This window comes from Papio anubis, chromosome 1, assembly GCF_008728515.1.
Source record: "Papio anubis isolate 15944 chromosome 1, Panubis1.0, whole genome shotgun sequence".
Lineage (NCBI taxonomy): Eukaryota > Metazoa > Chordata > Mammalia > Primates > Cercopithecidae > Papio > Papio anubis.
The window spans coordinates 129,745,832-129,890,010 of record NC_044976.1 but is presented as its reverse complement, the minus strand read 5'-3'; the positions used below and the strand labels follow the sequence as shown (position 1 = coordinate 129,890,010).

The following is a 144,179-nucleotide window of genomic DNA, read 5'->3' as shown; positions in this document are numbered from 1 at the left end:
TGACAAAGGGCTTATATCCAGAATCTACAAAGAACTTAAACAAATTTACAAGAAAAAAAAACAAACAACCCCATCAAAAAGTGGGCAAAGGATATGAACAGACACTTCTCAAAAGAAGACATTTATGCAGCCAACAGACATGTGAAAAAATGCTCATCATCACTGGTCATCAGAGAAATGCAAATCAAAACCACAAGGAGGGCCGGGCATGGTGGCTCACACCTGTAATTCCAGCACTTTTGGGAGGCTGAGGTGGGCAGATCATGAAGTCAGGAGATCAAGACCATCCTGGCTAACACAGTGAAACCCCATCTCTACTAAAAATACAAAAAATTAGCCGGGCATGGTGGCCTGTGCCTGTAGTCCCAGCTACTCAGGAGGGTGAGGCAGGAGAATCGCGTGAACCCGGGAGGCAGAGCTTGCAGTGAGCCGAGATAGCGCCACTGCACTCCAGCCTGGGCGACAGAGTGAGACTCTGTCTCAAAAAAAAAGAGAGAAAACCCACAATGAGATACCATCTCAATGCCAGTTAGAATAACGATCATTAAAAAATCAGGAAACAACAGATGCTGGAGAGGATGTGGAAAAATAGGAACGCTTTTACACTGTTGGTGGGAATGTAAATTAGTTCAACCATTGTGGAAGACAGTGTGGAGATTCCTCGAGGATCTAGAACTAGAAATACCATTTTACCCAGCAATCCCCTTACTGGGTATATACCCAAAGGATTATAAATCATGCTACTATAAAGACACATGCACACGTATGTTTATTGCAGCACTATTCACGATGGCAAAGACTTGGAACCAACCCAAATGTCCATCAATAATAGACTGGATAAAGAAAATGTGGCACATATACACCATGAAATACCATGCAGCCATAAAAAAGGATGAGTTCATGTCCTTTGTAGGACATGGATGAAGCTGTAAACCATCATTCTCAGCAAAATATCACAAGGACAGAAAGTCAAACACCGCATGTTCTCACTCATAAGTGGGAGTTGAACAATGAGAACACATGGACACAGGGAGGAGAACATCACACACCAGGGCCTGTTGGGGGATGAGGGGCTTGGGGGAGGGATAGTGTTAGGAGAAATACCTAATGTAAATGATGAATTGATGGGTGCAGCAAACCAACATGGCACATGTATACCTATGTAACAAATCTGCACGTTGTGCACATGTACCCTAGAACTTAAAGTATAATAATAATAATAAAGGACACACACACACACACAAAATTATCTTTTTCATCCTCTTTGTTTTTATTGGTAATTAAATTTTTATTTAGTAAGGGATATGAAGTTACAGGCATTTCCTTTCACCTGTTGAAATGTGCATTGTTTCCATAAATAATTATTTATGTAATAAAACATTTGTAATGTAATAATCACACATTTTATGTGGTTCTTGCATTTCAGAAGTATGGTTACTTTCATTGTTTGTAATTCTAAATTGCTCATCCTTTTTTTTCTTTTTCCTTCACAGCTTTTTTTCTTTCATGAGCCCAAATTTCTTACTGTTTCTATCACAGTCTTGACTTGTACTCATTCTCATTTAAGGGATATTAAAAATAGCTGTAAAAGTATACAAAATTCGAGTATATTCTCATTAAAATTCAAATTAAAATAAATATGAAAGATTTTATGAACAAAATAACTTTTATGTTTTTAAGGAAGTTTTCTTTTAAAGTACTTAAATGTGTTCAAATAAAAAGACAAATATGAATTGTATTTAATAAATATCAAAAATTGAATTCAAGATTATTTTAAGCTAAAGTTTTATTTTTTTAATTTTACTTAAATATTTTTACAAAATTAATTTATTCACAGTTCTAGAGTTCAGTGTCTTTGTACTTGCCAATGTAAAGAATCAGTGCCATACTTTTTGAATATTATGCATATTATGTTGGCCACAAATGTCTAAAGTTAAGAGTTATATAAATTGTTTAACATTGCAAAACATTTCTCGCCTGCCATGTGTAACCTGCACTAGTTGATGATTCTCTGTGAAACCACAAATTGGAATGCAAAGAGAAGCAAGAAAATGGACAATTGGCACTACTGGGGAATGATAAGCTTTTATACAAGAATGTGCTATATTCATGTTATCCTAGAGGACAAATTTGACAAGTTAATTAATTTGTTTTTTTCTGTCCTAATAGCTTCTGCCATTCAAACCCCTCCTAGTGCCAGGGAGTACCCATCTCCTAGTGCCACAACTCACCAACTTAACGGTATTTCGATACAACTGCTTCTTAAATTAACTTTATTATTAATTGACACATAATAATTATACATATTTATGGGGTACTGAATGATACTTTGATACATGTATACCATGTGTAATGATCAAATCATGGTAATTAGCATATATATCACCTCAAAACATTTATCATTTTTTTGTGTTGGGAACATTTAAAATCCTCTCTTCTCATAATTGCCTTTCATTTTGAGGACAAAGGATAAGAGATGTGGAGAAGCATTTCTCTGAGGGAATGAAAGGTGTTAGGGCAGATGTAAGGGTTGTGTCCTTAGGCCAGCACTGGACACTGGATCCTCAGGGCAGAAACCCCTTTGGGTTTTTATTTTAATTTTTTATATATTATTTATTTATTTATTTATTTATTTATTCGTTTTGAAACAGAGTCTCACTCTGTTGCTCAGGCTGGAGTGCAGCGGCATGATCTTGGCTCACTGCAACCTCCGCCTCTTGGGTTCAAGCGATTCTCCTGCCTCAGTATCCCGAGTAGCTGGGATTATAGGCATGTGTCACCACACCCGGCTAATTTTTGTATTTTTAGTAGAGACGGGGTTTCACCATATTGAAAGGGCTGGTCTCGAGCTCCTGAACTCAGGTGACCCACCCGCCTCAGCTTCCCAAAGTGTTGGGATTATAGGCATGTGCCACAATGCCTGGCCCCACTTTGGGTTTTTTAATAAATTTAGTTTTAGCTCTGTATATGATACAGTGATCCCTCTCCAATGTGAGGCCTAAGGCAGGATTTCCTTGCCCAAATCAAAGAGCGTTACTGACACCAGCAATTGTTTTAAATATTTTCATGGTAATAAAATGCCATAAGTTTAGCTTATTAATATGCATAATGGTGATGAGAAGCCTTATTCCATTTTTGCCTGTGTCTCAACTGTTACCAATAACATTTATCAGTAGTCTAATTATATATCTTGAATTTCAATCTCCTTTCCAGCTGTGGACATTGATGGCTTTTTTTTTTTTCTACATCCTTTTTTCCTTCTCTGGAAAAATAAACAAATAAAAAACCAAAAAGTCTGCTATTCTAGTAACTGTACTTCCCTAGCTCTGGGCGGTGTGCCAGGGATTGGAATTTTCTGATTGGCCAACATGGATCATCTGCTCATGACAGTCTTGGGAGAGATGAGGTCCCACCCACTGTGCTGGGCACGTAGCACACGATGGTCCATCAAAGTTGCTTTCCCCAACCTACACATAATGATTAGGTCAGAGATGGCCATATGGCCCCAGCAAGGACTGGGTTTTGGGGGGATTGATATGATCTCTAAGACTTTTCTACTTCAAAATTGTAAACACTAAAGACCATGTGGGCTGGACGTGGTGGCTCAAGCCTGTAACCAGCACTTTGGGAGACCAAGGCGGGCAAATCACAAGGTCAGGAGATCAAGACCATCCTGGCTAACACAGTGAAACCCCGTCTCTACTAAAAATACAGAAAATTGGCCAGCCATGGTGGCAGGCGCCTGTAGTCCCAGCTACTGGTGAGGCTGAGGCAGGAGAATGACGTGAACCCAGGAGGCAGAGCTTGCAGTGAGCTGAGATAGAGCCACTGCACTCCAGACTGGGCAACAGAGCAAGACTCCGTCTCAAAAAAAAAGAAAAAAAACATGTAAGCCTAGAGAAGCCACAGTCTATTTTTGCTATGAACTAGAGACTGCATAGCTGAGGAAAAAAAAAAAAAAAAAAAAAAGCCAACACAGAAGAGCAAGAGCCACAAGACTGAGAGAAAGGCATCTGATGATTTCACTAGAGCCCCTGGATCCAACCTCAGTTATTGTGGATTTTTGAGTTATATGAGCAGTCACATCCTTGTATTCTTGTCTTTTCTTTTTTATCTACTTCATGTTAAATTTTGTCATTTATAATGAACGTTTTCCAAATAATACACAACCCTCCTCCCACCTGCCTTCTGGTATTGTTCTTTCATGTACTTCAACTTCAGCATTTGACATGACTTTCCCATTCAAGTCTCTGTGACATTGAATAAAAGAGTGAATGAAGCTAACAATGACTTACTGCTTTTTCCTATGTTCAGAAGTGATTATCACATCTGTCATTTACTTCTTTGTTATGTGTATTATTATTTTCATGTTTACAAATGAGGAAATATCTGCTCATAAAGTTTATGTTTCTTGCCAAAATCAATAGCTAGCAAGCAACTGGGGCAGAATTCAGAGCCTGGACTGACTGACTTAAAAACCTAAACCTTTTCTCCCTCCTCAATGAATCACCAGTAACGAAAATAGTGTTGTTTGATTACTTATTTGCTTAAGATACTCTAAATCAACTTATCTCCCAGTTGCCTGTCTCTTAGTGGTTCCATGATTCTCTTTGCTTAGCATATCTCTTCACGTACTTCTCTCAAAGAGATCATTGATCTCTCCCTCATGTCTGCAAATCAATTAGTTTAATAAGTAGTGATTCTCATGTTTGACTTTTGGACTTCTTAGCATTTTTATGATTCTTCTTAGTATCTTCAGCACCAAGCACACACCCTGGCACATAGTAGGTGCTCTAGGCTACAGAAGAATTCTTTGAATCATTGATTACTTGCTCCTTGACTATATGAAAAAATAACTGTGTTCCTGAGTCTTCTCTTTTCTAGACTAGACTTCCTTAGTCCTTTCAGTTCTTCCTTATAAGCATGTTTCAATTGAGGAAGGTTTCGGTTATTGCAGCCTTGTGAACATGAAGGACCATTTTCTTAGGAAGATTAATTTGATATTTATGTACAGGTTGGTGAGAGGAAAAAGAGAAAGGAAAATGACCACTGATGTTCCATCACAGGAATAAGCCATGAGCTTTTCATGGTCCTTACCATAACATGACAATTATTTATTTTTCACTACTATTAGACTGTAAATTCCATAAGTGCAGACACACTATTTGTCTTGTTTATTAATTTTTTTGAATGTCAAGTATAAAACATGTGACCCTGCACCTGGTGCTAAGCCTGTAGGTTTAAAGTTAGACTCCATGAGTTCAAGTCCTGGATCACGCTATAGTATGCAAACTATCACAGAGCGAGCCACATAATTTCCATAGCCTTGATAGTCTTGTCTTTAAGTGGATAACAGTCATTCATATCGCAAATATTCATTGTGCACATTAAATTAGGTAGTTCATAGAAAGTGTTTAGCATAATGATGGGCACATAGTAGCATTCAAAAATGCCTGTTGCTGTCATTATTATAAGGTCTTCAATAAATATTTTTAAATGATCTAGTTATAGTTTCCCCACCTTCATTATTCTTGTTCCTAACTTCTCCATACATGCTGGTTTGATAATGTTCCTTGCATTCAAACAACATTTCAGGGGGGATGTGACCAATGAAAAATGACAAAGACTGCCCACCTTCTTTTGCATAGTTAGCTTTCTCATCTAATCAAGAGTTGACTCCTTTGTGCTTGCCAGACCCCTAAAACTTTCTCAAACATGTGCCATTTATCAGCTTGTTCATCGAAATCTTGGGGTAGTAACTAAGCACTCATCAGATTGGAATCCAGTAGTCAGGGTGATAGCTTTGGCTTTAAAATGAAGTGTGGACCTGAGGGCAAATAGAAAGGATATTTTCTCCTCAGTAACCTGAGGAAGCAAAGAAAATAACTCTGGAATTGGAGTTGGATGGGAGGAGAACAAAAGTTAAAACTGGGAAGCAGGATGGGGATGACAATAAAGACTTGCTTTCTGTGTCAGCAAATGCCAAGCTGAAGTAATAAAACTGTACTTATAGTTGTTAATCCAGATATAGTTTGCATCCTGAGAGCTTTGCATATTGCAATAAAGTGTCTTTGTCCTCTGAAACAGCTGTGGGGGAGGGGTGGAGCTGAGAAGTGAAGGGGAAAGCAAGTGGGTCCTGGGGCACGGCCTTCGGAGGCGTAACTGCTCTCACCTTATGCAGTGGAGTGGAAATGTAATCAGCAGTGAAGGCGGCCCCAGAGCCTGCTGTTTGGGAGCTGCTCTGGGCGCCAGCTTCATCACATGTTAAGAGAAGATCATGTGCTTTCACCAGCCCAGATGGACACCACCTGTTTCTGTGCCAACATCCTGAATTTGTGGGCACTGAGCGGCAGCCAAAGGGCAATGTCCTGACTAAATTGTAGCTGTGGGCCTTAGCCCTGTCATTGAACTAAACACATTTCTCTACGCCTTTGATTCTCTTTGTGTGTGGAAATGGGCCCGCAGCCCAGGCACTCATGGGCAAAAACCAATACCTCCCTGATCTCAGGCATATCCAGGACTGAGCCAGGATAGCCTCTCATCCAGAGAAGGGATTGGCCTTCTTTTGAACATATCCTTCTCGATGACTGGTATCTTGAAAATGTATAATGAAGATCTGGTTACAGAGTCAAATCATTGACTAGTTAATGAAGTAAAAGTTTGCTTCTAAACTTAATGTTTGGCTCCTGTAAGAAAGATTTAGGCCTATGTTTAGCCTAGTTCACCTAAAAATAAGGTTTCCTTTTCTCCCAAATTCAAAATGCCTTGAGAAAATATAATACCACGTATACATCCTGAAGCCCTATGTGACCCAGTCTTGTCTCCAGCTTGCATTTATAGGTACTCCGAAAACAGAAAATAATTAAAATAAGTTTGATCTTTGATGCCCTCAAAGAACATTTAGGGCAATCCCATTCAGAAAGCACAACATTCCTGGCACAGAGCAAGCATTTCATAGATACCAGTTTTGCTTGTGATGTTGTTATTATTTTCAATTTATTATTGCTTCATTTTATAAGCCTCTCCCCAAGTTCCTATCTCTACAGGGGCTCTATCCCAAAACCCTAAAATCTATTTCTGAAAGCCCCTGTCAAAGCACACATCTTATCTGAATCGCACAGAAAGCCACTAACAGCTAGGAACACAGCTTAAATTAGTTTATCAGATTGGCTTCACTCATTTAACAGAGACCAAAGTGACAGAACCCTGGAGCCCAGTACATTAATAGAGGTTTCCTGGCCTCTGAAATGCAGAGTATTCAAGAGTGCTTATAAGAGGCTCAAATTTCCTGGTCTAAAAAAGACAAATATTTTGAACAACTGTAACAGAAAAACAACAGTCTACTCATAGTGGATACGTTTTCTTCTTATACATTGGGAGGAAGTAGCTACCTTTAAATGTGAATGTAAAAAAAAAAGATACATTCTTAGACTTTGTATGGCATAATGCAACTGATAGAATACAAATAGAGCAATAAAGTTTTACTTGATGATATCTTCTACAGGAAGCATTACAAATCAAGAGTGTATGTCTCTAGCATTAACTTAGAGAAGCAATTCAATTGTGGAGAAATATACTTTGACAGGAGAAGGTCAACTTATCAATCAACAGAAACTTTATAGCATACCTTTTTTTTCCTATCATCAGTATTTACTGAGCAATTACAGTGTAGTAGGCACAATAGAATATACAGAAAACTTTGTCCCTGCTCTTGAGGAGCTTACATTCTAAAAGAAAAAATACACCTCTTTTATTTTTTATTTTTTATTTTTTTTTTTTTTTTGAGACGGAGTCTCGCTCTGTCACCCAGGCTGGAGTACAGTGGCCGGATCTCAGCTCACTGCAAGCTCCGCCTCCCGGGTTCACGGCATTCTCCGGCCTCAGCCTCCCGAGTAGCTGGGACTACAGGCGCCCGCCACCTCGCCCGGCTAGTTTTTTGTATTTCTTAATAGAGACGGGGTTTCACCCTGTTAGCCAGGATGGTCTCGATCTCCTGACCTCGTGATCCGCCCGTCTCGGCCTCCCAAAGTGCTGGGATTACAGGCTTGAGCCACCGCGCCCGGCCAAAATACACCTCTTTTAAAATGGCATTTTTGTTTGGTGTTTTCTGCAAAGTACTGAGGAAATATTTTGAAAAATGAGCTTTGGGTATAACTTAGCCCCATCACTATTTAGAGAATAGAGGAAGAGAAAGAGGAAGGATTTTAAAGGCAGACAATGACAAACCATTCAGGATAGGTAGGGCTTTTAAGGTTGACAAACACAATCTCATCAACTAAGGAGCGATTTGCTGCAGTAAATAGGATGAGGGAAGTAGTGGTGGGATGCAAGCAAAGGAAGCAGGGTGTCTAAGACATTGAGTGGGGCAAGAAAGATCATGCGGCCTTTTTCCAAGTACATGAGGCCACCAAGTAGGAATGGTTGGTGACGAGACAGAAGGCTAAAAGAGGAAGGTAATTTTGTGCACCTGACTAACATCCCACTCCTTTAATTCTAAATTCTAAAATTACTAAATAGTTTTTGGTTCTCCACTTTGCCAAATGTGTGACCTTAGTCACGTCACTTAAACTTCTGGGGCGTATCTTTAACAGCACAATGAAAAGGCTAGGCTACATAATCACTATGTTTCCTTCAAGTGCTAAAATTTTCTGTAAATTATATCATTTGTAATTTAATCTCCTGGGCAGACAACATATCCAGAAGCTACTATAAGAGAACTGGTTCCAATTTTTAAGCTTTATATAATATAATGTGCATCTTTTCCTATTAAACTATGCTGCTGTCTCTATTTACCTTTAGTCTGGACCAACCGGTGTACTTCATTAGAGCAATATTATTGTTCCTATTAGATATCATATACAGTTTACAAAGTGTCATGCTAGAAGACAGGCAATAGGGCATAATGATGAGAGAGTGGGCTCAAGAGCCTGGCGAACGGGGTTTGATACCTTCTTCACTGCTTCCTACCTGCATGACCTTGGGATAGTTACTGGCACTCCAGTGTTATTTACTATGAAAAAGGGATACAAGAGTATCTGCTTAATAGGTTTATTGTGAGGAGTAAATGAATTAATACATTGAAGTGTTTCAGACAGTTGCACAGCCCATAGCAAGCACTCAGTGACCATCAGCTACAACGTTAATTACAACTATCATATCCATTGATCTTCACAAAGCTAAACAGGCATTTCCAGTGACCCTTCAGATGAAGCAACTGGAGGATAAGACCAGTTGCACTGATTGTCAAAGGGCATGCAATTCAGAAAATTGGGTCATGAGAATGGACCCTAGGCATTCTAATTTCAAGTCTAGTGATCTCTCCACACACTGTGCTTTCCCTGTGAAGCCAAGGGCTGGAATTTCACCATTGACTGGTCTGATGAGCTTCATTCCAGCCCAACTCTGCCTCCTAGTGAGAGTACACCCCAGTGCTCAGCCATTCATTTCTAAGTCTTCATCTTAATGACCAGTAGACAGTGCTAATAGCTACATAATTTTCAGTGTAGGGCACAAGCCATTATAATATCTCCCAGAGACATCTGCCTTCAGTCTTTTCGCTGGAAATAATTACTGTCTTCTTTTAACAGCCACCTCACTTTATAGTATCCATAAGAGTCCATATAAGAGCCCATACCATCGTTCACTTCCCAGCACACATTATGGCTTCCTACATAAATATCTTATTTACTCTGCTACACTCTTCACTCCTTGAGTGAACTGTTGTCTTATTCAGTTTGCACCTGGGTATGCACTCTATAAGTATCTGCTGATTGAAGAGAAGAATAAATGACTGTATACTTGAAGTATTTAGGATCAAGCCCCTGCAGAGAGACATAATTGAATTCAACTCAAGTAAATTTTGAATGATGAAATGTACCTGGCACTATACCATATATACCATTATAGGAGATCCAAAACATACGTCATAGTCTCTTAAGCTTTTTTGGACAAGCAAGACTTACACTCATGAAGAAATTATACCTGCAGGGGGAAAATGGAAATGAGGTAAGAGAGTACTGGCAGTCCTCAAATTAGAATGTTCTTCCAAAAATTCATTTTAAGTTGGTTGTTTGAAGTCTGGAGTACATCTACCTATGAAAACATTGTCATCAGCTTTATAATATGTTTCCAATATTGGTCCACAATATTTTGCCAGAAAAGTAAAAAATGGGAAGGACTTTAGAAATTATGTAGTCAAAGCCTCTCATTTTATAGAAGAGACAGTATGACTTTCCCAAGATCACACAGTGAGTAAGCTGAAACTAGAATTCTCATTTTAGCAACACTCAGTAGTAATAACAGAAAAGCAATCATCACGACAGGGAACTGTACTTGTATAAATATTTATCAAATGCCCATTATGTGGCAGACTGTGCAAACACCTTTTTACCCAAAGCACCATCCTTGACGATCCTCTCCTTCCTCTGCCCTCCTTGATTTACGTTCTGCTAATTTTTCTACTTCTATATTCCTCTGATCCATCCTCTTCTCCCCAACTCTACCATCACTTTTCTAGTTCAGGCCATTTCATATCTTATCTGGCCAATTATAGCAGTTTCCCAGTTTGCTCTCCCAAGTCCTTTGTCTCTAAAACCTCCAAAGTGATCTAGGTATGATATTTAAGAAACAAACTATATCATTACATTTCTCTGCTTAAAACTTTCCTACGAGTCCACTTTGCCTACCAGATGAAATGCATGCTCCCTAACTTGTTCTACAAAGTTCTCCATTGCCTACTGCCTGCGAGCCTCCCCTGTCACTCCCCACCTCCCACTTCAAGCTATGACAATACAGACCTGCTTGCCATTCTCTGCTCCACTGTGATATTTTTCCTGCCTCTTCTGGCTCACATTCTCACCTCTCTCTGAAGTCCCCACCTGTATTCTCAGCTCACCTGCCTAGGTCCTATTTGTCCTTTGGTAACAGAGGTATCCCCTTCCCTCTGTCTTTACGTTGCTTCAGTCTGGCTCCTGAGAAGAGGTTTATTTTTAGCTCTTTATTCACTAGATGGTGATAGAAAATAATTCAAAACAATTTTTCCATTACCCTATTAGGTGACCAGGGATTTTCTGAAGTCTTAGTATGTCCAGGAGCATTATTTGAGTGAGTCAAATCACAGAATCCATGATATAACGGGATCCATTGCATTGACTGAAGAATTGATACATAACTGAGGCAGAGATCGGATTGCATGCAATAACTGTATCCCTAGAGAACAGGAATGGTCGGAGCTCGAGATGTTGACTGGCCAGCTGCCCGTCTGGGCAGGTTGTCCCTAGAAGCCACTGCTGGAATGATCCTCTAGTGTAGGCACTGCTTCCAAGCAGCCTGCTCTCTTGTCCACCAACCTTTACCTCTTCTGGTCCAGTGTAGTGCCTAGCTCTTTAAATGGCTTCTTCAGGGACTCAGGACCCTAACAGCTTTTTTTCTCCTGTGTTTCCCTGAGATCCTCTCAGACCTCTCCCAACAAGAGCTGATTCCAGCTTCCTTACATAATAGGGGTGTTGGTCTACTGGGAACCAGATATTTGCCCCAAAGCCTATTTACATGTGATTGCATAGGCCAACCACAGCTACCAACAATTTCCCCTGTCCAGCCTTTAAACCCAAAGGCTGATCATTTTCCCAGTGAGCGGAAATAAGGGTTCATTTTACACCAAAATGATATTTATCCAATAAAAACGAAACTGGATGGCATTCATTTACAAGGGTGTTCTTATGAAGCTTTAAGACTTAGTTTGGCATCACTTGCTGACATGAAGCCACCTGACAAGCAGGTCTTCCCCCACTCCTCTCTGGCTGGGCTGCGTGCCTTCACTCTGTGACTTGTAATAAGCAGACCAATATCTCCATCACTGTACTAACCACACTGTGTTGCAATAATCTATTTATATGCCTGTTTCCACCGTATCTGTGAGCTTTTTGACAGAAGGGGAGATCTTATTCATCTTTGTATTTTTTATCCTAACAACAGTGTCTGACACAAAGTAGATGCTCAATAAGTAATTGTTTTACTGTATTTCACTGACTTCCTTTGATAGCTGGAGTAAATCAGAGTGCTGACCTCTTCCCTCAGGAAAGTTATATACAATTTAACCTTGATTATTAGTATGGCAAAGAGCCACCCTTTTCTGAGGGTTCTTTTCTGATCCCTCCTAGGAGGGTGCCTCCTAGATGAAGCACCAAGAATTACTATGCAGATGAAAGATACATAGAAATGGCCGGGCGCGGTGGCTCAAGCCTGTAATCCCAGCACTTTGGGAGGCCGAGACGGGCGGATCACGAGGTCAGGAGATCGAGACCATCCTGGCTAACACGGTGAAACCCCGTCTCTACTTAAAAAAAATACAAAAAACTAGCCGGGCGAGGTGGCAGGGCACCTGTAGTCCCAGCTACTCTGGAGGCTGAGGCAGGAGAATGGCGAAAATCTGGGAGGCGGATCTTGCAGTGAGCTGAGATCCGGCCACTGTACTCCAGCCTGGGCGACAGAGCGAGACTCCGTCTCAAAAAAAAAAAAAAAAAATACATAGAAATGTGTTTAGCAGGCTGGGCGCGGTGGCTCACGCCTGTAATCCCAGCACTTTGAGAGACCGAGGCCGGCGGATCACCTGAGGTCAAGAGTTTGAGACCATCCTGGTCAACACGGTGAAACCCCATCTCTACTAAAAATACAAAAAATTAACGGGGTGTGGTGGTGGGCGCCTGTAGTCCCAGCTACTTGTGAGGCTGAGGCAGGAGAATTGCTTGAACCTGGGAGGCGAGGGTTGCAGTGAGCTGAGATCATGCCATTGCACTGCAGCATGGGCAATAGAGCGAGCCTCTTTCTCAAAAAAGAAAAAGAAAAAGAAATATTATCTAGCAAACCAACAACCAACAGTTCAGACTGGCTGAATGGCCAGCCAGAGGTGTGATGATTTAAGTCAGTTAAATGTCTTTGATAGGAAGTCTACAAGGAGTAAGGGTATTTTACATTTTCCCTCAGGTTTCTGGAGGAGGGGCACACTTTGTGGAAGGGTGGCAGGTACTCAGACCGACCGACAGTACACAGAATCAAATCCCAAAAGGTCTTTAACAGTTATTTCTTTCAAGAGAGCTTCATGTTAAGCAATTATCTTACAGTCTAGATAACAATTTATTTTAAAAATAATAATAATCTAACAGAGCCCTAGGCATGTATGAAAGGCGTTTACTATAGAGAGTTTTCCAGGAACTCTTATTCTTACAGAGGAGATAAAGCACGCGCATGTGCAATTGGTAGACAGATATCTTTCTCGTTGCTTTTCTCTGAATTGCAAAAATTGGCAAAGAGGCAAGATCTAGTGGTGACGAGGGACTTCAACTAGCAGGACATCTGCTGGAAGTCTCATGCAGAACATCTGATGAATATTTGCCTGGCCTTGCTGACAACTTCATCTCTCAGTAGGCAAAAAAGTAATGAGAGGAAACTGCTAGTCAAGGCTTAATTATGAGCAGTAAGGAAGACCTGTAGAATGATGTGTGTATTACAAGAAACTGGGAGGAAAGTGACTGTGACATTTCCGAAAACTGATAATAAATGATAGGGTAGCCCCTTATTATAATAAAATGTGGCAACCATCTCAACTCCTTTTGGGAAACAAGCAATGCATGAATAAATTAACTAAAATATTTAGATCAGTATATCCCAGACACCAGAACAAATGTCTAATAGCTCAGAGCAAAAGATTATGATCTTGTGACCCATGATGCAAAATTAATAATGGAGCTCCACCCTCTAACAGGATGGGCCCTTCTAAGAAATGAAATTCAAATAAAATAATCATGAGTCATCCTGATAAAAAAAGGAGAAGGCAGCTAACAAAACCCACGGGGCTTCATAAAGAGCTCTTTGATGAGCTCAGATTGAATAAAGGCTTACACAAAAGATATAAGGAGGAGAACATGGAAGAGCAGATCCAAAAGTTCACATGGTTCTGTAAGGACAATAATAAGATTAATGCTCATGATACACTGAGGATTCACTATGTGCCAGGAACTATGCTCAGCACTTTTGCATAGATTAACAAACCGATTCCTCAGAAGAGCATGGCGAAGTAGATGTCATATTTATCTTCTTGTTACAGATGAAAGATCTAAGAAACTAAGTGGTTAAGTCACTGACCCAAGGCCAAAAACCCAATAAGTAGCAGAGTTGGGATTTTAATCTAAATAAGTGTGTCCAAGAGCTGACACTCTTAACCTCTATGATCTCCTTCTAACTATTTCACGATACTCCTCAGGACATTGTATGGCAAGTTAGAGAAGAATGCATAGGCCTTTGGCAAAATATAGTTTCAAATAGCTTTCAAAGGGAATATTCCATGTAAAAAGAAGAAGAAACGATAGAATACAATGGAGGTGGTAAAATGGAAACATGGCAAAGAAAAGGCAGCCCTAATAAACTCTTACATTGTTGCAATGTTCTCCAGAGAGGTTTTAAGTTGGAAAATGTAGATTAAGAATTGTAGTCTTTAAGCCAAATTAAGAAGGCAAAGCTTCCAGTTGCTCTAAAATATTAGCTGTCTTAGGATTTTGAAGATATTAACCAGCGAAAAGGGAAACAAGACACATACGTGCTGTGATTGTAGCATAAAAGTAGAGAGCTCAGGTCAGAAGGCATAAAGAAGAAATATCACAAAAGCCAAGACCCTAAAGACCATGCAGGCCAGTGCTTTGTCCCATTTTACTCCATGTTACCAACTAGATCTGAAGTTCATGCTCAGTTCTGGGTATCATGTTTTGTGGAGAGTATTGATTAATCATTACTCCACCCATGTCCAGAGAAGTAAAAACTGATGGTAAACAATAGGTACTGTGCTGTGTGGAGATCTCTTGGTGGAAATGGGGCTGTCTTATCACTATAAGTGTAGGTCGGGTGCGGTGGCTCATGCCTGTAATCCCAGCACTTTGGGAGACTGAGGTGGGTGGATCACCTGAGGTCAGGAGTTTGAGACCAGTCTGACTAACATGGTGAAACCCCATCTCTGCTAAAAATAACAAAAAAAAAAAAAAAAAAAAAAGAGCCAGGTGTGGCAGCAGACGCCTGTAATCCCAACTACTCTGGAGGCTGAGGCAGAAGAATCACTCCAACCCAGGAGGCGGAGGCTGCAGTGAGCCAAAGTCGTGCCATTGCACTCTAGACTGGGCAACAAGAACGAAACTCCATCTCAAACAACAACAATAACAACAAAACCACAGGTATAACATTTGCATGGCAATTCACTGTTTACAAAGTGCTTTCACATGCAGTATTTTCCTTGATCCCAACAACATTCTTCACCAGTAGATGCTCCTAGCCCATTTAACAAAAGTTCAGAGGAGGAAATAAAGATGGTAGCAGAACTGGAACTGAGTATAAGCCAAAGACTCTGCCCACTATAGCAAGCTCCCTTACAGTTGGTGTCTTCAAAGATCTGAAAGACAATCATGTAGAAGAGGGGTTAGGCTTGTCCTCCTAGCTCTATCTGAACTCTAAAGTATAAATAACTTTTCAGCACCCTGACCCTGTTCAAATGGAGCCAAGAGGATGACACATAAAGTGACTCCACTGATGAGAAAGTTAGTCTATTAAAGCAGTGGTTCTCAGACTTCTACATTTCATGAGCAAAACAACAACAACAATAAATGGAGAACTTACATGGGATTAACAATTTTACCACCTGCCTTTTGTCAGCTCACTGAAAGAAACGAAACTGAACAGCAAGGAAAGAATAGCTTACCGCCACATTGCCTTTCTGTATTCCATTTTGCTACAGACTGGTTAAAAAAAAAAGGAAAGTCACAAATTGGCAACAATCCACAGACCATTATTTGGAAAACACTGGATTAGAGAGTTTTTAAGGTTCTTTCTAATTTTAAAAATCGTACAACTTTAAATCATGTATTTTGGTACTTAATTATGCCTTTCTTAAATTTTAGCTAACATCTTGAAGGCTTACTCAGTGCCAGGCAATGTGTTAAGTTCTGTAGTCAGTCAATTTAATGCTCCAAATAACCCAATGTAAAAGATGCTGTTGGTCTACTTTCAGTGGAAACTAAAATTCAGAGAAATTCTATGACTTGTCTCAGGTTGCACAGCTGAATTGAACTTTGGTGTCTAACTTCAGTGCCTTTGTTTTTAATGACTGCTCTAAGAGTGAATGTTCGTGTCCCATCAAAATTCATATGTTGAAATCCTAACCCCCAATATAATGGTTAAGAGGTGGGGCCTTTGGAGCAAGATTAGGTCATGAAGGCTTAAGTGCCATTATAAAAGAGACCCCAGAGACTCCCTTTGTCCCTTCTGCCACGTGAGGACATGAAAGAAGACAACTGTCTAAGAACCAGGAAACTGGCCCTCACCAGATGCCAAATCTGCCAGCACTTTGATCTAGGACTTTCCAGCAGGGGAAATGGATGTTTGTTGTTCATAAGCCACCCGGTCTATGGCATTTTGTTACAGCAGTGTGAACAGACTAAGACAACTGTGTTATATTCCTTCTATTATATTATTATTAATAAAATATTTCAAGTATTAAAAATTTTATAGACTCTGAGTTCCTAGAAGCCAAGTTCTATATGTTTTTAACTTCTGAATTCCACAGTAACAGTACAATATCTACACTGCAGTGAATTAAATTAACACGTGTTTACTGAATGCCTACTAGAGTTCAGCTACTTAGCTTGGCTGAGGCACGCAGAAGGTATTTGTTGATTAGTTGATCAGCAAATTCATACAGGAGAAGTTTGAATCTATGATTGGTAAAACAGTTCTCTTATTTGACTCATATGCTATCTGAGTATTCAAACTCACAGGAATCATCAGTCAGGGGAGTCTTTTCTCTGACTTAATAACTCAAAGAAGGAACACCCTGACATCCTGTTGCTTCTGAGACTCTCCTCTCAGTGCCAGGCAGAACAGCAACGATCAGGCTTGTTCTTTATTTTCTGTGTTCTCCATGCACAGAGCTGTGCCTGCCCACTGTCTGGCAGCCTGCAAGAACAAACAGGCTCCCCTCTGGGCCTTTTGAGCCCCTGAACCATTGAAAGGCTGTTGGGAAGAACCTATTGTGAGCCAAATAGTAGGAAAGCAGGTTTTATAACAAAAGGTGGATTGGGGGGTAATACACTCTAGAGGAAAAGATTCTCAAGGGACTGGGAGCTTGATATTTGACTTCACAGCTTATATTCATATAATGCTCATCATCTGCCCACTGTCCTGTGTGCCAAAGAGATTTTTGTCTTGCACTGCCACCTCACCAGTGAAAAAGCGTGTAACTTGCTGAGAATGTCCATTCCAATCAGCATAGTTGTTAGCAGGAACACAGCAGATGTCACCTAGCAGCCGGCATGGCGTGCTTTGAGGATTCAGGCTAAGGCAAGGCTGCTGTGCTGCCCTTGTGCCTGGCCCTGGGTGCCACCTCTCCCTGGTGCTGGTGCTCCTGCGCCTTCACGTATCCCCTTCCCCAACACGCACACACTGGCTCATCCTGTATCAGGGCCCAGAGACCGTGGGTGGGTGAGAACGAAAGTGAGAATAGCAAAATCTATCCATGACAACCTGAAGGTGGCAATAATCGCATTTACTTGAAAATTGCCTGAGAATGAGCTGCATGTTCTGTGTGAATATGCAAACACATGCAAATGTATGCAAATGTGCGACCCTCGTAACCATTTTCTCCATCTGGATGTGGCCCCTTGTGGTGAGGCCAGAAGGAAGTGGGCTCCAAGTGATGGATTCCATCCAGTTCTCCCTCTGACCTGAGAGGGTAGCTGGAGAAACATCTGCCTTTGTTCTCCTAGTCACTTTTCTCCTACTGCTGGGGTTTGGGAGGGGGCTCGGGCACCCAGATAAGCTCACGATCAATAAATATACATTGCTTTGATTCATTCTGGGCTGATGTGGAAAAACCAGCCCGTCTCATCCTTGTCTCCTGCCTCATGCCCAGTCCCTGCCATCCCATTTTGGCCCCACCATGATGTAATAACGTGATAACATTATCATATTGCTGTGAGTATTACAGTAATGTGGGAACGTTCCACACCCCTGAGCCTCAGCCACCATCTATAAAACAAGCGAGCAGGCCAGGAGCGGTGGCTTACGCCTATAATCCCAGCACTTTGGGAGGCCAAGGCCAGAAGATCACCTGAAGTCAGGAGTTCTAGACCAGACTGGTCAACATGGTGAAACCCGATCTCTACTGAAAATACAAAAATTAGCCAGGCATAGTGGCACATGCCTGTAGTCCCAGTTACTCAGAAGCCTGGGGCAGGAGAATCGCTTAAATCCTGGAGGTGGAGGTTGCAGTGGGCTGAGATCGCAACACTGCACTCCAGCCTGGGCAACAGAGTGAGACCCCATCTCAAAAAAAAAAAAAAAAAACAAAAAACTAAAGAAAGGAAGAAAGAAAGAATAAAATAGAAACACAAAGGCAAAACCTGATTCACTTTAAGGTCTCTCCTGGAAGGTTGGATCTGAATGTTTTGAATTTATGATGGGAAATGCAACAACAGGGCAGCGCTGTTATGACTTACCACCCGCTGAGCACATGAGAGATAAGGGAACAAGGACCTTAAATTCATCTGGAACACAGACCTGGGTTCAAATCTCAGAATTTTCTGGTTTCTAACAGTTGATACTCGGACAAGCTGCATAACTTCTGATTGAAGAGCCCCATTTTTCTCTTTAGTGAGAAGAGTCCATTAGCTCACAAAGAGTTTTGTACTTAAACTCTATCCTCAATACATACATTAATACACACAACAGACATTTAGAATGCATACTATCTGTCCTGCACTGGGCTATGTTCCGGAAAGTAAAAGGAAGCCGCAACCTTCGTCCTTAAGAAACCCGGTTGGCGGGACCAACACATAAAGACAGAGGTTAAATAATACACGATACTCGTTATTATGCCCAGTGTGCTTCCGGAGCACAGAGCAGTCACACCTAACTCACCAACTCAGCTTGCAGGGACAGAGAGGATGGGCCCAGGTCAGGGAACAGCAGAGCTAAGTCTCGAACATGTAGGCATTAGCTAGATGAAGGGGAGGTGTGGCGAGCTTTTCGGCCGATGGAGCAGCCCCACACTAAGGCACAGAGGCCGGAGGGAAGGTGGCTTGCTTTGGGGGAGCTACTGGTCATTCATCATGTCTAAAAGTTAGCATGATTGGTGAGGCTGGAGAGACAGGTTTGGGGAAGGTTCAGGAGGACCTTGGGAGCTATGCTAAGCTTGACTTTACACTAGGATGATGGAGAAGCCACGGATACTCACAGGAGTGACAGGGATAGATTGGCATGTTTTAGGACTGCAGGTGGAATTGTTTTGAGGTGAGTCTGGCTGGAGCCCAGGAGGCCCATCAGAAGCCTGGAAATACTAGTTCCCCCATACGTCCCTGGGAAGTCAGATCACTGTAATCCAGGCCCCCATCCTGCACTACGGACCAGCACCGCTCCTTGGCGTAATTGCGATGCAGGCAAAATCTGTCTTCAGGCTGCCCCGCCCCTGCTCCTTCTTTCATTCAGCTCCTTGTCCCTCCTCAGTTGTCTGTTTTTCTCCTGTTGCCCTCGACCCTCCCTTTGGCAACATTTCTGGATTCACTAACTTACAAGTAGTGTCTGTTATTTAATCCATTGCCCCTCTTGGAGAAATGTCTGTGTTAAAAGAGGAGCACAGAGAAGGGACAATGTTTGCCAAGGAGAGAGATCTCTTGTCGCAGTCATTTCGGGCATCAGCACAGTATGTACAGCGTGTGGGGATTAGGCTATGAGGTGTCTGTGCCACTGAGCACGGATAAGGTCTGGCCACTGGGAATGGGTTGGCATGGTGTCCGCCTGCCTTCTGCGATGTGTACCTGGACACAGAGTCCAGAAGCAGTAGACCGTATGTGACCGTGTACACATGTGCGTGTGAGTGTGCCCACTTGCCCCGGTGTCTGGGGGTGCACAGCCTGAGACCCCACATCCCTCGTGACTGTGTGTGGTCTCTCTGCTACCTTCCAGGAGCACGTTCTTCCATCCTATGCCCAGCTCCTTGGCACCCCTCAGCACTCACTTCTGGTCTTACTTTTGCATCACACCTGACATAGTGATGGTTCCCCACAGTCATGCTTCTTTCCAGAGGCCCCTCCCACCCAAAGCAGGAGAAAGAAAGACAGGTAGAAAGATTGTGTCCCCCATTGCCACAGAGACCTGTGCCATTTAGGGGAAGTTTTTTGTTTTTTGTTTTTTGTTTTTGAGATGGAGTCTCTGTCTGTCACCCAGGCTGGAGTGTAGTGGCGCAATCTCAGCTCACTGCAACCTCTGCCTCCCAGGTTCAAGCGATTCTCCTCCCTCAGCCTCCCGAGTAGCTGGGACTACAGGCACCACCACCACGCCAGGCTAATTTTCATATTTTTGTAGAGATGGGTTTTCACCATGTTGGCCAAGCTGGTTTTGAACTCCTGACCTCAGGTGATTCTCCCCGCTTGGCCTCCCAAAGTGCTGGGATTACAGGTGTGATCCACCATGCCCAGCCTTGGGGGAAGATTTGAGGAGGGTCTATTTTTCTGGGGCAAAGGGAACCTGGGACAGAAAGGGGGTGTGGGTTTTTGTCACTTTTCCTAAAGCATGGGAACTAGATGTTTATGCAGGGCTGTCCCCAGTGCATGGTGATTCCTGAATTTTAAGGTGGAATCTGGAAGACAAGGAGACTGCTGGAGGTAGTGGTAGGTTGGGAGAGAGGAGACCCTAAAGACAGGTTCTCATTTTGTTGAATATCCAACAAAATGTGGGTGCTTCTTAAACTTCAATGTGCAAACCAATCACTTAGGATCTTGTGAAAACGTGGCTTCTGATTCAGCAGCAGATCTGGGATGGAATCTGAAAGTCCGCATATCCTACAAGTTCCCCGGTAATGCCGATATTGATCCATAGCCCACACCTTGAGTGGCATTAGTAGATGACGTGGCATTAATGTATTTCCAATGAGTTGGGGGGAGCTCCGTGGCTGATAAGCAGATGAGTTCTCCCAAGCACTCCACCCTCCCACAACAAGGAGCTTCCAAAGGACACCAAGGAACAGAAATCACAGGAGAGGGTTGTGAGAAAAGTTGCAATGTGGTCATCTGAGGGTCCCTGTATAAGGTTAAGTATGGTAAAAGATTTTGTGGCAGTTCAAGAACATTTTAAGTCCTTCTCTAAACAATACTATGATGCAGCAAAAGCCAGCCCAAATGTCATTAAAATACCCACCAACAGCTCCCATTACCATCACTACTATCACTCGCTCCCTTCCCTCGCCCCCGTTGACCTCTGTTGTGAGGGAATTCTTCCTTAAAGGTCCTTTTGAAACACCGTTTTAGGCAGATTCTGTGAGTCCTTTGGTCACAGGGCTGAGTATACACTCAAGGACAGAGCTGGAAGGGTAACTCCTAGCAGTCCAGCTCCCACGTGCTGCTGCCTTTGTAAGAACTTGTGATTAGGTGAAATGGCCCCAAAAGGCAATGGACATTTTTCGAATTGCCTGCAGGGCAAACTCTTCTTTAATACTAATTGCAGTGTCTTTCTTCCCAGCTGTAACTGATTTCAGAGCTTCCACATCTGTTGGTCCATTTAATCTTTACATCAGACCTGTGAGCCAGGCAAGGAAGGTGTCATTACCTGCTTTTTCTCTTAGAAACTTAGAAAGCTGAGAAGTGTTACAGCTCAGAATGCACAAGTCATGTCTCCCTACTCAACCCAGTGCTCTACCTGACCACCCAACTCTGATATGTTTTGCATTTTCCCAGGGAATGAAAATGAATCCCTAACTGATGGCCTGGTATCCTGTCTACTCTGTCTACTTTAGAATCCAGAGCTGTCTACTCTGGATTCTATAAGTTGTATATCCCTCAACTCCCTTTCTTTCTCTAAATTTAAATTAGCCGAGACAAAGTAAAAAGGGTCAAGAAAAATTTGGAAAGAAATTCCTGAGTTATGTCACTTCTACTTTTAATATTAATTCTAGAGAAGAACCTTCTGAAATATATATGTATTTAGGTTTCTCTGCTTGCTTTTTGCGAGACTCCTTCATCCTTCTTAGAGCCCGTATCAGCAAATTCTCTGGCCGAACCTGGGCCAAAGATAAGTATATTGAAGTGACAGCTTCTGACCACTAGAGGGACCCCAGGCACCAGCTACAATTTCTCTGCAGCAGCTAGTGCTTGGAATGGTACCCACCTCTTGGAAAAATTCAGGTCAGGTGCATATCTGGCTAGGAATCCCTTCGTTGTTTGGTCTCCTGAAGAGACAAAGGTATCCTAGCTCTGAACCAGAGGAACTTAGTTCCATAACCCAAGCAAAGAGATTAAAGTCATCACAAGTGAAACTCAGACATCAGAATCAAAGATTATGTGTTTTAGTCTAGTTTTTTCAATTAACATACTATCATAGAGTTTCAGAGTCTTCCAGTTCCAAACATTATGATTAAGGGTGTCTTGGATTAGGTCAAGAACTATTGAAAATCTTCATCTAGGTGATTCCAATGTATTGTCAATTTGAAAGAAAGCAGTTGGACTGGTCCCAGCTTTAACCCAATTCAAGGGATGCTCTCTGCCACATTTTGATAATTTATTACTGTCAAGTCACAGCTCGAATCCTTTCTGTAACTATGAACTCATAACTTGAATTACTTTTACCTTCTTATTTTCTTTCTCTTATTTGCACTAGTTCTTTTATCTCATAACAGCATTTGTAATTTATTTGTGTGTTTATGTGTATAATTACTGCCTTTTGCTTTAGTCTCCAAACACCACAAAGGCAAGGCCCACATCTGATATGCTCACCACTGTAAAACAAGAACACAGAGCACTGCATAACATATGGTCTGCTCATTAACATTTCCTTCCTCCCTCCACTTCTTCCTTCCCTCCCTCTCTCCCTCCCTCTCTCCCTCCCTCCCTCACTCCCTCTTTCCTTCCTTCCTTCCTTCCTTCCTTCCTTCCTTCCTTCCTTCCTTCCCTCCAGAATGTGATAGCCATCTCTGTGGCTCAGATTGAATTGTCAAAGGCTCTTCCTAACATTCAGCCAAAATCAGCCTCCCTGTTACTTCTTCTCACTCAGTGTTTCTAGTTCTGAAGCTACATACATGCCTGATGCTTTTTGAACAGCACAACTATTGAGTTAAAAACAACTGTCCTTTCTACACATTTCCAGTGTAAATCTCCCCCACCCCTGAACCCCTTGCACCTTTAGTCTCTCCGTGTAGAAGTAGCATGGTCTCTAGATTGTCAACATTTTGACCACTAGCTCCCTCTCCCTTCTCTTCCCCATTTTTTTGTTTTGTTTTGTTTTTTGTTTTTTGGGTTTTTTTTTCAGACAAGGTGTCATTCTGTCACCCAGGCTGGAGTTCAGTGACACGATCACCACTCACTGCAGCCTCGACTACCCAGACTCAAGGGATCCTCCCACCTCAGCCCCCTGAGGGACTGCAGACACATACCACCATGCCCAGCTAATTTTTGGTGTGTGTGTGGGGGGGGGGGGTGTGTGCACGTGCGTAGAGATGGGGTTTAATCATGTTGCCCAGACTGGTCTGGGGCTCCTGGGCTTAAGCAATTCGCCCACCTCAGCCTCCCAAAATGTTAAGATTACAGGCGTGAGCGGTTGCACCCAGCCTGGCCACCCCATTTTTAAGAACTCTCATTTGTTAGTGGCCTTTAAACATGCAGTACGCAGAGGCAAGCCCTCTATTCTAAATATGGCCTGTCCAGGGCAGGGGTGGTGCTGTGTGCTCCCTCATCCTGTACACTGCATCTCTGAATGCAGTTTGAGTCTGCATTAGCGTTTTGGCTACCACATACACTATTGAATCATCTTTAGCTTGTGGCCAAGTGAGACCTCTAAGTCTTTAATTTTTTTTTTTTTTTTTACAAGAACTTCTGTTGAGCCAGGTATCTTCCATCCTGTTTTTGTGCAATTAATTTTTTAAACGCAGGTTTTGCATAATCCTTATTACATCTTATTTAATTTCTGCGGATGTTTGCTAGCCCAATGACCTTCCCTTCCCTTGCTCTTGTCACACTCCCCAAAGCATTCCATGGAAGTCCTCCCTGTCAATCAACCCAGTATGTGAAGGGAACAACCCTGTTCTGGGGCTTGAGGGAGATGATGGGAGGAGAAAAAGCATGGCCGTGTTTTTGGAAGCATCCAGGCAGGCAGCACAGACAGTCCACTTCTTCCTCCCCTCTTCATCTGGTCACAGACAGGAAAGGGCCAACTAATTTGTAAGGAACTTTCTTCTCCAAGGCTCCACATCCATTCCCTCTACTCTGAGTAATTTGTCTTTCAGTGCGTTGGCTTCCAGAATCCACCACAACCACCCTGGAGGAGTGTGAAAGGGCAAGAGCTTCTTGCTCTTGTATCTTCTCTGCGTCTGCATGTAAGGAACACTTCTGAACATGACACTGAGACAGGAACACCCACTGACTAGAGGCTTTGCGATTTGCTACAGGCCTTTGACTGTGAAATAGAAGTTTGCTCTGAGAAGTCTAGATGCCTGAGGGATTTGTGGGATCTTCTATGTGTCCTGGGATCCCAATTTGTTCAAGGTTGTTTGGGAGAGGACTAGGAAATGTTGAGAAATGAGGAAGGGAGGAAGGGACGAAGGGACGAAGGGACGAAGGGACGAAGGGAGGAAGGAAGGAAAGGGATGGGGGACCAGGTGGGTCCAGGGAGAATCTGATGCCAATAATTGTGTATGATTCATTTCCAAGTATTCCATACTTTCACTAGCATCTTGAATGTAGTAGGTACTCAACAAATTCTTCAAATGAAATTAATTATACAACCCTAAGTGCCTTAAAGGGTGATCCTGTTCCCAAAACTGCAGAGACATCAATTGCCACAGGGGGGCGACAGAGGCCAGAAGGTGAGAGTAGGCACCGGCGTTCACAGGTGGGGAAGGGGTAGAGTTGGCAGGGGAGTCAAGTTGAAACTAAAAGGAAGGAGAGAAAACTGAAGGAAAAAAAAAAATCAACATGGTGACTTTTTGGTCCAAGGGGGGTAGTGGGCTCTCCCTGAGAGTGATGCAATCTGAGGAGGTGGCTGGACTATGAATTTGATTCTGAGCCAGTGAAGGACTTTGTCTCCCAGAACTCTGGGGGAGTCTCAGTGACTCACTTTTCCTCAAGCAAAAATGAAAAAAGACAACCTTTCCCAGTCAGCCATGAATTGACACAGAAAAACAGGTTCACAGGCCAGAAATCTACGGAAGATTCTCCAGCCTCTTCAGTCCCCAGACACTGGAATGACATGGGAGAGGCTCTGGAGGACTTAGAGAGAAGAGGCCAGTTTTCTGCATCAATTATTTGCTTACTTGTTTCTCTTCCCTCTCTGGACTGTGAATGCTCCAGTGTGGACAATGAATCTTTATTCGTGAAATTAACTTGGGAATTTAGTAGATGTTTCCTGAGCTCCAATCATGTGCCAGTCAGAGAAAGGACTCTTGCATGGTTGAAGTTTCTTTTCTAGTGTTGGAGGGAGGAGGTAGACAGGCAGTGAACTGGTAAGCAAATAAACGAATAAATAAAATTTTAACATGTGATAAATGCTACAATGGAAACATTCAAGGTGAATTGGTAGATAATAATTGGGTGCGGCATGGCCAGACTACATTCCACTGGATGTCAGGGAAGGTCACTCTTGGGGGAGGTGATATTTGCACAGACACCCCAAGGATGAGAAGGTGCCAGTCACATAAAGAGCACAGGAAAGAGCATTTTGGGCAGAAGAGATATCAAGTGCAAAGACTCTTAGAATGGAAAACAGATTTGCCCCTTCAAAGAAGAAAATTCACCCCTGGGCATAAAGCTTCTTGAGCAGTGGGGGGACAAGGCCACCGGCTAATCGTGGAGGTCCTGTCAGATAGTAGAGGAGCACTCAGGATTAACTCAAATGCAGTAGCAAAGAACTAGATGCCAAATTTAGGGTACAACATTAGATTTTTCTAAAGAGTAATTTTATTACTTTCATTGGATTTTCTAAGAGGTCTATAACCCTCCTCCTATCCCCTAAACATTAGTAATACCTGATTTAGAGGTAGAAGACTAGGTCCATGCTCTTAGAAAGATAAAAGGTGCAATTTGGAGGAACATACAATGTATTTTTGCATGATACAGAGAACTACCCAGCAAAAAAATACAGTTATCTTTGAGGAGGGCAAGGGTGAAACTTGAGATGTTATCTGGGAAACCACAGGCAGTAGGCAACTTCAAATGACCACAGATGTGGTAGGAACGTACAAAGAAAGCTGAGGACAAATGGCGTTGATGGGGAAGTTGAGGCTCTCATGCTAGAAACCAAGTTTGCAAACAACCAGGCAATGATTTCGAGATACTAGAAAGCTGTAAGAACTTAATCTTCTCATTTATAAAAATGTGTCCAAAAGATTTCCTAAATCTAACTGCAACATAAAGATGTCTGATACATCCTCTTAAAATGATGTTCCCGCCGGGCGCGGTGGCTCACGCCTGTAATCCCAGTACTTTGGGAGGCTGAGGCAGGTGGATCACCTGAAGTCAGAGTTCAAGACCAAGTTGGCCAAACCGGTGAGACCCCGTCTCTACTAAAAATACAAAAACTTAGCCTGGCATGGTGGTGCACGCCTGTAATCCCAGCTACTCGGGAGGCTGAGGCAGGAGAATCGCTTGTGCCCAGGAGTTGGAGGTTGCAGTGAGCTGAGATTGTGCCACTGCACTCCAGCCTGGGCAACAGAGTGAGACTCTGTCTCAAAAAAAAAAAAAAAAAAAGATGTTCCCAAAATTCCCCAACCAATTTTCCCGAGCCAGTCTCTCAGAGATTTTCTCTTCCCTTCACCAAATAGTTACAGGAAAGAAGAAAGCCAACATGCATTTTTGCTGAACTGATGTTTTAACATTCCCCACCCCTCCCTGGGTTCCCCACACCCCTCCTGCCTAAATCACCTAGAAGATGTCTAGAGATGATTTGGAAGGACTTGGACTTGTTAATTAACCTAAACAGTCACATTCATCGGCAAGGTGCATTATTGTTAATTAAAACTGCGATTCTCCTTGTGCCCAGACGGCGGGCTGCTGTTGTCAGAATAATTAGATAGCATACGATGGTTTTCATGCAAATCCCTGGCAATTAGAGTTGGCGATGAATAGGGTTTGAAATCCCAGTGAAGTTCTCAATCAGAATTCCTCTGAGGGAGGAAGGTGGTGATGGGGTTGGGGGATAGGGAAATAGGAATGGAAAAAGGGTGCGAGGACCAAGCATTTGTTTTCCAAATCCTAAGAGAGGGGCCTCAGCTCGGAATAAATGAACTATGAGCATCAATGTGATGTTCAAACTTCCCTTGAATAATAGATCTCTCTCCTTTAGAAAGCAAAGCAAACTGACCTTCCTCAGGGTCCTGTGTTTTCCCAAGAGCTTGCTTCCCTGGCTCTCATCTTTCTGAGAGGATTTTTTTCTTTAGCCAGGAGGCCCAATATCTCATACACGGCTAAAGTCCCTGCCAACCCTAAGATTAAATTCTTAATGGCTCTAAGGAGACAGGATCTGTATTCCTGAAGGGTTGCAGAAAAGATGCCAGATTCAGACCAATTTTAGAGTGGTTGATGGCATGCAGTGGGTTAAATGCATGGGGTGGCAGGTCCCCAAGAAAGCTTTAAAGAAATGGCTGAGGTCCGGCTAAGACTTAAGGAGGAGCTTTCCACGTGCTGCATAGGTAATAGCAGGGAAAGGGCAGCCCAAAAGGCCTGGGGCAATCCCGGTGGGGGAGGGGATGAGGAGGATGTAGCATGGAGCGGGGTGGGACACTGTCTCCAACCCACCCTAACCTCTTAGCAGCTTCAGGCTTCTGCAGCCGCCTTTCCCTTGTGAAAGCCATGAGAGCTGCCAAGCTATTACCCAGGAGTCTGGGGTTCTCTCTAACTGGACTGACCGACCAGGGATTTCTATCCGGAGGCATAGGGTTGGGGGCAGATAAGACAAGCCCAGTGGTCTTAAATTAAGCCTCCCTTGCATCAGGTTGACACTGGAATATTCAGGGAGTCAAAAACGCCCTCTCCTCCCCCTCAACTAGGTCAGCTTCCAAATCAGTACCTTGTAAGGGAGGAGAGCAACATCTGGTAGAATTGGAAGAGTGGTCAAGGACGGGAGGGGGATATTGAGAGGAACCTGGAAAAAAAATTAGGGGGAAGAAATACTAGAACACATTCACGAACTGTGGTTCACGAACTCTGGTGAGCATAATTTAGGTTTGTAAATTATTTCCTTTCTCTTCATTTGCTTTCCCTTCCTTTCTGTTTCAGAATGTCTCCCGCGTCTCAATCGGTCCCTCAATCCCGCCTTTCAATTTATGATGAACCAATCAGGAGCTAACCTGGTGGTTGCTAAGAGACAGGAGGTGGGAGATTTAGAGGCTTTGTCGTGGCACCCACCCAGGAAAATTCCCTAAGCCTTTTGCACCCTCCTGCCTAAGCTATTCTAACTCATCTCTGCACCTCTCCCGCACTCGCCTACTATTCCCAAGCCCAGAGAGTCAAGCAGAAACATTTTAGTGAAGAAGCCAGGTATAGCATATCTTCGGAAAATGGAAAGATGGTAATTGGGTTCAAATGGATATAACGTATCTGCTCAAGTTTCCCCAGCCTTTAGTTGGGTTAGAGGTAGCAACTAACTGTTTTGTGACCTCTTAGGTAGAGGGTGAATTTGCTCTTGGTGGTAAAAGCTGTGCCCCTAATGAGGAGGGGCTTCTGTCCTTCCAGCCATCTCAACTTGGCTAGGTAGAGATTGAGAAAAATCTCAAAAGTCGTGATTAAGCAGCCAGAGAATCAGGGGTATATTTGGGAAAGAGGTGCCCAGGGGATTGGGGTATTTTATGGAAGGTGGAAGGAAAGATGTATGTGGGAAATAAAGGTTTATTTCAAAAGCTGAGAATTTGAAAGGGAAATTCGGGGAATGCCAAGCAGAAGATGAATCAGATCAGGGCCTCCCCCTTCAAGTTTCTCCACCCTTCACAACTTCTTGATCTTTTCTTCCCTCCACACATCCTACACAGAAAAGACTAGGCTTAAAAACCAGGGTAAAGAAAACTCATTTGGGTAAGGAGTGAGTCATAAATCCCGATTCTATATCCTGTGAGCAGGGATGGGTGCAGAATTGAGTGGGGGTTTGGGTCCTGAGAAAACTCAGTGCACACACACAGGTGTGCGCAGTTCAGGTGCTGACAGAGATGCAAGCTCGTGGGTGGACATATGTTTTTACATGCATACATCTAACATAAAGGTAGGTTCTAACAGATCGAGAAACAGATGTACACACACACACACACACACACACACACACACGTGTGCGCACATTCAGGTCATGCTGAGGAACCTGGGAGAGATGACTCCCAGGAGTGACTTTTTAAATTATCTTAATATGTTCTCTGAACTGAGTAACACTCCCTGGGATGCTTCTTTCACCTTCCCCACCACCGTCCTAATCACTAAACAAAGCCAGAGAGGAGACAGAAGACAGAGAGAGGCTGGGCAGGTCGGACAGGGGGAGGTGGTATTGCTCTGGGCTTTGTCATCACTCTTCCCTGTTTATCTCTCAGTTTTGGTTCCTATTCCATTTGCTTCCTGGAACAGCTTTTCTTCCAGTTAAGCCATCCCTTTTGGGTTTTCTTGGTTTAACAACTCCCCTCATGCTCTGGTTCCTCTTCTCTTCTCCCTTGAGATGACAGTGACCCCACACCTCAAGAGAACATCTGTGTACCCTGAGGATGTTTATTCATCATTCACCTTCTCCCCAGGCCAGCTATAGAAACAGACACTGGCAAGAAAGTCTGACATAAAAATGTCTCTCTCTTCATTCTCCTTCTCCCCAGACAAAATAAGAAACCACCCGCTTCACAAAGGCAGTGTAGACTTTAATTCAGGTTGACAGGTGGGAAGAGAACTAGGATTTGCTTCCAAGGGTGTCCAGATGAGAAGACCATCCTTCAGGGAGGGGCAGAGAGGGCAAGAGGGTGCGGGTGGCCTGGTGGCAGAATAGGGCGAGGAGCAGGGGCGTAGCCACACAGTGCAAAATTGCCAAGGCTTCTGCCAGGTTCAGCAGCAGATCCAGAGCCTGCTGGGCCAGACATGTTGACAACAGCAACAGCTTGGACCTCACCAGGAAATCCAGTCCCAGAACCACCCCATGAGGCCACCAGAAAATAAACCAGGCCCACAAGATATTCATCCAGGGGCCTGGCCCCATACCCAATGCCTTCTTCAGCCCCTTGGCTCCAAACAAACCCAGTGGCAACAAGACAAAGATGGCAAGACAGGCTACAGCGTGTGTAGCCTGCAAAGCCTTCAGCTCCATGCTGTATACCGGAGTGCAGAGTCCACCAGAAGCGCCACTGGCCAAGGTGATAGGCAGTGTCAGTAGGGCCGCCACTCCCCACAGGCCCACAGAAAGCCCCAGGGTGAGGCCTGGGACCTGGCCTGCACCCAGTTTGGGGCCCAGGGAGGCATGGCACCCTAGCAGCAAAGCCTGGGCAAAGGCTGAACCATACCAGACACAGTAGCCCAGGCTACATAGGGCGGAGCTGCGGGTGTTACCTAGCCCTGGTGCCAAGATGGGCACCACAATGCTGAAGAGAGCACTGCCCACAGCCAGCTGCGCCAGGACAGGCCAGCCAGGGCAGAGCTGCCAGTGGAAGAGAGGTCTGAAAAACATGAAGAGGACAATGCCGCTAGCTAGGATGCCCAGGACACTGACGAGGATGAAGAAGGGCAGTGCAGAGTCATCCAGCAGGTTACAGGAGTGGCAGGGGGCAGCTGCTTCCAGGTTGGCATCGTAGTCTACATCTGGGAAGGAATCATTCCCATCATAGGAAAAATTCCATAAATCTTCACTGTTCAGCTGACTTGAGTTCTGAGTTGAGGGGGAGAGTTCCGCCTGGAGGACATACCCAGAGGAGGCCATCAGAGTAACCCCGGAAGAGTATCCTAGGAACTGAGGGGCAGGTGGGAGGGGAGGACAGAGAGAAAGGTCGGGTGGGAGAATAAGGTCTCTGCAGGAGTCAGATGCAGTACGGACAGTGGGAAAGGACAAAGCAGGGAGCCTGAAGATCCGGAGCAGGAACAGTCCTGGGGAAGCCAGGGCAGCTGGGGCTGGAGGAGCAGTGCAAGGTCAGAAGGGAAGGCACCAAGGGACCAAGATGGAACTGACTCAAAGGCAAAGGGAGGGACACAAGAGGGAGCCAGGAGACTAGCATAGGAAGGAGAGAAGGAAAACTACCTTAAAGGAAGAGGAAAAAGAGGGAAGGGAGAAAAGATGAGGAGGAAAAGGAAGAGATATAAAGACTGAGGAGCAAACAGCAGGGGAAATGAGGGGCATAGGGGTAACGGACTGTGGGGCCTGGCCCCATACTCACCGGGTGCAGACAGTTCCCCATGGCACCGTTTGGTTCACAGACAGAAGGGCTGGGACGGCTGTCAGCGCCTGTGCTTCCAAGATAAGAGCCAAGGACTAATGAGGGCCATCAGGTTCCGGGCAGGGACAGGGGGCATCAGGAAGCCTCACCCCACGCCCACTGCCTGCACAAGCCTCAGGTCTATGGGGGGCACTGGCCTCGGGGCTTCCTGTTTTGAGGTTGGATTTGACTGGTTGGGACTGCACGCAGGAAAAAGGTGGAGACCAGAAAGTGGGCATTTTACCGAAGTGGAAAAGGAGATTGAGAAACCAGGGGGTTTTCCACCAAGTAGAGACTCTTCAAGCACAAGGAAGGAAAAGAGGGGGGCTGGGTGACTTGTGAAGCAGAGATAAGGGAGGTGCTGGGAAATTGGAGTGGAAAGGCGGCTGACTCTCACTGCTCCTCCATCCCCTTGAACTTGATCCAAGGAAAGGCAGTTCAAGAGCCATGTGTTTGGGGGAAAGGTGGTGGTGGTCGAATCCGTCCCACCTGAGGGGTGTGTGCATGTGGGTGTGGGCTCTTTGTGTGTGCTGATCTCTGTGTACGTTTGCTGTGTATCAGTGTGCACATATCTGTATGTGAGGGGCTTGGCGGGTGTCTGGGTGTGTCTGGCTATCTCTAGGTCTGGGTGTTTCAGTGTGAGAGTGGGAAGGCTGGGGTGGCTGTCGAGGCTGCCTAATGAAGCCATTTCAGGGAGCTATTGGGTGTGTGCCTAGCCACCTATAGGCTCGGTGCATGCCTCTTGCATAAGAAGTGGAATACATGGTCTGACAAGTTAAAGTAGGCTCTAGGGGACAATGGGACAGCATATTTTAAAATGGGACCATTGCCCACAGGGTGATCTCTATTCATATTTCTATTGAGGGACATAAAGTCTCTGGAACTGCTTCATTGGTCAGGCATCTTAGCAATATGTAAAGTTTCTCACTGAGGGGCAGAGGTGGCCAGCAGAGAGAAAGAGCATCTACCCTGCAAGCAGGCTGATTCTCCTAAGCCCATTTCACTTCTTTTTAGTGGCCTCTTCCCCCTACCTCCCCGCCTCAGCTGTTTCCCCAGGATCTTCACTGTTTCATCACCCCTCTCTGCTTTTATTTCCTCAGTTGGGGAGACATAGTGGGGGCATTGGGAATGGTGAGCCGTGGCGTGTCCAAGTCAGAGCAATGAGATAGAAAGGGCTGGTTAGGGGACACTGTTTCATTTGTCCAAAACAGCATCGGCTGCTTCATCCCCGGTGTTGTTAAGGACCTTCTGTCCCATTCAGGTAGGGCTTCCTAAGGGGCCAAGCACCTCAGACCCAAGGTGCAGAAGGATGGGTACCTCGTAGAGATTTCCCCCTTTTCTCCCCAGACACTAGCTCAAGTTTCAGGCTCAACATGAAGGGGCTGGAAAGTGAGTTTTGTCTGGTGGTGTCTGGTGATGCTCTCCAGGGTGGGGTTGATGGTGTCTCCATCGCCGTCTCAACATTCTCCAGCAATGCCTGGCAGAGGGTGGGGGGAAGCAGTCAGATGCCCCCCAAGACACTCTCCAGAAAGGAAGGGCTTAGCAAAAGGAGGTGAACACACTTCTCTCCCTTGGAGAGTTATATTGTTGCTGTACATAGATATCCTTGAAAGTGGCCTGGCAAGGGACACACCACCTTTTGAGGCACCAGGCACCACGTGCAAGGGGTATGGGAAGAAGACCCTCACATACACACATCCCAGCAGCAGCAAGAGGAGCAGAAAGGAGGCAGCTGAACGACACGGATAATCCAGATATATTGAGGGTGGCCCCTCTGAGATTAGCACAGGAGAGTTAGAAAGATTATAAAGATACACGGTCCCCTCCCTGCTCCCTTCCCCACCCCCCACCTTGGACAGACACACACAGCACAATAGCCCCTCTCCCTCCCACCCCCCGTACAAATATGGCTTCTGTGTAATATGGACAGAGTGGTTCAGCTTGAAGAGGAAAAGTCATTTTCCCAAAAGCAGGTGCTGGGAGACAAAAAGCTCGACAGGCCTGGGGCCCCAGGGCCCCCTTGCTGTTGTAAGAGGAGTAGGCCCTGGCTTAGGTGAGGGGCTGCCTGTGGTGCCCAGGGCCCTAACCAGCGGCTGGAAGATTCAAAACGGTATTACCTGAACTGAAGGGGGTGGGCAGACCTGCTAGATGGCAGCTGCCCCTTTTTGCATGCCCGTTGTCAGAGCAGGGAGGAAAAGCTGGCAGAGGGTGGGAGCGATGCCAAGGGCATCCTGGATCTGAGGCGGGGCAGTCTGGCCAGGACAGGGAGAACCAGGAACCTCATCTCCACGGCAACCAGCTGGGGCCATGAGAAGGAAGACAGGAAACCAAAAGGAAGGGTGGGGACCCAGCCTTCAACTCACTGGGTACAGACTATGGGAGAAATAGGTGGTGGTAGGTTGTTCCAGGGTCAATGCCAAGGAGAGGCCTGAGAGGTGCATAGCAAAGGCTGTGGCACTGACTCCATGGCTCAGAGGAGGGAAATCCAGGGAAGGGCTGAATGCTCTGTGTTTCAGGTTTCAGGGAGAGATAGAATGGACAGCTGGGCAAACACACACCCAGGGACTCCTTTCTCCAAGACGGATGGGCATTGGGGGTGGCAGAGGAAATACCAGCATGGAACAACATCCCAGGTGAGGTGTGAACCCTGACTAGGAATACCCCATTCCCAAAGCCTCCCCGACATGTCCCACAGCCCTGTCCACCTGCCCAGGACCCCTGGCTCTTAGCCCTCCTCCTCAGTCCCTCGCTCTGCCTCTCACTCACACGCACATGCACACACACGCACACACGCACACAAGTATACACACTACACACACGTGCACACAGTTCACATTATTCCCTTAGTTTGGGCAGGAAACAGCTCAGTGCAGTGAAGCTCCTTTTAGTAGTTTTGTTGTTATGTCTGCCTGGCTGCTGAGGGAGGAAGGACTAAGGGCTGGCGTTGGGACCAGGAAGGGGGCACAGGGTGGCCAGGATGGGAGGAGTAGTTGCTGAGCAATGCCATGGGAGGAGTGGTTGCCATGCAACAATCCAGAGTCTTGGGTAAGAGTGAGGGGCCCCTCAGCAGGGGAGGCAGAGGCAGTGCAGGCCCCAGAGCAGTGCCTCTCCCACAGCTGCTGGAGCAAGGAGGGGCAGCCACCCTCTGCAATCTCCAAGGGCAGTTCCTATGGAAAGGGCCCAGTTTTGTTCCTTTCCTTCCTCTCCAAATCTACTCTTCCTTGCAGGGACCTGCGTCCTCCCCAGGTTAAAGCCCTGGGTCCTTGCATGGCTGCGTGTCTTCTGCAGGCCACATCTCCTCAGGACTCCCCTACTCATCACTTTCCCATTGCTATGGAGGAGGGGTGTCAGGGTGGCACCTGCCTCCTTGTTCGTAGTGCTCAGGCTACCAGAGGAAAAGCCACTCCCAACCTTTGTCGACAACCATCCCATTTCTGGGTTCCTGGAGAAGTCTGGGAAGCTGCTCTGTTGCAGAGGCTGAACGGAGGGGTGGTGAGAGCGCCCAGCTCCAAACCAGCCCTGCCCCTTACCCTTCCTCGCCCCTCTACCTTCACTCTCCTCCTAACACTCCAAGGTCTTGTTTTTTTGTTTGTTTTTTGCCTTTCTCACCCCAGGGCTCCTGCCTCTCCAGCCTGGAGACAGATTTGATTTGGGATTGTTACAAAAATAATAATAACCCAAATGCAGAGAAGCCACGGAAAGGGCTGAGGGCAACCCTCCCCTCCCCCCCGCCCTCCTCCCTCCCCATTCCAAACCGAGTACAAAACCGCACCCAAAGCAGACATTCTGTACAGGGGGGTGGGTGGGCTGGGGAGCAAGCGGGAGGGGCGGCCCTGGGGTCGCTCTGTACAAGTCCAGGTTGGTGATAGCCCCAGCAGTCCCCACGGGGCCCCTGGGGGGGGCGCAGGAAGTGGGCAGGCGCCCCTAGATGAAATATTCCTTCTTGTCGTCCCCTCCCGACTGCCCGCCTTCTGCATTGATGATGGCCGTGTCCGCATCTGGGGCATCGTCGGAGCCTTTCGCCTCATGTGTCAGGTAGGTTCCTGTGTAGAGACAGAGGCTTCTCCTCTCAGGACCAGCTTCCCAACCTCTGAGTCCACCCTGCCCACTCTCTCACCCACCCACTCACACACTGCTCAAGTCATTTTTGGCTTGCCAATAGCTCTCTTCTACTCCACCTTACCTAATTCGCATTTTGCTTCCAACATCCCTCACCTGACCACACCCTTCATGAATAATGAATCCTGCCCCTAAGTAGAATCTCATCTATAATACAAAGCAAGAAAGAGGTGTGTGTGTGTGTGTGTGTGTGTGTGTACGCATGCGTGTGCACGCAACTTGGTGACGGGGGAACTGCTATGTCAGCTTCATGAGCAAAGCAATTGAGATCTGGCTTATGTATGACCAGTCTATGGAGTCAGGCCGCTGGCTAGAATTAATGGCAGAGTAGGAAGTCTGAGAGGAAGGAATGTGAAAAGAGGGTAGAGAGAAGGTATGGATATAAGAGAGAAGATAGAAAAGTGGGAGAGGAAAGAAACGCAATGAGATCAAAGAGGAAGAAAATGAGGTTAAACAGACAGAAAGTAAGAAAGTGCAGGAAGCAATGAGATGGAGATGCGGTTTCAGGATCTCTCTGTCTTGCAGCAGGAGACCTGGAGGTAGAGCAGCATGGGAGCAACCGCTGACTGAGTGGGAAGGTTTGATTTCACTTGGACCGTCCCCAAGTGATCAGGCTTTACACTGCGGGGTTGGTGGTGCTCAGTTATCACAGGGTTGGCAATGATAGGGTTGGCTCCATTTTCCATTCCCTAAACATTCCAAAGGGCTGACAAGTCTCTGAAGGCCCTTTCCATTGTCTGCTCCTCCTCACGCCTGCCTCTGATTGGTCTCCCTGCCCCTCCAAAGTTCTGCTGATGTTCTCCTTGTGCTTCTGACCTTTGTGCCGGATCAAGTAATGTCCAAGGAAGATGAGCATGATGAGCAGCAGGAAGACAATGAAAGCCACGATCCCGCCGATGATGGCGTGGTAGGTGCTGGAGGAGGAGGGCACCGGACTGGGGTCTGGAGGAAAGGGCAACACACACAGTCAGATCTGGGGAGAGCCCTTACCTTACAGCATTCCAACTTGGACATGAATAGTCTTACACTGCAGGGAACAGGTACTAACATCAGGAAAATGGAGCAGCATCATTCGTCATGCCTTATTTTGTGCTTATATGCCATGCCTGGATTATAGTATTTGCTAAAACAAATTGATGGATTAATGAATAAATAAATAAATCTGCCCATACCTAGTCATATAAATTGAGTTGTTGGCACCGAAGCTTGACCTCGGTCAAAGATCATTGCTTTAATGCCTCTCCTTCCTTCCCTCCCTCCCTCCATTTCTTCCTTTCTTCCTTCCTCCCTCCCTGACTCCCTCACTCCCCCTCTTCTTTTCCTTCCTTCCTCTCTTCCTTCTTTCCTCCATCCCTCTGCCCTTATTTCCTTCTTTCTTTTCTCCCTCTTTTTCTTTTTAATTTATGGGTTATGAGAGTGTTCCTTCTCTGTCCCCATGGCCTCTTACTCTCCTGTCTGCTTGATATTCTAAGCCAGCTCCCCTAGCTCTAAGGGCCTTCTCAGCCTATTCACCTGCTGCCCTAAGATCAGATAGGGAAGGAGCAGTAAAAGCTGATAGAGCCAAGAATTAAGCACTTTGACAGCACCTTACGAAAGATGACAGATTGTGGCCCCTATGTAAAGAACACTGTTCCTTTGTAGCAGGGGAGTTTAGTGTTCAGGGGAGTTTAGTGTTCAGGGGAGTTTAGTGTTCTAGTGAAACCCCGGGCCTCTTGTCTTTCCCGAGAAGGACGCATGGGACTCCGTCTTCACTTTGCCACCCTCCAAAGGTTTGTGCAAAGGAAAAGGTGCTTTCTCTCATGATAGTGGATGTCCCTGCCACTGAATATACAGCATCTGTCCTCCATGGCAACCTATGCAGAGGATTGACAACCTGTATAGAGGATCAACAGCACAGACTGGGCCGGGTGTGGCAAAGACAGTAGCAGCACAGCCAGAGTCCCAAATATCTGAGAACTCACATGGGCCCAGCACACGGTTCTGAGGTAGCCATAGATATAACTCTCCCACCCATGGGAGAGCTGCTGTTTTCCATGGGCTCAGCCTGAGCCTTAATGCCTCATTGACTGCTTACATATTTTGTCTTTCCTACCTTATGTCTCCTCAGGCTTGGCTGGGCCCGCGTTTCAGTTCCTTGCCTGTGTACGCCTTATTTGAAAAGAAAACATTTGTGTTCTGGTTTTTTATGCCCTGCTTGGGAGGAAGGGAGAGGATGAGTCCAGGGAATCTATGATATGATTGGGGTAGAGGTGATGGTGTAACTTGGAGGAAGCAGTGAGTTTACCTGCTGTCTCTCTCTCAGGGAGTATGTGAGACACAGTCCACATGGAAAATCAATCCTGGATACTTATTCCACAGGCTATGGAAATGGCAGTTCCTTAGAAAAGCACAGGTTTCCATGGCCAAACGACCTCTGGGGTCCTCAATTACAGGCCCCCGTCTCTAGGTAGAACAGCGTTTAATTTCATTCCAGTCAGGCCCACTTAAGGATATTCCTGGAAGAAGATGCAGTAGCTCCCTCTACCACCAGGTGTCAGCACTGGAAACAGACGCAGTTCCACAGGACTCCCTCTGCCTGGCTGTTGAGCACAGGGCAGAGGGGAGATCAGCAAGATACCAACCACAAGGGCATAAGAACTTTCTCTCACTGCCAATCATCATCAGATTGGTCTGGAGAGATCTGGGGGCAGAGACCGGAGCTCAGTGCATTGTCCTTGCTCTTGGCATCCTACAATAGCCTTGTTGTGCTGAGGCAGCTCCCACATGCTGAGGTCTGCCCCTGGAGTGGGAATCACCCATCTAGACATTCTGATCTCAAGAACTCAAACCTCTTATCGCTGGGAGGCCTGGCTCTTATTCCCCCAACTGTTTTAATGAGTGTTTCAAGTAAGGGAGCCTCTGACAGTTCCCTGACAATGCATTTCCCCTATTCTGAGAAAAGATTTACAAGACTTTCTGGTGGGGCCCACAGCCATTGGGATCTTCAAAAAAAATCCCCCGTCAACTCTCCATAAAGGGGCCTCTGTGCCACCCTGCCACAACTCCTGAAGCTGGGTTTTGTGGTCACAGCTTTGAGAAGAACTTCAGAGAAGGAGCATCACCTGGTCCTTCTAGAAGATACAGCATCTGAGAAAAGATTTGTCTCTTGGCATAGTACAAGCTTCTCTCTATTTTCTGTCCAGACCCAGTACCGTGTGCTTAAGGTGGGCAGAAAAAAAAACGACAGCAGTTGCATTGCACCCAATACCTAATCTTAGGAGAAGCAACTCTGAGAAGAGCCAGTTAGAGAAGGAAATGCACCTGCGCCTGCACTTGACAGGCTTTAGGGCCTCTGCACACAGAATTATTGTTCTTGTGGTCAGACAAGTGCAGAGGATGGAAGATGGTGTCACCCAGGCCACTACTACCAAAGAAAGGCAGATGAGAGCCCACCCTTCTAATGTTTTTTCACTAAGCGGCCATTTCACATTCTAGAGTGGACCTGGGACCTAAGCCCTCAGGGACCCCAGTGGTGGGCTGATTTTCCTTTCCTCCACTCCCCGTCACAGTTTGGGGATGTTATCAAGAAGTATTTTAAAAGGGAATATGATGGACAGAGAAAGGAGATTCTGGAGGAAGAGAACTGAGGAGGGCTCACCATTAACGTTGAGAGTGTAGTAGGCCTTGTAGCTGCCCATGTTGCTGGTGGCCGTGCAGCCGTAGGTGCCGCTGTCACTCTTATTGAGGAAGGGGAAGATCAGGGCACTCTCTTGGGTCATCTTCAGGGGTGGCACACTGCCCTCCTTCTCCCATAGGTACTGCTGGGGGCTGTCGAGGCAGATAAATCAGAAGAGCTCAGGAGAGCATAGGCCAGGGAGCTAAAAGAAAAAAAAAAAACTGGGAGCAGGGATGTCAAGGACTGTTTGATGAGGCTGGAGAAATTATCAGGGCCAGAGACATTGGAGCTGTTATACTCCAGGTGGACTCTTGGGGTTCGTTCTGGGGAAGCTGGAAATCTCCTGACTTGTATCTTACTTTAACTTGGCCTTTGTAGGAAACTCAGGGACTGAGCTAGGGAGTGGCCCCTTTCAACTTGTGCTGCTTTGCAGAAGAACTAATTGCAGGTGGACATTATTGGACAGTCAGGGAAATGAGAGGCTCAGGTCAGACAATAGAGAGGAGATAGGAAGGAGCTGTTATGTGAAGAAGACAATCTGAGAATGTGGAGAGTAAGGAGGAGACCAGGAAATGGATCTTCTTACACTGGATTGCCACGACCCTCACAGTGTAGCAACAGCTTCTGGCCCTCACGAGGATGGGGAGGGTCTGGCCTAATCATCGCAGTCGGTGTGTCTGTGGAGAAGGAAATGGTGTCAATGAAAACCTCCCCACACAGCTTAGGAGATTCCCTCGCTTAGTTGCACACTACAGCTTCTACCTCTAAATGTTTCCGCAGCCCAAGAAGCGCCACAAAGACCTTCCTTCTCCTAATTCTTATGAACGAGGACCATTATTGCTATTGAAGAAGTGAGCAACTTCTCTTGCAGCCTTGTGTGATAGGATTCTGGAAGGTCTGTCCTTGTTGGGACTCTAAGAGATGCCTTAACAGAAAGCTAAGAAGGGCAATGAGTGGTTTGCCTGTGCCTAGCAAACTTCCTAGCACATAGGAAGGACCTAATACATATTTTTTACAGAACAAATAAACTTGAACTTGCCACGTATTGAGCTCACAACTTATCAGTTCTCTCCGCTCTGCAAGGGAGCTTAGAACTAGAAGCAATGCTTGAACACAAAACATCATTTTGAATGGTCAGTCCAAACACGAAGTGAGAGCTTTGAAACAGCAAGAGACCGGGGTCATATTTTGGCTGCAAAAAGGCACTGACACAATACAGAAGGGCTCTGTGAAGGAAGAATGGCATCTGCCATTGACGCCGAAGGGCTGCTTAGGAGGCTAGGTCCAGATGGCCGCTCAGAACAATACAACCAGATGCTGGTCGAGAACAACAGATAAAGAGACTGAGCTTCCCCTAAGGATAGAGCCAACCTTAACAACCAGTTAATGAACGTGTTTCAGCCAAATCAAATGGGACACAGAGAATCAGGCCAGGTGAAAGAATGGGTGTTCTGGGACCCTACAGCCATAGAAACCTCTAGCACAGTGCCTGAAGTATAGCATTTGCTGACTGACTGCTGATCACAGTTGGGCCAAAAGGGTCCCTGGCAAGTAACTGCCAGATGGTCTGGTATCTAACAGAGGAGTCTTTGGGGCTCAGGCAGGGGACCAAGGCTTTAGCTCTGGCCAGGAACCAAAGGGTGGTGGGGGAAAAGCTCCAGGTCAGGGCCTCACACTAGGAGCTAATAATTAGAGAAGTACCTTATAGGAATATAGAACTTTGACATTTACAAAGTTCTTTCACGTGCACTGTTTTATTTATCCTCACAGTAACTTAGTGAAGTAAGCAGGAGACACAGAAAAATGAAATGCTTTGGCCAAAGGAGCACAGCTAGTAAGCGGCAGCACTGCGGCTAGAATCTGGATTGTCTGCCTGCGGACTGAGTCTGCTAAATGAATAGCGATGCCACCCTAAACCTACCTCAGGTTAAAGTTTGAGTAATGGGTCTAAGATATTATTAAATAGCACTGAAGTTAGGAAAATAATTGGGCCTAAGTTGATTCCACAAGAAGAGGATGAAGGGGTTTGGTTATTTTGAAAACTGCCCAACTTTTAGGTAAGTTAGGACAGGGAATGCACCATTTCCTAACTCTAACTTCTCCGGTTGGAGTTTCGCTGATTCTTTTCCCTTTGGTTCCTCCACCCAGAAAGGCTGTTCTTTACAAATTTCCGAATTTCCTCCGATGAGAAATTCCCATTTCCAAACTTCCTCAGAAGTGTCCTAACCATACTAAAGGCAAATTCCATAGAGGGTGAGAATGTCCTTGGAAGGGCTAGGAGTAGTGAAAGTGACAGTGGCCATTTCAGGTCAGAATCCCAGGAAAATACATGGAGCTGGGGCAAATAGAAGAGCAGTCAGTAAGGAAAAGATCTGGGAATAACGATGCCAGGGAAACTGTGCTTTCCTACCACCCATATTTTCTTGAAATCATAGAACGTTAAACTGAGATAAAGTTGTAGTGATCCCCATGCTCACCGCTTTCACTTAGCAAATAAAGAATCAGGCTCAGTGGGGTAAAGTAATTTTCTGAATATCACACAGCTAGTTAGTGGTGGAGTGCAGACTAGAAACTACTTCCTGGGAATCCTGAGTTACTACAGTTACCACCACAGTTTGCAGTCTGGCTATATTACACTGGCCTAGCCCAGGGGTTGGTATCCCGTTGGACCAAATCCTGCCACCTGCATGCTTTAGTAAATAAAGTTTTACTGGAACACAGCCCAGCTCATTTTTTACATATTGTCTATGACTGCGTCCCTACAACAACAGCAGAATTAAGTAGTTGACACAGAGACAGTATGGGTCTCAAAGCCTAAAATATTCATTACTGGGCCCTCTATAAAGAGTTTGTCAACCCTGGCCTAGTCCTGGCAGTCCTTGTTTCATTTTCTACCTATCCACTTAACTGTGCGTGTTGTTTCACACACAGTCACCTGCATTCTTTTACCCTAGTCCTCATCTCATATCTCATCCTTCTTCATCCCCAAGCCCATGACATACATAAAACTTCAATGCGTTGAGAGGTGGATCTGTCAGCTCCCTTTAGAGATTCATGGTTCACAGAGCACACGATGTTCGCCCCATCATCCTCCCGGGTAACCTGGAATGTCACCGAGCTGCTGACAGTGAAGGTTTTACCATTGGGATCTTCCTGTATGCGGGTTGGTTCTCCTAGAGTGCAGAAACAGTGGCACACACACAAACACACAGAGAGAGACACAGAGTAAACCCAACATACAGATATCATGTGGGCCTCACTGTAGACGTACAGATGGTGAGTCTCAACCTAGATAAACTTAGAAAGCTGTGGCAGGGAGAATGTAGGCCCCAACACACACATAGGCACTTGAGTGCACACAAAATACGTGTTCTCTTCCATACCATGCCTCCTATGTACATTCATAGACAGGCACTTCTCTCTCTTTCCAGCACCACTTTCTCTTGTAACCCCAAGGCAGGAGGTACTCACCGTGGAGTTCTTGGTCACCCTTTCTCCAGGTGAGCCGGGCTGCAGGCTTGCTCCCAGAAGACTGACAGTTTAGGGTGGCTGTGTCCTTTTCCCGTAATGAAGATTTATAACCAGTGATGATGGGCTTCTGTGGAATTCCTGCCATGGATAAGGGATGGCCAGGATAGGAAGGAGAGGCACCATGGGGTCACACTTCTGCTCTCACTGTGGAGATGGTTTCTCTGCGTACCTAGGTTCTACTATAATTTCTGATGGGTAGAAGACTAGATAAATCATCTTTCTTTTTGATCTCCTCCCTGAGGACCAGAAGGGAAGGCCTGTGGGAGACAGCATGGTAGTGAGGAGCTATGCCATAGCACAGACGTGATACATGATCCTCCACTTACAGCACAACTGGGTGGCCACAGAAATAGTGCGAGTCTCAGAGAGGCAAAGAAGGAAGTTGAAATATAGGATGAAATATAGGATGAAGATGAGAGCATGTAAGCAACTGGGGTACTTATTTTGGAAATTATAACACATTCATGTCTTGTGTTTTCCTCACACCATCTTGGGAGGTAAGTAGAAGGGGTATGATCATCTCTCTGTTATAAGAGAAAATTCAGACTCAAAGAGAGGAAGAAGTTTGTCCTAGCCAGGAGCGGTGGCTCACGCCTGTAATCCCAGCATTTTGGAAGGCCGAGGCAGACAGATCACGAGGTCAGGAGATGGAGGCCATCCTGGCTAACATGGTGAAACCCCGTCTTTACTAAAAATACAAAAAATTAGCCGGACATCATAGCGGGTGCCTGTAGTCCCAGCTACTCGGGAGGCTGGGGCAGGAGAATGGCGTGAACCTGGGAGGTGGAGGTGGAGGTGGCAGTGAACCCAGACCACGCCACTGCACTCCAGCCTGGGCGACAGAGCGAGACTCCGTCTCAAAAAAAAAAAAAAAAAAGTTTGTCCTAGATCAAACAGTAACTAGAGCACAAAGGATTAAAACACATTTCTTTTTACATTTTATCCCATTGCCAGGGGAACACAGGCTGAACTTTCCTAAAGTGCTTGGAGACTTGCCTGGCTCCCAGCTGCTTCAGGGACCCATCCAGGGAGGTTTGTTTGCAAGGAAGCATGCTGTAGAGACACTGGGGTTTGGGAGTCTCACCTAGCACAGTGACGAGGGACTTGGCAGTTCGCACAGGCATAGTGAAGATTGAGCAGGTGTACTCGCCCTCGTCTGCCAGGGCCACATTGCTGATGCTGATGCTGAGCTCGTGGGGAGTAGAGGTAACCAGCTGAATTCGATTATCTCGAAGGGCTGGGGAAATCAAGAGAACGGAAAGCTAGGATTTTACCGGCACCTTTCATGTTTACCTTCCAATCCCAGGCCAGCTTCTTTGGGGGAAGGGGTGTAGTATGGTGGGTGGGGAAAAAATAACTGCTCCTGAGTTTAAGCAGTCTTTAAGTCATTCAGTCACTTTTCTGGGTCATTGGACATAGTAGCCTAAGAGATATTCAGAAAGTATGTTGGATTTTGTGAGCTTCCTTGTCAGATACCTAAGGTAACATTGACTTCAGCTTCCTGTTAGAGTTGCTGTGGGGTGAAGTCACTCTAGAACCCTATAAGACTGTGCATACTCTAAACCACAGCTGCAATACTGGAACTAGTTGGGGAACTCATGGCTTGTTATATCTTAAAACAGCATACTGCCATGTTTCTCAGCCTCTGGATGATAGGAACAGTTCCCCTTGGTGTCTGCAGTCCCCTTCTCTAGCCCATGGTTTTCACGCAGAAAGATAACTCATGAGATACTACCTCTCTTCTCCCCAAAGTAGAGAGTCTGCTGAGCAGGGTTAGACCATTGCAGGGATGAGTCCTCGTGATCTTTCACTTGGCACTTGAGCACCACGGTGCCACCAGCCACCACTGTTTCATCAGATGTCCAGGGCTGGCTGTCTGCAGGAGTAGAAGAGGGTTAGTTTCCTGAGGACCCCTAGCCCCTCCTCCCATTTCTGAGCCAAAGTACACCTCATCTAATCCAGACCATCCAAGGACCTGGTGTACACAAGGTCTCTGTGTACCCTTAGGGTTTCATGGGGGAAGGAAAAGAGGTGGTGGGTGGCGGTGGACGGAAAGACAGATCTTAGTTTCACTTGCTTTGAATACACAGAAAAACAAATAGTCACTTGTTAAATGTTTCCTGAATGAACTGACAGGGCCACGAATATTTAGAGGAGTAAAGGCACCCCAAATCTGCACATACCACTCCACATGTGTCTTTTCTGATACGGTTCTACCATTTACCTTTGAAAACACACATACATATCTGTCGTTCTATGTTTTGCCTTCCTGCCACCACCTACATATAAGAACAAGAACAGGAGAAGCGGTTGTGACTAATAATCCTTAAACTAAAATGGGGAAAAGGCTAAACCAGCTCTTGGGTTGCGCATTCATTTACACAAAGGTAGCTGGTAGAAAACTGCAAAACAAACAAACAAACAAAATATTTTTAAAAGTGAAACATTTTTACATACTTTTCAATTCTTCTAACAATAACTTCCCTTCAATCAAGGCCCTTAGCATATTCCCCATGGTATTAGTGTTGCCCGCCTCCCAACACACAACCCAAATCACCATCCTGATGTCATTTTAAAGAGGGAAGGATTAAGGTTTTCTCTTCAATGTGATGAAAACATGCTTTCTAATCCTTCTCTCCTTAGTCAAGTTAAACAAAACAAAACAAAAAGGACTAGGAAGGTATCTTATGGATGAGGCATTTGAATCTCAACTGTGCCTTCTGGTCAGGCCTACCTGGGAGCCCCTCAGGCTCCAGGACACTTGCTTCCTGTTGTTCCATGTTCCCCACAGCATGGATTCTGATTTCTTGTATTGATTCCCTCATCTTCAGAACTGACTCTGTGACTCAGTAGCACTGATCCCCACCGAACAAATCTAAAATAGACAACACCTTCCAGCTCTCATTCTAACGCATCCACAAAAATCTGTTCTTTGACACTAAATTATTTAATCAACATTGCTTATGTCTGAATAGGAAACTAAGAAACTTACTTCCTACATTCCCCTGTAGAGAATTTTAAAACAACTCTATGCTCCTTTTGGAACCTACCTTACCCCTGCCTGTCTGCTTATTCCTTTCTTGGTTACTGGAATTCCATTTCCAAGAAATACCCAATGGGTGCTCCCAGCAGAGCAGAGGCCCTGAGGAATGAAGATGTGTCTGCTGGAGTTGATGCTATTGACTGATAGCATCGACTGTTCAGGGTGACTGTTCCCAAATTGGAGCACAAGCCTGGTGGTTAGTTTCAGCATTAAGAATTGTAAAAATTAGTAGAACTGAGTGAGATCTTTGGGATCATGGAATCCCTCATTTTACAAATGTAGGCAATGAGGCAATGGAGATGCAATGACTGCCTAAGCTCATTGTACTAACTTGAGTTAGAACTAGAACTTTGTTCCTGTGTCTTTCAATACGGTGCCCTTTTCATTGAAATGCTTCTCAAGTCATCATCTAAATTGAGCCTTAAAACCATGATTCTGAGATTAGTGTACCAGGGACTGAGCTGGCTGAGTAAAGTTGAAAGTGATATATTCCTAAAACCTCTCAAATGGTTTGAGAAACCTTTCATTTACCATAGCCACGTGCCAATTTTTGACCAGTCATCCCTTTGTCCCTGGTTCCCTTTGAAGAATTCTACCTTAGATTGTGTCTTTCCAGAACCTCTTTATTCTGAGTAATATATTCCCCTGGAATCATTTTATTTTTGGAAAGAAGTGTAGGGTGTACAGAGGTCTCTGTACTGGAGTAAGGGAAGAAGGAGTAGGTGCAACAGAATTTGGTGGTGCAGACTAAGAACTAAAATGTCAGATGGAAAGGAGAAAGTGCTGTGTGGTAATGAGAGGAGTGAGAACATGTGGTGAAGGCAACATGAGTGGGAGAGGATGTGAGGATGAGTGAGGGAACTGAGGGACATTGAGATGAGGGGCCTGGATTCTCACCTTGACTGGCCAGCATGTCAGAGCTGCTCCAGACTGTGGAGCTGATGGCCTCGTCGAGTGGAGCCAGAGTTCCCAGCTCCAAATCCTGCTCCTGCCAGTAGCCTGGGGAGAGAATCTCCATCAAGCATGAGCCCTACATGTATCCTGCTACAGTGTGGGGCTCTGCTTTCATTGCTGGGCATGTGGGAAAGTCTAGGTCCCTATGAAAAATAGGTCCACCGGGATACCTAACAGAAGGTAGTTTTCTCACCAACGGGAGAAATTAACTAGAGTTCTGAAAAAGGAAGTGACCTTTTCTCTGAAGGGGTGAATTAAAGGAGGATGCTAACTTTTTATCAGTCAGTCACAGAATATTAGTGCCAAAGAGATCTTAAGAGTTCATCCAGTCTAGTTCTCCGACTTTGTAGATGAGGACAATGAAACCCTTAAAGGTTAAAAGTGACTTGGTGAAGGTCACTATAGAAAAATGAAAGACCACCAAAGATTTCTCATTCCTTATCCAGAATTTTCTGCTCCACCATACGATTCACTAAAATTACTACACATTTAATAATTAGAAAATACTTTCACATGTAATCCTCTTAATAAACCTGTAAAATAAGTACAAGGATATTATCATTCTTATTTTGCAGAGTTAAAATAGAATGAAATGACTCGCCCAAGGTCATACAAATAGGAGACGAAGACTAGAAATTCAATGCCTGATTTTAAATGCAAACCTCTATTTGTTTCAACGTGAGACTCCCTCCATTGAAGAAACAGATCATGGTAAGGGCTGAAAGTCGTACCATGTCTTCCCAGATTGTTACCTTCTATGGGATACTCAAATTATCTTTTTTTCCTACTCTACCCTTAGCCCCTCTAAATGATTGAGTCTGCTCCTTCCTCTGGTACAACAAACCCCTTTTCCAGGGCCTGCGTCACCGTCTCAGCTCTCTTCCTACAAGGTGGCTCCCAAACCCTTTCTTGAGGTACTGTAAGGGAAACTAAGGAAACTGAGAAACTTTCTTCCTACATTCCCCCGTAGAGAATTTTAAAACAATTCCATGCTCCCTTTGGCACCTACCTTACCCCTACCTGTCTGCTCATGCCTTTCTTGATTACTGGAATTCCATTTCCAAGAAATACCCAATGGCCTAAGTCCTTAGCCCAACCTGAAGAGGCGGAGGGACAAAGAAACCGGCCTTGCGAATCTTTCAGGGTCTCCCGCCGCAGGGCCCCGAAGTAGCCAATCAAGTGCGCAAAATTCAGTGAGCTCATCCGCTGCTGAGCAGAGCCCGGAGCTGCTACGTGTCCGCGCCCTGGAGTCACGGGAGAACTTCGCCAGTCGTCCCAGCGCGACCCAGAGCCAGCTAGGGAGAGGCAGGTGGGAGAGGAGAGGGGAGAAAGGGGCGCTAGGACCAAGAGAAGGCACGCGGAGGCCGGGAGGTCGAGATTACAAAGAAAAGTGGGACGTGGGCTTAGGGTCCCAGAGGAAGAAAAGGACTGGACTAGGGAGAGAATTGCCTAATCAGAAGCAAAGGGAAAGAGAGGCGAGGGGCCAGAGGAGAGGGGAGGGAGAAGACGAGGGGTACAGGAGAAAGAGGGGTGGAGAGGGAAGGGAGAGAATGGGAGGCCGGAGTGGGGAGGGAGTCAGGCAGGAAGCGGGCGGCGTTCGAGAGTCCTAGCATGGGAATGGGGCTCTGAGACAGCTGCGGAGGTTCCCTGGCTTCCATGGAGGCACCGCCCCTCTTCTCTTCTCCTCACAGACAGCTTCCAGGAGATTTTAGAAATTGCTCTGTTCTTAAATGGGAGAAGCGCTAATGCCCAAATGCTGAGAAGGAGTAAAGCGGAGAAAACAGAGAAAAACAGTCACAAGTAGAAAGAAGTAGGCAGGAAAGGCGGGAAGGGGAATTGTCGATAAAAGAGAGGCAAGCAGGATGAGAATGAGAGAAGGAAAGGGGGCTGGGGAGAGGGTCAGGGCTGTCACATCCAGCAGGGGCTCTCCCTGAGTGCCTCACACTCACCCTGCTACCTTCTGTGCACACGGAGGACGGAGGCAACCTGAAGGTGGTGAGTGCTCATATTGTTTCTCCGGTTATGTGTTCGTGGGTGCCCTGTGCGAACGTCAGCACACAGTAGGGAACCAAATTGGTTGTGCCAAGGTGTGGGACGACGGCAGAGGGACAGGGAGAAGACAGACAGGAGTCACACTCAGCCCCTCGGTATTGGTGTCCAGTGCACGGTGAGTATTAAATAGGCCTTTGCTCAAATCAGTGCAGGAAATAGCCGTCTCATACCATGGTATAGGACTTTCAGTTTGCAGAGTGGATTTTCAACCACGAATTCACTTAATCTCAGAACAAACTCAAGAGATAGGCAGCCAGAAAGAACTGCTTTTTACAATGAGGTTCAATTACTTACCTAAAGGCACACAAATAGCATACCTCTCCAGAATCCTTTCTGTCTCTGATGGTGCTTTGGGGGCTTTTTCAACATTTTATGTTTCTTACAGCATTCCAGTGTGATTTACTTGCTTAGTTATCAGTCTCCTCATCTAAACTTTGAGCTGGTTAAGAGCAAGAGCCTTAAGTTATTCATCGTTGTATCTTTAGCACTTAGCCCATAGTGGGCTCTCGGTACATTTAATTGGCTCTGGTAATTCATTCAGCCACACTTGGCACTGTGCTATGTATATTGTGAATCAGGCAGAGCATGTATTCTGTCCAACAGCATGGGCTTAGTCTTCACTCTCCTGTTTCTTCTTTCATCTGTGCTTTTTTCTGCATCCTCCTCAGTTGCTTTTCTCCTTGCTCATATTTCTTTCATCCCTCCCCTCCTCCTGCATTTCATAGGCATCTTTTTTTCTGCATAGGATGAATAAGTGAAATAGTGATGTAGATCATTCAAACCAAACTGAATTGTTCAGATGAGAGGACTGATAACCAAATAATCGCCAATAAATGGCATATTTGGGATAGGCATGATGTATTGCCTCTATGGGTTTACAGAGAACTCACTCTGATTTGTGGTGTCTTAAGAAACTGTAAGAGGTGGCTGGTTTTTTTTTCTTCCCCCGGGGGTGACATTTCTCCCTCTAATTTTGAAATGCACTTATAATCTCATGTCTTCTCTTGAGAACTGACTCTTAATACGCTTGAAAGTTACCCTGTCGTTTTTATAAAATTGTAAGCCTGTATAATAAATTACGAATGGCCACTCCCCAGGGAGTGGATGAGTGATTATAATGCTATCAACAGAAACATGGGTAAGTAGCAGGAATTATAACCTGGGTTGTGAAAGACTTGTACCTTCTTTGGATTCAGATTGTGTCAGTCATTTATGACATCAGCATGAATTCTCTCAATGAATTCAGACTGGAAAGGAAAACTTAGGAGTACTCTGAATGGGTGGTATGGAATTTGAAGTGGAAATAGGAGCTCAGAAGGCGCTTCTGTCACTGAGACCATACAACCATTAGTGAGAGAAGGCCCAGGCAGATCAGTCATATCGGTCACATTCTTTCCCTGCTTAGAAACCATCACTGACTCTCCAGTCTCTGCAGATAATACCCAAAGTTGTCAGCCTAGCCTTCAAGGTTCTGCACAGTCTGATGCTGAGCTTCCTTTCCGTTTTGTCTTTTCTCTACTCCACTCACCCCAGGTGCATTCCAGGCCTGTGAAGCCGTTTGGAACTCTCTCTATGAACGCTTTGTTTTCCTGCATCCATTCCTTTGCCTGCAATAACTTTGCTGATCATGCCCTTTGCCCATCTTCACACGTCTAAACCTTACCCATGCATAAGGCCTACATTTTGGGGCATTTCCTTCCAGAAGTCTTCCCTGGTTGTCCCAGATTTAAATAATTCCCCATTTCTCTGAGTTACACACTTTATCTGCTTTTTCTTAAGTTATGCATTTCTTTCTACTTTGTACTGCAAGTTTGACTTTCCTCCTAAATTATAAAGATTCCATAGGTAGGGTCTGATGCATTTTGTATCCAGTATTGGCTCTAATATAGCATATTGCATATAGAAGTTGGTTAATAAATATTTCTTTATTAAATGAATCAGATACTAAGCATCTTCTGTTGTGAGAGTTAAGTTCAAAATTTCCAGTAAAGAGGAAAGAGCAAACCAAACAGGATATGAATAGGCCAAGGGAGATGGTAGACTACCCAGAAAACTGTAAGACAGAAGAAATTGGTATTTGTCAACAGTTTCTATATGTCAGGATCCAAATTAGTTGCTGTATATTCATTATTCCAGAATAATCTTTTAATAGATAAACACGATTACACACATGTTAAAGCCAAATTAAGAAACTTGTCCTTATGATATATCTACTATTAGATACTGGGATAGGATGAACTTTAAACTTAGACCACTCTGACCACAAAGCCCAGGCTTTCTGCACATCTTTACTACACTGTCCCCCTCTGCAGAAGCATGTATTTTGTGTGTGTGGTGGTAGGGTAGAGCGTGAAGTGGGAAAGATTCCTCGTTGCATTGCTGGCCAGGGGTGATTCACCTAAATAATATTTACAACATTCACCTGCAGTATGATGAAAATGACACTATAACAAATTGGAAATGGGTACCTGTGGTGTTGATAGTCCTGTGGTTTGTACCTGTTGAATTACATTTTTACTTGGATGCCTTAGTATACCTGCACCTGTACCTCTGGGACTATTTCATGGACTCCTAAGTGCCTTACCATGTGGGACTCTTTAGATAACCAAGCAAATGGCATGTCTAGTAAAAAAAAAAAAAAAGTCTCCTTGTGTTTTCATAGCACTCTAGCACCTAGGCTGAAAACTAAAAACATTATCTTCTTATTTGTTCTGAATTGCTTTGGAGGTTTCTTAATTCTTGATTTATTTGCTCATGGGTTCTAGTATCTTCAGGATTTCCAGCATTTTAAAAGACAAAGTAACCCTTTCACCCACTGATTTTCTTCTTATTGATTGTTCATGTTAAGAGTGGCAGAGGTGGGAATTGAAGAATTACTAATGTGCTTCTTTAAAGCAGCATTGGCACCTGTTATTCAGTTTTTCACTCATAGCACAGAATCTTACACATAGTAAGTGCTCAATAAATATTTATTGAATAAATAAATGAGTAACTCAAAGAAATAAAAATGTATTGTCTTGAATTTAAGTAACTTTAGTGGAAAGTCTATGAAAGTCTGCCAGCGTAAGCCCTGATTGCTTGGTTTATATATTGTCCCTGCCGTGTCTGTTTTGGGGACCTACAACATATTGCCCTTACAGCCATAAACAGGGTCACAGGTGCACATGTCAGATGGTAGAACAAGAGGACAGAGCTCTCCTGCATAACTGCTGCTGGCCTTGCCAGTGCTTGGGTCCAGAGTCCCACTTCCCTGACTGTAGAAAAAAACAGCTCCCTGAGTAGGAGTTGATGATGATGGTGATGATGATGATGATGACTCAGCATTTCTCTAACTCCAGAGTTAAAAATACTGTTCATCCCAGCCTACTTGTTATTCCTCACGACTACCATGACAGGTGGGTGGAGGAGTGTTATCTCCAAGGGAAAAACATATTGGGGGCTGCGGCCCAGAATACTGAAGGGACCCACTTTTAGAATGGTTTATCTACATCCATTGCTGGGCTCCTTGTCCAGATTATGTCATTCTCATTTTTCCCTAACCCCAGCTTCTTGTGAATTCTATGTACAGTTGGATCACACACACAAGAGACTGGCCATAGCAAAATCAGAATTAGAACTCAGCCCCTGGAGCTTTTCTTTATGCTCAGAGTGACAGTTTTCTTTGACAGTGAATGTTTGATTGTGGATTTGGAAGAAATCAGACCAGTTCCATCTGAATTCTGGTTTGGATGAAAACTTCAAAATTTGGGGGAGTTGCTTTGACTTTAGAGCACAAAACGCTGGTCAGAAGGAACTCTGTACAGTTAACTTCCTTCGGTGGTTCTTGGGCAGCCAGCAGCGATGCCACATTTACTGAAGTCACTATGTAATTTCCTAATCTAAGACTTTGATTGCCTGAATGTCAAAATATTCTCTTACATCCTGCCCTCCGTTCCTTTCTAACTCTATCTGTCCCCCGTTAAATTCCTAATTCCCTAATGGCCACGATATAACAGTGCAGTCAAATAGAAGCTGGCCATACGGGGTGGGAGTTATTCTGTCATCTGGTACCCTCTTTCTTTTCAGATACTATTTTTTCCTTTTTCATTGCTCCTCCGGGAAAGGCCTCTTGTCCCCTCACAGGCAGCAGGATCTCCTAAAGGATCTCCTTTCCTTAGCTCCGATGCGCTCCAGCTCACATCCACTTTGGAACTTCAGAGCTCAGTCACGCTTCAGCTGCCTACCTCCCTGATCTAGGCCTTCTCTCCACCTCACTGCCCCATCCACCCTCTTTCTGGCTGGGCTACTGAGACCTTGCTCCTCCTTGTTTCCTCCCTCTATTATTTCTGTTGCTGTTTGGTTTTTCCTCCTAGAGTCTTGTTTATCAAGCAGCCTCTTGATAAACTACTCCGTCCCAGCTTTGCTTTACTCTCCTAGGAGGCATACAGGATATGAGTGAATATAGATGGTCAATAGGAATGGAGAACAGAATCCTCACTGTAAGAAGTCCTAACATGTGGATTAGCTACTTAGCTTGGTAAAGCCTGGGCCAGAGATCCAGGATTTATGGACTGAGGAGTCCTACACTATTAGATTATCTAAGAGATTTAGATTTAGAAGGAACCTGTACCCAATCTGGACTCAAACATGTTTATTATTACACCTTGGCAGACATCTTTTGGTTCCATCCTAAGCGGGTTGAAAATGAAAGGCTTTTGTTTTCTGCTTTGGGAATGGTGTGTGGCTAGGCTTTTCCAGGCTGAATAAGGAGGGAATCTTTTGAGATAGTTAGCTAGCTTGCCTGTGGTGGGTGTTAAGATGGGGTTAAAATGAAAAGCTTATCTTAGAGTTAACCCTTGATTCTCACTGAAAAACAATTATTCTTAACATTTTTTAATATCCAGAGTTTAAGAGAAAATTCAAATGTTTTTCCCTATCCAAACTTTAAGGTATTATGAATACATGTATTTTACATATTTCCTAAAACCTTTAAGCCAACTTGCATATCTGGCCATTGCCTACTGAATCCTAAGGGTCAGAGGTGGTTATTTCTAAAATCGTTTTGATTTTACGGAAGGATGGAACTAATGCCCTTTCTGACTCTCTATTGCCCAAATTCAGTAATGCCTTTTTCTCTTTCTGTTGCACCTAATTATGCCCAAAATATTCTCCCCTCTATGATTCTTAAAAGTGTAGATTTTTATAGTTGACAAGATATTAAGTATTAACTGGTCCAATCCTCTTATTTTAAAGATGAGGAACCAAGGCTCAGAGAGGTTTAGGAACTTGAGCATGGTCACACAGGCAGTGAGTGAGACCTGTACTCATTGACAGTTCATAGCAGTCCTTGTGGACTGGCTAATTCAGTGATTAATTTGACATTAAGTGTGATTATATTTCTACTGACACCTACCCTTCCTATGCCCCATCTCCTGTACACGATACTGAGGAACTCCAGGACCATGGACCTTAAGAGAAGTAAGTCTACTAAATGCCCAGTAGGTTGGGGAAGTTGGGTTATGATGAAGAGGGAGTCCCTGAAGATGGGGCAGATGGCATCTTCTTACACTTCAGGGCTTTACTGGCAGGTTCCAGTTCACACAGAAGAGGCCATCAGGCAGAAGTCACTGCCATGCCCTCTGGAGCTCAAAAGGGTGACTGTGAGGACAGGTCGCATGTGCGTGTACATGTGTGTGTGTGCGCGCTTGCTGGCATCTGCACGGTGAAGAGCTGAGGGAATGCTAACCTGATTGTGAAGCAGGAGACAGGGGCCAGAACAGAAGAGAGAAAAAAAAAAGCAGAGGAACATGTCCTATTCTTGAGCTGGAGAGAGAAAAAATCTGGAGGCAGAAGTGGGCTTGTGGTAGGCTGAGGGGGGCCCTCAGAGACTTAGTTAAGATTCCGAGGAGCAGAGACTGGGAAGTGGGTGGCAGGGAAGGAGGTGGGGACAGCTGTTGCTTTGATTTGCTATTGAGTCAGTGTTCTTGGTGCATTAGCACCAGGAGGGAGCCCTGGGCTGGCCCCCAACCAAAACAAGCCCCTCCGTAGCCAATACTGAGTTGTAGCAAGAACTGCAGTTGAGAGAAAAAGGAAGGGGATTCGATCCCTGCCTTAGCTGCTTCCTTCTGGGACTGGGCTACGTGCTGTAGACAAGCATCTGGTGTTCTGCCCGAAGAGCATGGGAGGGTGAGGTGAAACAGCACAGGGGAGGGCTCAGTGAGGACCTCTAGAGCACAGATTCTGTGCAGGTACTGACTCTCTTCAGCTGTTTTGGAGTAGGCCCCTGAAGACAGGATGATAACAACCCTGAGCCATTTTAGGAGTGTCTGTTTATCCCATCTCCTCATTCACTTATCACTATGATCAAACACTTTAGACACACGGACAGGTATGACTTGAAATCTGCATTCTAATGCAATACAGTCAGGAGGCCAGACTTTGAACTCTTAGTTGTCCTCTTAAACTAAGTAGAGGGATTTTATACCCTTTCCCTCAATTTATCTTGCTGCTTTCACACATATGTAATAGAACTGGGGGGAAAAAGTTCCTCATCTTAGGAAAGTACTTGAGAAAGGAAACATAACAGATTCCAATGCAGAATTCAATTTAGCTCATTGGAAGGGTATGGGAAAATAGAGACTGGGAATGGGCCAGAAAGCCCAGAAAATCAGGAGAAATAAAGAATAGATTCTCTGGAGATGAAAAATCTCAGCCCAGGTTCCAACAGCTTGCTTCTACTCTGTGGTACCTATCCCAGTGCCCCAATACCTGTCTGAGCGCATGGATGAATTCCCTTTCTCAGTGGGCTTTGTCTTGTTCTCCTATGCTCCTTACATTGCACTTTAGATATTTCAGGCTGATGGCTTGGTGTGGTGGGATAACAATGCTGTGGAAAAGTTTAATTTGTTAGAAGTCAAGCAAGAAAGCACTCATCTCTGCTGGTTCTTATTTTCCTGACTTGTTTTTACTGTTACCCTTCACTGGATGATCGGAGTCAAGGTGTGGATGACAGGTTCAGGGCAATGGTTAGGAGCATTACATGAAGAAAAATGTGTTCTGCTCTACACACCCACAGTACTCTAGTTTCACTGATTCCCCCAATCCTAACTGCTATTTAGTCTCCCTACACTCTCCTCACTTAAAAAAATAAAAGTCTGTATTTTTAAAATTGCTGTACATTGTTTGCATTAGCCTCACTTTGTACCTTCCTGAGAATTTAACTCTTCCGTGAAACAGATACATTCTCCCAAGTCCACAGATCTCACAGTCCCCGAAATGGAAAATAATACTGTTCTGACAAAAAGAACTCTTATCTCTCTTCTTAAATCTCCATTGAGTGCCTCTTATTTGATGTGGGCAAAAATATTTTTGTTGCCTAAGATGGGTGCATATTTTGACATGTGCCCCTCAACACACATACATAAAACACTCTGATTCTCACTAATCATATTTCTGGGTGTTTTTTTTTTTTTTTCTGACATGAACACACAGATTTTATTATGACCCAGATACAGAGTCCTTTTCACATGCCCATATTAATCAGAACCCCTTACTTCCAGAAAACCATATGGCTTAAACTCAAGAGATTCTCCCCAAAGCAGAATTCAGGCTCTCTCTCCTGCTCAAACTCCCCAGGAGAGGGCCAGAATCCTCTCCTCTCCAGGGCTGAGGCTCGGTCCATCTGTCACTGACATTGGACTCCAGGACTTGGAAACCAGAAAAGAGTTGGCATTAAGTGGCAATTGAGGATAAATGAAAATATGGGAGGCTCAGGGGCTTAGTGGTGGTAATTTTTATATTTTTGTGAGATTAGCAGATAGAAATTATGGGAAGAAACATATATGTATTTGGAAAGATCTCATCCTTAAGAACTACAGTAAGAACTAGTGAGTGCAATTGTTCTACTGTAATTTTTGCATTTGCTGGGCAAAAAAAAAAAAAAAAAAAAGATTAGGAGCAGATGGTAAAACTGGCTTCTCATTTTATAATAACTCAAGAACTCAGCTCCAGGCTCTTCAAAGACTGACTGACCGCTATGCTAAGTTCCAAATTACCTGTCATTGATGTACTTACTGAAATCAGAATTGGAAGCAAAGAGCCAGGTCATAGAAGGGTAAAAGTAAACATATGAAACAAAAATATGCATATTTCCAATAAAATCTTGTATCAGAAGTACTAGTGCTTCATCCTACCTTGCCAATATTTGGGAGTATCTGAAGAAAGGGGAGAAATGAATAATGGCTAGCCTACAGATGAGTGCCTGAGACATCAGCCTTCATTTCTTTTTCTTTTTTTTTTCCTAGGGCAAGGTGATGCACCTGACCTTCTTGACCCTGAACTAGAAGTAAATGAGCTAAAGGTGCTTATAATTAGCAATCAATACACAATTAGTGTAGGTGTAGCTGGGGAAAGGGAAAATAAATCCTTAGAGAAGACAACATTTTAGTTTGTTCTTTAAGTTATTTAGCTTTCTTATTGTTCTCTTGGAGACTTCCAAGAGAAAGATAGAGAGAGAAGAGAAGGTTAAAGAATTCCAGGGGTAAGAGTTCACATTAAAGAATGATATATGTGCTGAAAAATATGTTGAGATTTCTGTATTTGAGTCTTTTTTGAAACCTGCCTGCTCTTCATGAGAATAGGGGGTTTAGGAAGATGAGTAGATGGGAGACACTCCAGCTGTTACTATAACCCTAATTCTGTCTTGCTGAAGGCTCGCTCATAGAGATAAATCACTCTCATTACCTGCCCTTGAGGAATGAAGTTTCTCCTTGTTTCAAATGAAGAAATGAAAGAGGAGTCCTGGAAATTCATCCTGGAAGCCTGCCTCTTCTACTGGACTCTGCTGTAGGTCACTCATAAGTATTAACTATTATATTAACTTTTATCCATAAATTGACATGGGAAAATCAGCATTTAGGGGACGAGAAGCTTGTGTAGTTCTGATGTGATGTGAAGAACAGGCTGGCTAATCTAAGACTGACAGGAGCTGAGCGCTGTCAGCTCCCTACCCCGTTTGATATCATCAGCTTATTGGAAGATACCCTCAAAGCATAGCAGAGTACAGTTTAAAGATGCATCTACTGAGATACGGCCAAAGACCTGTGCTCTCGGAGAAGATGGTTATATTTAAAGGCATTTAGTTTTGCACAAGGTGGTTATGAAGGTGGGGAAGTTAAGTCAAGATTTTGATATTTGTTTTCTCCCGTACATGTACTAACTAGGCCTAACCCTGCTTAGCTTCCAAGATCAGACAAGATCCAGTGCATTCAGGGTGGTATGGATGTATACTTGACACTTGTTTTCTATGCCTCTCATTTACCGGATTCCTCCATTATCTATTTTGATAGCCCATTGTTATATATTGTCTTTGCTAAGGTTGAAGGAAAAGGGTAAAAAAGCACCATCACGGGAAAGTTAGAGTTGGTTGTCGTGCTCAGAGTGCTGTTAAGAGGTACATGTTTATAAACTGAGTAGGATTCATTTTACATTCCACACTTATAGTGTATACAGTCAATCCTGCATATCTATGGGTTCCACCTCCATAGATTCAATCAACTGCAGATTGAAAATATTTTTAAAAACTGTGCCAGTGCTAAACTTGTATAGACATTTTCTCCTGTCATTATTGCCTAAACAATACAGTAAAACAACTCTGTACATAGCATTTAGATTGTGTATGGTATTATAAGTAATCTAGAGATAACAAAGTATACAGGATAATGTGCATAGGTTATATGCAAATACCACCCCATTTGATATCCAGGACTTGTGCATCTGCAGATTTTAGTATCTGTGGGAGGTCCTGGAACCAATCCTTCATGGATACCAAAGTACAACTGTATATGGTTATCATATAAGAGCAATACTATCTCAATCTAAAACAGAACTATATATAGTTGTATTTTTAATCTATGAATCCAGATATGACAAAACATTCAATTCTTTTGAGGCCATTTGAGGTCACTGTAGGCCACAATTTCCTGAGCATCTTACAAAAACCTTCTAGCACTGCTTTTTTAACCTAAGAATTGCTTGCCCTTCTGTTCCCTTCCTGCAGTTGGTTAGATGGCTGTGAGGACTTCCTAGATCTGTATCTCAGAGTTTTGTTATGTGTTTGTGGTGGAACAGGTCAGGGACCATAACCAAGAACATGTGTGTGTTTGTGGTGGCAGGGAGGGAGATTCTAGCCCTGTTCTGGGGACTGCACTGTGGAGAATAAGGAGATTATGAAACTTGGAGGTAAAACAGGACCATGGAGAGCAACAAGAAAAGCCTAGAGTGTCACTGTCAGGGGCTAGCACCATGGAGAGCTCAAAGCACAGGTATAATAGCTTGCTCCATAAAGAACAGGGAACTGGGATCATGGGGTAAGGCAGCCAGCTCTCAAGCACAGGAACTAAAAGAACAGACATCATGCTTCTATTAGGATCACTCTATGCTCATCACTTGCTCTCTCTGAAGTGCTTTATTTGAACCTGTCAGGGTGATACACAGCCAAGAGACTGTGCTGAAAAATGAGGACCACCACCACACTCAGTTTGTCAACATGAGCCTCTGTGATTACATTAGATACCTAGATATTAGTGGTGACGGAGGGGCTTTTAATATGCTTTAGCTTACCATGAGTAAAATTAGGCCTATCTTCTAAAGACGGAACTGAGAGCCTGTGCTCCCTCAGAGACAGTAGGGCACAAGAAAGTCAAAATACGTATTTTCGTCAGGTAGGGTATGAGATGTATCAGACTCAGAATGTCCCAATGTATCCAAAATTGCTATAAGTAGTTCAGACAACCACACTAGAAGACAGGTATGGAATCATGCCTCTTGTTCTCAGGATTTAGAAGTTTCTCTGTTAGTTGAGAAATTTCATGACTGTCTTAAGGGTTAGGAAAATATTGGTAAAGAGAGAAATGATTCTTTAGTATTTGCTGCTTCAGTGAAGAGTATGTACCTTTACTTCTTAGCATCTTAGCTTCTGTTGTGTAAAAATCCCAACAGATTCATGTGTTCAAGCCTCCTGAGAGCTTGACTTCTCTGTACTAGAAGGGATGGATCTCCTTGTCATATATAACAGAATTGGACTGGGTTTCTACTTGGGTAGTTATTGGAGCCCCGGGCACCAGCTGGTTCTGACCTTGTAAAAAATGATCACTGCTGCTGATCCTAGAGGCAGAAACAGGTCTCTAGCTCTGGAAACTTGTTCTTCTTCATTTTATGATGACATGGAGTGTTTATACTTAATCTGAGCAAGTTCTTAGAATCTTTTTCTGATGGCTTGCTTCTCCAGGGTCCTTTTCTGATGGTTTGTTTCCCTCTGTCTTTTGTAAGCATTTCCACGGGGATTGCTATTCTCAGAGATTAAGGGTGGACCTCTAAAACACGACCTCATACAGGAAACAAAATATTCTAGTACATGGGCCTATGGTCAATGTTAAACATGAAACATTACATTCTAACATGAAAAATAAAAGAAGATATAATTACCAAAACTTTATAATAACTTTGAATTTTTCACTCAGTAGTCAGTAAGGAACTGGTCCAGTCCACAGCTTGCTTTCAACAAGAATCTGGAACCTAGATCACCATCCTTAGGTAAAACTCTATTACAGAGAATTAGATGACAAAAAAGGGATTGTTGAGCCAGTACGCAGTTCCACTGGAGTAGGAAATAACAAAGAATAAGACTAGTCACAGCCCCAGGGGTTTTCTTTCTCTGGTGATATTTGTGAAGATTTTTTTCCTACCATGTGATTTAAGGAAAATAAACTTTTGATCCCATTTTACATATTATTTGGACTGCAAGAAAGTAGTAACATCAAGAAGTACCAAAATCAAATCTAAGAATTTACAGAGCAATGGCACAACCTCTCAATTATTTCAAAGTAACCAGAACGCCAAAGAGATGCTGCCTGTGGAAATTTATGGCTGCAGAACTATGAGTCACTCTCTCCAAGTGAGTAGTGAATATCTCCAACAAGGCACTCTTGCAATTAGATTTGGACCTCCTTTCTTCTTCAGTTGGAAGAGGAAGGAGAAAGAGCCTAAGGGTAGTCAGCTGGCTCATTCTATCAGTCTAGGACAGAGGATTTTGAACTGTGTGGCAGAACCCCAGGTAGTTCCTTAAGGATTATAGGAATGTGTAAAAGCCAGTAAGACAGGGAAAAGGGATATAGGTCTTACTTCACTATTTCAACAACAGCAGTTCTCCTTTGATATGTTTTTCTCATTTGTTAAAAATGTCTCACATCTTTGTTCTAAAAACAAAATGGGAAAACTCCTGCCCTAGAGGAAACTATTAAAACCAGCAGTGCTATCCAGATCTATGGAGAAGCTTAGAATAGAGTGGCATAACTGCTGGGTAGGCAGTTGACATTACATAGGTTAGGACCTACATGAAACACACTGATTCTTCATGGAGTTAACTAAACTCTGCTATATGAGTGTCTCTGTGATGGTCTTAACTTTTCCGTGCCAGAAGATGCACATGTCTAAAAGGAGAGCATATCCTTCTCAAGAGTTACAGCTGCAACTAGGAGGAGAACAGGAACAGAAACAGAACAGTTACAGCTGCAACTAGGAACAGAGATTGGATGGAGTCGATCTGCCAAAGAGATCTGTGGACAGCACTAGAGCGAATGCCTGCTGGACTTCTCTGGCACATTGGGCATGATGTCCTCACTGGGCATCTGGCCAGGGGGCTGTAGAATGAATGATAGTGGACAGAGATCATTGAGAAGAAATAGATGTTCATGTGTGGGGCAGCGCAGTACAAGGTTAAATTGCTATAAACTTATCTGAAACAAAGAGAGGCTATCCGTCTATCTGTCTGTACCCTAGGTCAATTCACAGAGTGCTGGAAATAACTTGAGAAGGAAGAGCCCAAGAAAGCTGGTCACAGTGTTGAATACTGAGCTATTCACCAGAGAGAGGACACATTAAGTTAATAGACTTGAGTCCTCCAAAGCTAGAACTGTCAACCACGGTGAAAACTAGTGGAGAAATGTGAGAAGGAAGTGCAGATGGGACATTCTAAATGTCTTACCTGTTCCTGAGCTGTTGGCACAACTCTCATGGCCAGTCCTAGATATCAGTTGCTTGCCCTCTCAATCCCTGTTCAGCCTTATGAAGCTTAAGAAATTTATGCTGTGCCCCAGGGGACGATATGCCCCAGCAGCACATTAAGTTTGTTTCCTTATTCTAAATGGGAAAAGATATGCTACCACAACACCCTTGACAATTCAAGCATCAGCATAAGAGTATCTTGTCCTTAAACCTTCACACCATATCTCTCATAGTTTTGGTCAAGCATTACCAGTTAAGTACATACTGCCTAGTTTTCTTCCCAGGGGCCCCAGGCCAACTCAGGGGTACTAGACACATGTCCATGATCCTGTGCAAAATAGTCTTCAGGATTACTATCCGTGAGCATTAAATCTACGCATTTACCTCCCACCATCAGCACTGGCCTTCTTAGATCCAGAAACTAAAAGATAGAATTAATTTAAGATAGAAGATATAGTGGTTATGTCTCATGCATCAGTGTGTCCTGAGATACTGCACACCAGACAGATGTCCATTATCTGTGAAGATAATGCTCTCCAAGGAAAATGATGCTTGGTTTGACTCTTCTTTGGAAACAGACCCCTCCTGTTCATCTCCCACTTCCCCACCTCTCCTCTGGAAATTCCCCATTTAGAAGTTACTGCTTTCCACTGTTTCTCTCAGGCCACTGCTCTGAAACATATTTCTAAATAGGAGGATATAACATTTCTCTTCCTCTCAACTTTAAGCCTGAATAGGGGCTGAGCCCCCAATTTGAGGACCAAGAAAGAAGAGTGTAGTCAGTGAAGAAAGACTTGGCTAGTATACTGATTTACTCTAGTCTATAGTTTTTTTACATCTTAGAGTAGAAGAGCTCACAGCTTTCTGGATGACGTCTTTCTCTCTTTTTGGGGCCCAGCCTAGCACCATCGGTTCCCATTGCTGAACGGCTGCAGTTTGGATCATATTTGCCTCTCGTTATAAAACTCAGCAGGTTAGAAAGGCCAGGGGCTGCAGCTGAAAGTCGAGGCCTAGTAGGAGGGTCATTAGTGAGGCACAAACACCCAGCAGCCTCTCTGTCTTGCACTTAGCCTGCTCTCCCCAAAGACTCCCTTCAGCTCCTCAGTGAGTGGGGTCGTCAGTGCAGTCCTCTGGGGAAGGGGATTCCGCGTAGGGGAAAGGAGAGGCTGCTGTCTCTGTGGTGACTAGGGCGGGAGCTCCCTTTGGGGAGTTTGATGGGTAGAGGGCGGAAGGAGTCAGCCAGCCAACTATAGGGAGGGGATCCCCAGGGTCCCCATAGCAGGGAAGCTCCTTTATCACGATGGAGACAGGTCTGAGGGAGGTCAGGCGAGGTAGAGCGATTATTCCTCCAGTACCCTGGCTCTTCGCCTGTTTTCCTCAGATGAAATTCTCTACATCATCCTCCCCAGTTTCAACCCCTCCCCTCTCCACCCCCGCCCCGCCCTGTGCCCATCCCTGCTGGCCACTGGGTCCATCGCCCAGGAGCCACCTCCCCTTTCTCCTCCCCTGCGGTTCTTTCTGTTTTTCGTTGGCATCTGGCCGGGCATAGCCACCACCCTCCCCCTTCACTCTCCCCACTTCCCTTTGCTCCACAGAGGTCCTGTTCCCTCTCCCCCTTCCTCCATCCCAGCCCTCCTCCTCTTCCAACAGGGCGCGGGGAGAGGAGGATGCATTCCTTTAGTCTCTTCACAGCCGGCCTTCCCTCCTCAGGGACCTGAGGCTGGGAGCGGTGGCCCCCTTCCGGGTTTCCCTACACGCTGCCCCTCTGCCATCCCACTAACCGTTAGTAGCCTTTAAGAAAGCTGAGGTGCCCCCACAGCGCTGACCTACATAGCCCGGCCCAGGGCGGGAGGGGCTCTTCCCCAAGTCCCCTCACCCCTGGCCCCGCCTCCTTTCTCCCCCGACTCCCTTCCTTCATCTCTCTACCATTAGGAACCGAAGAAGGTTTGAGTTCCAGACTGGGGCAAAGGGGCTAGGTATGCTACCCCACTCCAAATTTGGGAAAATCAGTGCTTAGCCCGGGAAAGCTTTGGGTGTCTCATGCATCCTCCTCCCCAAATATCTTGATTCTTTCTTTTGCGCTCCCCCCCCACCCCCACCCCGCCTCTGCTCCTGTCTGGATTTCTTTTCCCAGCTTCTACCACTGCCAGGGATATTGCCATCCTGGGCCCCCTCCGCCCTGTGTTGCTGTTTTGCTCCAAGGATAAGGGCCCCCTTCTTTGCCCACGCCCCCCTCAGCAGCCTCACCCAGACCCCCTTCTCTGCCCACTCGGAGCTGCGCCGCGGGTGGCGGCGGGGACGGGCGGGGGAGCAGAAATGTTTGCATACAGCAGTTTGGGGGATTGCACTGGCTACCCAACCCCTACAGACATACATACACAAACACCCGACACACGCCCTGACTGAAACAGCGACAAATCTCACTCCGCCCCCAACACACACTGACACAGACATACACACAGATACTGACACAGAAACGCAGAGCCAGACACCAACACAGACGCGCGCGCACACGGACAGCAACACATCCAGACCCGGGGCTGCTCCTAACGGACATCAGCCCCGAGAGCCAAATCCCGGTGCACACGCAGACACACGCTCGGTGGTGTACACAGAAGGGTGCACACGCCGGCACACCCACAGTCCACAGAGACACGGATGCTCAGAGACAGACACAAGGGTATTAGCAGCGGCTGGTGACTTTAACCCCGGTTCCAAACAAAGCCAACAGGCTCCCTCCGCCAGACTCCCGATCCCAGCCCCCGCCTCGGGTCACTCCCCTCCTCCCCAGGCGCCGCCCCCTCCCTCACTCACCGTCCTGGGAGAGGTTGGCCCCACTGGGTGCCCAGCAGCAGGCGAACAGCAGGAGCAGGAGCAAGGCGACTGGGGCCCCCATCGCGCTTCCCGGCCGGCTCCCTGGCTGGGCGCTGGCGAGCCTGTATCCCCGGGGGCTGGGGATGGGGAGGGGGTGGACTACGACGTTGACCTAAAGGGCGCCCCCGAGCCGCTTCAGAGCCCGGGGCCGAGGTGGGGACCGGGAGGGAGCCGGCGCTGCTGCAGTCGCGGGGATTAAATAGGGCGCTCGGAGCAAACCATTTGGTTGGAGGTAGAGGGGGGTTGGCGGGGGGTTGGGCTGGTCGCGGGGGGGGCAGGCTGCCGCATTCCCCACTCCCCCCACCTTCAACACCCCCTCTTTGCCTTCGTGGTGCCTTCCACCCTCTCCCCCGGGAGCTCTGCCAGCCGGGCTCGGGTGTGGATCAGAGGGAGGGAGCTGGCTCAGCAGTGGGACCCCCCGCTCACCCCTCTTAGGCTTGGGGTGGAGGGAGGGGAGTCGGACAGGGCCATGGGCCAGCTGGCGAGCACGGCCACTGCAGGCCTGGACAAGGGCGTGCCCACTAGGCTGAGATCCTCCAGCTCCGCCCTCCATCCTTTGGCAACTGGGGATCCCCTTAAGCCCTGGGGTCCCCCACCAACCATGTACCCAGGGACATCTCTCCAGTGGATAACTACTAACTCTCAGCTTTCTCCTAAACACTAACATCTCTAATTCCTCTTACCCAAGAGCCCATAGTTATCTGTCCAGCAACAATTTGTGGCCCCCGGCCTTAAGCTCTGGGGTCCCCCTATCAACAATGTACCCAGGGACATCTGTCCAGTGGATAATTGCTAACTCTCATCATTCTCCTAAACGCTAACATCCCTAATTCCTCTTACCCAAGAGCCCATAGTTGTCTGTCCAGCAAGAATTCGTGGCCCCAGGCAATCTCCCTTGAAAGGCATCTTCCAGCAAACTCCCAAGCCTTGGGAACCAATGTCTCCCTCAGTCTCACTCAAGGAAACAACTCACCCTCTGAAAACATGATTTCACCCCAGACTCTTGCCCAATCTGGCAGCCTAACAAAGCAACTCAGTCGTTTTCTTTCTTAACCCTCCCTATTCTATCCCTTTAACCCCCAGTCCTTTTCTCCAATATTTTTTCTTCTTTCTTGATCTTTTGCAGGATCTTGCCCATCTCAAGTTTGAGTTAGTAAGGTTCATGGATGAAGAGTCTGATCTAGAAACCCTCTAAGGACCCCTGCATCTGTGACCAAAGCAACTCTCATTCCTGAGGCCAGATATAACAAGATGATGAGAGGTGACAACGTGCTAGCAGCACTCGCTCGCTCTCGGAATGAAGCCAGCGAGACCAAGAACCCACCAATTCCGGACACAATGAGAGATGCAGGGTGTTTGCGCTTGGTCTTGGCTTAAGTGTCCCAAATCCCTGGTGTTTGCTGTTCTTTGTGACTGAGTATCTCTGAGAGAGTCTTGATATATCTCAGAAAGGGATCTTTCTAAATCAGTCTTGCTGAAACTTAGCTTTTGGAAATACATTTCTAAATGTTAGAATTCTAGAATAAAATAATTTTAGATATGTAAGAATTCTTAGAAAATGGCTCTTCCAACCCCTTAATTATATAGGTACAACTGAGGCTCAAAGGAGGCTAACTGAACCAAGGTTACACTGACAGTTAACAGTAGAAGACACAAGTGGTGGCTGGGATGTGCAACAATATGATTTTAAAGTGTCTTCCAATCCTGTGAGACTAATATTTTATCCCTAGATGAGGGATTTGGGTGCTTGTCTTCTAACTCTTAGACCAGCTCTCTTTCTGGGCTGATGACTGTCTCACTGGGCTAATCTTTAATGTTTGGGTAATCTTTCCTTCTTGAAAACAGAGTTTTTCAGCCCCCTGTGATGTAGTTAATGTTTCTGTCACCCAGAAACTCAAGGGCAGGGATGTGGAAAGTACTTGGTTACCAGTAAAGCCCTATATAAATTACAAGCAATTATGGGAGGTCAGGAGAGAATATTCCCCAGGGAAATTCTTCCAGATTGTCAGGATGCTGCCCCACAGTTTTTCTCTTATGGCTGTTAGAGTTGATGGTTTCTGGGAGAAGAGTTCTGCCTGCCTCTTGGACATTTCTTGAGTGCCTGGATAGTTAAGATTTTCTTGCACGGAAGTGTTGACCATCTTTGGCTGTCTGACTTGCCTGACTTGACATATCTCAGTGGCTCCAGACCATTCTGTCTCCCTAGGGATTGCTGATACCTTAGAAACTCCAAGAGATGAAAATAAAGGGGGTACTATATTTGAGGGGTGTGGAAACCGGAATGTAAGAGAGAGAAGAGGCTGGGCTAGGGGGTAGGGGAGAGATGTGGGAAAGATTGAACTTTCCCACAGAGGTGGGGCCATATTGGCATGAAGTTAGTTATGCAGAGATCAGGCAGTAATGTGGGTGTTTTCAAAACAGAAATCAGATTCAGAAGGGAAACATCAGGCTACCCTAGTTAAAGGGTCTTAGTGGATAAAGAGTATTATCTTTGCAGCTAGAAGACATCTTAGAGATCATCTAAGTGGGCTTAAGAGAGAACAGGTTAATGGAGGGGGAGGGGAGTGAGAGTGGGGATGGGTGGGATAGGGAGCGCAGGATGTAGGATTAGGTCTCATAGTCTTCTAATGAATCTGTCTTTTCCATCTGCTGCTCTGCAGTGATCCCCTTCTGCCTGACCCCCTTAATTCTGTAATACTTGCTGGTCTGGCCCTACTCTCTACTGTAACTGCATGACAAGAACCAAGGGTGAGAGGTAAGGAGGAAAGCTGTTTTGGAGAGAGTATTAAGAGTTAGCATATGAGACTCTGGAATGCTCTTTTCCTACTGGCTCCTCTTCTCCTTTCTGCATCATCAGCATCAGTTTGGCAGCAGTTTAAGTCCTGGGAATAGGAAACAGTCACTGGCTTTTAGAATTATAGAATAAAAGAATGTTAGAGTTGTACGGGACCTTCAAGATTATCTAATTAATACCCCTTGTTGAACAGATAAGGAAAATGGAACTCAGAGAAGCTAAATGACTTTCTGTGTTCATACAGCTAGCTGGCAGAAGGGTTACCAGCACTGGGTGGGGAATGGGAGATAGTACCCTTGGAAGCAGGAAGGATAAGAAGAATCATTCCCAAAACTCTAGAGTAGTGTCCAATTTGAGGAATTCCTCACTCTTTCATATTTCGGAGTGAAAAGTAGTTTCTCCTACTGATGTGGATGTTCGCATTTGGAATAACTTCTTGCCTATAGTCATTCCAATGACCTTTTTACATGTGCACCCAGCATCCTACAGGCGCCCACCCTCCTCACTAGGAATATAGTTTTACAAAGAAAGATTGACCTACAAGGATTAACCCCATCATGAAAATAGGTAAAATAAAAGTATCCATGTTGGATTGTGATCTCTATGGTTACTTTCCACTCTCAACGCTGTGACATACCATATGCATTTCCCAGAGACGTGCACAAAGTCTGGAGTAGGTTGTCTGTGGGATTACAGAGCTGGTAGCTACACTGAAAATCTGAGGAAGCAGGGAAGGGGAGTGGAGAGAAGGCAGGCTTTGCCTCCTAGATGCCCCTGTCCACTCAGCAACAGCCTGGGTAGCTGAGGGTGTGGAATGTGATGCTGGCACTGGTGCTGGGCTAGACGCAGCTGTGTGGGCCCTGGGCATTCCTTTCCCCACGCTGCTCCTGCCCGGGAGGGAAAAGGGAAAGAACTCAGCCTGAGTGGGTGAATTTTACATATTCATCAGGGAGAAGATGACAGCACCTGTAGGGAAAAAATTAAGAAGGCTTAATATCCATTCAGATTCTGCTTTGTACTCTAACCCTTTTTTCTCCTCTGTATGAGTTTTCTGTATCACTAAATTCTACATAGGTTTCCACATTGCTTTCCTCTTCAATTTTCCACCCAGCTAAACCAGTACTCCATACTGCTTCTTACTTCTATTATCCAGTTTTAATTAACACCAACCTTAATAATAACCCCTGTATGCATTACAATTGTAACCTTAATTGAATTGTAATTTCAGTCCTAACCCTAATCTATTATAGGCTCTGACTATTAATCCTAATACCAACCTGAATTTAATCGCCAGTTTTAACCAGCATCTTGATTCTAACCAGTTTTAAGCCGGCAATCAGAGCAGCAACATGCACATAATAAAAGTGATCATAGGTACCGCTATTGAGAACCCACCAAATGCCAGATTTTGTGCTGGGTACTTTATGTACACAGTAGCTCACTTAAGTACCAGAAAGTACCTGAGTGTGTCTGGAATGATTAGCTCCCTTACCAAATCAAGGAAACAAAGGTTTAACAAGATTATGTAATTTGTAAATAGTGAATCCAAATCCAGCTCTACTTGACCTGAAGGCTTGTGCTCATTCTTCTTTCTGTCAACAAATGCTTTTTAATTGAACTTCTACTAAAATCTTAACTAATACTGATTGGAATGACATCTAAAAGACTGAGTTTCTTCAAAGCATCTTATTATTGGTTTAAGTTTTTTTCTTTTTAAATAGTGATACAAAATATAAACCAACCAACAAAAAAGCCCCAAAATCTTCTGGCCCAGAGACCCCACAGACACTTTAAGACATTAATTTATTTATAAAGTTAAAGTATTCAAACTATAAATAGAAACAAACTGAAAAGCCTACTCTTTCCCAGAGTTGCCATATTGCACAACTCCAGGGGGCATTGTTCAAATTGGAGTTGTGCAAAGCAGCAGCACTGCCTCCCACAGCTTATCAGAAAAGCAGATAAAGTCAAGGTAAATATCGACCAAATTAAATCACCTTATGTATACATATGACTTAGGCATGAGAATTTCTAGACAAGTTAAATTTATGATTAGCAATAACTATTAAGGGTCACATTCTATACTAAATTCTTCACATTTATTATCCATTTTAATATTCACAAGCATGCTGGTCAGTATTCATTACCCCTATTTTACAGGTGATGACAGTGAGGCTTGAAGAGGCAAAATGACTGGTATCTTAGAGCACAAAGATGGTAAATGACAGACTCAGGTTTCAAATACAGGTTGTCTTACTCCAAACTCTAAATTCTCAGTCATTACACTTCGCCAAGAAGGCTTCTCAGAGAAGAGGTCATATAAGTTTGGTTCTGAAGGAAAGATAAGAGTTGCATGATATTAGAAAAGAGAATGGCCTATGAGACTGTAGATGAACTCAGATCAATGTGGGAGGAGATGCTCCAAGGGGAAAGGGAGCTAGAAACTAGATTGCAGAGGGAAACTAGTAAAAGGTGAGAGAGTAATGGGAGAGTAAAACAAATATGAGCAGAGACCAGGGACATTTTTTTGTGATAAATTCAGGCAAAAATAAAATCATATAATAAATACATGTGTCACTGTTGCTCCAGCTACAGGCTGATTGATGTACTATGGAAAGACAGTAGACACACATAATCATCTGCAAACCAAAATACACATTTTTCAGTTACATGGCTATCAGTCGCTTCTCCAATGAAATATCTCTGTATTCTTTCCCTTAGATTCTGTGCTCCAGCAATATCAAATGGCTTGTAATTTCCCAAACACGCTATGTTGTTTCATGCCTCAGTGTCTTTGCACATACTATTTTCTATACCTGGATTGCCCATCTCATTAAGCCTGATGAAACTTGTGCTCATGTTTATCCATCCAAACTTTGATTAGGTGTTGCCTCTCTTTGAAGCTTTCTATCTACATATAATCACTCCTTGCTAGTTGCTACCACTGTATTGAATATGTATCTCCACTATTACACTTCTTTCACTGTGTTGCAATGATTTGTCTATGTTTTTCTCCTTCCTGTGCTCTTTGAGGGCAGGAATGATATTTCGTGAATCTCATTTATCCGAGTGCTTTGTGTAGAAACTGAAAATGTATAGATTCTTAGTTAATTCTGAGGTAATCCCAAATGATATATCTATAAATACATAGGCTTGACAAGTCATTTTATTCCCAGAAGCACATACATGCATATAACTAGACTTCATTGGCATACCCCCTGTAGCTACATGTGCATGTGATCACACTGATATAATATGCCCAAAATAAAGTAACTGATCCTAATATACAAATATTTTCATCCACTTACTTGAAGTACATTTTGTAACTTTTGGAATTGACTTTAGAACCTGCCACAGTCCTTTGCATAACTTCAGTTGTGGAGAATGTTTATCCTTTGTGTTCGGCTTTTAATTTAAAAAATAGCCAGACATCTTTGAGATTCAAGCCTTATGGATAAGTTGGTGGTTCATATTGTGTAATATAAGAAACAAGACTTGGCTATAAAGTAATAGTAAATGACTTTTAAGCTGATTTATTTGTTGCTTCTTAAGGCAGTTACCAAATAGGAGTTCTAGAAAGTTTCTGAGCAGTGTCATTCTGATGTATTTGTTAGTATAAACAAAATCAAGCAAGAGTCTTATAATTTTATATCATGCCTGGGAAACAAATGTGTTTGTATATAAGAACACAAAAAGTTATTATGTCCAGAACAGAACTTCTTGATCATTAATTTATTCATTAATTTATTGTTTTATTTTATTTTTTACTACTTATTTATTAAAAATCTATTTATTATTATTATCATTTTTGAGATGGAGTCTCACTCTGTTGCCCAGGCTGGAGTACAATGGTGCAATCTCGACTCACTGCAACCTCTGCCCCCCTGGGTTCAAGAGATTCTCCCGCCTCAGCCTCCCAAGTAGCTGGGATTACACATGGATGCCACCACGCAGGGCGAATTTTTGTATTTTTAGTAGAGAGGGGGTTTCACCATGTTGGTCAGGCTGGTCTCGAACTCCTGACATCAGGTGATCCACCTGCCTCAGCCTCCCAAAGTGCTGGGATTACAGGCGTGAGCCAACACGCCTGGCGATTTATTTCATTTTATTTTTTGCATGTCTATGTGCCTGCATAGTGCTAGTTGAAATTGTTTTGACCTGGATGTTTTGTTGCAGCCTATTAAAAAAATTTATAAGCTCCTAGCTTTTAAAAATATATAAAATAAAACATTCAGTGGGTGGTCTTACCCTTATTCCCAATTACCACCCCATTTTTGAGACTCATTTTAGCTGTGAAGGATGATGCAAGGGTTGGGGCTAGGATAGTATTTGGGGGATGCAAAATACTTGGTAATTAAGACCAATCTGACAGTCATGGTTTTCTTTTCAGAATCATGAAATAGAAGTGGACGTTAAAAAATGCTACAACAAAATGTCAACGTCTGGTGCTAGTCACTTGAGAATACAAAGATGAGTAAGTCATGAAATCTACCTTCAAGGAACTCATAGTCCAGTAGAGAAGATAGGCTTGCAGACACATAATCACTACATCATGTGATAAGAGCTACAGTAAAATTATGTGTAAGACACAGTGAGATAAGAGAGGAGGCAAAGAGTAAATCTGTGAAAAACCTTAAGACTAGATGTGGGGCAGGTTTAAGGGATGAAAGACATTACAAAAGAGGGTATGGTGTATGCAAAAACAGTAAAACAGGAAGCAGCATGGTTAGTTGCAGCTAAATTTTGAAAGGAGTTTATGCTAGAGATTGCTCTTTATTCTGCAGACAAGGAGTCACGGAAGGATTTTAAGCAGGGAAATGTCAGTGCCAGATTTACATTTTAGAGCGATAACTCTGGCAGTAGTGGATGGATGGATTGGTGGGATACACATCATTTGATACAGAAGCCTGACCCTTCTGGAGACCCAAATCCAGTACCATGACATTAAATAGGACCCAGTGAGTGTGGTCCTGTTTTAGCTCCTATGGGTAAGGTAGAGATAGCACACAGAATGCGGTTACAGGACCCAGACACCAATACGCAGTGTGGACAATGCTGTAGGGCACACAGATGCTGACAACTGTGTGCAGCGACATAAGGTTTTGAAGAGTAAAGCGCGGAGGATTATGAGCTCTGTCCCAGTTTGCCAGGGACTGAGTCGTTTTTCAGGACTTTCAGTGTTAACATCGGGAAAGTCCTGAGCAAACTGGGATGGTTGGTCACCCTAAGCAGTTCCTGACAGAAACAGCCTTCCCTCAGTAGCACCTGTTACCCAGACCATCTCCCTGGCAACCAGCTGGGGGTCATCTCCAGGGCAGATTGGAGGGGGAGGAAAGCCAAGTGAGTTTTTTTTGTTTTGTTTTGTTTTTCTGTTTCAGGGGAGGGTAGAGGTGGGAAAGGGGTAGGGGGTGGTGAGTCAGAATAGCTAGGCCAATTGAATGGGAGGAAAGAGAAGAAGAAAGGCTAAGTAGAAGACAGAATGTGGAGGGTTTTTTTCTTATCCAGGATCCTACCTTCATTCTCTGAGATCTTGGGCTCTCTCTGGCGGTAAGGAACATTGCAGCCTCAAAACAGCAAGCATTACAAAGAGTGAATGTGAATATATTTAGTTTTTTATTTACGCATAGGTTTCATATGTTCATGCATGTATTTATTTATTCAGCATTAATGGAGTGCCTACTGTGCACTTAGCACCTTGCTTATGCTCTATCATTTAGTCTTATGCACAACCCTATGACTAGTAGGTAGTATTATTCTCATTTTACAGATGAGGAAAAGGAGGCTCAGAAATTTTGTAACTTCCTACAAGTCACACCTTCACTGGTGGAGCTGAGATCTTAATTTAGGTGTGTCTCTAAAATTCTTGGTCATGCCAGCAAACCAGCATACCCATCTGTGCCTGATCCAACCAGTTACCTGGAGCCACCTGTTACAAATCATACAGATACTTAGGATATTCTGGTTCTAGTTTAATAATAAAGATTCCTGACCATAGTGCTAACAGGTGCTCCCAGGTGATTCCTGTGCCCTGACAATCCTGAGAAGTAACCCACCATAGCCTGGGGGTCTACTAACAAGAGCTCATTAGCTCCTGAGGGAACCATATGTGTAAGTAGCTCATCAGAACACAGTTGTGTTAAGGTGTAAAACCAAAAAGTATCACTGAATCTTTCAACAAATAATTTTCTTGACTCTTCCTCTCCAGCAATTGCTGACCTTGTTTGTAAGATCCTATGTAATCTGGCCTTTGCCTATCTGTCTAACCTCATGTAACCCCATAGCCACAGTATCCGGTTTTTTTTTTTCTCTTTCTTTTTTTATTTATTTATTTTTTATGATCTCCACCACACCAAGCCCATTCCCATTCTATGCCTTTGCACTGGCTCTTCCTTCTGAAGCAGAACACTCCTGCCTGCTTCATGCTAAGCCACTTCTGCTTTCACGTCTCAGCCTAAATTAACTTCCTCAGAGAGGCCGTCTCATTCCCTTGCAATCACTTGTCATTTTCTGCTATTTTCCTAATAATTTATCTTTCGTTTATTATTGTCTTTATTCCTTCTCCCAGTAAATGTAAATTCCACTGTCAACTTTGATCAAAGTCGAGTTGCCAGTACTTAGGGGCTACTGCACATATCAGTACCTGGCACATAATAGGTGCTTATTAAATGCTGGTTGATTTGGAGAAGAGCGATCACATTCTTTGATTTTACACTTTGATTTTTACAAGTAAGAACTTTTGTCTTAGGTACAAAGTAAACCTCCCACTGCCATTTAAGACTTTTTCCTCTGGTTTATGAAAGAAGACATCTCTTTCTTTTTATGAGCCTCTATATAATGTCCCTCTAGAGGATTTAAGACTGTTATTAAATTGCCCCTTAACCTCCTCTACATTAGGTGAAATGTCCTAATTCTTAACCTTCTGCCAGTTCTTTTGTCATTTTAGTACTTTTTCTCTGATCCTTTTCACTTAAGTAGTTGTGTTCAGAACAGGTCCAGTAGGTGAGTGAGGCTATGGCTGATGGTCATGAGTTGAACATGATATGCTATGATATGCTATTCCATGCCCTCTTGTATGTTTTTTACTATTTTTTGTTTTTAGTCTGTTTCTTTTCAGATTATTTTAATCTGTTTCTTGTGGTGCATTTTGGTCTTAATATCTTTTTAAACTTTAAAATCCCAGAGCTTGCTATCACTGCAAGTAGTATTCCCCAGCAAGGTGACATCTGTTGAGGTTTGCCACCAGTTTCCAGTCCCAGGGCTTCCTTGTGGACGACTGTGCCTGCGTGCCCATACCTGTGAGGCTGGTGACTGCTGCTGCTATTCCTGTGGCTAAGCCAAGAATGGATGCAGATAAATTTAGTTTTCTCGCTATGTTCACAAAAGGCCATAGCTTGTTTTCATGTGGACTATGAAAGCCTAGGAATGACTGTGTGTGCTGCTCTGAGAAAGTTAACCAGGTTCTGGGCCCAGCTCCAAGGAGACGTTTCTGACTCATTGGAAAGGCAGAAGAGTGCAGAAGAGTGAGAAAGCATGGATTTAGAAAGTGGACTCATCTGGGCTTAAATACCAGCTGTGCCACTTATGTCATTTGCGATCAGTCTTTTCACTTGTTAAACATCAGACATTGTTATTGTCTATCTTGTAGGCTTGTAAAGATTATCAAATGAGGACATTTATGTAAAACTCCTAACATAGAACTCAATACATGTTTGTTAGCTACCTTTCCCTGTGACCTCTTCACCTTAGAGCAGGGAGATGTTCCTCTGTTTCTCTGAGTGTACCATAGAATCTTGCCCTGTGTTCACTGTCCGAGTATAAAGCACTGCTTGGATCTAGATTTTCAGTTCCAATAACTTTTTTTCACTTTTACCAAGGTCTCTCTGTTAACCTGCTCTCTACTACCCTCGTGTGGCCACCCTGACCCTTTGTCATTTCTGATCCTCTGCTCCCTCAGTGTGGTGGCTTTGCTGTAATGCAGCCGCTCCCAGACTTCTCACTCCTCCGAGTTTTAACACATACCTGAAACATTTTTCAGTTTAATTTTAGTCTTCTCTTCTCAGGTAGTGTTATCTCAGTTCTTCTAACCTTTTCTCACTTCTTTCTAATATTTACCCATCTGTCAAAGACTGCATGAATTATTTCCTGCATGTTGAGAGTTTGGACCCAGTGAGGCCTCCTCAAGTTTCAGATCCCATTATCTGTTTCGTTGCTCAACACCAAGTTCTCTTTCACATGAATGACAAAAAAACAATGTACAGTTGCCCCTTGAACAACACGGATTTGAACTGTGTGGAGATCCACTTCCAGGCTGATTTTTTTTTTTCAATAAATACAGTTTGCCCTCTGTATCTGCAGCCTCCATATCTGCAACCAAACAATAGTCTCCGGATGGGCAATCTGCAGATACGGAGGGCAAACTTTTTCTATATGCCAGTTTCCTGGTTCTGCTGGTTCTGCTGTTTTCACAGGTCCAATTGTAGATCTTGAGTATGTGCAGATTTTGGTATCCTATGGCAGGGGTGTGGGCATCCTGCAGCCAATCCCCAGCAGATACTGAGGGATGACTGTTTTGTCATAGATTATTTAATCATAGAAAAGCTCTATTTTTTTCCCCCTGCAAACTCAAATCTGTTTAAGTTAATAAGGAAAAGTATACCTATTCTTGCCTTGTTAAAGGGTAATGATGGATCTTGGATAGACCCAGAATGTTAGCACTTCAAAGTGAGGATGTGTAGACAAAGAATGTAACTGTTTTATCCCTTTCCTAATTGCATAGCATCTCTAGCACAGGGAATGAAGGATTATTTAGGATATAGTCAGTATACTAGTTTGAAAAACTTTGTGGATGAAAAATAAGGGAAATCAATTTGATGAAATGGCTAGTTTAAACCAAATTTGGGAGGTGGGATTTGAAAACTAGACACTGAAGAGCTTTATCTTTATCCCAATGTCAGTTGGAAAAAAATTGTAGCAGGATGTTATGTTATTGAATTGGTATTTAAAGATTAATTCTAAGATTCAGTGTGGTAAAGATGGTAATTTTTAATTTATAAATTTGATGCAATACTATGCTAAATTCCAATAAGATATTTTATGGAACTTGACTAGCCTATTCTAACATTCCCTTGGAAGATAAAGTCAAGAGTAAATAGCCATAATTTTTTAAACACATGGGGCTAAGGGGGAGGATGATTTTCTAGCTATCCTAAGCGACTTTAAAATTATAGCAATTAAAACATGAAATCTTGGCACAGGAATACATAAATAGAACCATGGAGCAGAAGAGAGAGTGTAGTTACAAACCAACTTGGAAATTTAGTGTATGAAGAGTGCTACCTCCATTATATACTACACTTCTAATCAGTGACTAGAGGGTTGTACTGTTTAAAGACATTAGAGTAATTGGTTATCTATTTGTCAGTTGGTATGGGATAGGTTTAGCCTTTCCTTATGCCATATACAGCAATATATTTCAGGTGGACTCGTGCTAAATTTTATAAACCAAGCAACACTAAAAATGTTTGTAAAAACTGTCGAAAAATATACTTAATCTTAGAGTGGGAAAGACCTTCCTAAGCAAGACACAACAGCTAGACTCGATAAAGGAAAAGACTGATAAGATTTACTGCATGATTTTTAAAACTGTTATAATTACAGACCCATAGACAAAATGTAAAAGTAAGTCACAGACTGTGAAAATTTTATTTGCAACATATATACCAAAGTATCAAAATTGCTAACATGCAAAATAGTCAGCAAATAAACATAAAAAAGACAAACAGTCCAAGAGAAAATTGGGCAAAGGATATGAGTAGGAATTCTCAGAAAAAAAATACAGTTGTCTAATAAACATCTGAAAAGATGATCAACGGCATATGGATTTTGAGAAATAGAAGTTACAGCACCAGAGAGATCCTAGACTGTTAAAAGGCATCGAAGAACCCATCAGATTGTTAAAAATTAAAATGATGGATAATACTCAGTGTTGGCAAGTGCTTAGGGAAATAGGCACCTTTATATATTGTTAGTGAGGATGTAAATTGGCACAGCCTTTTTGGAGATATTTTGGCAGAATGTATTGGAATTAAAAATAGAAATACCAGCAGTGCTATTTCTACAAATTATGCTATAGATCTGTTCACACATGGGTGCTCTGATTTATGTGCAGAGATATGCATCGCATCATTTTTTTCCAGTAGTGAAAAATTGAAGACAACATAAATATTCATCAATAGTGAATTGGATAAATAAATTATGCTATATTATACTTTGTAATAACACATTGCAGTTAAAAAGAATGAGGTAAATTTATACCTACCAACATGGAAAGATACAGAAGGTATGTTGTTAAGTGAAAATACAAAGAAAATACACATACAGCTATCCCTTTTGTGTAAAATGGGAAAAAAAGCCTAAAACATATACATATGTATATGTTAAATCTTATATGCATATAAATATGTGTTTAAGTAAATGAATAGTTACTTACTGGCTGTGTGACTTCAGGCAAGATACTTAATCGCCTCAGTGTTTTTTTTCATTGTATGGAAAATAGAGATAATTTTACATGACCCCTAGGGTTGTATGATGTGAGAATTAAATAAATTAATCTATTTAAAGTGCTTTAAATAGTGCCTGGCACATAGTAGGCACTTGAGTGTTTCTATTGTTCAGATGCATATTAAAATTGGAAAATTATTTTCTGGGCTAGGACTGAGACTTAAGTTACAAGGGGGACTATAATTATCCATATTATATACTTCATATTTTTATAATAATGGTGTGCTTATGTATTGAATGATTAATTTTTTTAAATTAAAAGCTTATTCTAAGAATATGGGTTAAAAGATGATTATAGAAATCCAGGACCAAAGTAAGAGTCCTGAGCAAGGGCAGTGGAATTGGGAAGGAAAAAGAGGTGCTACATTTGGTGTTGGTTATGGGAAGCAAGACAGAGGGAGAAGGTTGAGGCAGCTCTCAGTTTTGGCTTTTCAGTGACTTGGAAAATGCTGAACCATGAAAAGAAATAGTGGAATTAGGAGAACCTTTTTGTGGGGTGTAGTATTTTGGAATGAAGGAGGATGAGTGTCTTACATCAGGCTGCTAAAACAGAATACCATAAATTATGTGGCTTAAACAACAGACTTTGGTTTCTCACAATTCTGGAGGCTGGGAAGTCCAAGATAAAGGTACTGGTGGATTTGATTCCTGTTGAGTGTCCTCTTCCTGGTTTGCAGACAGCCACATTCTCAACGTGTCTTTACATGGTGGAAAAAGAGATTGTTTCCCTGTGTCTCTTCTTATAATGACACTAATTCCATCTATTATGGTTCCACCTTCATGACCAAATCACCTCTCACATCTAAATACATGAGGGATTAGAGTGTTAACATATAAATTAGAGGGAGACATAATCAATTCATAACAATTTTGTTAAATTACATTGAGTTTAAGCTGAGGGCAACCCATCAAGTAGGAAATATTCAATAGACTGGATATGCAAACTGGAGCTCTGGAGAAAGTTGAATGTTCTACCACTTTGAAGTAGAGCAGCAGAAGAAGCCTAAAGTTCTCAGTCTCATTTTAAGAGTTCTCATCTAACATTTCCATTACAAAAATCAAGAACTGTGGTATTATAGGATGATATGTGGCTAAGAAGACAAAGACCTGTTCTAGTGGTTTTGATTGTTGATTCTTTTTCTTTGGTAAACATACATTGAACAACTACCATGTGCCAGGCACTGCCCAGACTATCAAGGGTAAAAAGAACTCAAGTTGCTCTCTCTCTGGTAGGAAGAGAGATGCACAAAATTGAGTACATTACAGAGTGCTCAGTCCTCCGATAGCCATATGCACAGGGTGCAGTAATGGTGTGAAGGTGGGTGTGATCCAGTCTGCTTGGGGTTGTGGTGGATGTCAGGGAAGATATTATAGAAAATGAGGTGATTGATATTGAGTCTTCTAGGAGGAGGAACAGTCTTCCAGACAGATGTGAGGGTGGGAACATGAGAAAGGCATTCCAAAAAGAGAAACCGTTGCAGCATACCTAGTCCTATTAGTATGGAAAAGGAACCTTTTTATTTTTCATTTTGGGAACTCTAAGTACTTACTGTAAAACATAAGCTGAGAGGGGAGGCTGACGGATAATAGTAACTGATGTTGAAAAGATGAACAAGAATCAGATCACAAATGGCTTCTAGGCTCTTCTCTAGACAAGAGAGAACTTTAAGGGGTTTTGCCTTCAGGAAAAATAATTGCACTGTTGGTGGTGTGGCTGATTGGCAGAAAGGGAGCAGGGGTGGTTACAGGTAGACAAGTGAGGGATTATTAAAGCATCAAATAGTCCTGGCTGCATCATCCTGATACCAAAGGCCTGGCAGAAACACAACAAAAAACAGAATTTTAGACCAATATTCCTGATGAACATAGATGCGAAAATCCTCAATAAAATACTGGCAAACAGAATCCAGCAGCACATCTAAAAGCTTATCCACCATGACCAAGTCAGTTGCATCCTTGGATGCAAGGCTGGTTCAACATATGCAAATCAATAAACGTAATCCATCACATGAACAGAGCTAACGACAAAATCCAGATGATTATCTCAATAGATGCAGAGAAGGCCTTCGACAAAATTCAACACCCTTCAAGCTAAAAACTCTCAATAAACTAGGTATTGATGGAAGGTATCTCAAAATAATAAGAGCTATTTATGACAGACACACAGCCAGTATCATACTGAATGGACAAAAACTGGAAGCATTCCCTTTGAAAACCGGCACAAGACAAGGATGCCCTCTCTCACCTCTCCTATTCAACATTGTGTTGGAAGTTCTGGCCAGGGCAATCAGGCAAGAGAAAGAAATAAAGGGTGTTCAATTAGGAAAAGAGGAAGTCAAATTGCCCCTGTTTGCAGATGACAGGATTGTATATTTAGAAAACCCCATTGTCTCAGCCCAAAAACTCCTGAAGCTGATAAGCAACTTCAGCAAAGTCTCAGGATACAAAATCGATGTGCAAAAATCACAAGCATTCCTCTACACCAATAACAAAGAGAGAGCCAAAACATGAGTGAACTCCCATTCACAATTGCTACAAAGAGAATAAAATACCTAGGAATCCACCTTACAAGGGATGTGAAGGACCTCTTCAAGGAGAACTACAAAGCACTACTCAAGGAAATAAAAGAGCACACAAACAAATGGAAAAACTTTCCATGCTCATGGATAGGAAGCTACCCATCAAGCTACCAATGACTTTCTTCACAGAATCGGAGAAAACTACTTTAAAGTTCATGTAGAACCAAAACAGAGCCCGCATTGCCAAGACAATCCTAAGCAAAAAGAACAAAACTGGAGGCATCAGGCTACCTGACTTCAGATTATATTACAAGGCTACGGTAACCAAAACTGCATGGTACTGGTACCAAATCAGATATATAGACCAATGGAACAGAATGGAGGCCTCAGAAATAACACCATATATCTACAACCATCTGATCTTTGACAAACTAGACAAAAACAAGAAATGGGGAAAAAATTCCCTATTTAATAAATGATGTTGGGAAAACTGGCTAACCATATGTAGGAAGCTGAAATTGGATCCCTTCCTTACACCTTTTACAAAAATTAATTGAAGATGGATTAAAAGACTTAAATGTTAGACCTAAAACCATAAAAACCCTAGAAGAAAACCTAGGCAGTACCATTCAGGACATAGGCATGGGCAAGGACTTCATGACTAAAACACCAAAAGCAATGGCAACAAAAGCCAAAATACACAGATGGGACCTAATTGAGCTAAAGAGCTTCTGCACGGCAAAAGAAACTACCATCAGAGTGAACAGACAACCTACAGAATGGGAGAAAATTTTTGCAATCTACCCATCTGACAAAGGGCTAATATCCAGAATCTACAAAGAACTCAAATTTACAAGAAAAAAAACAACCCCATCAAAAGTGAGCAAAGGATATGAACAGACACTTCTCAAAAGAAGACATTTATGCAGCCAACAGACACATGAAAAAATGCTCATCCTCACTGGTCATCAGAGAAATGCAAATCAAAACCACAATGAGATAGATACCATCTCACGCCAGTTAGAATGGCGATCATTAAAAAGTCAGGACACAACAGATGCTGGAGAGGATGTGGAGAGATAGGAACGCTTTTACACTGTTGGTGGGAATGTAAATTAGTTCAACCATTGTGGAAGACTATGTGGTGATTCCTCGAGGATCTAGAACTAGTAATACCTTTTGACCCAGTGATGCCATTACTGGATATATACCCAAAGGATTATAAATCATGCTACTATAAAGACACATGCACATGTTTGTTTGTTATGGCACTATTCACAATAGCAAAGACTTGGAACCAACCCAAATGTCCATCGATGATAGACTGGATTGAGAAAATGTGGCATGTATACAGCATGGAATACTATGCAGCCATAAAAAGAATGAGTTCATGTGCTTTGCAGGGACATGGATGAAGCTAGAAACCATAATTCTCAGCAAACTATCACAAGGACAGAAAACTAAACACTGCATGTTCTCACTCATCGGTGGGAATTGAACAATAAGAATACTTGAACACAGGGCGAGGAACATCACACAGTGGGGCCTGTCAGGGGGTGGGGAGCTGGGGAAGGGATAGCATTAGGAGAAATACCTAATATAAATGACAAGTTGATGGGTGTAGCAAACCACCATGGCACATGAATACATATGTAACAAACCTGCACGTTGCGCACATGTACCCTAGAACTTAAAAGTATAATAAAAGAACAAAATATGTAAATAAATAAACAAACAAACAAATAGTCCTGACTACAGAGGATGAACTATCTGAACTAGGCCAAGAGCAGTGAGAATAGAAATCGAGGCATATGTTTGAGAGCTATTAAAGAGACAGAGTAGATAGACCTTAGTAGCCGATTAAATTTGGAAGATAAGTTTTAAGGGGAGGAGCCTTGACTCATTCCGCATTTCTGGCTTAAGAGACTGGATGGCCAGTTTTGTCTCCCCAAAACTGCTTGTATCAGATCAATCTTCTTTCAATTTACTGTTATGTAGCCATTCTATTACTGTGGTTCAGATCTCCATCATATCTTAACTTGACTACTGCAAAAGCCTCTTCACTGTGCACTCTTGAAATTATCTGCTACAGCCAGAGTGATCTTTCTAAAATGCAAATGAAATCATCGTTCTCCCTTACTTAGAACCCTTCACTGCCTCTGCATCTCCTACAGGATTACAATTGGCCTTTAACATGACATATGTTGATCTGCATGTTCTGATTTTTGTTTCCACATGCCTTGTCACTTCCTGCCTGGGATTTTGGACTTAAGCAATATCTCTCATTTCCTGTAGTTTCTTATGCAGACAGGATGGTTTTTGCTGTATTTGTACTCATGCTTTCCTCTCTTATCTCCTTGGCTCCCCCAACACACACACATACACGCATGCGCGCGTGCACACACACACACACACACAAAATCTCTCTCTCCATCCCTAATCTCTTCTTTTGCTCTGTTTACAGCTGTTCTTACTTTGAACCTCAGCTTAGGTCTGCAGCCCTAGGAAACATTCTTAGACTTCGCAGACTGGATTCATTTGCCCATTTTTGGTTTTGTAGCATGCCAGACATATGATTTCTAGAGTTGGGCAACTTTGTTTCATGACTTTATTTTTCTATTTTTGACTGTGATTTTTATTAAGAATAGACATGATATCATCATTATCTTTATATCTCCAATACTCAGCACATTTCTTATTGTATAGTAGGTATTTATGGATTTATGGAGCAAATAAATAAAGTAATAAATGAGTAGGTGGATGATGATAACCATTAATTAAACTAGTGGATTAGGCCGGGTATTGTGGCTCACCCCTGTAATCCCAGCACTTTGGGAGGCTGAGGCGGGCAGATCACCTGAGGTCAGGAGTTCAAGACTTACCTGGCCAACATGGTGAAACCCTGTCTTTACTAAAATACAAAAATTAGCTGGGCATGGTGGCAGGTGCCTGAAATCCCAGCTACTAGGGAGGCTGAGGCAGAAGAATTGCTTAGCCCAGGAGGCAGAGGTTTCAGTGAGCTGAGATTGCACCACTGCACTCCAGCCTGGGTGACAGAGTGAGATTCCATCTCAAAAAAAATAGATGAATAAACTAGTGGATTATGAAGAACAGATTTATGGGGAAATATAAGTTCTTATTTGTACATGTTGCAGTTGAGATCATTGTGAGTCACATAGGAATGGCAATCTAAAGGCAACTGAGTATCCCAATCTGGATTTCACATGGTATGTCTGATTTTAAGGTGCAGATTTAAGGATTTTCAGCTCATAGCTGGTAATACATGTAGTACATATGCCATTTACAATTACCTAGGGAGAAAATCTAAAGAAGAGCACCAAGGTACACTTTATGGCAGTGTTTTTGACCACAACTCATATGCCTATATGTATACATTCATATGCAGCTGATACAAAAATTTCATGAAACAATACATGGTCTTCTTAGAGGGTGATACCCTCAGCTATTTTCTTTTCTGTTCTGTCATATCCTATTCTATCATCTCTTCTCTCTGCTGTTAAATAATATAAAAATACTGCTAACCTTCTGGCTTGCAGTCTGATAAGTGTCACTCTTTGGAACACTGATATTTAAGAAGGAAGAGGAGGAGCTGGTGAAAGAGATTGAGAAGGAGGGGCTGAGGGATAGGAGGTAAATGAGAAGACAGTGGCATGCCCCAGAAGCAAGAGGAGTCAGCATTTCTAAGGGTGAAGATGTGGTGACTGCAGAAAGGTGAAGTGAAACTATTCGATTTGACAATTAGCAGCAAGCCATTAGTGACTTTAGTGAGGACATTTAGCAGTTGCTAGAGTGGAGTCAGTTGAGGAATGGATGGGGTAAAGAGGAAAAAACCCAAGCATTAACTATTCTTTCTAAAAATAAAGACTGTCAGGCACTAGTCTACTAAAGATTTTCTCTTTCTTTATCACACTTATAATGACTTTACAAGATAGATTTTATTACTTCTGTGAATTTTTTTTTTTTTTTTTTTGAGACAGAGTCTCGCACTTTCACCTGGGCTGGAGCTCAATGGCATGGTCTCGGCTCACTGCAACCTCTATCTCCCAGGTTCAAGTGATTCTCCTGCCTCGGCCTCCCGAGCAGCTGGGATTACAGGCGCCCGCCACCACGCCTGGCTAATTTTTTTGTATTTTTAGTAGAGACGGGGTTTCACTGTGTTGGCCAGTCTGGTCTCGAACTCCTAACCTCATGATCCGCCCCCCTCGGCCTCCCAAAGTGCTAGAATTGCAAGTGTGAGCTACCACGCCTGGCCAATTCTGTGGATTTTTAAAATCAGATAAGTAATCTGAATCTCTGAGATCATTTAGGTTCCTTTAGGTATCCAACATCATATACAGCTGAGATTCAAACCCTGGGTGTCCCAACTTGGAAGTCTATAGTTTTCTAATTGGATCATAACTGTTTGTCTATTTTTGTGATATTGGATACATGATTTAATTTCTGTGGTTCTGAGTTTGTTAATCTATGTAATTACAGATGGAGAGGCTTGACAAAAATTACAGACTACAGAAATATAGAAAATAAAGAGCAAACATTCACCCACTTAGCATTATCAATTTGATCTTCAAATTAGATTTTCTCTAAATTAATAAAAGTAATAAGAATATGTGACAAAAATTCAGCTGATCCATGAATAAAAGAGACTTGATTATTTTAAAACCCTTTTCCATTTTGAACATTCTGTGATTCCAAGAAGAGGTTAATTGATGCTTTTGATTTTCTAGTTTACCCGTTAAGAATAAATGCAAAGCATTCTGCTCTTACCTGCCCTGCATAATCTTTGTGTAAAGATTATGTTGGGGATTCCCCTCAATAAAATAATGGCAAAACAAATCCAGCAGCACATCAAAAAGGTTATCCACCATGATCAAGTCAGCTTCATCCCTGGGATGCAAGACTGATTCAACATATGCAAATCAATAAACGTAATCCATCACATAAACAGACCCAATGACAAAAATCATGTGATTATCTCAATAGATGCAGACAAGGCCTTCGATAAAATTCACCAGCCCTTCAAGCTAAAAACATTCAATAAACTAGGTACTGATGGAACATATCTCAAAATAATAAGAGCTATTTATGACAAACCCACAGCCAATATCACACTGAGTGGGCAAAAGCTGGAAGCATTCCCTTTGAAAACTGGCACAAGACAAGGATGCCCTCTCTCACCACTCCTATTCAACATAGTATTGGAAATTCTGGCCAGGGCAATCAGACAAGAGAAAGAAATAAAGCATATTCAAATAGGAAGAGAGGAAGTCAAATTATCTCTGTTTGCAGACAGCATGATTGTATATTTAGAAAACCTCATCGTCTCAGCCCAAAAACTCCTGAAGCTGATAAGCAACTTCAGCAAAGTCTCAGGATACAAAATCAATGTGCAAAAATCACAAGCATTCCTATACACCAATAATAGACAGACAGAGAGCCAAATCATGAGCAAACTCCCACTCACAATTGCTACAAAGAGAATAAAATACCTAGGAATCCCAACTTACAAGGGATATGAAGGACTTCTTGAAGGAGAACTACAAAGCACTGCTCAAGGAAATCAGAGAGGACACAAACAAATGTAAAAGCATTCCTTGCTCATAGATAGGAAGCATCAATATCATGAAAATGGCCATGCTGCCCAAAGTAATTTATAGATTCAATCCTATTCCCATCAAGCTACCATAGACTTTCTTCACAGAATTAGAAAAAACTACTTTAAGTTTCATATGGAACCAAAAAGCCCACATAGCCAAGACGATCCTAAGCGAAAAGGACAAAGCTGGAGGCATCACGCTACCTGACTTCAAACTGTACTACAAGGGTACAGCAACCAAAATAGCATGGTACTATAGACCAAAGGAACAGAACAGAGGCCTCAGTAATAATGCCACACATCTACAACCATCTGATCTTTGACAAACCTGACAAAAACAAGCAATGGGGAAAGGATTCCCTATTTAACAAATGATGTTTGGAAAACTGACTAGCCATATGCAGAAAACAAAAACTGGACCCCTTCCTTATACCTTATACAAAAATTAATCCAAGATGGATTAAAGACTTAAACATAAGACCCAAAACCATAAAAACCATAGAAGAAAATTTAGGCAATACCATTCAGGACATAGGCATGGGCAAAGACTTCATGACTAAAACACCACAAGCAATGGCAACAAAAGCCAAAATTGAGAAATGGGATCTAATTACACTAAAGAGCTTCTGCACAGCAAAAGAAACTATCCCAGAGTGAACAGGCAACCTACAGAATGGGAGAAAATTTTTATAATTTATCCATCCGACAAAGGACTAATATCCAGAACCTACAGGGAACTTAAACAAATTTACAAGAAAAAAACAAAGAAGCTCATCAAAAAGTGGGTGAAGTTTATGCACAGACACTTTTCAAAAGAAGACATTTATGTGGCCAATAAACATATGAAAGAAAGCTCATCATCACTGGTCGTTAGAGAAATGCAAATCAAAACCACAATGAGATAACGTCTCATGCCAGTTAGAATTAAAAAGTCAGGAAACAACAGATGCTGGAGAGGATGTGGAAAAATAGAAACACTTCTATACTGTTGGTGGGAGTGTAAATTAGTTCAACCATTGTGGAAGACACTGTGGCGATTCCTCAAGTATCTAGAATTAGAAATACCATTTGACCTAGCAATCCCATCACTGGGTATATACCCAAAAGATTATAAGTCATTCTACTATAAAGACACATGCACACATATGTTTACTGCAGCACTATTCACAATAGCAAAGACTTGGAACCAACCCAAATGTCCATCAATGTTAGACTGGATAAAGAAAATGTGGCACATATACACCATGGAATACTGTGCAGCCATAAAAAGAATGAGTTCATGTCCTTTGCAGGGACATGAAAGGAGCTGGAAACCATCATTCTCAGCAAATTAACACAGGAACAGAAAACCAAACACCACATCTTCTCACTAATAAGTGGGAGTTGAACAATGAGAACATATGGGCACAGGGAGAGGAACATCACACACTGGGGCCTGTTGGGGGCTAGAGGGCAGGGGGAGGATAGCGTTAGGAGAAATACCTAATGGAGATGACGGGTTGATGGGTGCAGCAAACCACCATGGCACATGTATACCTATGTAACAAACCTGCATGTTCTGGACATGTATCCCAGAACTTAAAGTATAATAATAATAATAAAAAGACTATGTTGGGGATTCCAAGCAAGTATCTCAACATACTGATTTTATTTCCTTGGATATATACCCAGTAGTGGGATTGCCGGATCCTGTGGTAGCTCTCTTTTAAAATGTCTTAAGAACCTTTATACTGTTTTCCATAATGGCTAGCTACAGTTAACTATTCCACAATATATATGTACTTCAAAATACCATGTTGTGCATAGTAAAAATACACAATATTATAGGTCAATTAAAAAAAAATTAAGAAGAGCGACTCAGTAACACTGTAGTGACATTTTAAAAAGCATCAAATTAGGAGTTGGAAAACCTGGAATGGAGGATCAGATTCATGAATGCCAAGCTGACTGATCTTGAGCAAATTGTTTTATTTAATCCGGAAATCAGTTTCTTATGTCTTAAGGTAGCTGGGAGGAGAATGAGCCACTAAAGAAGAACGCAGAGAGAGCTCCCTTACGCACCTGCCTGTGCTGTTTGTTCTCTTTTAAGCAGCACGACCTTTGACCCCACTCTGTGACCCTTTTCAAGGCTGGCTGGCCATCCTATCCTATGCTTAGGGCACTGTTGAATGGTTGCAAAGACTGGGAAGAAAGTTAGGGGGAAAGGTCTCAGAATTTCGCTTCCTGGAACAGATTGTAATGAAGGCAGCCAGTGCCTCTTAGCAGACACCTTCTGTTGAGGCCTCCCTGGAGAGGTCACAGAAGTCAGGACACTGTATGGTAGCTCACCCTAGTCCCACCTCTTACAAGCTGAGTAACTTTGGGCAAGCCACCTGTCTTTGATCAAGGTTCTTCTTTTGTAAAAGAAAAATAATGATGATCACTCTTTCAATGATCTAGGAAAGTTCTGATGATAAAATGAGACAATTCAAAATATCTTTATTATCATTATTACTACCATTGATACTGTTTCTTAGAATCATAGGTAGCATGAGAAGGGCTTGCAAATTCAGTTCTTACCTTCTAAAGGGGAGAAACTGAAGGAGATGAGCTGGCCGACTCAAGGTGAAATGCTTCCGCTGGACCCTGTCTTCCGTGTGGGGACTTGATGTTCTTCAGGGACAGATTTGAAAAGAGCTGCTCCTGCTGTATAAGGATGAACTACGTACAGACCCTACTGTAATTTGTCAGACATAAGGTTCTTGTGTAAGGACAAGTTTAGTCTCTAGGATTGAAACTTTCATGGTCACGCTCTTTGGTTTAGTTAAACTGATGGACTGTGAAAGATGAACACCTTTCTTCTCTTGCCATTGCCAAGAAGTCTGCCTTACTATGTAACCCTCAAGGCTTTTTCCAGGCTGAATGCGAAGTGGGGCTGAGGTAGGGGACAGATAGCAAAAGCCTAATTTACTCATAATATTAGGCAAAAAACAATGTTCTTGAATCCCTTGACCTACAATCATAGAATCCTTGACCCTTTAAGGATCCCTCTTCTAATCCTTTGGCCTCTGGCCTAGGATATCTGGCCGTTTAAGGATTGGGGCCCCATAGCGGCTAAAGATTAAAAGCCCAGTTGTCAGCCCATTCCCATGGCAACTCAGTGCCATGGGGATTAGCAGGGCCCTATTCAGGGCCTCCCAGTTTTAAAACCAGTGGCGCACACAGTCCCAGGCAAAGAAGTGAAACAAATACAGGTGTGTTGTAGAGTCAGGCAGAACCCAGAATGTCTGGAGATGAATTTAGGGAAGAAGGAAGGACCAGCAAGTTCTGGGTAAGCCTCAGGAATCTGGTACTGTATGGATGCGGTGGAAGGAGATTCAGAAGGACAGGTACTACAAGTTGAAGATTTAAGGAGATGAGACAAAGACTAAGAGGATGGTGGGCAAGTAAAGTGGTCTGACGAATGAAATCTGGAGGAAAGTAAAAGAAGGCCTGAGGATGCAGGGCTGACAATAACAAAGACTCTGGGTCCAAGCAATAGATTTTAATGATAGAGGAATTTGGAGGCCTGGGAAACTCAGAGTGCCTTGAGGATGATAGCTAAGGGGAGCAGAGACAGAGAAGAGCAGTGGGCTGAATATAGGGAAGACTGGGAACAATGAGTTTGGCCAATGTGTTTGGAGTAGATGGATCCTAGGGCAGATGAGAACAGATGGTGACATGGCCAATAAACCGAGCATTATAGAGATTACACGGTAAAGAATTAGGGAATGCCAGTTGCAGAAAATGGGGAAAGTGAAATGGACAGAAATGAGGAAAGGTGTGGACAGAGGTGAGAAGAACATTTTAAAGCAGGAAATGACTAAGGGTTATATACCCCAAGGAAGAAGGAGACATTGATGGGGATGTCAAGAAGAAAATGTAAGAAGACAGGACTGGGGATCTACACAAGCAGGTGATGGCTTGGGGTTAGACGGTCCTGATTCTAAAGAGGATAAAGGAGAGTGAACTAGAAAGCGCAAGGAATCACCTTATTTTGGGGGTTTGGGTGAAGCAGAAAGTTTTCCCCAAACTTCCCAGAAAGATCTGATGGGACACGACAACTTACTGCCCTCGCATTTGTTGAACACTACTAGATTCCTCATCCTTCTTGACCAAAGAGATACTTCATGTCCTTAGAGACACACTCTCTAGAATTCTTTTTTTTTTGAGATGGTGTCTCACTCTGTCACCAGGTTGGAGTGCAGTGGCGTGATCTCGGCTCCCTGCAACCTCCGCTTCCCGGGTTCAAGAGATTCTCCTGCCTCCACCTCCCGAGTAGCTGGGACTACAGGCACACACTACCATGCCCAGCTAATTTTTGTATTTGCAGAAGAGACGGGGTTTCACCATGTTGGCCAAGATAGTCTCAATCTCTTGACCTTGTGATCCTCCCACCTTGGCCTCCCCAGATGCTGGGATTACAGGCATGAGCCAGGATGCCTGGCCTCTGTAACTCTTTAAATGGCTTCCTGGAGAATCTGTCAGTGGTGGGTGAGAGGCAATAAGGAAAGGGAGATTGTATCTCCAGATTTCTCAGCATTTCTCAGACTCCCTTAGGGAGCTGACCTCTGTATGGACTCTCTTGTGAGCTTGACTAGCCCTGGAGGTCTAGCCCATTGTTAAGATAGATTGGTTCTGGGTCTACTTTTGGAAAGGCTTGAGAGGCCTCAATAGCTCAGTTTGACTGGGCTATACCCGAATGGTTTCTGAAAGTTGGATGGGATGATGAAAGGATAATTTGCTCTGTATTTGTCTTTCCTTGGCTAGATTCTCAGGCTCAATTGTTACCTGGATTATCTAATTTCTTCCCTCTTCAAGTGTGAGAAAGGGGACTGAGGAGGAAAGGAACAATCTGCAGTCAGGCTCACAGGCTAGGAGGGAGGAAAAATAGACTTGGGAACCTAAATGCTTCATTATGATGGGTCAGAAAATGCATAATAGGAATGGAGAAATGAATATGGGGCAGGACCTCATGAAGATGAAGTGTCTGGAAAAGGACTCAAGGGCTTTTGCATTGTAGATATGTATGTCCATTTTACCCTTCCTTAAGGGTTGGGAGTTATGAACTGAACATCTGCACAGTAGGTCTCATTCTATAGGCCTGACATTGCAAAGCACCTTTTCCAGCCTTCCTGGAAGGTACTCACAGTAGGAAAGACCTGGGCTGACTCCTTGGGGGTGAGATAGTAAGAGGGAGCTGATAGCAGGTAGGAACATGGGAAGATGGTATATGGTAACACTTCCAGAAGTTGTGCTCACAATAGATGTGGATTAATAAGGTTTACGGCATCATAGGGCCTGGGAGATGAAAGTATAGTATGTAAGGGCTGTGTTATCTAAATGACAAATTCACTGTCTTACTCCATGTAATAGCCTTTAGAATTTAAAATACGGACTAGTTGATGTAGGAACATTTAGAGAAGCTGTAAGTAAGACCACAGTAGGATGTAGGATTTAATTGGACCAAAGGGAAAATTTGGAGGGCATTTATCATATGTATCCCAGCAACACCTTGTGAATGAAAGAGTGTATGAGCATCACTAGTTTGTCTGTAGGGTCGCAGAGTGGTATTCAATTAGAGGTATGAGTAATATTTGAGTCACAGATCTTTGGAGAATTAAATCAGTACAGATTTTTTTTTTTTTTTTTGGAAGGTGAATGTACTTTTCTTCCAGAGAGTTTACGTAAACATGAATGACATACAGCTAGTTTAAAAGAAGAAAAAGATGTACTAGCTTCAATCATTTTGAGTGACATGACTTCACCTTTCCTGCCCTTTAAAACTATAGATTTATTTGATTGTTTGCCTTCTTATTTTAAATTAAAACCTAGTTTAAGACATTATTGACACTATCAAGAGGCTCTGTCTGTTTTATGGATGATGAAGCAAAATGCGATGTCAGAGAGACATCTCTTACTTGAAAAAAGTCCTCAAAGTCCAGAGTACTTTTGTTGATGTACATTATAAGTATAAGGGGAGCTGGAGAGACTTGGTGATGGGCATTTTTTTGCTGGAATGAAGAGATTTCTGTGGGGTGGTGAGAGGAAGATGAAGGAAGGGTATTCAAAGGGAAAGAAGCAACCCAGTCAATAGAGTTGAGAATTAACTCATGGAATAGAGGAAAAAAAGGGGACAAACACTCTGCTTTATGAAATCTCAGCTGATCTTTATCAGTAGCATACAGGTTAGTGCCCCTAGTTTATAATGAGGAAATGGAAGATCAGAGTTAAGGAATTTTCTCAGAGTCTAAACCAACTAAGTTATACAACTTCCTATGAAGATGGATCTTTCTGCTCCCAGAGTTATAGCCTTTGTATGGACTTGCAAATTGGTATTTTATTTGGTGAGTAATAAGTTGATTCCTTCTTTTCTCCCATAGATGTTTCAGGGTCATTCCTGCGTTGGAATTTGCCTATGGGATTCTTGAGAGTAGAACCATGCCATGATGTATCTCTCCATCATTGTATTCCCAGCACCAAGTGGGAACATTGCAGACAATGAATGAAGCTCCTGGAGGGAGTTGGAGAGCTGGGACAACACATGATCTTGTAAGAAGCAGTGATACTTTGGACGTCACTCAGGGGGCTGATAGATTTCTGGGATATAGGACAATATCTTTATGAAGAGCAGAGTGTGTGTGTGTGTGTGTGTGTGTGTGTGTGTATCTTGAGAGTCTAGTTTTTCCTTTCCCTTACATTGGAATGGTTCATTGCTAGCCTGTGCTGTTAAGCTTCCCTTTACAATCATATAGACCCCTTGACTAACTCTTTCATCAGCACCTTGTGACTAGCCACTCAGAGTAATACAATCTCTGGATAGAAAGGTCTATTCTGTGCCTTCTTGTTTCAAGTCTATAATAGACACAATTAGTCACACTTTTCTGAGCTCCCATCTCTGGGTCGTAGATGGAAGGCAAGCCTGGTTGGAGTAGCTGCTTTCTCCCATGTGTTAGAAAGAGTCTTTTGCTTATATTCCTGATCTGACTGAATTGCTTTGGTTGTGTTCTCTACCATGTCTCATTCCTGGGGCTATATGAATGGGTGGGGAAGTGGGAGATGCTGTAATTGTAGTCTTAGAGTCAGAAAGCCCTTAAGGGTTTTCTAATCTAATCATTTCATTTAGTCATATTGTTTCTTTACTTGGCCATCACCTGGCCTCACAGGTTAGAAATAACTATATTGTATGATTGGAGTTGGCTGGCAATGTCCAGAACTGGGGGCCATGGAGACACACAGTGAGGGAGGAGGGATATCTGAGTTGGCTCCCTGCTTTTATTGTAACCTTTTGATGGGGAGTGGGGTGGTGAACACAATTAGTCTTTAAATCAATGCATTGTCATCAGGAACCAAGAATCCAATTATTCCCATGTGTCTGGGAACCAAATAGGAGAAAATGAGCTGAAGTGAGGTAAGAAGGATTTAGATTAGACATTCAGAAGAATGGGCTCAGTGGAAATTATAAACAACAGTGATTATGGAATTGTCTTCTCTGAGAGGCTTCTAAAAATAGAAATCATTTTCTTGGATCTGAGCTGGGTATATGGTTATGGAGGGTTAGTCACTTTGATTGTACTAGGATACTTGTAGCAAGCACAGGTAGCTGAGAAATCCTTGTCCTTCAAAGTAGGTAGCCCTGGAGAGAAAGGCTGTCAGAGACTTGGGGCTGAGGAAGGTGGGGGAAAGAGATACAGGTATTTATGGAGGGCTATTTGAGGACATCTATTTCATCAGAGATCTGCCACTCTCACCCTCCAACCCTATATGTACAGACACTCTCCCTCCCTCTCTCTCATACACACACTCTCTCACACACACATATATGTTCACACATCCTTACACACTGAACACACACACTGAACACTGTTTTTTCTTCACTCCCATTCTTAATTCTAGTGAAGATGCTGAAGGAACATCAGACTCCCGGTACCTCTTGCCTGGGCTTGACAGATACAGTTCTTATTGCTGAGAACCAGACCAGTCTCTTAGAACTCAGCTGCCATTCTCTGCTGCCGTTGTTCACAGTGTTCCTTTACAGAAGCAGCTCCTTTGTCTCTGGGATCGAGGGTTTTCCTGAATCCCCAAGCGTTGCCCAGCCCCTGTCTGAGAATAGCTGGACTGGGATGAAACCACAGTGAGCGAGTGGGGGTGGAGGTAGAGATGGCTTCTGCGTTTTCTGCAGGGTTGGGTGCACTCTGCTTAATTAGCATGAGAATCGAGAGATTTTCGTATCATCCCTAAGGGATGGAGAGGAAAGGAGAGCAAAGGCTCTAGTTCTGTCCTATTCCATCAGGGATTCTGAGTCTGGTAAATTGACTGCTGTCACATTCCTCCAATCCTCTGGGGACCATCAGACCCACAGTATTGAGAAAAGCTTTGATGAAGCCGGCTGGTGGATCTCCACTCCAGATTTTCCAGCTGTCCCTGTCCCCCCCACCGCTCAGAGAGCAGGATGCTGAGATGGCTCGGTGATGCAGAAGGTATGTGCTTTTTCAGTTCTGGTGCTGATGCTGTGTGTGTGGTGAGGTCTCTGTGGCGCAATGGACGAGCGCGCTGGACTTCTAATCCAGAGGTTCCGGGTTCGAGTCCCGGCAGAGATGGTCACCTGGCAGGTGCCTCTTTTATTTTGAATACTGTCATGCTAGGTTGATAATTATATTTATTCCTCCCTGGAGGCTATAGAGAGAAAGGAAACCCTTTTCCTTGAGAATCCTGGACCTTCTCTCCTTTTCTGTCCCCTCATTCTTCATTCTTTCTGTATTCCTCTCTTATGGATTTTCATTGTCTAGTAGAGGCTCAGATGTCTGCTGCGTCTCTCTGCTCAGCCCGACTGACACAGCATTTGAATCCTTTACTTCACGGTTAGATAATTGGCACATAGTGACCAAGACGCAAAGTCACAGGTTTTGGAACTAATATGGTTCTCTCTTTTGACCTCTGAGACCACAAAAGGGCAGATTGTCCCATATGTCAGTGAGGATATGTCCAACTGTCCTCTGAGGTGATACCTTCTTTGACCAAAGGGTTATCATTTGGTGGATCAGGAGGTAGACGGGGTCGTGCAGAGGATAATTTCTTGCACTGTCTGTCAGCTATACTTTTTCATTCCTGGGGCTTTTTGTGCTCAAGCTCATCACTCACTTCCTGATCTATCAGGTGAAATGTAATCATTGCTCTTTGTCTCAGTGGAATAAACCACAGAGCAACACACTAATTACCAGCAGCAAGCTGGATGAGCTTGTCCTCAGAAACTCGAAGGTTTCATACTTAAATGCTCTTTACTGTGAAAAGTTTGTACCCCTTTTTGTTCGTAGGACAAACTTCAAGTGTTGTATCTGAATGTTATTTCCATAATTTCTGATTTTCAAAAAGCCATGTTCTCACCTCCTGTCTCCTCCCACATTCACTTCTGCTGTCTCCTTGTCTTGTCTAAAGGGCCACGTTTAGCCAGATTGGAGCTTGGTCAGATTGTGATGTAGCTTGGGTTTCTATTTTGGGCTGGTCTGGCTCTCTCCCTTGCATGTTGCTACCTCTAGCTTATTAGCTAGAGGGAGCTGCCCCTGCCAGGAACCGACCTCCACCTCAGGTGAACCCAGGAAACCTGAGAAGATATGTTCCCAGGACTGCTGGGGAGACTCAGCATCTCTCCCATGCGGGACTCTGGACGAGTGACCAGAGGACACAGCTGTGCACTTGCACTGTAAGGAAGCTGAGGTAGGGGGAGGCAGGAAAGTCCACATAGAAGTTTAAAGCAGCCATGCCAGAAGGTAGGGGGAATTGATGGAGTAGACAGGAGGACCCTGGAGGGAGATAAATGCTTTCTGCTTCCATGTGTGCATGTTTATAGCAAATGGAAACTTTTGAAGTTCTCTTGAAGTAGTATGGTACTTTAAAGACTTGAAATTCTTGTAGTAAGAGCTAACATGGCTTCACATTTCTGGGTTACCTTGGAGGAAGGCCAATTCAGATGTTATCTATCTCCCACCAGTCCCATAGATACGCCCTTTGGAGGACATGGTGTGGACCAGAAGTTCCTGGGCATTCTTTCCTGGAGCCTTTCGTTTATTGTTAACTCAGCCTATCTTAGATATTTTTGCTTTAAGCCCTGGCCTGAAAGGAAAAATTAGCATGTGGTAGTGGGGGCGGGGTGGGGAAGGGGAAGGTAAAGGGAGTTCAGGAAAGGAGTATGTCACTTTTTTCCACCATAATCTATAATACTGCATACATCTTCCTGATTTCTCCCTGTATCATAGCATGGTAATGGAGGTGCTTAACCATGAGAATTCTGAGAGGGTAGGGATATTATTTCTGTATCACTGTTAAAATTCGGGGTGAGGGTGGAGGTTCGTTCTGGCCCACTCTATGATTTGCTCATTTCTAGAGTCTTTCTGGAAATAATGATCAGACTTCATGGAACTGTGAGGGCTGGGGATGAGGTGGGAACAGGGTGGGTATGTGTGCCAAATAGACATTGCGTTGGAATTTGTTTAAATGTTTGATCAGAGTGTGATAGAGCCAGCTCTTTCTGTGAAGCTCTGTACCTGTGAGAATTAAAATCCACGGATGATTCCCCAAGCCTGATTCTATCCTGTCGTTTCTATTCCCTATCTTGGAGTCAGAGGACCTTGGTACAAGAAGCAGTTTTGCCAAGTTGCTGAACATCTGCACTTTAATTTGCTTTTGTATTAAAAACAGAGTATATTATCTTTCCTACAAGTGTAAAAATGGACGAAAAAGTTTGTTGTGCAGCACTGTACAAATATAGAGGCTATGTTAGTTTTCAAGTTGCTTTTGTCTTTCTCCCAAGCATATGAGGAGGGTACCTGGACACAAAGTGGGGAAAGGAAAGGGTCTGAATACTCAGCCGCTGCCTGGAACATCCAGGGTGGCTGTGTGTCATCAGCAGGGGCTGATGCCGCCCTGTGCTACCCTAAGAAAGAGGACTGATGGGACTTTTTTAGCTGGCAGGATCCTTCAGAGGCATGTGGTCCCTCTGTGCCCTAGATAGGAGACTTTATCTCAGCCAGGTAGGTAGAGGGTCCTCCTGGCTACCCCACTCAAGGGAACTAGAAGCTTCTGCTTATTTAACTATTGCCTAACCTTCAACTCTCTTCATCTCTGAGGGTTGGTGTTTTGGAGACTTGAAGGATATCACCAGGACTTGGGAAAAGATTTTCCACGAGTAAAAATTCTTCTGTGTGATAACAATTTTCTTTTGAATACATAAGGGATATCTCCTAATTCATGAACATCATAATTACTGTATTTTAAAGATATTCAGAATATAAAATAGAAATGGGTGTGTTTTTTATAAAGTCACTTCACTGTAGGACTCAAATACTTCAGAGATGCTGTAGCTGATCATTAATTGCAAAGTATGTGGGCAGGATATGTGTTATTTATTATTGTATTATCAGTGCCTGAAATATGGTAGGCATTTGATGGATATATTTGAAAGAATTAATGCTGACTTCGATTGACTATAAATTATATAGATAGGAAAGAGAAAGAGATTACTCCTAGCTTCCAGGTAGCAGGAGCACAGGCAGTATCTTCATGCATTAATTCACTTATTTAACAAATACTCGTTAAGCACCCACTTCGTGCCACTTTCCACTATTCCAGGCACCAAAATAGTAGATTCCACCTCCTATGTATTCCCATGATGGCAACAAATGACAGACAGGTAAGTAAACATTATAATAGTGAATAGCATTTTAGGTAGTGCTATGTGCTATGGAGGAATTTAAAGGATGCTTGAGGGTGGAGAGTGGTGATGAATGATGGTTGTGGACGACCTCTCAGAGGAGGTGGCTTTTGAGTGAAGACCTGAGTGGAGTGAGGGAGGACAATGAGATTTAGGGGTGGGCATTTCAAACAGAGAAACGGCAAGAGCAGAGACTCTGATGTGGACACCAGCTGGATTGGAAAGCTGAAAGGTCAATGTGGTGGAGTGGAAGGAGTGATGGGAAGAGTTGGGATTAGAGTTTGATACAGGGCACATCATCTAGGACAGTGTTCTCAACCCTATCACATCCAACTCTGCCTTGTTAGGTCCATTATTTTTTCAATTCTCCTCTACTACCCTGCAGTGAAATTCATAGATAACATAACTTACCCATGCCTGTAATGAAAACAAATCAATATAATACCCTAATTGTAATGTAAGAGAGGAATAAAAGGTAATAAACTTATAATAAATAACATGTATTTTAGTATGTAAATGCCATACCAGCAGCCTTGCACCTATATGAAGAACCACCCTGAATGCAACAGCTATATGTGCAGACCGATGCAAGCATGCTGCACTGCTGACTTAAATCTCATGAGGGATGTCGTTCACCAGCAGTGTCATGGTTTTCCAGACTGGTGAACACTTTTGGATAAATTTTTGATCAAAACGGAGTAAGTCTTCTTGCAAAATGCATAGTACTTTGCATTCCTGGAAAATTTAGGAAGTTTTAAATCATGCAGAAAACTCTCCAACATAGAAAGACAAGTTAGACTCTAGGCTCAGATACCAACACATTTTTGTTTGTTTGTTTGTTCGAGATGGAGTTTTGCTTTGTCACCCAGGTTGGAGTGCAGTGGCGCGATCTCGGCTCACTGCCACCTCCGCCTCCTGGGTTCAAGCGATTCTCCTGCCTCAGCCTCCTGAGTAGCTGGGAGTACACATGCGCAACAACACGCTCAGCTAATTTTTGTATCTTTAGTAGAGACGGGGTTTCACCGTATTGTCCAGGCTGGTCTTGAACTCCTGAGATCAAATGATTCACTTGCCTTCGGCCTCCCAAAGTGCTGGGATTACAGGCATGAGCCATTGTACCCGGCCCCAGCACATAGGTTTTAATAGGTCATTCAGAAGTATACATCATGGGTCAATTCTTCGTTGTGAGAGATGCCCTTGCACATTCTGGGACTCATAAGTCCAGCATGCTCTACCTCTCTACAGCTAACCATGGCCCCCAGTCATTATAACAAAAAAAACTACTCCATCAAATTTTCAAACCACTTTTGAGGGGCAATTCCAGTGCCCCTGGCAATCACTGACATAAGGCTTGTCGGTGAGGCTTTTCTAAATGTTAGTGAGGACCATTGACGAGTTTGAGCGAAGGTTCTGGTTTCTGTGTTAAAAGGCAAATTTTATCTGTTGGTAGAGAACAGACAGAGATAGAATAGATAAGTAGAGAATAGAGTCACATATGTAGGCAGGTTTACAGCTCTGCTTGGCCCAAAGCCTTTAGAAGCAGCAAGCTGTGGCACTGTGGTTCCCAAGCGGTGGTGCTATACCACCGGAGGTGGAGGGTTTTATAACAGTCCACCTACAAAAGTGATTTATCATCTCTGGAGAGCTTACCTGACACAGATCACCTATTTTTAAACTAGTTATTTTTAGTTATTGTCATTACAATAGTTATTACCTAGTGGTAAACATGTTCATTTTGCTTATATTTAAAGCTGTAGCAAATAGACCTTATCCCCGAAAACATGATTGCAGTGTTTATGTCCTTAGTACTTGCTATAAATTATAATGGAACAGAATATCTTTAAACTATGTCCTCCTTGGAAGTTAGTTGGATCTTTTTGCTTTCATGGTGGTAATACTGTTCAGTGATGATTCTTTTGAGAGAATGAATGGTGAGAGATGGCATAGTATGATAAGGGAAGTTAACCATGAGCATAGTAGAAGCAGCAACTTCATGGTAATGACACAGATCTGAGTCCAAATCTGAGGTCTCCCTATTTACTTGTATAAATGTAGGCATGCGCTAAGTCTGTCTAAGTCTTTTGATTTTCTCATCCACTAAATGATCAAACTAATACCTAGAATTAAATAGGGTAAGCTGTAAAATTGTCGAGGTAGATACACAGGAGGTGCAAACACAAGTGCTAGCCTCCTTGTTTGTAGTTATTCTTTCTAAACCTTCAGATTGTTGGGATCAAGCTGGTTTCTTGGAGGCTGTGAGTGAGGACTTGAGAGATTTTAGCTGTGACCCATGTTTCTAACCACATTCTTCTTCAAGGGGAGTCCTAGTGGAAGTCAAGACATGCGTAATGTATTTTAAATAGTAGTTACCCTCCAAGAGCACGTTCTCCCCAAAGTGATCACTGTAGGAGCCCTAGATTTTTCTCTAGGGCAATGAGCAGAGAAGTCCTACAGCATCCTCAGGTTCTAGTCCCCTTGGAAAGGGTCATGTTAGGACTTCTCTGTGTGGGGCAATGCTGGGCTTTAAAGCCTGGGATGAGGGCGAGTGTGTCTATTTTGAGAAGGCAGGTTGGTGTCTACAGAGATGAAATTAGACTAAAACAAACACCTGGGGAGCTGGGAGGAGACAGGAGACCAGGGCTTGGCTGTTGTATTCCAGGCCAATTCTCTTTCTGGGTGAATTCCTTGCTGTGGACCTAGCTCAGTCCTGAATCTAAAGGGAGCATCTTCTGGCAATCACTAACAATTGCTGATAACTTGTCTTCCTTTGCTACATCTATAGACCACTTTTAGAGCAAGAAATAGTACCATCCAAAATTTCCGACTCTTTAGAACAAGTTATATTATTTTGAAGGAGCATGAAACTGTTAAAAGTTTTCTATTATGTATAAACTTCTAATGGTGCTTTTTAAGTTTTGTGCTTAAGCGTGTCTCTAATGGCTGAGGAGAGTGATGGCTTACTTCCAGATTCACATAAGCCAGGCCTAAAGTGGTCTATACTAAGCACAGCATTTCTCTGAAGTCATAGACTTTATGCTACATTCTAGATTTGGGGTTCTATTTCATTATATCTGCATTTTTAAAATACAAAAATAATAATCTGGCTCCAAATATTAGGGTAAAAGTGATGCCTGGCATGCCCCACATATGGGATCCTGGCATGCATAAGTTATAAAAGCACAGAACTATATTAATATTAAAAATGAGGTGTAGTCCCTGATTATCCACTCAGAGATGAAGGTAAAAGTAATCTAGAGACAGTTAAAGTAGAGGGAAAACCGACAGAGTTGAATGAATAATAATCATTAATTCATTTACTCATTCAACAAATGCTTGTAGTACCTGCTGTGTGCTAAGAACTGAATGAGGTACCATGATGAACAAATGAGACAGAGGTGATCACAGAAATACATGTAAAGCTGCAATGGTAAATAAAGGAGAGGTCCATGGAGCAAAGAAGGTCTGTGGCCAGGAGAGTTGACCTCTTCGGGAAGATCAAGGACAGCTTCCCCCAGGAAGTGTCTCTTGACTTGAATCTGAAAGATAAGGAAATAACTAGGCAAGGAATGAAGAAAAGGGCTTTCTATACAGAGACAGCATACATGAAGCTTTTGTAGAGGGAGGGAGAATGCCGTGCATGAAGGGCTTTTTTTTTTTTATTTTTATTTTTAGTTTTTTGAGACAGAGTCTTATCTTGTTGCGTAGGCTGGAGTGCAGTGGCACAATCTTGGCTCACTGCAACCTCCACCTCCCAGGCTCAAGCGATTCTCCTGCCTCAACCTCCCCAGTCAGTGGGATTACAGGCATCTGACACCACACCCAGCTAATTTTTGTATTTTTAGTAGAGACGGGTTTTCGCCTTGTTGGCCAGGCTGGTCTCGAACTCCTGACCTCAGGTTATCCATCTACCTCCACCTCCCAAAGTGCTGGGATTACAGGCGTGAGCTACCGCACTCAGCCCGATGAAGGACTGTAAAGTGAGTTTGGTTTGACAATAGAGAGTAAGGGAGAAGGCCGCATGAAGTGAAATTGGAGAGACAAGGCCCCATAGGGCCTTGTATTCCCTGTAAGGTTTTTTTTTCTCCTTATCTCCAAAACAATGGAAAACCACTGAAAGATTTTAAGCCAAAGAATAACATGATTGGATTTGCATTTTGGAAAGATTACTCCAGCTGCTGCTCAGAGGACAGAGTGGAAGGCTGCCAGGATAGATGCTGGAGCTAAATTAGAAGTTACCACCAGAGGTTGTTGTGAAAAGCAATATTAGCCGGGATTAAGGGGGTGATAATGATGCTGGTGGTGGTAATGGCAGATATAGAAGAAAAAAGGTTTCAGAAGTATTTACGAGCTAAAACATGCAGGATTTGTTGATGGATTAGAAATGGTAAAAGGGGGAAAGAGTTGACAAGAAAGACTCTAAGATTTCTGGTTTGCACACCATTCGCTAAGATCAGAAACACTTGAAGAAGGCCAGGTTTGGGGGAGAAAATGGTGAGTTCAGTTTGGAGCTTCTAATTTTGAGGTGCTTTTGAGATATAGAGAGGAGATGTCACACACGTATGAAGGTGAGAGTCAGGTCAGGTCTGAACTGCTGATTTAATTTTGGAAGTCATATGCATGTTGGTGGAATTTGATGCCAAGAATACAAATAAGATCACATAGGAAAAATTACAGGGTAAGAAGAGAAAGGGCCTAAGAATGAGCTAAGAGGAACTTCAGCGTTTAATAACAGAGTAAGAGGAGTCGGAGAAGTAGTGGTGAGAGGTAGAAGAAAAAGCAGAATATAATTTCTGAAGCCCAGGGAAGGAAGTATATAAGAAGAAACTTGTTTGAGTATCACATGCTGCTGAGAAGTCAAGAGTGATGATAACTAAAATGTATCCACTAGATTATGTGACATGGAAGTCAAGGGTGATAGCTGTTTTTGTTTCTCTGGAGTGTCAGGTAAAAAAAAGCAGATGGAGGGGGTTGCAGAGGGAGTGGGAGGTAAGGAAACAGAGAATGCATATAGGCAACTTTTAGAAGTGTGGGCATGAAGAGATGAAGAGAGGGTGGTGAGGAAGCTATGAGGAATCAAACAAAAATATCTTTTTTTCCCTTACTTTAAAACTTCATTGTGGTAACTCTCCAGCATAAATAAAATTAGAGAGAATAGCATTATGAATCCTCGTGTACCCACCACTCAGTTTCGACAGTGATAAATTTATGGCCAAACTTGTTGTATCTGTAGTTCCACACATCTTAATTGTTTTTTTTTTTTTTAGTGGGAGAGATTTGAGTTTCTATGAAAGCCATTGGGAAGGAAATCATTGAGTGAAAGAGAGAGAGAGAGAGAGAGAGAGAGAGAAAACAAGAACAAGAGCAAGTGCATAAATAGAAGCCGAGGTTTCTGGGAAGGTGATAGGGGATGCAGAGTGCCAGAGAAGGCATTAACAGTGGGTAGCTGGAGCACCAGCTCCTCCGTGACCATTGGAAGGAAAGAGGGTAGATGTTTAGATGAAGATTTTCATGTTGATATCTGGAAGATGAGGAAATTCCATCTGATGGCAGTGGCTATCCTTCTTCTGTTAAAGTAAGTAGCCATGTCTTGAACAGAAAATAACTGAGAAAAAGAGAAGGTGTTGGATGTTTGAAAACAGCACAGAAATTTGGATTAGTTACTGTGGAGAGTGAGAGGATGATAATGATACAGCAGAGAAGTGCGGAATGTATACTAGGCGGTGTTAAGGACCCATTTGGAGGTACTGGACTGGCTCTTATAAACAGATGCAATTCACATACATATATTAATAGGTGTCTAATTTGTATGTCCAGCTTGCTAATGTTTACCTTCATAATTTAGGGGTGTTACTGTATTCCCTGGTGAAGGAATGTGTCCACACGCATGTGTATGTGTGTGTTGTACAGAGGGTAAGAGCATATGGATTCCACAATCTACTGAGTGTATGGTCAGAATATATATATATATATATCAAAAGAGGTGATTTTAATTCTTAAAATGCACTTGTGTCTGAGTCTGTCATTTTTCACATTCATTGGTTCAGGGCGCCACCTGCTGGGAAGCTTGCTCAATGTCACCAGCGAGCTTTTCTAATGCAAACTCTAAATAATCTTTTTTCTTGGTAAAGTCAGTTTTTTTTTTTTTCCTTTGAGATGGAGTTTTGCTCTTGTTGTCCAGGCTGGAGTACAATGGCGCAATCTCTGCTGACTGCAGTCTCCGCTGACTGCAACCTCCACCTCCCAGGTTCAAGTGATTATCCTGCCTCAACCTCCTGAGTAGCTGGGATTACAGTTGCTGCCCACCACCACTCCCAGCTATTTTTTTTTTTTTTTTTGTATTTTTAGTAGAGATGGGGTTTCACCATGTTGGCCAGGCTGGTCTTGAACTCCTGACTTCAGGTGAACCACCCGCCTCGGCGTCCCAAAGTGCTGGGATTACAGGCGTGAGCCACCGTGATTGGCAAGTCAGTGATTTTGCACACAGCATTTGCCTCCATGAATTTTGAGTTTCATTTTTTCAGATACTATTTTACCTTCTGTATTTTGGGGTCAAAGCAGGAACATTAAAATGTGTTCTTTCCCAACTTGATTTTGGTCTTTTGGTGAAATACCATGTCTTGCCTGTTGAAATGCCTGTGTTGTCTGTAAATCTCATCCATGATCTACATATTCAAGAAGGGAAATAAAATTTCCGACTTTTATCTGAAATACCATTCATAAGAAATAGATTATTGGCTAAAAACGTTTAAAGTACAGATGATCCAACTGTGTGATCCAACTGTGCAGATTGAGCAGTATTACTGAACACTCTCTAAAATGTGGATTTTGTTTTCCACCCACTTTCTATCCCAAATTATTTTCCTCTAGGTTATCTAACTGAAATGTGTATTCCTTCATAGTTTCCAAGCTGGTCCCTAAGGAAACTAGTCTGCTACAAATTATTTTTTTAAAATAGTCTTGTCTTAACCTGAGTATAGTATCCCTTAAAACTTTTCCTCTAAGATCCTTGCATCACACTACTAAAATGCTCCCAATTTCCAGATTTTCATTAAATAATTTCTTGCCTTCAAATATACTGTATGACAGAGTTCAGAGATAAATTATTCTAACTATTTCTTCTCCTGTAATGTAATTCAGTCAATAACTCTTAACTATGATCATTATATATGTATACACATACATATGTGTACATATACATATATATGCACAAATTCAGTCATGATGCACATAGAATTCAGAGAAACATAGTATAAAGTATACCGAATAATTCCCCAAGGAAAACAGCATTTGTTCATCTACTCATGCAGTCTTTATGAAGTGCCTGCCGTGGATCTGCAACTTTGAGAGGCACTGGAGATGCATTGGGAATAAGACAGGCATGGTTCTGGTTCTTACACACTTGCTCTGCAGTGTGGAAGACAGACACTGATTAGGTCATCCCAACACATTATAGAGGGTCACTCTTAAGGGATGTACAGAGAACACCATGGGACATCTGAAAGCTGGAGCATCATCAGGACTTCCTGGAAGAAGCGACATTAAGCTATGAAGGAAGGAGAGAACAAAAACACTCCAGGCAGTCTATGAGACTGACGTCTAATGCCGAGAGCCAGATTGTGGAGGAACTGGTAAACCTTCTTAAAGAGTTTGGATTTTATCCTAAGAGGAAATACCAACCAATGACAGATTTGAAGAGTGTGTGTGTGTGTGTGTGTGTGTGTGTGTGTGTGTGGTGACCAGGCTTAGATTTATAGTTTGGAATACAGTTTGAAAAGATTATTCCAGATGAATTTGGAGAAAGACTGAAGGGAAGCTAGGTTGGAGACAGTTTAAGGGTATATGTGATATGGTGTTGGCTTGTATTAGAGAAGTGGAGAGAAAGAGAGAGAAGAGGATGAATCTGAGGGTCATTTAAGATATCAAATGGATAAGACTCGGTGGAAATCAGCTGTAAGAGGTAAAGGAAAAAGGAGAGTCCAGGATGATTCCTGGCTTGAGCAAATGAGTGAATTGAAGTGCCTTTTAATGAGAAAGGGGATAGGTAGAGGAAGTAGATTCTCAGAAAGGCCAGGGAAGATGAGTATTTCCACTAGATATGTTGAATTTGAGGTGTCAAATATGTAGCAGTAGATATGTCTAGTGGGCAGCTAGATATATGAGCCTGGAACTGTGAAGAGAAATCTAGGCCAGAGATACAAGTTAGGAATGATCAGTCTGTTGTGAGTAAATTGATGTCTTGGGAGTGGTCAATATCTCATAGAAGGTAAAATGAGAAAAGAAGAATGGCTAAGAAGGAGCCCCGAGGAACCCATCGTTTAAGGAATCATTAGAGGAGGTAGAAGTGAGCAAATGAGACTGGCCAGATAGACAGGAAGAAAACTAGGAGGGCTGGGGCCAGAATCAATGAAAAGAAGCTTTTAAAAAAGAGTGTATGAGCCACACTGTCAAATGTTGCTGATAAGGGCTGATGTTTCCTTTAGGATTTGGTAATACATGGGTTGTCAAGGGAAGTTTCAGTGGAGTGATAGAAGTAGATTTTAGTGGGTTCCCCAGTGAGTGAGAAGTGAGGAAGGAGAAGCAAGGAGTGTATATAATTAAAACATTTGTTGTGAAATGGAGTTAGTGGGTGGGATGGGAGCTGGAGGGAGGAGTGTGGTTTAGGGAGTGGTGATGTTTGTTTGTTTTTGTTTGTTGGATAGGGAATGGTCATGAATGTTTAAATGCTCATGGAAGTTATCTCATAAAAAAAGGTTGAAGGAACGAGAGAGAGGAATAATCAATAGATAGTTTAGTCCTTGAGGAGGCAGCCAGAGATGATAATAGTAATAAAAGTTCTTCCCTTCTTATTCAGTAACAGTTCTGAGAGCATGATTCCATGTAATTCCTACACAGCCTCTCCTAGAGAGGTACTTTTTATTTTTATCCTGTTTTTTTGAGATAAGGAAACTGAGGCATAGAATGGTACTGTGAGTAACCAACATCACATAGTAAGTGGTGGAGACAGGATCAACACTCAAGCAATCTAGCTTGAGACTTGCACCATTAACCACAATGTTTTATTGTGGGGTCCACAGCCTAGCTGAAGACTTAAATAGGAACTATCCACCCTTGCTACAGTAACTGAAGAGAAGGCAGATGGAGCAGGTACAAATGCAGGTGTCAGCTTAGTTAGCATCGTGAATTTCCTGGAGATGCCATAACAAATTTCCCCAAACTGGGTGCCTCAGAAATAACAGAGATTTATTCTGTCAATGTTTTAGAGTTCAGAAGTCCAAAATCAAGGTCAAGGTGTAAGCAGATTTTCACTCCTCTGAACAGGTTTCTCATCTTGGGGCTGCATACTTCCAAACTTTGCCTCTGTCTTTACCTGGCCATCTTTTCTGTGTCTCAGATCTCTCTCTGCATTTCTCTGTAAGAATGCCTGCCATTGGATTCCAGGCCCACCCTAAATCAACAATGATCTCATCTCAAGATCCTTACATTAATTACATCTGCAAGATGCTTTTTACAAATGAGGTCACATTGACAGGTTTTAAATGTTAAAACCTGGGCATGTCTTTTTGCGGTCCACTATTCAGCCCACTGCAGTTAGGAGATTGGATGAGTTTCTGACAAGTGGACTCGATAATTTCTATGAGGTAAGAATATGGGTAATTTTCTGAGAATGTGCCCCAATGTAGAGGGATCAAACATATAAGGGGAGTGAAGAAATCCTGAAGTATCATTATTGAAATCTGAAGAGTGAGCTGACTAGAAAATGTAGTTTGTGGAGCAATGTGGAGAACCAGATGAAGTTTATTATCATGAATTTGTAGTTGTATGATCTTATCTAGCAGTGATTAGCAGCCCAGGTGCAAACACTGAGGAAGCTGAGAGTTCAAGTGTCTAGAACCTGGGAAGAGGGGGTGTGGGAGAGAAGGAAGGACAAAGGAAGAGGGGGTTAGGATACTGGCAAGTGGCTTTCAATGGAAGTCCACAGAGGTGAAGTTAGGTGGGCATGAAATTGAAGTCGGACAGAGGACTATTGGGTCGGTCCAAAGCAGTCAAAAGAGTGGGAGTAATTGAGTGAACTCGCTGTAACGATACTAGGCCATTTTCCAAGTATAGAATATTTAATTTTATTACTTTAAACACAAAAAATAACCTGGATTAGTGGTTGCAGTAAAGACCAAAAGAAGTTTAATGGATATAGAAAACTCAAAGAAAAGAGAAGACAGGATTCTGGACAGGCCACCCATGTAGACCCAGAGTCATGCAGAAAAATGGCAGAGCTCGGGGTGACTCTGTGTGTGTGTGTGTGTGTGTAGGCCTTGGCACATAAGATGACAATTTATAACAAAGTCATTATTTTATTGTGGGTTCATGATACATTTTTTATTATCACACTCCTATCACCATATCTGGCCACTATTTTATACTAGGCACTGTGCTGAGAGATGGCGAGGTTGCAATAAACAAGACATACGAAGTCCTGACTCTCCAGAGGAGTGTGTTCTAGTAGGAGAGACTGACAAAAAGAAAAGAAACAGAAACAAGTAAACAAAGTTGTTGTGGTTTGTAATGAGTTTGTTATGAAGGGAACAGATAAGAGATTGCAGCAGAGACTGATGGGCAGACTAACTTTGGTTAAGATGAAAAAGAAGCCACTTTCAGTTGGTGACATGAGAAGTAGGGAGATGAATACTCCAGGCAAAGGGCTGCTACAACAAAGTGCCACAGACCTGGTGGTTTATAAACAACAGAAATTTATTTCTCACAGTTCTGGAGTCTATGAGAAATCCAGCCTTGGGAAGTCCAAGGTCAAGGCAGATACAGTGTGTGGTGAGGGCCCACTTGCTGACTCATAGATGGCTGTGTCCTCATGTGGTGGAAACAAGAAACAAACTTCCTTGTCTCTCTTTCATAAGAGCACTTATGAAATCCCATTAGGGATCCCATTAAGGATCCCAACAGGGAATGGTTTTGCTGTGTCATAGATTACCATTTCTGATCAGCTTCACCAGTATTCTTTCTTGCATCCCAAAGTGATACTATCCATTTTAGATTGTATTTTCATTACTGATGATACCAGAGACTTTGCCTCCCAATGGCTCCACCCCATTGCATTGAGGTTAGGATTTCAACATAGGAATTTTGGGGGGACACAGACATTCTGACCATAACACTAGTCAGGGCTGACACTGATCTGTTACTTGACTCAAGATAGTGTGGAGTGGGAGCAGAGGTGACCCTAGGGGCCCCATGCACATTTGGGTTACATTAATTTTTTTGTTGTGAAATAAATTAGACATACCCTAGGGTATATGGAATGTATATGAACCATTTAGAAAGTATAATTACAATAATAAAATAAGCACTCAGAATCCTACCGGTCAGCTTAAAATGAGAACATCACCAGTTCTTTGAAGACTCTCCGGTGAACCTCATCAATTGCATTCTTTCTCAGTCCCTAGGGATGGGTAACCAATCATCCCCTGTCTTGTTTATAGTTTAATTTCACATATAGCTATCCCCAAATAATATATTACTTTGTTTTGCTTTTTAAACTTTATATAAGTGGAAACATATTCTTATATGAGTTGTTTTTGGCCCCTTTACCATTGTGTTTTGAGGTTTATCCATGTTCTTAAATATACAAGTTTATTTTCATTAATGTATAATGCTCCATGGTGTGAGTATAACACAATTTATTAATGCATTCTGACTTTGATGGACATACAGGCTTTTTTCCCCAGGTTTTTTGTCTATTATAAACAATGCTGTTGGAATAATTTCATATCTCCTAGAGCAAGCAATTTCAGATTATACAAGTGGGATTGGATTGCTGAGTCATAGTTTATATTCCTCTTCAGTTTCACCAGGGTATGCTTTCTTGCTTTCCAAAGTAATTCTATCAATTTTAGGTTACATGTTTATAACTGATAACACCAGAGACTTTGCAAACTGGAGGAAGAGATATTACCTGGTAGCTACCTATAGCAGTGGTCACAGTGCAGGAAATGGGTGGAGACTCCCAGGCCAGTGACAGTTTAGTCTTGACAGTTTCCTCTTTGTTTCCTTTCTTCCTTCCCTGACTCCCATTCTCAGAAAGGAAATAGCTCTCATCACACGAACGTGTTCTGAAGGCTTTTGAAAAGCTGAGAATGTCAGAAAACAAGAGATTCAAGTTAGAGGCAGAAATGAAAGAACATTCCTTTGCACACAGTTTTCGAGGGTCTAGAATGGCCATCAAGCAATAGATTGGAGTAGGCTGACTTGCAAATGTTTTGCTCAGAATTCCTGGCCCTAGAATGGAAGTGTTTTTTGTAGCCATGAATTCTTATAGTCACAGTAGGACTGACTGTAAGAACTGCATGCTTTCTAATCTCTTGTCCACAAAGGTCATGGGAATCTGGATGTAACCCTACCTGACATTCTGGTGCCTTGACACGCAGGCCAACCTTACCCTGCATTTCCTGGAGTAAGCACTTTCTACTTACACATCTTCCTCTCTCTGTCCTCTTTTCTCTAAAGGGTCAGCCATGAACCATTCACATTAGAAAAACAGCTTCTAATCCTCACAAAGTCCATGAAAAGTAGATATTGTTCCCACATTAGAAATGGGAAAACTAAGGCTCAGAGAAGTGAGTAACTTGCGCAAAATTTCATAGCTTCTAAGAAGCAGATTTCACAGTCAAAGCCACATCTGTCTAAATTCATCTGTTCTCTTTCTCTCTCTGGCTTTCCCTGGCCCTCTAATTCTTGGTATTGTCATTTATAACTATGTGGCTCTTAACAAGTGACTTACCCTGTCTCAGCTTTAGATTAAAATGTAACAGTTCACATAGGCACAATAAATGTTTATTAAAAAATGAAAATCACTATATGGACTTACATTCTAGTAGGGAGCAGTGGTGTGGGCCTGCAAGGGTCGTTCCCTTGATGGTATTACTGTTTTTATATTTATCTCCTAAATCTAAGCTCACAGCCTCTGGCTAAGCATGTGAATTTAGCTTGTTCTACAGCTGATATGTGCCCACTATTAGGTAGGTCTTTGCTCTAAAGCATGTTCCAGTGTATTGTTGCTTATCTGTTATTTTACTTTCATACTGTTTTGCCGACTGGGAGCATATTTCCTCTCATAATGGTCACGATTTTTAGTGGAGGCTTTCCCAGAATATGCTGTTACCAACTTACAACATACTCTGGCTCTGATACTTGTTTCAGAGAAGCAGTCAGGCTTGGCAGCACAACCAGCACGCCAATAGCCTGTTCCCTGGGGACACCGCTATCGCTGCCTCCCAGACACTTTACCTCTCCAGTTGCACCTCAGCCTGCTAACAGGGGAGTCAAAAGCAGAGAGGAGGCATCAATCGAATGTGGGAAAAATAACAAAATCAGTTTCTAGCTTGATGTGGGTTGGAAAGATCTGTTGCCGCCACCTAAGATGCACCTGGAAGATAAATTATTCAGACTTTTCTCCTGCATAACCTTCTTGCTGCCTCCTATGTCATCACCATCTCACCTGCTTTCCTCCTGCTCTCCTGGGCTGGGGAGAGAAGTGTGCTGGTGGTTCTCCAATGGACCTCTGAAACATTGGGAAGGTCAAGGCTGTGATCTCAGGGGTTGTTCTCTGTAACCAAAAATACGTTACTCTCAAAACAGAAAATTGAAATAAAAGATTTTTAACTCTTCTAATAATTGTCATGCCACATGAAGAAAAATGTTAGAAGCCTTGTGTTTCAGTTCCTGTTTGCATCTGGCTGCCCTATAACACTGTGTCCTCTACTTTAGTAAATAAACTGGGGGGAGCATTCCAAAGAATAGTAAAGATTACAAAGGATGGGAATAGATGAGAGACCAGAGGTTTTACATAGTCTAGAACAGGGGCTAGGACACTTTTTCCATAAAGGACCAGAGAGCAATATTTTGGGTGTTCTGCGTTTTTCCGTCGCTGTCAAATATTACTATTTGTTTTTATTTACAATTCTTTGAGAATGTAAAAAGTAGTTTCAGCTTGGAGTCCATATCAAACTGCATTGCAGGCTGAATTTTGCTTGTAGTCTGCCAAGCAAACTCTAGAAGCTCATTCTCAGTTTTACTATGACAAAATATCATTTTAAAAAAAGAGAGATGTAATATGGCAAGTTTTGAGAGGAAGCAATGAGCAGAAATATTAGGAACATGCATTAATAATTAGGTAAGAATTTCTAGAAGACAGAAATGAAAGGGAGGACAGAGATTATGGGGGAGTAATTGAAAGGAGTTAGGGGTGTGAGAAAGAGACAGATATGGAATGAGAATGGAACAGAGTCTTGAGCAAAATAGAGAATCTGGGAAAATGGAGTAAATGAGGTAGATTTTCTCCTTAGCATACTTAGTGGCAAATATACCCCAGCCCTGCTGTGTAATAGAGTGAATTTGCATGGGTATTTGAGAAAAAAATCTACTCATATCTTGTTTATAACTACAGTCTTCTTTTGACTTTACATGGCAGGTCGTAGGCCTTTACTTGCTTTCCTGCTACCTTCCAACACTGTGGTTTAGCACTTGTTCAGTTAGCTGTTGTGATTTAAAAAGAATGGAAAGTGTGAAACACCGCTTGTTGCAGGTTGGCGAGGATTGGTGGGTGGGTGGAAAGGATGTACAGCAATAAATCTGGGCAGCTTTCTGTGGATTGTGAAGCAAATGCACTAATATCAGCCATCTAACTTTTGCCAAACTATGAATCTTTTTTCCCAGATACTTAACTATCAGAAAACACAGATGAAGAAAGAACATCTGAACACAGACTGAGGTAATAGAGAAAACAAGGAAATGAATCTCAGATATACGACGAAGTTGGAAAAGAGAATGACAGGATACTTTTAGCTTGAAGTAATTTGAAAGATACAGACTTCTAAATACCTTAGAAATATTGGATATCACAAGAAAGGGCCAACTTCCCTCAGAATTATGACAAAGCACTGAATTACGAGTTAAGGTCTCTTGGCTTCAGCCTTTAGCCTACTCCTTGTGGTCTTGTGACTTTAGGAAAGCAATTTAGATTATCCAAGTCTCAGTTTTCTCATCAGGGAAATGCAGAGAGTATTTTTTTTTATAATGGTGTTTTTATTCATATGTAAATATTAAAGGGTTTGTCAGCTATAAATAACTACGATAATGACAGAGATTTTATTAGTTTTAGTGTTTCATTTGTGGGTTGACTTTACTCCTGCATAATGGGAGCCTTGAGTGACTTGAGGGGTTTCCAAAGGATTCTCTGCCTGTCATATTTCTCCTGAATTAGACCATGATGAAATGAATAAATCATTTTCACGGAGACCAAAGTTTTTATAGCCTCAGCTTAATTGATTTAGGAACATTAAGATGCAAATGTTATCAAAGACAGGGCTCAACACAACTGTGGACATCTAAACTCTTGACTAACCAGTCACCTAGCAATGTCTGGAGAGAATGGGTCAGAATTGCCACTAAATAGGGTAGCCCAAAGAACTTGGGGTCACCATGAAAATAGTAAATGCCTATCAAGAGAACACCTGAGAGGAGCAAGGCATAAAGAAGAGAGGAAAGGCCTTCTGCAGGTGACTTCACAATTTTGTCTCAGGCTGGTTTGTTCTGCCAAGAACTGAGGACTTTGATAGATGGCGGCCTTTGATCTTTGTTCCTTTGCATTCCTTCTCAGTGCCATTGTTTTTCTGAACAAATGGCTCCTAGGACTGTGTCCCGAGTAATCCTCCTAGAGCAATTGTGGTCTGGAGAGCTAACTTTACACCAGCAAGTCATGCTTCCCATCCAGGGGCCAGTGCTTTCAGACTTACTTGCTTCTAGTTGGGAATGGAAGCCAATGGCATGGGCATGGCTGTGACGCATCTTTTATAGGCCGGGGTGGTTAAAAAGCAGATGCTCTTTCTCCGCTCTCTTTTTCTTGTCAGCTTACTGGATATTGATGCCAGTGGCAATATTGGCACACAAATCTTGAAGATAGATGGCCAGAGAAATGATGGAAACTGTGTCTGAGTCACTGCTTGGAAGAGAGCCACCAAACCAGGAGCACTTACATCCGACTGGAATGTGAGCAAAACATTCTTGTTTTAGTGTTAAGCCATTGGGATTTTTGGTTGATATAGCAACTAGTGTCACTGAGATTAATGCAACTACTGATATTACTAAACTTTCTCCTGAGATGACTCTGTGTTCTGCAAATTGAGATCTCCTGGCCTTTTTTCTTGATCTGTACCCTTTACTCTTTACCTTCTTTCCCCAGATTCTTTCCGCTTTCTCTACAATCATATCTTCAAATGAATAATGAAATCAACAAAGAGCAAGAGAACAGAGGAGTGATGATTATTTCATTAATTTATTTTATTTTTCTGTTTGATTTGAGTGCATGGGAATAACCAAGAAGCTGGGTAGAAATCAAGGACAGATGTTTGGGGGCTTAAACTCCTGTGCTGGAAGTGGAAAAAGGTATAAACAGTAAAGGCTTTAAGTTTCAGTGACGTGATTTTAAATTGAGAGCCAAGAGAAAGGATACTTTCTCATCACATTGCATCCATAGGATCAGTTTCTTGTTTATTTCTGACTTTCCAATTGGCAGAGTGCCCTTGAAATGTCAGCTTTTCATTGGAGTGGAGCACCCTGCAGTCATTACCTGATCTATAACATTGGCACAGGACGCTCTGAGAGCGGTTTTTACCCGAAACTAAGCTGTGTGCTGGGAGCCTAGGTATAGATACTTAGATAGGAGAGAAAACTGAGAGTGCAGGTGTTGAAGGAGATCAAAATTACACACACAAAATAAGTAAAGAAAGAACCAAAAATTTAGAAAAACAATGCTTACAAAAGCACATCAAACTGGACTCTGAGATCTTATAATTTTCCCATTTATACTTGTATATAAATTGTATTCACAGATACACTCATAGTATGATCAAGTAGTGTTTGTACCTAAAACGATTGTCACAGTGTGTTATTTGAGCAGTAGTATTGGGTAAGATGATGGCTTCTAAATAAAAATTACTCTACAGTTACCTAGGGATTAAGTGGCTTAAATGGAATTGAAAACATGGTTTTTGAGGGCTCCCTCAATGCTTCCCATCGCCAGTTTATGCAGGCAATAGAGAACTCATTTGTCTTGAATAATTCTTTAGCTTTCCACAGCTGAATATCTTGCTCTTGGGGAAAGATCTTGCTATGATGTGCTGGATTCTGGCTGAGAATCTCTGGGTTTGAATCTTGGCTCTGCCACTTACAATCTTTAGGAGGTTGGTTAAGTTAAATATTTCTCTCTACCTCAGTTTCTTCACTGGTAAAATAGGAACAATCATAGGACTTACCGCATACATTTATCAAAGGGATTAAATGACCTAATAGAAGTAAATTATTGCAAGAGTAATTGCTAAATAAGAATCAGTTGTTGCTAGTGTTGTTTGTCTGTTGTGGGGTAAATGCATTTCCTTCTGTTTGAGCTTCTGTTTGACTGGAACACAGTTGATCATGCCTTCTGACTCCTTCAGCCTTCTCTAGAATGTATTTACAGCGCTGGATGTCCATAACCAGCCTTTCCTTCCAACAGTCACAGCTGGGCTCCAGCCTTTTCTGTGGAGCTGTAATTCCTTCTCCTTCTCCATTTCTCCATTGATTTTTATCTTCCTTGCAATTGAGTGCTTTCCCCTCAATGGCAGTTTTACACATGCTAATCCAATCTCCTAGATCTGGTTCAAGGGTTATAATAATGAAGGATTTTCATCAATTGGAATAAGAATACTTAGTGCTTAACATTTTTGACAGCCAGCTCTGTGGCCTGAGAGGACAGTTTAGGAGCAAAGACAGAACAATAGCTGTGATAATGACACAGGCAATCACAGAACGGCAAGAGAACAAGCTGCCCTAGGATGCTTGTGTAAGAAAAATTGCACGTCTTGTCTTCCTAATTAAAAGCTAAAAACTTGACTGAATTGCATATCTAATACATAACATGACTGTATAATAAAAAGAATTATATTCAGTGGATCTTTTACTATACAACTTTTGGTGGCACAATTTTTCAGGATGAAAAGTACTCAAGGAAATCTTAACCCAATAGTTTTAATTCTTGATATTATAATTTTGAAATTATTTTATGGATGTTCTAGAATAAAGCAAATAAATAAAGAGGTTAATAACATCAGGATCCAGTGTTTCCAATGTGTGAGAAAAGAAACAAATACAGAAACAAAGAAATTAGGAGGGGGAATAACTCTATAAAATCAAATCAAGTTGTAAATATTAGTATGAACATAAGATTGTGTATAACATAATGCTACACATAATCTATATAATGTTTATCATGTATTATATGCAATATAATTAATCTGTATAATGTATCTCTAATTTATCTGCATATATTCTATAAGTCTCTCTCTCTCTCTGTATGTGTGAGTTTGCACGTGTGGAGAAAAAGAAAGAGGGAGGGATAGGGAAACAGAGAAAGACAGAGAGTGGAACACACACACATACACACACACCCACACATAGGGTGGGGGAGAGAATGAAAATAAATGCTTTATCCACTCTGTCCAATGAAAGAACTTAGAAACCATTATGATCCAGTAGTATTGAGCACACCTGACATTCAGGTATTGTTTTCTAAAATACCATTCTCTAAAAAGAACTAGGGCTCCTTATAGAACTGGCTGATTCTAGGTTTCAGACAGGGAATATTTACAGTGATTTTAAGATCTCTTATTGTATCAGGGAGTTTCTAGAGAACAATTGGGGTCTTGACAAAAGGATACAGCTTGAAGGGGCTGTCACTGACTGAGTTTGGGACAATATGAGCATCAAAAAGTAATGTTTGTGATTGATCATATTAATAAAAATGTCCAAGTCCAAAATGACATTCAAAAAAAGGAAAAAGGGAAAGATAAAATGTAAGATTATTTGCCACAGTAGAGGTTATCAGTACACCAACTCCTTACTCTGAAAATTAGTAATTAAAAGGAAATAATTAAGCTGCTCCCTGTTTGTATTTGTCAGGATAGCTAGGTTATGCTGCAGTAACAACCAACCTCAAAATCTCAGTGGCTCAAAACTGAAGTGTATTTTTCACTTTCACTGAGTGTCTCTCCTGGGGTTACAAGCGTTCTGATTCATGTCATCCTCACTTAGGAAGGCGTCTCATGCTTTTACTCTTTGGCACTCAAACCATCCAGTAAAAGAAGAGCAGATCCTCAGGAGCCATTGCTTCTTTATTTGGAGTTCTGGTGTGAGAGATATGTAATGCCAAACGAGGGACTGGAGCAAAGCACACCAGAGCCACAGCTGGGCCTCAGCCAAATCACAGAGCTGTGAGCAAGAGATCTGTGTCATTATATGCAACTAAGATTCTGGATTGTTTGTTACCGATGCAAAAACTGATTAATACACCCGTTATGTATGCAGAAGGGGGGAAAAAAACCCCAAACACCAGAATATCGGTGAACAGCCCAAATAACAACTGTATTGCGTTTTAAAGGACGAGCTCTGTGAGCATTGCAGAAGATTCTCAGCAAATAAATGTAGAAGGAATAATACCAGTACAAGTCGCCATTTTGATATCCTGAAATAGTTGGTTCAGGAAAGAATTATCAATGAATTTTGGAACCGTTAGGTAAAAACTTTTTAGGAAATAGAATATTTGGATGACGCCTCATTACCACCCTACATATATTTGCTCTTTATAATGGGTGAAGTACCCTTTAAAATAAAACTGTCATCATGAAACTACGCCTCACTGATAGTGGACAGCTTGACATTGTGTGCCTCCTGAGGTAATGCATTATGAAGTAACAGCACTGCCTTTGAAGCACCCTTACCTCAAATGTTTTATCTGTGTGTGATCAAGACGTTTGTTCAGATTCCCAATACATAAGGAGTACAGGAGACACAGGTATGTGTTAAACAATGCTATGAGATACAACAAATCAGGAATGTGGTAATTTTATAAAGCTGTTGTTTGAGACTCTTTAACATGCCCTTGTCATGGGGATACAAAAGCACAGTCTGTGCTTTGTTTTATTCTGGTTTAAAATTAGCAAAAGATGTAAAACAACTAAATGCAGTGCATAAGCCTTGATTGGATTCTAGTTTGAAAAAGCTAACTACAGATGTGTTTGTTGTTCATTTTGGGAAATTTGAGTATGGCCTGGATGTTGGGGGATATCAGGTATTTTTGATAATGCTTCTGGGTATGATAAAGGTATTGAGGCTGTATAAGAGATTTTTCTTAGTTTAGGAGATGTATGCTGATGTAGTTAGTGGTTAAATATCATGATATCTAACCCGGTTTCACATGCTTCATTAATAAATGTATACGGGGACACATACAGGTAATTTTGCAGTTGAGGCAAAATGTTAACATTTATTGCACCTAAGTGATGGGTATATAATTTATCTTGTTCTGTCAGATTTAAATTTGAATTTTTTTGTAATAAAGCAGGAAACAAAATGAAACAAGACACTGCATGGGGAAGGGTGTGTGTGTTTGTGTGTGTGTGAGTGAGTGAAATTCAAAGCTGTGCCTAAAATGTCATCCTGATCTAGAAATCTAGTGAGGTAAACATGGCCTCACCTGTTTTCCTTTTCTTTTGTATTTTTAACCATTTTATCTTAAACGCTCTGAGCCTGAATGATTGCTCTTGAACTTCTATGTCCTTCATATTTTTTCCTTGTCCAAAGAATAATTCACTAATTTAGGAGAAAGAGTCAATAATTATACTTTACTTAACGCAGAGCCTCCTGGAAAAACCATATATTACTGGATAGCCTGGTGCTTCTCTGTTTTATAGAAAAATCTTGGATACAAAATTTATTTGTTATACTTGATATATTATTATTTTTCCTATCTTCCCACCTCTTCTGCCCTGTCGCGGGGGTGTTTTTCTTCCTTAAAGTTCATTTTACCTTTTCTCCAGAACACATGTTTTCTTAATACCTCTAGAATCCTAATCTGATCTTTTTTTAGCCTCATTCTGTGTGAACTTTTTGTTGACTCTTGGCCTTCAGCCTCTCTCTGTGTCTTTCTCTCTCCTGCGCACACAAATGCACCTGTCTCCTCCGTTTTTAAAATAACTTTTTTCTGCTATTACACAGCCTTGCAAGATGTTTTGCCCTATCTCTGTTCTTCCCTTGACAGCTAAATTTCTGCTAACTACAGTCTATACAAGCTATTGCCATTTTCTGGCCACTTACTCATTTTTCTCATTCATTTCTGAAACAACTCTCACTAAAATCACACAAAAAATAACTTGATAGTCAAATCCATTTTTTTTTTCTTCCATACTCAGGTATCTTTCTTTTTCTGCAACTTAAACAAAAATTCAGTACCTTTTCCTTCTTGATTTTTCTCCCTGTAGCATTCAGGGGACCTTAATACAATTTCAGAAGAATTCTAATGCCAAGTGACTTTATTATAATTTTTTTTTTTTTGGCAGGGTCTCCCTGTGTCACCCAGGCTGTAGTGCAGTAGCACGATCTTGGCTCTTTGAAACTTCCACCTCCTGGGTTCAAGTGATTCTTGTGCCTCAGCCTTCTGAGTAGCTAAGATCACAAGCATATGCCATCATGCCTGTCTAATTTTTTTTGTAGAGACAGGGTTTTGCCATGGTGGCCAGGCTGGTCTCAAACTCCTGGCCTCAAGTGATTCGCCTTGGCCTCCCAAAGTGTTGGGATTACAGGCGTGAGCCATCATGCCTGTTCCCAAGTGACTTTAGAAGACTGGAGGTACACTGGCGTTTTCCAAGCAGGACTGGTCACTTTATTGAACCCTTTCCCACTAAACCCAAGGCCACAGTTGTTCTAATTAGCTCAAGCTGCTGCCTTCTCCCAGGCTCAGTTTTCCTCTTCCATTTGAAACCCTTTGTGCTCGTGTGTTTTCCCCTTATTTCCATTCTGTTGGCTTAATACCTCATGACTCCTCAGCATAGTCCCTCATACTGACCAGCTGTTTGGGGTGTTTCCTTTGCTTTGACTTGAGTTCTTTCCATTACACTGTCTCTTGTCCACTACTCTAAGCTGTGAACTCCCTTGAAATCTGGGACACAAAGGAAGAGCTCTTTGCTTTCATTTCTCTACACGTACAATAATCTTTGGCTGAACTCTCAAGCTAATAGGAGAAAAACTGTTCAGGCTAGTCAAAAAAAGGAAACAGAAAGCTAAGAATTTTAATGGGAGGAGCCTTAAAATCCTGTAACACTTGTGTCTTCTCTTTCCCAGGCATTAGCACACAGTTAAACAGTAAGAGCTAGTCAAGTTTCTAAGTGAAAATAGCTAGTAGCACTTCTTCCTGGCTAACTTTCAAAACTTCTTATCATGTCCCACCATTATTCAATAAAGAACTCTATCTGATACATGTTCCTACCCTATCAAAATACATTGTCATCCCTGAAGCTCTGACTTAAGGACTAGGCTGCTGTGGAAGGAGATTCCAGTGAGGTAAGTCCTGCGGGAAGTTTTCTAGTAAAAGGTCCGAGAACCAGTTTCTAATCAGAAAATTAGGATGAAATAGTAGTTATGGCTTTCTGTGATGGAAACAAGGGCTGGTATTGACTATATTCCAGAAAAGAAAAAGCTGTAGGTAGTCTGATTTTAAACCCTCAGTTAACTGAAAGTATAGAAGTCATCTTTTATTTCACTACAACTGAGACCTTAACAAAAGAAAGTAAATTTGGCTGCATCAGGAATTAAAATATATTGTTGAAGGGGTTGACCCAGATGAAGTCTAAAAGGAATTATAACTTTCTGGGTGTGTTGGTTTCCAGGTATCTTAATTGACATAAATTTATATTTAGAAGAGGTCTTTTGATTTCTGGCTGAAGGAGAGAGAAATGTAGGGCCTGGGGAGGAGTTCCTAAATAAAAGAGAACAATGATATGACAAAATACCTATCATGTAATATTAGGTTTGGGCCGGGCACAGTGGCTCACACCTGTAATCCCAGCACTTTAGGAGGCCGAGGTGGGTGGATCATGAGGTTAGGAGATCGAGGCCATCCTGGTTAACACAGTGAAACCCCATCTTTACGAAAAATACAAAAAATTAGCCAGGTGTGGTGGCGGGCACCTGTAGTCCCAGCTACTTGGGAGGCTGAGGCAGGAGAATGGCATGAACCCGGGAGGCAGAGCTTGCAGTGAGCTGAGATCGCGCCACTGCACTCCAGCCTGGGCGGCAGAGTGAGACTCCATCTCAAAAAAAATATATATATATACACACACACACACACACACAAATATGTATACATACATATATATACACATGTATATACACATATATATATTAGGTTTGAAACATCAGAGTATAGAACTGTATTCTGAAAACACTATTCTTACAGTTAAAAATATCTAGTAGATAAACTCTCATTCCATAAACCCCATATTCAAGAAATGTGACTTTGAACATTTTTATGTTACATATTTTAACTTCTATTTCCTGTAGTCCATTAGGTGTCAGAAAATTTATTTCTTTTCATTTAAGATTGGACCCCACTTTTCCCATAGCCATGGCTAAATTCCTAGGGTTTAGGGAACAAATTAGATTCATATGATAATTATTCTTTGAAATTTATTGTGACATCTTTTATAGACCTGTTGAGTATATAATAAATATGTATAAGTATTCCATCAGATCAAAGTTGTTAATTGTATTCTTTGACTCCTACATTTTTGCCTTTTTGGCTACTTGAATTATAACTTATTGAAATAAGAGTGTTGTAGTCCCCCACTCTCATGGTGGATTTGTCCATTTATTCCTTGAGGTCTCTCAATTTTTGTTTGTATCTGTTAAGTCTATTTAATGAGGTGCATGCAAGTTTAGAATTGTTATATTGCTTTGGTGACTAATGTTTAATCATTGCATAGAAATGCTGTCTTTAATGAAGCTATTTGTCTTAAAGTCTTCTTTGATTATTATTAATATAGCTATACTAGCTGTGTTTTGGTTAGTATTTGGCTGATGTATCTTTTCTCATTCCTTTGTTTTCAATCCTTCAGTATTTTCATGCTTTAGGAATGTCTTTTGTAAATAGCGTAGGAACTGGAGTGTGTCTTATTCCAGTCTGACATTGTGTTTTAACTGGCAAGTTTAAATTTATACATATCAGGGTAATTGATATATTTAGATTTGGTGTTACCATCTTGTTTATTTATTTATGTATTTATTTTATTTTTTGAGTCAGAGTCTTGCTCTGTCGCCCAGGCTGGAGTGCAGTGGGGCAATCTTGGCTCACTGCACCCTCCGCCTCCTAGGTTCAAGTGCTTCTTGAGCCTCAAACTCCCAAGTGGCTGGGTTTACAGGCGCCCACCAGCATGCCTGGCTAATACATATATAAATATAAATATAAATAAATAAATAAATATATATATATATATATTTTTTTTTTTAGAGACAGAGTTTCAACATATTGGCCGGGCCTCAAACTCCTGGCCTCAAGCGATCCACCCGCCTCGGCCTTGGCCTCCCAAAGTGAGGCACTGCACCTGGCCCCATCTTATTTATTTTATATTATCCTTCTTTTTCTATGTTTGCTTTCATCTAAAAAAAATCTTTTTTTAAGGCCAATCTTTATATATACTTTCTTTGATTTTTGTTTCATAAGTCCTGTCATAAACTCTGTGGGGACAAGTCATTTTCTTAAAGTACAAGTAAATTGCTTACAGATGTAGTTTTTTCGTGTAACTGTTCAGGAGCAAGTTCTCTTTCTCTCTTGTTAATTGAGGTGAAACCCACGTAATATAAAAGGAACCATTTTAAAGTGAGCAATTCTGTGGCATTTAGTACATTCACAATGTTGTGCAACCACCACCTAACTAGTTTTAAGTAACAACAACGTCTATTTTGCTTTCCTTTGTAATGCTTTTTAATAAACCCTGCTCCAGGTTATATTAGCCTTCTTGAACAAGGCTATACATACCCAGAACCTTCCAAAGAAGATGTGGACTGTCCTTGGCCTAATTCCTATTCACTTTGCTATTAGAATAACTGTTGGTCTAATTTGAGGTCAAAGAACAGATTTCTTTACCCAATCCTATCTGTTCTTGCTGTGGTTGTTTTTGTGAGCTGGTATTTAACTAGGGTGGTTTTGTCTAATGAAGATGATTCTTATCCTACTTACTGTTCGTTGTAGATGCTAAACACTAAATTAGAAGAAAGCCATCCCCAATAAGCATTGTTATTAGAGCTCTACCTGCCTTTACCCTCACCTATAGCACATTAGTGCAAGTATGTAAATTCCCTAAATGGTAAATGGAATGTGATGTTGCAAGGGTCCCATACTCTCACCCTACCCCAAACCCTTCTCTGATGTGCTCTAGACATTCTAACTTCTGAACCTATGTACAAAAGAGAGGACTGTGAACATATGATACTTTAGCCACTAAAAAAATTAATATGTGTGCAGTGAAGGGTTTGATCTCAGTTGTCTGCTTGGTGCAGATACCATTTCTGTAATCTAGAGGGGCAGGAAATAGAGAAGGAACACATATTTTTCTAACTGATTTTAGTCAAGCAGACTTTGGGTAGCATAGTTTATTAAAGGTACTGATTGTTCTTATCAAGTCATTTCCATCAGCTTCTCACACTCTGGCAATAGGTTGGCTGATGGTCTAAGATTTTTTTTCTTTGAAATCTGCTTAATTTTTTTAATGGCATTTTGAGGTCCATAGACCGTGGTATACCAATGGCACAGCTAGAGGGTCTAAAGGAAATAGGGTTTGGGCCTCTTGTACCTAGTGGTGCTTCTAATATAAAAAATCAGTCTGACTATGGTCAGATAACCTGCACACCCAAAAGTTTGATGATAGCACAGATATTTTTTCTCAAAATGAGATGCCATAGGATGGCTCCTAAGGGAGGTTTTATGTGGACCATGGTCTTGGTCTTCTCTGAGAATAATAGTCTCCAATCTCATCCGGGTTGCCGTGAATGCAATTAATTCATTCCTTTTTTAAGGCTGAGTAGTATTCCACTGTATATATATATACTACAGTTTCTTCATCCACTCATTGGTTGATGGGCATTTGGGTTGGTTCCACGTTTTTGCAATTGCAAATTGTGCTGCTATAAACATGCGTGTGCAAGTATCTTTTTCATGTAATGACTTCTTTTCTTCTGGGTAGATACCCAGTAGTGGGATTGCTGAATCAAGTGGTAGTTCTACTTTTAGTTCTTTAAGGAATCTCCATGCTGTTTTCCATAGTGGTTGTACTAGTTTACATTCCCACCAGCAGTGTAGAAGTGTTCCCTGTTCACTGCTTCCATGCCAGCGTCTACTTTTTTTTTTTTTTTTTTTTTTTTTTTGATTATGGCCATTCTTTCAGGAGTAAGGTGATGTCACATTGTGGTTTTGATTTGCATTTCCCTGATCATTAGTGATGTTGAGCATTTTTTCATGTTTGTTGGCCATTTGTATATTTTCTTTTGAGAATTGTCGATTCATATCCTTATCCCACTTTTTGATGGAATTTTTTTTTCTTGTTGACTTGTTTGAGTTGATTGTAGATTCTGGATATTAGTACTTTGTCAGTTGTATAGATTGTGAAGATTATTTTCCCACTCTGTGGGTTGTCTATTTACTCTGCTGACTGTTCCTTTTGCTGTGCAAAAGTCCTTTAGTTTAATTAAATCCCACCTATTGATCTTTGTTTTTATTGCATTTGCTTTTGGGTTCTTAATCATGAAATTCTTGCCTAAAGCAATGTCTAGAAGGGTTTTTTCCAATGTTATCTTCTAGAATTTTTATAGTTTCAGGTCTTAGATTTCAGTCCTTAATCCATCTTGAGTTGATTTTTGTATAAGGTGAGAGATGAGGATCCAGTTTCATTGTTCCTGCATGTAGCTAGCCAATTAGCCCAGTACCATTTGTTGAATAGGGTGTCTTTTCCCCACTTTATGTTTTTGTTTGCTTTGTTGAAGATCAGTTGACTGTAAGTATTTGGGTTTATTTCTGGGTTCTCTATTCTGTTCCATTGGTCTATGTGCCTATTTTTATACCAGTAGAGTATGCTGTATTGGTGTGCTGTTTTGGTGACTATGGCCTTATAGTATAGTTTGAAATCAGATAACATGATGCCTTCAGATTTGTTCTTTTTGCTTAGTCTTGCTTTGGCTATGTGAGCTATTTTTTGGTCCCATATGAATTTTAGAATTGTTTTTTCTAATTCTGTGAAGGATGGTGGTGGTATCTTGATGGGAATTGCATTGAATTTGTAGATTGCTTTTGGCAGTATGGTCATTTTCATAATATTAATTCTACCCATCCCTGAGCATGGGATGTGTTTCCATTTGTGAGTGTCATCTGTGGTTTCTTTCAGCAGTGTTTTGTAGTTTTCCTTGTAGAGGTCTTTCACCTCCTTGGTTAGGTATATTCCCAAGTATTTTATTTTATTTTATTTTATTTTATTTTGCAGCTATTGTAAAGGGGGTTGCATTTTTGATTTGATTCTCAGCTTGGTCACTGTTGATATATAGAAAAGCTACCGATTTGTGTGCATTAATTTTGTATCCAGAAACTTTGCTGAATTATTTCATCAGTTCTAGGAGCTTTCTGGAGGAGTCTTTAGGGTTTTCTAGTTAAATTTTGATATTGCCACAAACAGCAACTGTTTGACTTCCTGTTTTCTGATTTGGATGTGCTTTATTTCTTTTTCTTGTCTGATTGCTCTGACTAGGACTTCCAGTACTGTGTTGAAGAGGAGTGGTGAAAGTGGGCATCCTTGTCTTGTTCCAGTTCTCAGAGGGAATACTTTCAACTTTTCCCCATTCAGTATTGTGTGGGCTGTGGGTTTGTCATAGATGGCTTTTATTATATTGAGGTATGTCCATCGTAGGCCAATTTGCTAAGTTTTAATTATAAAGGGATGCTGGATTTTGTTGAATGCTTTTTCCACATCTATTGAGATGATCATGTGATTTTTGTTTTTGATCACATTTCTTGACTTGCATATGATAAACCATCCCTCCATCCCTCCATCCTGGTGTGAAACCCACTTGATCATGGTGGACTACTTTTTTGATATGTTGTTGGATTTGGTTAGCTAGTATTTTGTTAAGGATTTTAGGATATGTGTTCACTGGGGATATTAGGTCTGTAGTTTTCTTTTTTTGTTGTGTCCTTTCCTGGTTTTGGCATTAGAGTGATACTGGCTTCATAGAATGAATTAGGGAGGGTTCCCTCTTTCTCTGTAATGTGGAATAGTGTCAGTAGGATTGGTCCCAATTCTTCTTTGAATGTCTGGTAGAATTTTACTGTGAATCTGTGTGGTCCTGAACTTTTTTTGTTGGTAATTTTAAAATTACCACTTCAATCTCGCTGGTTGTTATTGGTCTGTTCAGGGTATCTAATTGTTCCTGATTTAAGCTAGGAGAGTTACATCTTTCCAGAAATTTATCCATCTCTTCTAGGCTTTCCAGTTTATACACATAAAGGTGTTCATAGTAGCCTTGAATGATCTTTCATATTTCTGTGGTATCAGTTGTAATATCTCCCATTTCATTTCTTATTGAGCTTATTTGGATTTTCTTCTTTTCTTGGTTAATCTTGCTAATGGTCTATCAATTTTATTTATCTTTTCAAAGAACCAGCCTTTTGTTTCATTTATATTTCGTATTTTTTTGTTTCAATTCCATTTAGTCATGGGTATGCTCCTGTCCTAGAGTTTTCACAAGAGTTTTTTCCTCTTTCTGCAACATTCTTCCCCAAGTGGCTGCATAATCAACTCCTTCAGGTCTTTGCTTAAATAGTACCTTCTCAAGGAGACATAGCTGACTACCCAACTGAAATCACACCATCCACTCCCCTTGCAGTCCTGCTCCATTTTTCTTATCCTGCTTTAGTAATTCTTATTTCAGTAACATGCTATATCTCACACACACACACACACACACACACACACACACACACACACACGTGTACATCTGTTGATTTAAAGAGTAAAAGAATAAATGAAAACCTACCTAAACTGTGGCTCATTTCCTCAAAGACTTATCAGGTCACTGAAGCTCTAAAGAGACAAGATGTTAATAGATGATGGTGAGTTACTAGTTTATCCCTAAATTGGATGTCTTTTGCATTTTTGTTTCCCAGAGGATTACTGGAACTTTCTACAGCATAGGATTTGACTACTTTGCCACAGACCAGTTTAGAGAAAGTTTGGAAGACTGGCAGGTCTTCGTGATCTCTGGAAATTATAGAAACATCTATATGTTTTGTCCAGGAAGAAAGCTAACCCTGCAGTAGTCATTCTAAAAGTAAAAGGTATTGGCATTGGCACAGTACTATGTAGTTTACAGAGCTCTCTCTACCCTGCCATCTTATTTAATCCTCATAATAGCACTTCCTATTATCTCTACCTAATTGATGAGGAAACAGAGTCCAGAGAAACTAAGGACTTTCTGAAAGGTATAAGGCTAGTTGTGGCAGAGAGCCTTCACACTTGTGATTCAGTGCCACATTTTTACTAATATCACGTTCTACATTTTATCAGGACAACCTTTCATTAGTTGTGCCTTTTGGGATTTTGTAGGAAAGTATGCAGGTGACAGAGAATGTTCTGATCCACAGCCCGTGAGGGGATGTCAGTGGTGTCCTAGTGTGCAGCTGCATGTCCTGGGAGCAAGGCCTCAGGCATTTTCCACCCAGATCTGAATGGATATTTTCTACAAGGCTTTCAGAAGAAAGAGAAAAATTTTTTCTTTCTCACATTTCACAGTCCTTTTCTGGTTTCTTGCTGTTCCCACAAACATGATAGCTATAAGCATAATAATAGGTAACATATATGGAGCACACCATGTGACATGAACTATTTATGAATTACACACTTACATGTGATAGCAGTGGAAGCCTGTCTAGAACAGCCACTGTGAAGATGCTGGCTATTGTGGGGGATGCGTGGCTGGACCTGTGCGCTCAACAGAGCTTGTGGGAGCCAGGAACAGGTGGGAGCCCTGCCTGCCTCTGAATTGGTAGAGTGGAAGACCTGTGCTCCCTGGGCATGGCTGCAGCCACCCAGCTGCAGCTCTGGACCCAGCATTGCTGTGCTTTTGGGGGTTTGGAAGCCTCCCTTTCCCCTGCAGTCTCAGAAGTGCCTGCTCTCACTCCCTGGACTCTCCCTGCACCTAGCACCTGCTCCAATGTGGAACAAAGTTGTAGCTGAGCCCAGGCACTGTCGTGACCTTGCCATGAACAGCCTGGGTGCTTGTGGACAACATGATTGATGGAGACAGAAGGAAGACAGGCTCCCAGTCAGAAAGGGGTAGGTCCCCAGTGAAGCCCCACCTTCAAACCAAGGATGCCCCAAAGTGTGGGGGCCAGGCTGTCAGTCTTGGGTGGAGTCTGCAGCCTGGAGTGAGAACTTACGGTGTTTTTTCCAGGCCCACCTATGACCACCCATGGACCAATAGCCACACACTTTCTCTCTTCTGAGCACATAAAAACCACAGACTCAGCTAGACTCACACAGACATCGGGATTACTAGCTGCGGAAGGAGCTACCCACTTCAGGTCTCCTCAACTCATCAGGACAATGTGCCTGCAGATAGGAACTACTCACTCCGGGTCTACTGTCTGCTGAGAGTGGGACACTCATCGGGACGACTTGCTTGTATATAGGAGCTACCCACTTTGGGTCTCCCAAAAGATGTTCCATCACTCAGTAAAGCTCCTCTCCACCTTGCTCACCCTCCAGTTGTCCACTTACTTCATTCTTCCTGGACATGGGGCAAGAACTCAGGACCACTGAATGGTAGGACTGAAATAGCTGTAACACAAACAGGGCAGAAACATGGCCCCCGCTCACCATGTTGCAGGCTATGAGAAAGAAGAGCTGTGGCCCAGACCGAGGGGCTCCATGGACGAGGGCTATAACACCCTCTTTGGAGGTCTGTGGTTTCTGGCATCTGCAAGCTTTTGGATGCTACTGCATTCCCCCTGTCCAGGCACCAGTGCTTGCGACAGAAACTGCTTGCAGTACTACTGGTCCAGCTGTAGCCTCACATGGAGCCAGTGCCTATGCTGGCGCCTGAAGCTGCCTGCCCTGCCGCAGCAGCTGGACTGCCTGGCTGTGTGCAGTGGCTGGACCCCACACTTGCTTGCTCACACACCTCTTGCTGCTTTGTGCCTGGCTGACCTTTGGCAGGCATGGGATCTGGGCTGGTAGTGCAGGCCAAGCACAGCCTGCCAGGCTGAGTAGGTGGAATGAGCCCAGCAGACCCCAGCAAAACTCAGGCAAAGGTGCCACAGGCCACTGGGGTTTCTGGCTGGTGAAACAACCCCTGAAACATCCTGTGACACATATAATTCACTTATATTTCACACCAGCTCTATGTCATAGGTACTATCATTGGCCCACTTTTCATAAAAGGCCCAGAAAACACATTTGAGCACATCTCCTAGCTAGAAAGTGGTAGAAATGAAATTTGAACCCATGTATTCCATGCTCCAGAAAAGCATTGTCCAATAAAAATATAATGCAAGCACATGTGTGATTTAAAATTTTCCAGTAGCTACCTCAAAAAAGTAAAAAGAGACAAATGAAGTCAATTTAATATGCCTGATTAAGCCCAATATATCCAAAATATTATCACTTCAACATGTAATCACTATAAAAATCACTAGTAAGACATTTTACATTTTTTGTATTAAGTCTTTGAAGTCTGGTGTGTATTTTAATCTTACAGCACATCTCAATTTGAATGATAAATTTTAATCAGAAATATTTCGTTAGTATTTAGATTTCATAGAATTTAGTTGGAAATGAAGGTTTACATATTTAATTTATTTCAGTCATACTTATTTTCAGTAACTGAATTGAATATGAGTTTTAAATTGAAACTAAATAGAATATAAAATTCAGTTCCTCAGTTGCACATTTAGGATGTTTGAGAGCTATGTGTGGCTTATGGCTGCTGCTGTGGGCAGTGTGGGTTCGGAGTCCATGCCTGCAGCCATGATGCCAGATTGCTTCATTATCAGGGGAGAAGCCCTCTTGTCACCGTGGCTCTGCCCCCAGTTCCCCTACCCTGGGATAGTCTCTTTCCATCTTCTTCTCATGAGCTTTTCAGATCTTCTGACATTTAGCCCCTAATATTGGCATCCTTATATTCAGCATTAGTTTTCAAATACCCCAGTTTACAGAGACCATACCACCTACTTGGGGAAAGTGAAACTTTATATATATATAAAAAAAAGTGTAGGTTTTTCCTGTTATTTCTGCTTACTAGATCAGAAAATTTGGGATGACCCATCCTAGGGGAAAATAATAGCCAGACAGATTTATGCCAAACCCCATTACTTAATGAAGTTCCAAAATAGCTCCTGCAATTACTTTTTAAATCTCCTTACATCCTCCTTTGGCTGGCATGGGCGAATTTGGGAGAGAAAAGTGATTTTTCAGAAACAGAAAGGAGGAAACTCCCCCTAGAATTTCCTTTCCTATTGCAGATTTGTTATTCAGGAAGGGTATGGAAGTGAAAGTGAGAAGAAAGGAGAGGTGTGCAAGGCAGTGGAAAAAGAGAAGACTCAGGAGTGAGTGTATCTGTCTTGTATTCTAGTCAATGGTAAGCGCCACCTTAAAAATAAGGAAAATGATTATTTCAGTCACCTTGCTCATGTATGTCAGGCCTAGATCCAAAAGCAATGGGTTGAGGACTATGAAAATCTTCCTCCACCTACCCTTGTTCTAATTCCTGTCTTGGTGAGGTGGAAAGAGGAGATGGGTGTCTCTCCAGATTGACCTAGAGCAGGTTTTGCTGCTGTGACTGACTGTCTTTCTGAGATGAACACTAAGCTGAGGAATACTGTGAACCCACACTAACATAGTAGATGCAAAAAAAAAAAAAAAAAAAAAAAAAAGTGGGAATTGTGAAAACTATGATGTATTATCCTGTTCTCACACTGCTATGAAGAAATATCCAAGATTGGGTAATTTATAAAGGAAAGAGGTTTAATTTACTCACAGTTCTGCATGGCTGGGGAAGCCTCAGAAAACTTATAATCATGGTGGATTCATTTCTTCACAGGGTGTCAGGAGACAGAATGAGCACCAGCAGGGAAAATGCCGGAAGAGTATAAAACTATCAGATCTCATGAGAATTCACTCACCATCATGAGAACAGCATAGGGGAAACCCACTCCCATGATCCAATTATCTCCCACTGGGTGCCTCCCACGACATGTGGGAATTATTACAATTTAAGGTGAGATTTGGGTGGGGACCCAGAGGCAAACTATAACTTCCCACCCCTGGCCCCTCCCAAATCTCATATCCTCACATTTCAAAACATAATCATGCCCTTCCAACAGTCCCCCAAAGTCTTTTCAGCATTAACCCAAAAGTCCAAGTCCAAAGTCTCATCTGAGACAAGGCAAGTCCCTTCTCCCTATGAGCCTGTAAAACCAAAAGCAAGTTAGTTACTTCTTAGATTCAATGGGGGTATAGGTATTGAGTAAATACACTCATTCCAAATGGGAGAAATTGGCCAAAAAGAAGCGACTACAGGCCCTATGCAAGGCCAAAATCCAGTGGGGCAGTCAAATCTTAAAGCCCCCAAATGAGCTCCTTTGACTCCGTGTCTCACATTCAGGGCATGATGATGCAAGAGGTGGGCTCCCATGGCTTTGGGCAGCTCTGCCCCTGTGACTTTGCAGGGTACAGCTCCCCTCCTGGGTGTTTTCACGGGCTGGTGTTGAGTGCTGCTTTTCCAGGCACTTGCGGCAAGCTGTTTGTGGATCTACTTCCTGGGAACTAGAGGACAGTGGCCCTCTTCTCACAGCTCCACTAGACAGTGCCCCAGTGGGGACTCTGTGTAGGGGCTCCTATTTCATATTTCCCTTCCACACTGCCCTAGCAGAGGTTCTCCATGAGGGCTTTGCCCCTGCAGCACACCTCTGCCTGGACATGCAGGCATTTCCATACATCCTCTGAAATCTAGGCAGAAGTTCCCAAACCTCAATTCTTGTCTTCTGCGTAACTGCAGGCCCAACACCACGTGGAAGGCTTGGAGCTTGCACCCTCTGAAGCACTGGATTGAGCTGTACATTGGCCCATTTTAGCCACAGCAGGATTTGAAGCAGCTGGGATGCAGTGCATTGTTTCCCAAGGCTGCATAGAGCAGGGGGCACCTGGTCCCAGACCAGGAAGTGATTTTTCCCTCCTAGGCCACCGAGCCCCACCATGGGAGGGGCTGCTGTGTAGGTCTCTGACGTGCCCTGGAGACATTTTCCCCATTTACTTGGTGATTAACATTTGCCTTCTCATTACTTATGCAAATTTCTGCAGCTGGCATGATTTTCTCCCCAGGAAATGGGTTTTTCTTTTCCACTACATTGTCAGGCTGCAAATTTTCCAAGCTTTTATGATCTGCTCCCTCTTGAACACATTGCCACTTAGAAATTGCTTCCACTAGATACCCTAAATCATCTCTCTTAAGTTCAAAGTTCCACAGATCTCTAGGGCAGGGGCAAAATGCTGCCAGTTTCTTTGCTGAAGCATAGCAAGAGTGATGTTTGCTCCAGCTCCCAAGAAGTTATTCATCTCCATCTGAGACTGCCTCAGTCTGAATTTCATTGTCCATATCACTATCAGCATTTTGGTCAAAACCGTTCAACAAGTCTCTAGCAAGTTTCAAACTTTTTCACATCTTCTTGTCTTCTGAGCCCTCCAAACTGTTCTAACCTCTGTCTGTTACCCAGTTCCAAAGTCGCTTCTACATTTTCGGGTGTCTTTACAGCAGTGCCCCACTATCCCAGTACCAATTGACCGTATTAGTTCATTCTCACGCTGCTATGAAGAAATACTTGAGACTAGATAATTTATAAAGAAAAGAGGTTTAATTGACTCACAGTTCTGCATGGCTAGGGAGGCCTCAGGGAATTTACAATCTAGGCAGAAGGCACCCCTTCTCAGGGCAGCAGGAGAGAGAGTGAGTGCCAGAAAGGGAAATACCAGACACATAAAACCATCAGATCTCATGAGAACCCACTCACTATCATGGGAACAGCATGGAGAAACCGCCCCGCAACGCCCAGTTACCTCCTACCAGGTCCCTCCTACAACACGTGGGGCTTATTACAATTCAAGGTGAGTCTTGGGTGGGGACACAGAGCCAAACCATATCATATGAGTATATGTGATGTTGTCTAACATACCTATGATGAAAGCAAGGTGTACTTCTTGTTGTGTATGTAGATGAGACCCTGGGTCAACTGAATCTATACTTTGGCCTGGGGGATGGTACATCTGGGAGCCATGTAGATGTAAATCCAGTGACAGTAATTTCATCCATTCTCAGTGCCCTTTAGATTTTACAAAGATTTTTCACTTCCATTATCTCACTTGAACTTCCCCAAAAGAACATAGAGCAGATATGACTAGCCTGCTGACACTGAGATTCGGGGGTTTAAGTGGTTCATTTGGGGTTACAGGACCAACTAGCCACACAACCAAGAACCAGGTCTTTGACCTTAGCCTCCTCTCCACTAAGCTTTGCTTTCCTCTACAGGAAAATGTAAGACAAAGGACATAGGAATGCAGATTCAATTGTTGTAAAGGAACATTATAGACTTTCTAGACCCTAGAGACTAATGCAGGCTTAGGTTCAGAATGGGTTTCATAGCCACTTCTCTACTTATTCCTGCCTCCACCTTTTGTAATAGGAACATCTAGAATTTCATCATTTCTCTCCAACTGACCCATTGTTCCTCTCCTTCCTGATTTCATGCACTCTTTCTTTCCTTCCTCCCTCTTTCCCTTGGTCCTGCTTTTTCTTCTTTTCTACCAAAAATATTCATTACATGCGTTTGATGTATTAGATATTACAGAAGAACCAGAAAAATAAAGATGAACTTAAAAAAACATTTCCCTTGTTCACAAATGGTTTTATAAGGAGGCCAGATAGATCTTTTTAAAGTTGCAGTAGAGAAATAGTAGTGTCATATAGGAGAGAGTGTTTTATAGGTAAAGGTGGCTAAGGGTTGGGAAAGTCTTCATTAACATGGAGAGTCAAAAGAGCAAGGTCTGGAAGTGTGAGTAGGAATACCCCAAGCCTTATAAGGTAGAGAAAGGGCAGACCATGTTTCTGGAAAGTTTACTTTGCATGATGATTTTGCCAGGTTTTATCTGTCAGTTCACTCATTGTGGGCATGGTGTCAGGGTTCCTAATTTGATTGCAGACCGTACAGCCTTGGCTGAAGCACAAACGATTCCCGTGGTAAAAGCTAAAATGAGGGGATAAGGCTGGGAGTAAGAATGACATTTTGCTCTCATTTTTTTTTAAGGCCAGAGAAGGCAGTTATTAAAGCCAATGTGCAAATGTAAACCCAGTTGGGGGAATTATTTGAGGCTGGGGGATTTTCTTGCTGCTCTTTAAATGAGTCTCCCTTTTCTAAGACTGATCTTGTTTTTAGAGGTAAGGTTAGGCCTGAAAGCCAAGATTAAGTGATCCTCTGGCTTTTGCTGGTAACATAGGAGGATCCTAGAGCTGTAGGGCATCCTCTATCAAGGAGAATCAATTCCAGCTGGGGAATTTGGGTACTTGGTTGCTGATCTGAGCAGACACCAGCCCATTAGGAGATGTAGTTATGTTCCTGCTTTCAATCCAAGCAGGTGACTTGAAAAAAGAAAAGTTGTTCCCTGAAATGGGCACAGAGTGATGTGATAGGTCTAGTAGTCTTTGGGAGGGAAAAAAATAAAGTAGGTCTATGGTGACCTTGTGGATTGAATCCTGAGTTGTGCCTTAAGGGGCAAGTCACAACCTCACATGTGTGCATTTTCACCTGCATTGCTTTCACCTCTGGTCTATTTTGTCCACCCAGTTCTGTGGCCACTCCCTGGAACTTTTCTTCTCTGAACAGTAAAATTTGAACATTTTGCTCTCTAACTATTGCCTACCTAGCTCTGACTGTCCTTTCAATCCTGTGGCCAGTTGTCCCTGCCCTTTGTTTCCTCTTGCCCCATTCAGATCTGCAGTTTTCGACCTATTTTCTCAGTGTGTATTAGTCCACCTGCCTTCACTGCCTTTTCTGTTAAAGTTGAATTTCATGGTCCAGAGTGTTAATAACCCTTGCCATATTCTTAATTCTACGGACCCACCATTCTACTGTTAGAAGACCCCAACAGTCTGACTTTCTTGAACTTTCTCAAGGTGACTGAGCACTGATGGAAAAAAAAAAAGTCACACAACCTGGAAGCTTGTGCCACTATATTTTTAAGACTTTCAAATTCAACCGAGTCCTACCTTTTCAGTGGATTGAAGTAGCCTCTTTTTGTCATCCTGTTTTTTTCTCCATAGCACTCATCATAACCAGAAATTATCTCAGGAGTGTGTTCGTTTCTTATCTTCCTCCACTAAAGCTCTATCAGAAAGAGTCTTTGTTTATTCTTTCCTGTATCTCCAGCACATGGTACATACGGAGTATGGCACATGCTCAGAAGATGTTTGTTAAACAAACAGTCTCAGCTTAGATGTCACTAACTCCAGGAATTTTTCTCTAGTCCCTATCTCCTACCAAGTCTGACTTTATAGATTTTTCCTTCAGCATCCCGTGTTTTTCCATCATAGCATTTTCACGCTGTATTCTCATTGCCTCTGTACTTATTTTCATCTTTCTCTAGGTCAGCAATACACAATAGAACTTTTCATAATGCTGGACATATTCTATATCTCTGTTGTCCAGTACAGTAGCCACTAAGCACGTATGACTATGAAACACTTGGAATGTGGCTAGCATGACCGAAGAAATACATTTTTACTTTTATTAATATTTAATTTTAATTAATTTTGAATTGAAATAGTCATATATGGTTAGTGGCAACTTTTGGAGAGCGCACACGACTCTTGATTTTTCAGCTCTGTGAGGTAAGGGGCTGTCTGTATAGCTCTCTGTTGTATTTCTCAGGGCCAGCACAGTGCCTGGCTTGTGCCGCCAATATGAAGAAACTTGGGCACATAATCTGTAGATTGTGTGTCTCTTAGTGGTTGATCTTTTCCATGGCGAGATGAAAGTTCAATGTGAAAAAATTCTGTCTCAAAAGGATTTGGATATCTACACTGATGGATTTAAGATATTTAAATGACCATTCCTGGGTATGTGAAAGGTCTTCAGCTATGAGCTAGCATTAGCTGGTAGGCTTAAGATATCTGAATTCATGGTAGAAATTGCTTATTCTGACTCAACTCTGAACTATACTATAGAGATTTTTTTAAATGTATTTTCATAAATTGTCTGGAGATGGACAAAATGAAAAAAATGAAGAAGACCCTTCCTGGGAATGTAACACTGTCTCAGAATGGCATTGAGTTTCACTTTATTTCTCCTTTGTGGCTGAGTGGTTTCAGTGCCTGCAATTCTTGAGTTAGAAAATTGATTTACTGATTTGGTAATGTGAATTAATACTTATAGTTTGTGTCATATAACAAGCATTCGTCTAAGTGTTTCATGTACATTAACTTATGTGATCCTCACAACAATTTCATTAAATAGGTACTGCTATTATCTCCATTTGATAGATAAGAAAATTTAAACATAGAAGGGGAAGGGACTTGACCAGGATTACTCAGATAACTTAGTTAAGTGGAGAAATGAGGATGTGAGCCCAGGCATTCTGGTTCCAAAATCCATTCTCACTTGGATTGCCTACTGTATAATTACCTGTACTATCTTGTACTATCTCTCTGTTCTTAGCACAATTCTATACTTCATTATGACTGTGAAACTATGTGTGTCCACATGTGGTGAGAATTTCCTAAAGATAATGATTTTGGGTTGCAGGCTGGGAGGTGAGGGGACTAGAAGGAATAAAGAGTGGGAGGATGTAGCTATAGCCCAGGGGGCAATAATTCACCTTGGAGTTAGAAGCCTCTGTTTGTAATTCCTTCTAATTTATTCTATTATGAAATTTGGGGAGATATTACCTAATTTTATTATTAAAATTACATGAAATATGTATGTGAAAGGGCTTCATCCTGATCAGGGACTGAGAATCTGATGTATTGGCACAGTGCCTAGTAAGGAATGTCAGGTCTCAGAGACTACACCGTTACAAGACTTAGCGGTTTGCCTGAGACTGGGGCAGAATTCAGACTTTTCTGTCTCCTGCAGTTCAAGAATTCATGCCCTTATAGGGGTGAAAGAGAGGTAGGGATCTGCCTACTCCCCGACTTTATTTTCTTTCTTACTATCCCAGATTTTCTGTGCCTTGGAGCTGCCTAAATCTCAGAGTAACCTAATGAGTAGGAAATCACCTAGATCACAAGCAGGTGACAATATTGAAGGATGAAGGGAATACTTTTTGTTTGTTTTTGTCACTAAAGGCCAGTTTAGTATCTGTATACCCCCCATCCCCCCCATCATCCTGCACCCTCGGGGAATGAAAGTTACCTCTAAGTCTTGAAGCAGTTCATGTCATACCTCTGCTCTCCAGCCTGCTGGTACCTACAAATAGTTACAGACATTCTTCTTCTTGGTTGGTCCTAGCTCTGACCCTGCCAAGCCATTGTGTGTCTGCCCTGAGAGTGCCTTTTGCAATTCTGTCTATGATCATACCTCAGGAAAGAAATGGCAAGCCACAGAAATTATGAAAAATTTACAGAGGCAGTCTTACAAATAAATAAATTTAAATTGTCTCTTAAAGCTGGAAAAGGAGCCCGTGTATATATAGAGCACCAAAATCCATAAATTTTTTAAGTGAAAATAAATAGCAATTTATTTATTAAATACTAGATTATTATTCCCCTGGTGTACATGACACAACCAACATTTATTAAGCTCAGACTATGAGCTATTCATTGTGCTAGGCGATTTACACATTATCCTGTTTCTCTTCACAACACTACTGCAAGATAGGCATTATATTTTTATTTTACAGACAAGAATCAGAGGTGGGGGGGCTAAGTAACCCTCCTAAAGTCAACTAGCTAGTGAATGAAGAAGTAGGATTTGAAGATGTATTTAAAATGTTTAAGTGTCTGCTCTTTCTACTACACAAAGTTGCCTCTCTTGAAGCACAAAGGAGAAGGTTGGGGCAACTAATTAAAGAAGGATCTTTTCAGCATACAGCAGCATGTGTTTATGTTGAATCAGGAACCAGCACCCTTGTCTCTGGTAGTGGAGTCATCCCAAAGCCCAGATGTACTCTACCAAGACAGTTTATAATCTGGCTTGTGGTAACATGAGATTTTGTGAAAATAGACCTGTGTTATGTGATGACTCAAATTTTATTGAGATTTAATATATGAGACCCTAGTCTAATTCCATACTCTTTGCAATTTCTTCTCAATTCGATCCCTCCTTTCACTATAATATCCCTGACATGAAAATGAACATCCATAGTCACCAGTATAAGGCATCGAATTAAAAGTTTGAGGCTGTCCTTTTTAGTGGTCTTACCTTCTTAGGGAACTCTTGATAATATACAATGTATGATATTGTCAATTAAGAGACTAAAATGTTAAATGCTTCTAACCATTACAGATTTCCAAGCATCCCTTATAATATTTTAAGAGTATTTTTTTTTTTTACTTCAAGGCAAGCGTGGTACCTTAAAATGCTTAATTTACATACATTTTCTATATCAGACAGAGTAAACTAGGTATCTTTCAGCAAAGGAGGAAGGCCAAGAAAAAGGTGCAGAACATAGCAGAGAGCATTCTTGAGCACGTAGCCAGGAAAACAGAGGTAACAGAGGGAGCTGTCACGTAAGCAGAGGCCCTGTAGGCCGGGGTGGCAGATTCATTCACCTTTCTCTTCCTGAGCCCTCAGCACTGAGAATTCATAGCTCAGGTACATTTTCACAAAGTGTCTCAAAACAGAGCTCATGCAACCACTACCAAATTGATTCGAGTTGACATTTATAACAAAAACTATTCTCTATCCATGCTTTATTTTTTTTCCTGCCTTGGGGAAACGGCTGAATCATTTCACAAATCTCTTAGGATACAGAGACAAAGAGAGAAGGGATAGATTTAAACGTTTTCTTCCTTTTGATTTAGACTGACTCTAATGCTTGATTATAGAGCATGTACAACAAAAATAAGCACTTCCCATAATTACATTAATTTACAGATAGCAATGGAAATGATCTGAAGGGATTTCTGCAGAAGAGTTAATACCTGTAGTGCTTCTCTCTCTGGATGGTGGGATTATGAGTGTTGTTCTTTGTCTGCTTTTGTTTGGCTACCTTTTCTGGATTTTTTTTTCAGTAATGATTTAAATTGCTTTTGTAACAGACAAAAAGAAATGGCCTTAATAAAATAAATAATAATTTTTTTGATATTCAGGTTTTTTTTTTTTTTTTACCTTTTTTGCATAAACAGCCTAGACTAAGAATAATTGGCCCCAAATAAATTAGATATACAAAGCAGAAAGGTAAAATAACATTCTGAGTTTTGGAAAGTTGATTTTTTAAATGTAAATCTTCACAAATCATTGCAAACAATTTTTATGGTATGCGAAGTTACTAATACTTAAAAAAATTCCGTGAGAACATTTGATTTCTTTTTCTTTTCTTTTTTTTTTTTTTCGGAGACAGAGTCTCGCTCTGTCACCCAGGCTGGAGTGCAGTAGTGCGATCTTGGCTCACTGCAACCTTTGCCTCCCAGTTTCAAGCAATTTTCCAGTTTCAGCCTCCCAAGTAGCAGGGATTACTGGTGCATGCCACCACACTCAGCTAAGTTTTTATATTTTTAGTAGAGACGAGGTTTCACCATGTTGGCCAAGCTGGTCTCGAACTCCTGACCTCAAGTGATCCACCTGCCTCGGCCTCCCAAAGTGCTGGGAGTATAGGCCTGAGCCACCGCACCCGGCCTTGATTTCTTAAAATTGTTGAATACTACATACAGAATACTTTTAAACAATGTTTAAGGTGTAAAAGTACACCAGCTCAACGAACAGTGATGTACCTACCAGCCAATTTATGAAATATTAGTATTAGATTGGTGCACAAGTAGTTGTGTTTGCCATTACTTTTAAATGGCAAAAACTGCAATTATGTTTGCACCAACCTAATAGAATATTATCATTATTTCTGAAGCTCCCGTGTGTCCTCTGTTTCTAGCCACTTTCCACTTCCCTGAAGTTACACCTAATTTTGTGTCTTATTATCTCTCTGCTTTTCTTTCAAGTTTTATAACAATGAACAATATATTAAGTTTTTACACATTTTTGTAATTTAAATATGCCAAACGCAGTGGCTCACACCTGTGATCCCAGCACTTTGGGATGCCGAGGTGAGCGATCACGAGGTCAGAAGATCAAGACCACCCTGGCCGACATGGTTGTCTCTACTACAATACAAAAAAAAAAAAAAAAAAAAACAGGCATGATGATGGGCACCTGTAATCCCAGGTACTTGGGAGGCTGAGGCAGAGGAATCACTTGAACCTGGGAGATGGAGGTTGCAGTGAGCTCAGATTGTGCCACTGCACTCCAACCTGGCGACAGAACAAGACTCCATCTCAAATATATATATATTTAAATAAAGAAATAAAATGTGACATACATTCCTCTGTAACTTGCTGATCTTCATTTATATCATAACTGCAGTTCATTTTCACAGCTGTAATGTATTCCAGCACATGAGTATCCATGAATATGCCACAATTTATTTGTCCCTTTGACAGGTTTCCTCTTTTTTGGCTTTAACAGTGCTGCTAAAAGTTTCGCTGGGACTGGGAGTGCTGTGTCTTAAGATGTATGCATCTTCAAAATTAATAGATAATATAACATTATGTTCCAAACAAGTTGTATCTCCCTATGCTACCAGTAGTGAGTAAGATTTCCTATTTGTTAATCTGTAGGAAATATTAAATCCAATTTTTCTCCCAGAATTCAATGTGTTCTGTCTACATCACTGCACTGACCCTCAGGAGATTTAGATGCCTTTTAATATTATATAGCTAGGAAGGGGAATTGAAGTATCGTGCTAGATCTTGTAGAATTATATACATGCTGTCATTAGTACTTCTTTTCTATTAGTAAGTGGCAAAGTTGTGTGTGTTCGTGTATTTGTATGGGTTAATGTGCTTTCAGTATTTTATTTTTGCAGAATCCGGTTGGTATGGGGTTAAGATTTCAGCCTCTGGAAATACATTTTCTGGGATCAAATTATTTATTTATTTATTTATTTATTTTTTGAGACAGAACCTCACTGTGTCGCTGAGGCTGGTGTGCAGTGGTGTGATCTCAGCTCACTGCAACCTCTGCCTCCTGGATTCAAGCAATTCTGCCTTGGCCTCCCAAGTAGCTGGGATTACAGGTGCCCGCCACCGTACTTAGCTAATTTTTTTGTATTTTTAATGGAGACGGGGTTTCACCATGTTGACTAGGCTGGTTTCGAACTCCTGACCTCAATTGATCCACCCATCTCCACCTCCCAAAGTTGTAGGATTACAGGCATGAGCCGGTGTGCCCAGGCCCTGGTATCAAATTTTGACTCCTCTACTTACGTAAAGCTTTGTAACCTCAGGCCAGTAACCTATCCTCTTCCCTCTGCATCTTGGTTTCTCTGTCTGAACGTGGGTAACAATTGTTCCTATTCCTCGGGTTGTGGCTGGGCCTAGAGAATACTTAGGACATGAGGATTCACCTCCTTCTCCACTTCCTGACATGGGGTTGCCTATGCTTCACCTCTCCCACCTTACCCTTCACCGTGTTCTTCCTTTTCCTTAGAAAATAAGCTTTAACATCCTTCAGTTTGATAATATGGACCTGGGTCAAGAACAGGGGCCAGTCTCTAATCTGTGTAATTGCGGAGTATGTATTTTGGAGTTTAACTTTATGCATAGTTAGGGCTAAAATTGTTATCTGCTATTACAAACTCCTGCTGCATATATATTTATAAAATTTAGGTCATCTTCTACATATTATGTAGTAACTTAATTGTTTTCAGCTTATGCAACATGGTGAATCATTTCCTGAGTCACTTTGGTGGTTAGTCTCTTAGTTTTGCATGTTCAGATAATATTTTCATGTTTTACTGTTAAAATTGTGAATAGTCATTTGTTTAAATGAGTTTATATATTTGTTTCCTACAGTAAATATCAGGAACTAGAATTGTTAGGTTATAATTGCCCTCTTATTTCAATAATTTTTAATTCATGATAAGATGACTCACCTAAGTATTTCACTTAATTGTTTTTTTCCTTAATTTGAACATTAGAAATAGGGCTATGTTTAGGGTGTGCATGCCCTTGGGCAGTCACCCTGTGTTTCTTCTGGCCCTGCTACATTGCTGACTCCAGTGGTTACCATTTACTTTCTGTTCTGTGTGTCCTTGAGGCCCCTTTCATGCTACAATATTTTTATAGGTGATGGCAGTTGAAGCATCCCCATTCTAAGCAGGCCCTTTTCAGTAGAGAGGGACGAAGCCACCGTTTTTGCTTTGGCAATTGCTGGTGTGTCAGTGAACACACACACACTCATAACATTTCTTACCACTTCCTTACACACCACCCCCTGAGTTACTCTCCAAATACCTTCCCCCAAGGGCACCCAGAGGGCAGGACTTCAGCTGGCTGCCTTGATTCATCCCATCCTACAGATTGCTCTGAAAACAGAGATGATCAGGATAATGTAACAATTGCACTTTATAAGTATATAATTTTATTCGTTGTCACCAGTTACATGCTGGCCATCCTCAAGCATGTAAGATAGTCTTGTAACTTGTGAATCTTCAGAAATCAGAGGAGTTTCTCCTCCTCTTCACTGATGACAGTAGTCAAAAGGGACCCAGCCTAGAATAAGTAAAGGGAATGGCAGAGCCTACCAAAGCACGTCGTGACAAGTATGTCATTGTGGACTGACTCTACCCAGCATTTTTCAGTGGTTGTAATGCCACACATGGCTTTAAGGAATTAATAGGATTGGAGACAAGCTTTTCTGTCTTCTATACTTATAAGACCAAGAATGGCTCAATATAAAAAATGTAACCTTTATCCCATAATTCTCTTTTCTAGCTGTATTATCTGTTACTTTATTAAGTAACATTTAAAGTTATTTTTATTAATTATTTTTACCATTCTCAGGACCATACAAGCCAATTTCTACAAGTCTAGCATTAGGATTGCGGTTTCTCCTTTAATGGTGATTCATCTTTCCCACATACAGCCTGCCCCTTCATTCTCATATTTCCAGTTCAGTAAGAGACTGAAAGAGAAGAGAGGCCAATAGGAAGTTACACAGGAAGAAGAATACCAGGAGGGAGTGATGGTGCTGAACACAAGGGAGCCATTTGAGGTGGAATCTTTGAAACTCACACATTTTATGCTAATGTGGTAGAGGTTGCTTAGGGAAAGTCTTTAGCATCAATGTAAAAGACAATTTTTAACTCAAAGAATGATCAAAAATTATTTCCCTGATGGTTTCCTAGAGTCAAACCATGCCTTACACATGTTTGATGCTGACTCTGACAGAGGGATCTGTGTCTTCAGTTACCATGTCAGTAGACTAGACAAACAGCTCATGGTAAAAAATAAAAGACAAACAAATAACCTCCCAAACACAACCTTGTAGGAAAGATAGTAAGAGTTTTCACCTTAAGGTAAAGTTTTGGACTTGGTCTGAAGTGTCCATAGAAGACATTCAATTAAACATTTTTATTTAGAGATAAAAACAAAAACAACATTGAAAGGCATGGAATTTTAGTGGCATGGTGACAATTACAATGACAAAATTATGAAATGTGAAGCAATCACACACTTTCTAGCAGCATGCGAGAGAGACTGATTCATAGACTTTAAATTCATGTATTATTTTTACCTTGTGGTATATTTTTGCACATTATACTCACATCCTTTTCTGGTGTATGTATCTTTACACTGCATTCCTGCACTTTATTTAAAGTGACAGTAATTGTGAATATGACTGAAGTTAAGAGTTGAAATGTCATCTTATGTTGGGTCCCCAAGAAACAGACTGTTAGATTTGCCTGCAAGAAGTTTATTAGTGGGTGCTCTTGGTAACACCTATAAAGGAGAGAGGGAAAATGGGTTGGGCAGAGGGAGAAGTTAAATTGTAATGAGGGCTGCAGCCAATTCCCCTGCGAACCCTAGAACTGGGATGGCCTCTAGTTATGCCTAAGTGAGGCAAGAAGGCTGTGACCTTGAACCTCTTCATAGACCAATCTTTGGTTTCAGGCTTTCTCCAAAGAAGGATGCAACTTTGGGGAAGGCAGTTCCCTTCAGCATAGGGCAGTCCTGGAGCACAGAGTCAGGTGTCAGCTGTAACACTTCTAGCAGCTGGGAGAATAGGCACTTTGGTTGCCGGGTTGAGGGATCTAGATGGTA

The 144,179-nt window shown here is 42.4% G+C and overlaps 2 protein-coding genes, 2 long non-coding RNA genes and 1 other non-coding gene across 6 annotated transcripts; 2 read left to right on the top strand and 3 right to left on the bottom strand.

The window, feature by feature from the left end:
- Nucleotides 1-4,542: 4,542 nt before the first annotated feature.
- LOC116270043 lies at nucleotides 4,543-12,310 on the bottom strand. The gene is made up of 2 exons (XR_004177928.1): nucleotides 8,075-12,310; nucleotides 4,543-7,745 (listed from the first exon to the last, which is right to left on the bottom strand). It is a non-coding gene; the product is annotated as an uncharacterized LOC116270043 (long non-coding RNA).
- Nucleotides 12,311-29,872: 17,562 nt separating this feature from the next.
- ACKR1 (atypical chemokine receptor 1 (Duffy blood group)) lies at nucleotides 29,873-32,997 on the bottom strand. Its single transcript, XM_003892886.2, has 3 exons — nucleotides 32,747-32,997; nucleotides 31,391-31,458; nucleotides 29,873-30,912 (listed from the first exon to the last, which is right to left on the bottom strand). Exons 1-3 carry the CDS (start codon nucleotides 32,877-32,879, stop codon nucleotides 29,923-29,925), a joined length of 1,191 nt encoding a protein of 396 aa, XP_003892935.2. The 5' UTR covers nucleotides 32,880-32,997; the 3' UTR covers nucleotides 29,873-29,922.
- A 1,252-nt stretch (nucleotides 32,998-34,249) lies between these two features.
- CADM3 (cell adhesion molecule 3) lies at nucleotides 34,250-64,917 on the bottom strand. Of its 2 annotated transcripts, XM_003892885.4 has the most exons (10): nucleotides 64,639-64,894; nucleotides 46,675-46,776; nucleotides 44,470-44,610; nucleotides 43,819-43,971; nucleotides 42,675-42,812; nucleotides 42,206-42,376; nucleotides 39,790-39,880; nucleotides 39,186-39,355; nucleotides 36,365-36,490; nucleotides 34,250-35,472 (listed from the first exon to the last, which is right to left on the bottom strand). In XM_003892885.4, the coding sequence occupies exons 1-10, from the start codon at nucleotides 64,718-64,720 to the stop codon at nucleotides 35,354-35,356; spliced, it is 1,293 nt and encodes a 430-aa protein (XP_003892934.1). In that variant the 5' UTR covers nucleotides 64,721-64,894; the 3' UTR covers nucleotides 34,250-35,353. The 2 variants fall into 2 exon arrangements, with proteins under 2 accessions (XP_003892934.1, XP_003892933.1); XM_003892884.4 differs by lacking the exon at nucleotides 46,675-46,776 and having other exon boundaries at nucleotides 64,639-64,917.
- Nucleotides 47,312-130,752, top strand: LOC116270041. The gene is made up of 6 exons (XR_004177927.1): nucleotides 47,312-57,606; nucleotides 71,883-71,966; nucleotides 92,587-92,755; nucleotides 94,497-94,683; nucleotides 112,632-113,963; nucleotides 127,427-130,752. It is a non-coding gene; the product is annotated as an uncharacterized LOC116270041 (long non-coding RNA).
- TRNAR-UCU lies at nucleotides 94,730-94,803 on the top strand. The gene has a single exon. It is a non-coding gene; the product is annotated as a tRNA-Arg (tRNA).
- Nucleotides 130,753-144,179: the final 13,427 nt, after the last annotated feature.

Bases quoted from the DNA above. Each gene is read 5' to 3' on its own strand.
- ACKR1 (XM_003892886.2), bottom strand. From the start codon at position 32,879: ATGGAGACACCATCAACCCCACCCTGGAGAGCATCACCAGACACCACC. The intron at 31,459-32,746 runs GTACCCATCCTT...TTGGAAGCACAG, and splicing joins AAGGGGGAAATCTCTACGAG to GCGCTGACAGCCGTCCCAGC. The intron at 30,913-31,390 runs GTGAGTATGGGG...TATGTCCTCCAG, and splicing joins TGGGGAACTGTCTGCACCCG to GCGGAACTCTCCCCCTCAAC.
- CADM3 (XM_003892885.4), bottom strand. From the start codon at position 64,720: ATGGGGGCCCCAGTCGCCTTGCTCCTGCTCCTGCTGTTCGCCTGCTGC. The intron at 42,813-43,818 runs GTGAGACTCCCA...TATCCATGGCAG, and splicing joins GTCCCTCGTCACTGTGCTAG to GAATTCCACAGAAGCCCATC. The intron at 36,491-39,185 runs GTGAGCCCTCCT...CCTTTCCTCCAG, and splicing joins CTACACTCTCAACGTTAATG to ACCCCAGTCCGGTGCCCTCC.